At 44.5% G+C, this 144,179-nt stretch overlaps 1 protein-coding gene across 1 annotated transcript; it reads right to left on the bottom strand.

Annotated features, from left to right (window-relative positions):
• Nucleotides 1-619: 619 nt before the first annotated feature.
• On the bottom strand, nt 620-80,143 carry LOC116976851 (cytochrome c oxidase assembly protein COX16 homolog, mitochondrial). Its single transcript, XM_033026835.1, has 4 exons — nt 80,040-80,143; nt 55,909-55,986; nt 14,363-14,434; nt 620-1,595 (listed from the first exon to the last, which is right to left on the bottom strand). The coding sequence occupies exons 1-4, from the start codon at nt 80,091-80,093 to the stop codon at nt 1,479-1,481; spliced, it is 321 nt and encodes a 106-aa protein (XP_032882726.1). The 5' UTR covers nt 80,094-80,143; the 3' UTR covers nt 620-1,478.
• Nucleotides 80,144-144,179: the final 64,036 nt, after the last annotated feature.

A 144,179-nucleotide genomic window follows, 5' to 3' on the forward strand; every position in this document is an offset into this window, starting at 1 on the left:
GTTACTCTTGTTTTCATCAATTAATTGCATGTTCACCTTGCTTTTTGAAGATAGATGCACAAGACAGCAGGTGATAAATCAAGCTCCTGGCAGTCTAACCAAACTCCCGTACTGGACTGTATCAATATCACTCAGGATAATTAGGTAGGTTTAGATAAACTTGACTAAAGGCACTAAATGTTTACATTGACGGTGAATCCAAACCCGCATCAGGTCTAAAAATCTTATCTTCTGCAAAATATTTAGGTACAGGCTTACCTGGCAGTTGTTGGTCTTGTCACAAATGGCATAGACATGGTGACCGGCTCATCACGAGTATTCACCATTCCGGGCGGCACAGCGGCAGTGTTGCTGCCTTACAGCACCAGAGTCCCGGGTTTTCTCTGGTTGCTCCCGTTTCCTCCCTCATCCCAAAGACGTGCGGGTTTGTAGGTTAATTGGCTTCTGTAAATTGTCCCTAGAGTGTGGGGTAGATCTAGTGTACGGGTGATCGTTGATTGGCTTGAGTCGGTGGGACGATAGGCCTGTTTCCACACTGAGTCTCTAAAACTAAATCTCATGCACAGCAAGACGATAAAACTTGCCTCCACAAAAACATGAGTTAATCGCATTGGGCTGCTTCTTAAAAAATAATCACATTTTATTGCTTTTCATTGAAAAAAATTCCCATACATTTGACAAGAGAGAAATGTAACACTTTAGGCACCTGAAATTGTTTGGGCCAATAAAATGCAAGGCAAGACATTTTCTGAAGGTTAACTTTCCTCATAACAATGCCAGATTATTTACAAGCTACTAGCTTGCCCAGGGCCATTTTGGATATTACAGTTCTTCAATTTCCTGATGAAGAAATGGTTGTGGGGATGCCTAACAGAAAAAGTTGCAACTAGCTTTCACTGGAGGGATCAACTATTTGAAAAAAAAAGCTGCAGTAAGTGTTCTGTCTATTCAATGAAATTCCTCAAGGGGTAGACAGAGAACCTCTGGGGATGTGCAATTATAGAAGCATTTACGCTAAAGCAGGAAACGGACTTAGCCTGCTACCTGGAGCTCGACAATTGACAGTCAACATGAACAGGCTCACAAAAAGCAGCATCTTTCACAGGCCTCGTGCAAGTACCAATTCAGAGCTACCAGAAGTGGTTGCTAAGGAACGGAAACTGCTGCTTGAGAGCAGTGTTCTAACACTAAAAAAATAAGGGTAGCATTTGGCTGTAATTTCTTGTCGCAGAAGTTAAAAATCCACTTCACGTTGTTGAAACCTTCAAAGATAATTTCAAAGGAAATGTCCTTTCTCATACATTGTAAGAGATTGGCAATACAATCGGTGGATCCTTTCACATTCTCTCTGAGCTGCCATTTTACAGTTCTCATGTTAGTAAATCAATGTAAAAACACAAACATGTAATGCAATAATATTATATTGTATAAAGTTCCATTCTCAGATGTAAATTAATAATAATCAGTGATTGATGACATTATTTAATGCTGCTTCCATTCTCAATCTTCCTTTGCTGATCTTGGACAGCTTTCGAATCTTCCCAGGGGCGAGGTCCTCTGATGTTTATCCAGTCAGAGTTAGGCTCTTGAAGTTTCTGTATTTTGTTTAGAAAACAAAGTTGGACATCATCACTATCTCACATCCAAAAGTAGAAGCAATACATATCTATCCAAAATGAAAAAGAAATCCTATGCACTTTGAAACATATATAAAATATAAACAGCAATAATTCAGTGGTTGGAAGAGCTTATATTAGTACGTGCAAATTTTTTGTTTAGTTTAGTTTAATGAAGCAGCATGGAAACAGGCCCTTCGGCCCAACGAGACCACTTCGACCACTGTGTTTCAAAGATGAGGTGGTATGCTTTGGATCTTGGGCAGTTCTTTCTCTCCTCCATACTTTGCTCTTGCCATCACTCTGATATAAGTTAATCTTTGTCTCACCTGTCCACAAGACCTTTTTCTAGAACTGTGGTTGCTCGTTGTATAAACACAGCTGTAATTTCTACATGGTGAAACCAAAATGTATAAAAATATCCTTTAATAAAATCTGACAATGTGCAATTTAACCACATGTGATGTATTCTTTTACAAATCTCAAATTGTGGAGTACAGAGGCAAATGAATAAATGATAGGTCTTTGGCCCAAACATTCTGAAGGGCATTGTATGTGCCACATTTTCAGCGGAACTTCTAGGGGAGGGGGTGTACTTCAAATGCGCTCTCTTAATGTTGCCCTGATTAAAGGAGGCGGCAGACCACTAGTTGCCAGAAAATCGGTGGTGGATCTGTCCTTCCAAACAGAAATACATTTGCACCTCTTTGAACAGCATTACAGAGTTTCTCCTCAATTCTCTTATTTTATACATTCCCTCCAAAAAAATCTAATAACCGAAATATTATCCAAGATGGAGTGGCTGCTTTCCACTCCATCAACGCAGGTAAGTAGCACCAGCAAGATGGCTTCTGTCCTGCCTTAGTAGGAGTAGACCTCTGTAGCTGATAATTTCCCACAACTACACAGCTGCAGCCAGGAGCGGTCTCAGTCCGGGAATCCCAGAGGCTCCCCCACTCTAATGGAACACTGCGTGGAGTTTTGTGAAAGTGCCCCTGAGCAAGAGATGTGCTTGGAAATGCAGCCCTCAGCAAACAGCAAGAGCCTAGCACTGCTTCAGAAACCACGTATAAAATGTCTCATGCACAGCAGAGGCGTGCCATCTGTGCAACATGGGTCTAATTAATCAGGTTGCATGTTAATTCAAGATAGAAACCAAAATCTATAGCGCGGCAAATTGCAAAGTAAAATCCAAATTAATCAACCATTCAAAGATGTCTAATCGCAAACATCTTAGATAAGTGAAAATCATTGTGTGCAGTCACAGGTTTGAATGAGGGAGAAACAGGGCATAATTCTAGCATGGCATCATGAGCTATAAAATAGAACAGATCAGTTCTATCTCCTTTCTTTCCCCTAACTAAGAAATATCACAAGATCAAAATGCACTGAACCAACACCAAGGTAAGTTGGCTCCCACTGTCCCAAAGCTTCACAGCAGAGAACAAAAAGCACTGCATTAAAATTATAATTAGCAAGAGCTGAGGGAGTCATTCATCTGTAAACTTAAGACTGTTTTATACTAACTAGACTAAGTGGGACCCGCTGGGTCCCAGTCACACGGACGTTCTGGTCCCCCAACGCAAGCCGTTCCCCAACGCAATGTTCCACCACTCACCCATTCCCCCAACGCAATATTCCACCATTCACCCACAGACGCGGCTCGTTTCCCCTCATCCCCCAGCACTCCCTCCCCCTCCCCTCCTCTTCATGTGTGGGAGGGGGGGAGAGGACGGGGGGGAGGTAAGGGGGGTGTGTGGCAGGGGGTGTGGGGTGGGAGGGGAGGAGGGGATGTGTGTGGGCGTGGTATGGGGGGAGGGGGATGTTAAGTGGGGTGGGTGTGGGGTGGGAGGGGAGGGGTGTGTGCGGGCAGGAAGGGTATGGGAGGAGGGATGTCGGAGGGGGTGCGGGGGGGAGGGTGTGTGTGTGTGTGGACGGGGTGTGGGTGGGAGGGAAGGTGGTGTGTGTGGGCGGGGGGTGTGTGTAGGCAGGGGGAGTGTGGGGCGGAGGGGTGTGTGGGGGTGTGTGTGTGGGTGGAATGGGTGTATGGGAGAGGGGGGTGTGTGGGGGGAGGGGGTGTGGAGGGAGGGGGTGTCTGTGGGAGGGGTGTGTGTGGGAGGGGGTGTGGAGGGAGGGGGTGTCTGTGGCAGGGGTGTGTGTGGGAGGGGGTGTGTGGGCGGGGGGGAGCTCCGGCCTCACTCAGCGCCTCCCAGCCCCGGCTCCGGTCTCACTCAGCAGTTCCCGGCCCCGACTCTGGGCTCACTCAGCGGCTCCCGGTCCCGGCCTCACTCAGTGGCTCCCAGCCTCACTCAGCAGCCTCCGGCCACACTCAGCAGCTCCCGGCTCGTCGTGGTGGTCACCGCCGCCCGCAGACGCAGCTCCACCCGCTCTCCACACTCTGTTCACACCGCTCCTTCAGCTTTATTCTCCTTGCCACCGGTGATTGACAGTGGGTGCTGGAAGGGGTGCCGCCATCCCGGCGAATGACAGGAGAAAAGACCAATCTGCTGACAGAAGAGGAGACCAATCCGCACATGCGCAGTTTTTACGATTTTTAAACCTTAATAACTTTTGTAATATTCCACCAATCGGAAGATCACTTGTTGCACTTGCTGCACAGGAGAATGGCGAGTAAGGTGGCGGAAAATCGTAGCGCTATCGGGTACCGTTTTTGCGCAAATGTAAAAACAATGCAAACCGGAAGAGCACAAGATGCGAGTTTTAGTTATGTATAGAAGATAGAAGATTAGTTTTATTTCAAATCTCGTATTTTCACATCCCATGGGGAAAGAGGGCTTTTGCCTGTCAATTTGGGCTGCAGCTCAACTTGAGGGTCATATATGTCAGGGCAATGCTTCAGCTGCTGTTTCTGCACCCTGCTGCATTACATAGCAATGTTACAAAATTTTGAGATTTTAAAAATCAAGTCTGTAATTTATCCCATCAGATAAAGCATAAAAATAAGTTTAATTTGACACCTAATTCACTTTCATATCTCAAGTATTTAAAAAGTTATGGCCATTTTCATACTGGGAAATGAGCATCTTGTTCCCTATTGATTTTCTATGGACATAACAAAAAAGCTGTGATCGTGAACAGTCAAAAGCCCATAACTTTCTTAAAAATTAAGAGAACTGAATGAAATTTTCAGTTATCATAGATTGAAGCATTCTGAAACAAATATAAAATAATCTTACTTGGATGACCTGAAATTAAAGCATATAATTAGTTAGTTACCTAATCGTAGCTAATTTCAGACTTCAATTACTAGATCTAAACATCTATCCATTTCTTAATAAATGATTAACATTTTTAAATAGCCTAAATGTCCAAATAATATTCACAAATAATTCACAATAAAACATGATTTTAAAATCTCATTTACATTAATTTATAGGCCAAATGGAAGGAATTTAGTGTTTAATTGCTGTAAATAAATGCCCATTTAAATCAGCTTTCCAGTGGGTCCCTGTGGAACGCGCTGGTTTAGAACGTTCACATTGCGGTAGATTTGTGCCCCAAATGCCGAGAAAAATACTGCGCGATATAATGGGCCCAAATTGAGCTACTCGCAATATTAAACTTAGTATAAAGGGATCTTTAGAAGCCCTTTTTAATGTAAAAATATACAACCTAACTTCTGCTATTTGCTTTATGAGACCCTGCGGTTGCTGACGGTCGCGGGTTTAGAGATTGATTTTTAAACTACTATAACTATTATTCAAGGCCTTTAAACCTAATAATAGCTTTTGCGACGGGGTCTTCCAGCGATTTTTCGTTAATAATTAACTAGGCTGAACATTTTCGATTGGAACAGCTTAGAGAAAATCGCGTTTTAAACCCGCCCCCTCTAAACGGCGCCAAAATCGCGCACACCCTCAGCAGCAGATCTTCAACGACGCTTCAGGTAGGCTTTGCAACATACCTACATTACAGGTGTTAATAATGGGAAGGTTTCATCCTCTGCACCTGATGGATCGAAATGTCCACGAGGAAAAATCCTGAAAAGTTTCTGGATGGAAGACACCTAATTATCAGCATCAAGAATTTAGGACTGCTTGGCAAAAACGGAAATGTTCTCCCTTTAACTTAAATAGCAAGTCCCTTAAATAGCACTGGATCTTTTCAGCCAAACATATCTTGTATATCACAAATAGTCACACAAATTTTTACCGTGGTCAGCACTGGAACAAAGTCTGCAAATGGGGCCACGGGTGAAATTAAGTATATTCTTGGAACCACTTCAGAAATAAAAAGATAATATATTTTTTAATATGTTTCCATGTTAAATGTTGCACGTTAAATGAGATTGTGGCTTAGAAACATACCTTGGTATTGATACATGCTATATTGTCAGGTTTATATGCATATTTTAGACATTATATATATTTGGTCTTGCATATTGTGAAATAATTTGGACTAAAATCTATACTTTTACATTTGAAGATCTTTGCCCTCCCCTTCCTCCTGAAGAATTGTAGCTGCACCCTTATGTAACTGCAGCACTTATGATGGTCACTGACTTAACTTGGGCCCCATATCGGAGGAAGAATGTGCTGGCATTAGAGAGGTCCAGAGGAGGTTTACGAGAATGATCCCGGGGATGATTGGGTTAACGTACAGTATGATGAGTGTTTGATGGCACTGGGCTGTACTCGCTGGAGATTAGACGGATGAGAGCGGACCTCATCGAAACTTACCGAATAGTGAAAGAAGTGGATAGAGTGGATGCGGAGAAGATGTTTTCACTAGTAGAAGTGTCTAACCCCAGAAGCCTCGAGAGGGCGTAACACAAGAATAAAAGGACAAACCTTTAGAAAGTAGATGAGGAGGAATTTCTTTAGTTTGAGGGTAGTGAATCTGTGGAATTCATTGCCACACTCCACGGCTGTGGAGACCAAGTCTCTGGGTATTTCTAAGGCGGAGATGAACAGATTCTTGATTAGTAGGGTGTCAGGAGTTATGGGGAGAAGGCAGGAGAAACGGGTTGAGAGGGAAAGATAGATCAGCCATGATTGAATGGCGGAGTAATCTTGATGGACTGAATGGCCTACCTCTGCTCCTATGATTTATGAACTTATTGAATTCTCCAAGCCATAACAACTTGTCCACTCCTTTAAATGGAGATCATCACAATTCAAAATCTAGAAAGAAGCCTTGCACAGCTAGAAGGAAAACCCTGTCTGATAGCTACAACAATTTTGATGCACCAAATTTTCAACGCTCCTATCCCAATCTCAGAAAACCCCAGAGACTTGTTTGTAACCCTCAAGTCAGAAATTGCCTTGCAAGTCAACTTTATCATAATGTTATAACTATTTTGTTCGGTTCTTTTATTGCATTTAATATAACGGGTCCAGTGGAAAATTAGCTTTTAGAATTGTAAAAAAGATTATTTCACAGCTGCATGACAGAGAAGCTTTGTTGCCTGTAAAAATGAAATGTGGAAAATGTCACGACGTTGGCTTCTCTGCACAGTACACGTCACTTGGCTGGGAGATAATTAGGCAGAATAAGAATTCCCAATGCAAGGGATAAATCCTTCTTGTGGTACACTGCTGACATAAAGGGCACTATAATCAATCTTATGGCTTGCAGTAGTCCAACATTAATCATGGTGCTAACTCCAGTCAATCTCAGTTATATCAGTCTTCCTGCACTGATTTCCCCTTCTTTCCTTCTCAATGTCATTCTAAGTAATATTTAAATAGTAAACAATACTAAACAATATCGTGATGGATGGCCTTTCATCAGCTAAAGGAAGGTCACAGAGCTGAAGGAAGAAACCACTCAGTAAAACAATGAAACATAAAACCTGGCTGAAGTAAAAAGCGACATGGAGACTGGCTATTGCGCAAAACCAAAAAAAAAAGGAAAACCTGGAAACCAATGAGTATGAATGATGAATGAATACTTTATTGTCACATGTGACAAGTCACAGTGAAATTCTTTGCTTGCATACCCAAGGTATGCAAGCGTCTGCTGCAGCGGCTCACCGGGAGGCTTGACCTTTCAGTGAGCAGACTGGAACCAAGCCATCAGAATTATAGAGTTGTACAACACTAGAAACAGGCCCTTTGGCCCATTGCATCCATGCTAACCATCACGCCTACAATAAAATCATATCCCACTCTGGCTTGCCTTTCGAGTACCTGTCCAGACGATTGCTAAATATTATTCTGCCTCCACCACCTCCTCTGGCCTCTCATTCTAAATGCCAACTGCCCTTTGTGTGAAAAATGTATGGCTCAGATTGCCTGTAAACCTCTCACCTTAAACCTATGTCCTCTAGTTTTAGAAACTTCAACCATGGGAAACAAACACAGGTTATATACGTCTCATAATTTTATATACCACTGTCATGTCAACTCTGCTTCATTCACACCAGGGAAAACAGACCTAGCCTACCCAATGTCTAACTGAAGCTAGGAGTATTCCATGGATTTGTAGTCTGCGCAGTTACTTTTTAATTTTCTGAATTTAACTTTCCAGCTATTGTATATTTGCAGAAACCGGAGGATATTATCATCACCGCACTGCTTGCTCTTATCACCTCACTTCATCGACCTCCGTTCACTGCATGGTCATGTTGCAGCTCTCTAAGACTTTGGCTAGACCGTGTTGGAGTATTGCATGCAGTTCCAGTCACCACCAATAACGGGAGGGATGTGGAATCTTTGGAGAGGGTGCAGAGGTGGTTTACCAGAATGCTGCCTGGATTAGATGGTTTTAGCTACGAGGAGATGTAGAATAAACTTGGATTGGTTTCTCTGGGAGGTTGAGGGGAGACTTGATAATATATAAAATTATGAGAGGCATGACGATAGGATAGACAGACTTACTTAGACTCAGTTCCTCCCACACTGTTGAGTGCATTGGGCAGCAAACTCTCGCCATTCTGTTCGGTCATTTGCGACGTCTTCCACCCTCGTAAGGTTAGCATCCCAGGCTTCCAAATCCTTCTGGAATGTTTGCCTCCATGTGAGTTTTGGTCGGCTTCTTTTCCTTCTTCAGTCAGGTTGCCATGTCATTGCTATCTTAGGTGCACGTTCTGGTGACATTCTGAGTACATGTCCTGCAAATTTCATCCTGCGTACCACTATGTCCTGGCTGAGAGGCTTTATTGCAGTTTCCCGGTAGATCTCCTCGTTTGTGATGTGGTCTCTGCACCTGGTCTTCAGGAACTTCCACAAGCAGCGTTGTTGGAATGCATCCAATTTCTTTTTCATCTTCACATTGATTTTCCATGTCTCACTGGCATAGAGGGCTATAGGGAGGACTACGGACTGGAAGAGCTTGACTTTTAGCATCTTGGATATCCCGCCACGAGACCATATAGGCTGCATTCTTCTGAAGACTGATGCAGCTTTACCAATTTTCACAGAGTTGTGAGTCTGTGGAATTCTCGGCCTCAGAGGGCAGTGGGAGGCCGGTTCTCTGGATACTTTCAAGAGAGAGCTTGATGGGGCTCTTAAAGATAGCGGAGTCAGGGGATATGGGGAGAAGGCAGGAACGGGGTACTGATTGTGGATGATCAGCCATGATCATATTGAATGGCAGTGCTGGCTCGAAGGGCCAAATGGCCTACTCCTGCACCTATTGTCTATATCGGAAGTTGATGTTGACGTCTACATCACCATGTGCTGAGAACATGCTGCCAAGATAGGTAAATCTTGTAGCGTTTTCCACAGGTTCCCCATTGATTATCAGTTTATCTATTGGCTGCTGGTCTCCAGTCTGCATGGTCTTCTGGTTGCTGATCTTTAATCCAACCTTTGGTGCATTCTCCTCCAGAGCGGTTGTCATCTCTTGAAGGGTGTGTCTCGACTCTGCTAGTAGTGCAATATCATCGGCAAAATCTAGGTCTGTGAGGCGTCTTCCTGTTCTCCACGGTATTCCAAAGTCAGGTTAGTTCATTGCTTCCTCATGACATAGTCGATCGTAACAATAAACAGTAAGGGGGATAGAAGGCAACCTTGTCTTACGCCTGTGACAATGTCAAAGAATTCTGTGTTTCCTGAATCAACCTTGACGCAGCAACTGGATCCCTTGTAAAGGTTCTTAAAGATGTTGATGAAAGCCTCTGGGATGCCATACTCTTTAAGAATTCGCCACAGGGAGTCTCTCTGTACACCATCAAATGCATTTTTGAAATCAACAACGTTTATTAGTATTGGCTTCTGAAGGTCCAGGCATTGCTCTACCACGTTTCGTAACACAAAGATCTGTCCGCTGCAGGATCTTCCCATGCGGAATCCAGCTTGTTCATGACGGAGTTACATATCCAGAGCTGCTCCAAGACGATGCAGCAGTACAGAACAAAGCACTTTTCCTATGACTGAGAGCAACGTGATCACTCTCCAGTTTCCACAGTCACTAAGATCTCCTTTCTTTGGCAATTTCACTATCATTCCTTTCGTGCAATCTTCTGGTACACATTTTTCATCCAAGCATGCATTACATAGCTTTGTGAGTTTCCCTCTCAACGTCTCCCCTCCGCTCTTTAGTAGTTCTGCTGGTCGAGGCCTGCTGCTTTGTTATTTTTCAGATTTTTAATTGCATTTGCAACTTCCGTTTCTGTGATTGGTCCAACCTCCACCTCTAGTACTAGTTCCTCCTCAGGGAAGACAAAGAGTTCAGATGGTTCAGGTTGATTCAATATTGCATGATTCAACCCATTGCATGTTTTGCTCTTCTTCTGTCAGAAGTACTCTCCTGCTCTTGTCTTTATGGGGGCACCAGAGCTACTACATGAATCTCCCAGATCTCTGGCTCTGCAGTAGAGTGTACGGGTGTCATTTCTGACCCTGGCTTCTTGTGCTTCTGTGCATTTGCTTTCTATCCAAGCTTTTAAAAAAATCTTTTCTGCATCTCCTCTTCACTAGTTTGTTTACTTGTCTATAATTTTCTGCCATTTCTTTCCTTTCTTCAGTTGTCTTTGCTCTCTCTCTGTCTCTCTCTCTCTCTCTTCTGCTTTATGTCTCTTCTTCTGTCATCATCTCCCATGTGTCTGATCTCATCCAACTTTATTTTCTGGTCCCACGTCTTCAGCCAATGGTGGTATCTGCAGCTTCCCGAACTGCCCCCTGGAAAGTTTGCCACTGCTGTTCAATGTCATCTCCTTCCTGTAACACTTGGAACCTATTTATCACTGCAGCCTAGGTTTACAAGGTTAATTCCCGGGATGGCGAGACTATCATATGCTGAGAGAATGGAGCGGCTGGGCTTATATACTCTGTAGTTTAGAAGGATGAGAGCTGATCTTATTGAAACATATAAGATTATTAAGGGTTTGGACACGCTAGATGCAGGAAACATGTTCCCGATGTTGGGGGAGTCCAGAACCAGGGGCCACAGTTTAAGAATAAGGGGTAAGCCATTTAGAACGGAGATGAGGAAACACGTTTTCACACAGAGAGTTGTGAGTGTGGAATTCACTGCCTCAGAGGGCGGTGGAGGCCCGTTCTCTGGATATTTTCAAGAGAGAGCTAGATAGGGCTCTTAAAGATAGCAAAGTCAGGGGATATGGGGAGAGGCAGGAACGGGGTACTGATGTCATTCACAGTTTTCCAACCTATCATTGCTTTCTCTTCCTCTTTGTCTAACACCAGTCCTACTCCCCATATATGGTGTTGTTCATGCCCAGAGTACATCAGTGTTTTTCCTTCGCTTGTTAGCTTTCCATTCCCTAGCTATTGAACTTCACTCACCCGTATGATGCTCAGCTCAAACTTCTCAGTAGCTGGGATAATTTCCCACTCTGCTACAATCCCCTGACATTCCAAGTAGCTATTCTCATAACAGCTTTGGCAGAGAAGATGTTACTCTTTTTCGGGGCACAAGCATCCCGGAGGCTTTGGCCCAAGCCCGTCATACTTGCAGGGGGCGAGCTCCATCTCTCATGCCGGTTTCCAGTATAGTTTATGCTTGCGGTTTCCGTAGCAGGTTAGGGTTTTACGGGGTAGGGGGGTTAGCCCTATGCCCCAACCCTCCTCCTTTGTCCTGGCTTGGGACCAGCACTGGCTTGGGGTGTCCATAACCAGAGGCAGAGTCAGACAGAACCTTTTTTCCCCACCATGGAAATGTGCAACACTAAAGGGCATAGATATAAGGTGAGAGGGGGTAAGTTTAATGGAGATGTGCGTGGCAAGTTTTTGTTTTACACAGAGAATGGTGGGGGGTCTAGAATGCATTGCCAGAGATGGTGTGGGGGCAGATACAACAGTGGTGTTTAAGAGACTTTTAGATAGGCACATGGAAGTGCAAAGAGTAGAGGGATTTGGATCATGTACGGGCAGATGATATCAGTTTAAAATGGCATCATGATCGGCGCAAACATCGTGGGCCGAAGGGCCCGTTCATGTGCTGTACTGTTCCACATGTTGTAGATGTTTGAATTTCCATGGTTTATTGTGGTTGCAATTTTCTAAACTTTGCCTCATTCCTGGTTCAGTGGACAGGAGAACTTTTTCCTGGAAATTCAATAAGATGGAATTTTATAGCTTTCTATCTGCATCGTATAGTGAAGAGCTTACAGCAGCTAGAATCACCCAAGCCACCGATCTGCAGGATCAGAGTAGCGTAGAAGTGTGCAAATATTCAGCTGAACATCCCCAAGACAGGAGTGATGAAGTCGATTTGTCTGGTTAATTAATCAACTGCACTCAGGTATATAGCAGAAATGCCCATCTAATATATTAGCTTAGTAAGTCTATCCAAGGATACACGTAATTCCAAACATTAATCATCAGAACAGTGTGGCAGCAGAATTTCAGTTACCTTCTGAAGAAAATAACTGAAGATATAAAAAACATTTTGTGGTAATCAATGCCAGAAGAAACGAGCATGATTTTATAACATTTATGTTGCACACATTTACCTTCATCAATTCTCCAAATTAAAAGGGAAAAATTACAAGCTGTCATGTGGTCAATTTCCACATGCACATGCCTCTTAGCTCTTCATTCAATTGCACAGAATTTCACAGAATTCACAGCCCAAATGCTCTGAACTGGTAGATAGTTTCTCCTCGAGTTTTTGTCCATGCTTCTTCACCGAACCAGGCAACATATCCTGCCATTCTTAATCCTCGGGTGGCACAGTGACACAGAGGTAGAGTTGCTGCCTTACAGCGCCAGAGACCCCGATTCAATCTTAACTACGGCGGGTGTTGTCCGTATGGCATTTGTACGTTCTTCCTGTGACCACGTGGATTTTCTTCGGGTGCTCCAGTTTCCTTCCACACTCCAAATGGCGTGCAGGTTTGCAGGTTAATTGGTTTCTGTAAATTGTCCTGAGTGTGTAGGGCACAACTAATGTACGGGGACCGCTGGTCGGCGTGGACTCGGTGGGCTAAAGGGCCTGTTTCCACTCTGTACTGTTAAAACTAAAACTAAAGTTTAGTTTAGTTTAGAGATACTGCGTGAAAACAGGCCCTTCAGCCCACCAAATCTGCATCGACTAACGATCACTAGTTCTATGTTATCCCACTTTCATATCCTACATACTAGGGTTAAATTACAGAAACCAATTAACCTACAAACCTGTATGTCATTGGAGTGTGGCAGGAAACCGGAGCACCCGGAGAAAACGCACATGGTCACAGGGAGAAGGTGCAACCATACAGATAACACCTGTAGCCAGGATCAAACCCGTGTCTCTGGCACTGTAAGGCAGCAACTCTACCTCTATGCCACTGTGCTGCCCAGCTCAGTAGGTGCTGCCTTATAGCGCCAGGGACCCGGGTTTGATCCTGACTTAAGGTGATATCTGTATGGAGTTTGTACGTTCTCCCTGTGACCACGTGGGTTTTCTCCGGGTGCTCCGGTCTCCACCCACACTCCAAAGACGTACAGGTTTGTAGGTTAAATGGTTTGGGAAGTTGTAAAATTGTCATTGGTGATAGGATACAGTTAGTGCATGGGGTGATCACTGGTTGCTGTGGACTCGGTGGGCCGAAGGGCCTGTTTCCATGCTGTATCTCTAAGTTTGAAGTCAATGATTCGATCATCACATCCATCATTTTCTACTTGACTGCCCCTACAAACTTATAACACTTCTACGGTTCAAATTATGAACCTGCACAGTCTGATAATGTGAAATTAAAAACTTTGGTCATTTTCTTTAGCAAATAATAAAACAAGCTTGCAAGGTAAACGTCCAGTGAAATCAGGTGGAAGTTGGTGTGACGAACTAACACTCAGACTGTTAGTAAGGAAGATAGGCAGTTTAAAACAAAGAGATGCACAATAACAAACCAAGATATTTACAATTTAATAGCATACGGGCAGAATATGGAGGTGCAGGGGAAAGGTTTTGGGGAGGTATGATATACCATCAAACAGTGAGATTGAATGAATATTGTGCATTGCCATGCATTCAAGAATTTTGTACCATAATCCTGATTTCTGAGGTTAGTTGACCAGCTTCTTTCTCTCCATTATCAGGCTTCTTAACAGACCTTCCATAAACTGGGATACTGTTCGATTCACCTCTATCCCAGTGTGGACATTGGACTTTGTCGAAGGAACCGATACGATACAATGCTGCAAACTATATTCTGCACTCTGTAACAGTCCATTTGCTCTATCTATTGTACTCGAGTTTGGACTGATTATGTGGTATATCTGACCTATTTAGTTTGCATACAAAACAAAGCTTTTCACTCTTGCTCAGTACATGTGACAATAATAAACCTAAACCTAATAAAAGTAAACCTAAAGGACTACACAATTTTAATACCCCACCTGATATTCTGATTCTAACGTAATTTTGTCTTTATTCTTCTTCTTCAACTGTGCTTCAAGTGCTGGATCCATCTGGAAAACAAAAATAGGAAGAAAAAAAAAGACAATTAGATGAACAATTTCAAACATAATCTGTTCAAAACCTAACTAGGCTGTAAAAATTATTTGGACCAAATTTAGTTCAAGCTAAACCTCCACGGCATACTGAAAATTATTCAACCACCAGGAATTTCAGTATTCTACAACTGAATAACATTTAAAAACAGATTGCTTCAGTTACTCGGCAGTTACTCATGTGTGTGTTTCAACAGCTGGCATCAGCATGTCATTTGATCACGCAGACATCCAATCTGAGCCAAGCCTGAGCCAGTCATTGCTTAAAGTGTCCGTGTTATCACCTTCCAAAAGAGGTTAGTGGAAGGCAGGAACGAGCAGTGGCCCGTATCAGCCCAAACGGCTCTTAAAGCAAGTATTTGCAGGCAATGGGAACAAAATCAGTTTTGGCCTTTGGACTGGAATAGACTCCGCAGTTCCATATACAGTGCCCTCCATAATGTTTGGGACAAAGACCCATCGTTTATTTATTTGCCTCTGTACTCCACAATTTAAGAATAGTCATAGAAATAAATATCACATGTGGTTAAAGTGCACATTGTCAGATTTTAATAAAGGTCATTTTTATACATTTTGGTTTCATCATGTAGAAATTACAGCTGTGTTTATACATAGTCCCCCCATTTCAGGGTACCATATTGTTTGGGACACAGCAATGCTTTGTAAATGAAAAAATATGATTGCAATTCACGGACATCACCAGTTGCTGGGTGTCTTCTCTGATGATGCTCTGCCAGGTCTGTATTGCAGCCAACTTTAGCTTATGCTTGTTTTGGGGGCTCGTCCCCTTCATATTTCTCTTCAGCATATAAAAGGCATGCTCAATTGGGTTCAATCGGGTGATTGACTTGGCCACTCAAGAATTTACCATTTTTTAGCTTTGAAAAACTCCTTTGTTGCTTTAGCAGTATGTTTGGGATCATTGTCTTGATGTAGAATGAACCGCCGGCCAATGAGTTTTAAGGCATTTGTTTGAACTTGAGCAGATTTAAAAGGGGACGAGGGGCAACTATTTCCACAGAGGGTGGTGCATCTATGGTATGAGCTGCCAGAAAAAGTGGCCGAGGCAGATATAATTACACATTTAAAAGGCACTTGAATGGGTATATTGAAAGGAGAGATTATGAGCCAGGTGTAAGCAAATGGGACTAGCTCAGTTCAGCAACGTGGTTGGCATGAATGATTTGGGATTGTTTCCATGCTGTAAAGGTCTATGGCATCTGTAACATTTCACGTCAAATGTAGGTAAGAACGCATACACACCAACTGTTCCAGAACACACAATTTGGAATGTCGTAAATACTGTCAGCAATAGCAATCATCTGAATGTGACAATCTTAATGGAAGTATTGAAATGTATTTTCCAAAGGATCAGCTGGGTTCTTGGAATTGAATTTTTAACATTTTATCTATTTGTCTTCAGCAGCATAGTCCTGACCAAAACCTGGGAATCCGATAGCTTCCTGATCAAACCTGGAGGCTGTTCTCTCTCCTCTGACCATTGAGCCTTTTGCTGAGCCTATTAGGATGGACAGCACAAGGCAGCAGAGGCACTCAGGTCAAAGCCTCCCTGTACATGAATGTTATCAGTCTTCAACTACCACTTATCTGCATTAACCTCCATTAGCCGTTCCTCATCCCACTTGGCCATCTGATCAAGATCCAGTTATAATTTTTGATAACCATCTTTGCTATCTCCGATACGAACCATTTTAGGATCATCTGCAGACTTACTAATCATGCCATACATTCTCATCCAGATCGTTGCAATGAACCACAAACAGCAATGGGCCCAGCACAGATCCCTGAGATACACCACTTGCCACAGGCCTATGGCAGCTAGACAAACCAATGCTTTGGCCCCTCTATAGTATCATCTGACGACCAGAAAAGGCTTGTAAATGTGAATTGGAGATGAAGCATAGACGATAGTCAAAGCAAAGAACATACTGGGATTCTGCATTAGCACTCACTCTCGAAGGAAAGATTGCGGCATCCAGTGCACGGAGTTCTGGATTTTGCTCTAAATGACACAACTGTTGCACATATCCAGTATAAGCATTACCACATTTTCTACCTTTACTTCAGATTTCCAGCATCTGCAGGGCTTTTATTATTTTAAGTTTATCTGGAGTTCCAAAACAGATTGGTTGCAGAAGTACAATGAAAACTCTGCAGAGAAAAGTGGTGAAATGCACTAAAAATGGCAGCCCACATCCTGATGTCTACTTTTGTAAGTTGCTGCATAATGTTGTGCATAGATCCTAGGTACACAGAGGCCAAGAGTCACAATGAAGTCAGCTGCTATTTGTCCCTGTAATTGCAAAGCACGAGTTTTGCCATGATCCCACAAAGCATTTTTTCAGCTGCACTGTGCCATATCACCAATTCCTTGCAGGTCATTTTTATCACAAATCAGTTTGGCAGTGATCGACGTGAAAGGTCATCAAAACACTATATGAAAAGGATAAGGTGGATTCTACGGTCAGTTCCCCCAGCTGGCAGTCAAAATCACTTAGCAGAATGCTACATCACCAGAACTGTCAAACAAGCTCCCAAGACCTTTTTGGGCTACTGGTGTAAAGGGCACACACTGCCGGAGTCTCACTGTCACCTCGCATTACCCTCAAGATGGTTGCAGTCCTTTGAACAGCATGTTTGCTAGGAAGAAATAAAGAGGAACTGCAGATGCTGGTTTATACCAAAGATGGACAAAATATACTAGAGTAACTAAGCGGGCCAGGAAGCATCTCTGGAGAAAATAGAAAGGGAGTCCCTGAATTATTCCAGCATTTTGTGTCTATGCTTGCTAGGAATGTCTGGGAAAAGATGCAGCATTCTTTGACAAGGTTTATCTCAGAAATCTGCAGAAAACAGGAATTTGCATTATACATGTGTAGGAAGGAACTGCAGATGCTGATTTAAAGCAAAGATAGACCTAAGAAGCTGGAGTAACTCAGCGGGTCAGTCAGCATCTCTGGAGAAAAGGAATAGGTGAAGTTTCGGGTCGAGATCTTTTCTTTAGACTGTTCAGTCTGAAGAAGGGTCTCAACCTGAAACGTTGCTTACTCCTTTTCTCCAGAGATGCCAAACGATCAACTAAAAATTCACTGGCTCTTCCAATGGAAGGTGCTGTCCAGAACCAAGTGCTGTAAACTGACATGTGGTCCATGTAGAGACATGCTGAAGCAAGGTGAAGCCACTACAACGATGCCATAGGGAAGGACCTGGAGACACAAGTTACGGCAGATGCTAGAATCGTGAGCTTCAGTTTGAAGAACGGTCCTGACCACCCCCCCCCCACCCGCTACCCACACCCTCCAAATGCCTGCCTGAACTTAAAATGAGGCCAGACTCTAAGGAAAAAGCTTACTGGACAAGTAGATGTGGCTAATATACAAAAGACTGGGCAAGATTTGTTTTCCCAACAATGGCAAACCTAGATCTCTGGCAATGTAGAGCCAAGGAGACCAGAGTTTTAATCATTACTGTTGCACGAAAACCAAAACAAAATTATTGATATTTAGAAAAGCGTGATAAGTCGCATAGAGTGTCAAGTTATATTTTAGGCGAGCGGGTATTGTTTATTTTGTTTGAACATCAGCTTAGCACTGCAGATATCAGTCACATTTCAACATTATTTTGTGAATCTTCTCTGTGCCCTTTCCAGCTTGAAAAACATCTTTCCTATAACACGGTGTCCAGAACTGAACAAAATACTCTAAATGTGACCACGCCAATGTCTTATATAACTGCAACATGACTTCCCAACTTCTATACTCTTGATTTCCTTGATCATCGTCTGCTTTGATCTGTTGTTTTCACACCTTACATTCTCTTTGTACCCATCCATATCTCCAGTTTCCCGACTCTCAGTATGAAAAAGGGGCTTGACTAAACGTCACCCATTCCATCTCTCCTGAGATGCTGCCTGTCCCGCTGAGTTACTCTAGCATTTTGTGTCTATCTTCGGTGCCCCAAGGGAAAATAGATTGTCCAATGGGAGTGTCGGTTGATCAAAGGAAGAAAAGATTATCCAACGGGAGATTGGTTACATTTGAAAAAAATAGGCATATCAATTTAACCAGAGAGGGTTGGGAGCAAGAATGAGAATGTCTTTCATTCACTGAGTACTGAAGGGGGTTCTAGCTGACCAATGTGCTGCAGTCCGGCAATGGTTCACATGAAATATTACAGCTCTGCAGGAAAAGACAGCAGTGGATCCTCTGCCAAAGAATTTATCTGATGTGCCGTTTTCACTGACATGGTGACAAGTACTTAAATGTTATCAAAAGAAAATTCTGTTCTCTCATCGAAGCTGGATTTTGAATGATGGTAAGGGAAAGAACTCCTCTCTACACTTTTTAATCCATTCATATCTAGATTCCATTGTCAAGGCCAGCAGCATCGAGATGCCACTGTTAAGGCCGGCATTTATTGTTCTTCCGTAACAGCCTTTCAAATAGGTGGCATGCTCGGCCAATTCAGAAAGCAGCAGCGGTTCTGCCACATTGCTCTGTCGTCATATATTTGCCCGGCAAGTGCTAGATCAAATTTAAATCAGATTTCCCAAAAAATAAATCAATGAATAAGATGTTAGACACAAATGCTGGAGTAATTCAGCGGGACAGGCAGCATCTCAGGAGAGAAGGAATTGGTGACGTTTCGGGTCGAGACGTCACCCAGTCTGTTTCAGACTGAGAGTCAGAGGAGAGGGAAACTAGAGATATGGAAGGGTAAGGTATGAAAACAACAGATCACAGCAGACGCTGATAAGGAAATGTAGAAAGATTCATTGTTAGCTGAGGGGAAGGTGGCATGCAATCAGTAAAATTAATGTGAATTAATGTCCTGCGCAGGACAAGAGGATTTTTCCCATCGATAAAAAATAAGAGTTATTAATGTTTTTAAAATTTTGAGATTCTCTCTGCTGCCCCTGCTGGTGGGAGGGGGAAGGGACTATAAAACCCAGAAATGTTGCGCCTCAGTCAGTCTCTGCAAGATGGGGGAAGTGAGAGGGTCACGTCTCTCAGTCTGAGCTGTGAATAACACTGAACACATGGCTACTAAACTGTGAGTGTGGTTTTACTGACCTTGAGTGCCCTTAATGTAGTTTGAAAATGAAAGTGTGGTTGGTTTGAAGTAAAAGCACTGCAAATGGTTGGTGGGAGTAGGGTTGAAGTAAAAGCACTGCAAATGGTTGGTGGGGGTTTGGGTTGAAGTAAAAGCACTGCAAATGGTTGGTGGGGGTTTGGGTTGAAGTAATAGCACTGCAAATGGTTGGTGGTCTAAACTTGACAACTTTGCACTGTATATTGATTTTAGATAAAACGCTACCACTTACAGCTTTGATTTTTGGCCATCTTACTCAGTCCCCCTCAGCTCATCAGGTGCAGAGGATTCTTCCCATCAATGAAAAATAAAAGTGTTATTAGTGTTTAAAAAATGTTGAGAATCTCTCTCCTGTTAATCACGCCATGAAGGCCACACCTTTTCCGGTGGGAGGGATTATAAAACCCGGAAGTGTGGGTGTGGTGTATGTATGGGGGAGGGAGAGGTCACGACTCTGGCTGAGCTGTGAATCAACTGAACACACTGAATGTCTACTGAATTGTGAGTGTGGTGTTTTGTGTGGTTTTATTTGAGTCAATATGGTGGTTTCACCCTGCTTGAAATGGTATGAAACTGCATTTGAATGTGGTGGCCTTGCACCCTGCATGAAATGGTACGAAACTGCATTTGAATGTGGTGACCTTACACCCTGCATGAAATGCTATGAAACTGCATTTGAATTTGGTGGCCTTGCATCCTGCTTGAAATGGTATGAAACTGCACTTGAATTTGGTGGCCTTGCACCCTGCCTGAAGTGGTATGAAACTGCACTTGAAATTGGTGGCCTTGCACCCTGCTTGAAGTGGTATGGAACTGCACTTGAATTTGGTGGCTTTGCACCCTGCTTGAAGTGGTATGAAACTGCACTTGAATTTGGTGGCCTTGCACCCTGCTTGAAATGGAATTTCAAGGAATAGCCGTTAGTCAACTGCCAGCCCACCAGCCATGAGTGAGCTGTCAGCACATAAGGCTTGAGGGACTGAGCCGCCACCACAAGAATTCATTTGGCTCACAATGTCCATACTAGCCCTCTGGAGACCAGTCCTTTCAGCCCACAACACCCATACCAGCGCTCCAGTAAGCCCCCCCCCCACTGGCCACCAATATTTGAATTGATGGAGAGGTGGAATATTGCATTGGGGGACCAGCCCTCCCGTGTGAACATGGGACCCAACGGGTCCCACTTGGTCTAGTAAGAAATAAAATCAATTGACTCAAAAACATATACTGATCTATTTTCTTCACCACTGATTAAAGTAAAACAGTCCTCAGTTTACAAATTTCCTCATCACACCCTGTCTGCCCTCTGCAAGATGAAATACTTTTTTTTTTTTTTAAATTTATTAGAAGTACAGTAAGTTACAGTAGTACAAGCCACATAAATCTTATTACATTTATTGTACCCCTTCATTTTTTAAGCTTTAAGGAAAGATAGAAATAAAGAAAGTAAAGAAAGTGAGAGAGGGAGTCGTGTTAGTGCAAGATGAAATACTTGACAACAAAGAATCGAGTGTGCAAATAGAATGGTTTTATTTTGTTTGCGACAGTTTGTGCAACTGTACATCTATTCATTAGAAGGAAAGAGTACACATATACTCCAGGCCACTACAGGGATTATTTATGGGAATGGCCAGTGAAGTGAAACCTGAATAAAAATGACAGCAAAGGTCAATGTACCCATTGCAGAAAGGATCTTGATGTTGTGGTACTGTACTGAGTGGTTCTGCCAATGCCCCAGCAAAACCTTTACAAGATGCATACAATTTCCAATTTAGTGGGCAGATGCAGTTTAATGTGGATAAATGTGAGGTTACCTGCTTTGGTAGCCTCTACTTCCTGAGAAGATTACGGAGAGTCGGATTGTCAAGGAAGACTCTCTCTAATTTCTACAGGTGCACAGTCGAGAGCATGCTGACCGGTTGCATCGTGGCTTGGTTCGGCAATTTGAGCGCCCTGGAAAGGAAAAGACTACAAAAAGTAGTAAACACTGCCCAGTCCATCATCGGCTCTGACCTTCCTTCCATCGAGGGGATCTATCGCAGTCGCTGCCTCAAAAAGGCTGGCAGTATCATGAAAGACCCACACCATCCGGGCCACACACTCATCTCCCTGCTACCTTCAGGTAGAAGGTACAGGAGCCTGAAGACTGCAACAACCAGGTTCAGGAATAGCTACTTCCCCTCAGCCATCAGGCTATTAAACCTGGCTCGGACAAAACTCTGATTATTAGCAACCACTTTCTGTTATTTGCACTACCAGTTTATTTATTCATGTGTGTATATATTTATATCATGGTATATGGACACATTTATCTGTTTTGTAGTAAATGCCTACTATTTTCTGTGTGCTTAAGCAAAGCAAGAATTTCATTGTCCTATACAGGGACACATGACAATAAACTCACTTGAACACTTGAACTTGAATGGAGCGACTGGGCTTGTATACACTGGAATTTAGAAGGATGATAGGATATCTTATTGAAGCATATGAGATTATTAAGGGATTGGACAAGCTAGAGGCAGGAAACATGTTCTCGATGTAGGGGTAGTGCAGAACCAGGGGCCACAGTTTAAGAATAAGGGGTAGGGCATTTAGATCGGAGATGAGGGAAAACCTTTTCACCCAAGGAGTTATGAATCTGTGGAATTCCCTGTCTCAGAATGCAATGGAAGCCGATTCTCTGGATGCTTTCAAGAGAGTTAAATAGAGCTCTTAAAGATAGCGGAGGCAAGGGAGTAGGGTACTGATTATGGATGATCAGCCATGATCACAGTGAATGGCGGTGCTAGCTCGAAGGGCCGAATGGCCTACTCCTGCACCTGTTGTCTATAATGTAAGTAATTAATTGTATGAGGCTCCTGGATGAATTATTAAAACATGCCATATAAAAGATTGGTCCTTCAAAATGGAGGCGTTAGCAGACAGGAATATAACGATGCTGCTGAGCGAGCTGGGGAATTAGCTACCATGCCCTCAGAGCCACTCTGGGTAACTTGCGGGGTGTTCCCCAGGGCATGGAGGTGAACAGTGGCATGTGAGGCGAGTTCTTAACCTGTGCTGCAATCGGCACACTGCTGCAGTAGATACAACATCAGATACATATTTAAGTGGATAACCAGGAGGCTACTTGATGTGGGACAAGTGACAGTATGTTCCTCTTTTACAAAAGGTTGAAAACCATTGGTCTAAACCATCTTACAAGATGGCGGAGACGGATTGAGGAAAAGCATGATACCGGTGCGAGGGCAGGGGGCTCAGATCCCATGTCCTCGGAGGGGCTCTGGGTCAGCTGCAGGAGGCGCCTCCGGGTACGGAGGCTGAGCAGTAGCAGTGTGAGGCAAGGGACAGTGTGTTTCCCATCTGATATCAAGGGGGCATCGTAGTGGCCAAGTCGGCGGCGTACACCGCTGGAGGCCCTGCAGCAGCCTGGGCCTCGATTAGATCGGACGCTGCTCCAAGTACCCGGGCGCGCAGAACGGACGTGGCACTGAACAGTGGAGCAGCGGTAGAGGACCTCGACATATTTCCTACTAAGGAAGACCCCTATAACTCCGACCCAGAGCCGCTGCCAGGACACCAGGTCTTTATGGCCAAGCTAAGATTCGAAATCATACTAAAACGCTCATCTTGGTATCTTCCGGTATGCATGGTTTTTCTATTTGTGCAAAAACGGTACGCGATAGCACTAAGATTTTTCTCCACCTTATTGACCATTGTCCTGTGCTGCAAGTGCAACAAGTTATGTTCCGATTGATGGTATATTTTAAAAGTTAATAAAGTCTAAAAGTCTTAAAAACCACGCATGCACAGATTGGTCTCCTCTCCTGTCAGTCACCGCCACGCAAATTGGTCTCCTCTCCTGTCAGTCACCGCCACGGCATCGCCCCTTCCTGCACCATCGCCACACTGAATGGCCACGTCCGCTGTCAGTTACCGGCGGCGCTCGCCTCGCCCGGCTTTGCCCAGCGCCTCAGTCGGTCAGCAGTGGCCGGAGGGGATGGTCACAGTTAACGGAGGACGGCCACAGCCACAGCCGCCACAGGACGTGGCCCGTAGCGAGGAGAGGGAGAGGTGAGGGAGGGATTGGGGGAGGGGAGGAGGGGAGGGGGAATTAAGGGCGAGGAGGGGGAGAGTGGGCGAGGTAGGGAATAGAGGGAGAGGAGGTCAGTGAGGTTAGTGAGGAGGGATAGAGGGGGAATAGGTTGGGAGTGGGGAGGTGGGGGATAGAGGGATATGAGGGGGGTAGGGAGGGGAGAAAAGTTATGGAGGGAGGGAGGGAGTGACTGAGGGTAGGGGAAAGGAGAGGGAGGGAGAGTGAGGGATTGGGGAGGGGGGAAAGTGGGGGTGAGGAGGGAGTTTGAGAGAGGAGGTGGAATAGAGGGAGAGGAGGGGGGAGTGGGGGAGGAAGGGAGTGGGGAATAGGAGAGGGGGGCAGTGAGGAGGGATAGTACGGGGATAGGAGGAGGTGAGGAGTGGAGGAGGGGGTGGCATAGAGGTATAGGATGGGGTAGGGAGGGGGGGAGGAGTTATGGGGGGAGGGTGGGAGGGAGTGACTGAAGGTAGGGGAAAGGAGAGGGAGGGAGAGGTGAAGGAGGGATTGGGGGAGGGGAGGAGGAGAGAGGAAAGAAGAGGGAGGGTGAAGAGGAGGGGGAGGGAGTGCTGGGGGATGAGGGGAAATGAGCCACGCCTGCGCAGTTGGGGGGCGATGGGTGAGTGGTGCAATATTGCACTGGGGGAACGGGTTGCATTGGGGGAACGGGTGAGTGGTGGAATATTGCATTGGGGGAGCAGACCCAACGGGTCTGCACATATCTAATTTTTTTTTTTTAATTCAGAAGTGTACAAGATGGTGCCTAAAATGTGGCGACTCTCGCGCTGGGGCTCAATGTGGTCTCCTATCTTATACTCATACTTAGTATGATTGTGCCTTATTTATAGTAGGATTGTCATTGAACTGTAAGCAAAAGTAGAATTTCATAGTACTTTGGTACAGGTGACAATAAAGTACTATTGATTCTCCTTCACAGCTTGGTTCTTAGAATTTTAATTTTTCATTCTACTGTGTGACAGGCCTCTTATGACTGAAAGCTGTGGGACGCGAGAGAGTGGGGTGGATATCATTCTACTGCCTTGCTACATACCAAACACTGACACTGATGAATGAAAGTGCTAGATTTAGAAATTAAATTCTTCAAAGATAGCAAAGGAAAAGCCAACTACTTTCGATTGTTGTGTAACAAAAAATCTTTAATTCAGTGACAGAGACCTTTTGATCACAGCGACAATGTGCCAACCGAACTGAAAGGAGCAAAGATAATCTCAAGTCAGTAACAGTTCTACAGCACAAAATTGCCAAAGTTTGGAACAAATCAGAATATTACAGCACTGATCAGTCCGTTGAACCTTTCAAGTGTCAGATTGTTTTATCAAAACAATTTGCAGCGTTAAAAATTCTCCTGATTGAGTCCCTTTGGCTAATCTTTAATCCAACTCTTCCTAATGGAAACAATTGTTCCTCCTTTATTCATTAGAGAGCCATTGACAATTTGAAAAATTCCATCAAAATGCCTGTTAATGTTCTCTATTCCAGAGTACCATCTCAGTTTCAGCAGTGTCTCCAGCTAACTGAATTCCCTCACACCTATTATTATTCTTGTGAGTAACCTCGACACCTATACTAACAGAGACATGAAGTCAATTGGCCACACCTGCCTTACCTCCATTTGAGACTCCGTGATTGGAGGCAAGAAGAAGGTGGTATTTAATATGGATTAAACACAGAAAATAGGTGCAGGCGTAGGCCATTCAGCACTTCAAGCCAGCAGCACCGTTCAATATGATCATGGCTGATCATCCAGAGTCAGTACCCTGTTCCTGCTTTTTCCCCATATCCCTTGATTCCTTTAGCCCTAATCTAGCTATATTTAACTCACTCTTGAAAACATGCAGTGAATTCGTCTCACTGGCTTCTGCGGAAGAGAATTCCACAGATTCACAACTCTTGGGTGAAAAGGTTTTTCCTCATCTCAGTCCTTTTAGGCTGGGACCACTGCAACCTGAATGAGTACTCCATTGCCGTAACTGACTTCATCAGCAAGTGCGTGAAAGACTATGCCGACTAAGACAATTCATGTGTCCCCCAACCGGAAACTCTATTAAAGGTATCATCTACAACTTAATTCCAAATTTGGATATATATCAGAATTATCTATTTATTTACTATTATCAGTAAACACACCCATTATACATACTTCTAAATCTAGAAATGCAAAACCTACAGTTGAAATGATGGGTTATAAGGTCATAAGTGATAGGAGTAGAATTAGGCCATTAGGCCCACCAAGTCTACTCCGTCATTCAATGATCTATCTTTCCCCCCAACCCCATTCTCCTCCCTTCTCCCCATAACCTCTGACACCTGTACTAATCAAGAATATATCTATCTGCCTTAAAAAATATCCACTGACTTGGCATCCACAGCCTTCTGTGGCAAACTTCTTCGGGTCCCAAGAATTAAAAAAAATATCTGGAAGAACTGTTCAAAAACCATTGTGTGTATAGTGTTGACATTCAACACGATAAGAAACCGATTCACTTAGAAACCTGTACGTCTTTGGAATGTGAGTGGAAACTAGCGCACCCAAAGAAAACCCACGTAGTCACACGGAGAATGTACAAACTCCATACACATACCTGTAGTCAGGATCGAACCAGGGTCACTGGCGCTGTAAGGCAGCAACTCTACCACTGTGCTACATATTGGACATTTGGCCCCAAACTATGATTCATTAAAGCAAGGTAAGTGAAAAGGATGCTTCATGCAACCACTATCAAGTTCAGTTTATTGTCACATGGACAGGCATGTTGAGGTACGGGTACAATGAAAACCAGCTTGCAGCAGCATCACAGCACATAGGCTCAGCCAAACACACAAATACATAAATTATACATATTCAAAAAAAGAGTGCAAAGGAAAATTTCGTGCAAAATAAAAGATATTAGTGCAAAAGTGCACAAATGGAAAAATAAATGCGTGTGCAAGAGTTGGTTCAGCGTTCCATTGGAGATAGGAATAAGGTTGTGCAGGTAAACTCAGCAGGACAGGCAGCATCTCTGGCGAGAAGGAATGGGTGGCGCTTTCTTCTCTCGAGATGCTGCCTATCCCGTTGAGTTACTCCAGCTTTTTGTGTCTATCTTCGGTTTAAACTAGCATTTGCAGTTCCTTCCTACACATAGGGTTGTGCAGGTCAGTTCAAAGTAGCTGTTCCTGAACTTGGTGGTGCGGGACTACAGGCTGCTGTACCTTCCTTCCCATGGTAGACCTAAAATGTAACTCAGCGGATGTGGCAGCGTCTCTGGAGAGAAGGAATGGGCGACGTTTCGGGTCGAGATCCTTCTTCAGACATATTAATATAGGTTCCTTCCTCTGGCTTCACAATTCACAACTCTTTTATCCTTATCTCACAACTTTTGTCTTTTTATCTCTAATTTGTATCCAACCATCTGCCTATCAACCCCTCCCCATTACCCCTCACCTGTATCCACCTATCACTTGTGAGGCTTTGTCCTCCCTCTCCTCTCTTCCAGCTTTCTTCCCCACCCTCTGCAATCAGTCTGAAGAATACCGATCCAAAGCATCACCTATCCATGTTCTCCAGAGATGCTGCCTGACCTGCTGAGTTACTCCAGCACTCTGTGTCTATATATATGCAAGTTGTTTAGATTAGATTGAATATGAATTTTCTACAATTTAAACATCCTGATTCAGAATATAGTGAATAGTACGCTGTTGAGAATTTACGATGGAAATGGCATTACAAATAATTGTCATATTCCTGAAGATTTCTCAGAAAAATATTCAAAAATAGCTCCGTATGAGCTCATTATATTTTGTCCATTGCTGTGCATGGCTTTGTGTCTGAGTGACACAATGTCAGAACTCATCATACAACTTGAAAACATCAGAACGGAAAGCGGCCTATTTTTCCATTCTGTTAAATAATGGCTGCTCTGTACTTCAGTTGTACAACTGAACCCCAGGTCGGAGGGAGATAGAAGATAAAATATGTAGGCAAATTACTGAAATGCATAAAATAACAAGGTAGCAATCATAGGGGATCTCATCTAGTTAAGTCAAGAGTATTTTATTGACATATGCACCTGGAATGGAATAATGAAATTCTTACTTGCTGCAAGCACAATAACACAGCACAACAAATAAATATACAATCAATAATACATTAAATTATCAATAATATGAGATGACCAGACCATCATAGTGCATGCTATTATGTATGTAGTGCAAACTATACAAAGTCTATAATAGTTTATTGCTGAGGAAGGTTTGTAGGTGGGGTTGTGCAGTGTGGTTCAAGAGCCCAATGGCTGATGACCAAGCTGTTCTTGTTCATGAAGATACCTGTTTAGTTTTAAGGGTAGACACAGAAAGCTGGAGTAACAGCAGGACAGGCAGCATCTCTGGAGAGAAGGAATGGACGACGTTTCGGGTCGAGACCCCTCTTCAGTCTGAACCAGCATCTGCAGTTCTTTCCGACACAGTTTAGTTTACACATACAGCATGGAAACAGGCCCTTTGGCCCACTGAGTCACAACCATAAATCTGATAAATATCTACACTTGCTGACAAGATAACCCATAACTTTATGAAACCACAAGTAAGTTTTTTAAATTAGGCTCACATTCTCCACTTCAGAATACTGGTCCAGGTACATTTAGATCAAAACTTTGTACCACCAATAAAGCTGTGGAATGATGCAATGTCATTTTAATGGAGGCTATTATAAAATTATTGAACAATTATTGATGGATTATGTCAAATGTCCCCAAATTACATAAAATAAAAGTGCATAGCTATCCTAACCTTTCTTCAAAGGGCTAGAGATTATGGAGAGAAGGCAGGAGAATGGAGTTCAAAGGTCAAAGGTCAAAAACTTTATTTGCCATTTGTGCTTACACACATAGGAACTCTTGTGCGGCTATTCAGGGAGTCAAGTCAAGTCAAGTTAAAAATTAAAATTAAAAATTAAAAAAAATTAAAAAATTTAAAAAGACACACAGAAGACACATAGAGCATTGTAACTTGCACAAACCCTATATCAGGACATCAGTTCATTTTGTTTTGTTTTGGCCAAGAGTCAGTGGAGTTAGGAGGAAGAGATAGTTCAGCCATGATTGAATGGCGAAATAAATTTGATGGACCGAATGGCCTAATTCTACTCCTATCACTTACATGATTTTATGATCATAATTAGATGACGTTGGAAATATCATGAGATATCTTACCTCTACCAATAAAAAACCTTCCTCAGAGTTGGAAGTATGAGCTCAAGGTCCAACTGCAACATAAAATATCTACTATAACAACATTTAAAAAACATTTGGACAGGTACATGGAAAGGAAAGGTTTGGAGCGATATGGGCCAAATGCGGGCAAGTGGGACTAGTGCAGATGGGACATCTTGGTCTGCGCAAGTTGGGCCGAAGGACCTGTTTCATGCTACTACATGACAATAACTCTAAAATGAATCTTCAGTGTAAATGAAGGAGCAGTGCATTAAAATATCTTTTGAAGTGAAGGACAAAATCTTTGTTCACCTGCCTGTTCAAGTGTTTATCGAAAAGCCTTGGTGTAATGAACAGACAAAAGTATTTCCCACCCCTACATCCATACTCCTCTCACAAGTTTACATTTCTTCCTCAGCTATTGGAAAATGTTCTGACCTTTCCTCCCATCGATTCAGGAATTCCTTGTGCGCCAAAGAGCAATGTGCTTCCCGACACAATAATTCATGGAAATTATGAGCCAATGAGAATTTTTAAACGTATGATATATCTATATATTACTAAAACTCTCTGTTTGTTTGTATGTATGCGTATGAGTGCGTGACGATTCAAAACTCTGCCAAAACGGTACATGATAGCGCTACAATTTTTGGCCCGCCATTGTCCTGGGATGTAAAAGGGGCGAGTTTAATTCGGATTGATGTTATATTTTACGTTATTGACATTTTAAACTTTACAAAAGACACTTTTTAACACTTTTCCACTTGCCCTGCCCGTCAGCCACGTCACAATGACGTCACAATGGGATCCCGAATTTCATTTACATAAAAATCACGATTTTCGAGAAAAAAAATCTGTTTTAATCAAATTCTTCCATTTAGGTTTTTTAAAAAAAAAAACTCGATTTTCATTGAGAATTCTATTTTTTTAAATCTCGATTTTCATTGAAAATTCCATTTAAAAAAATCTCGATTTTCATTGGGGGAGGGGAGGGGGGGAGATAGAGGGAGCTTTCATTTTTTTTTTAAACATCACGATTTTCATTGTGGGTGGGTGGGAGAGCGGAGAGGTGGGAGAGGGTGGAGGTGAGGAGTGGGGAAGCAGGGGGATTGAGGAAGTGGAGCGGGGTAGGGAAGGAAGAGGGGATATGGAGAGAGGGAGGGAGTGACTGAGAGTATCCATGCGTGCGGATCTTAAAATAACTGAAAGTCGCCCCTGCACGTGCGCAGTGGGCCTAGTATCCGCGCGTGCAGGATTTGAAATTACCGCGCTGCTGAGGCTGGGGCAAGGTCTGGGGGTGGCGGCGCTGCTCTGCAGGGAGGAAGAGAAGCGGGACCCGGGGCTAGGACTTCCTCCTCCGGGTCCAGACCGCTCGGCCCGTCCCCCCCGACAGCCCCCGCCTCAACTACAACTTCATCGCTTGTGGTGGAGCAAACAAGGCCGGCAGTGGTTTACATCTAGAGCCTGGGGAGGTGTGGAGGGAGAATGGGGGGGATGAGGGAGAGGAGGGGGTAGGGAGGGGTGGGGGATTATGGAGGGAGGGATGGAGTGACAGAGGGTAGGGGAAAGGAGAGGGAGGGAGAGGTGAGGGATGCTGTGGGGGAGGGGAGGAGGAGGAAGGATGAGGATAGGGGTAGGAAGAGGGATGGTGAGGTAATGGAGAAGGGGAGGGAGGGGGTGAGGGGAGGAAGCAGAGGACGGTGGGGAGAGGGAGGATAATGGATGGGGGACACATTTATGCTGATGTACAGAAATACAAACAAAGTGGATGGGTAAAGGAACTACACTGATGGGTGGAAATAGCAAAGCCTGGAATGGGGAGAGTCACGCTTCTTGACCTTACTGTACAAGGTATGCATTTGCTTTGAGGGTTCACATAGCACAAAATAAACTCCCTCTCTATAACTGCATGTGGCCATCTTGAGCAGTGCCAGCTAACAAGTTCTCCAATTCCATCCAATGTTGGCTAATTCCACAACCATCAGGCTTCATGATCCCAGATTAAGGAATGGACAGGGCAAGCCATGCAAACAAAGCTAAAGCACTTGCTCTAAATGATTGCACATAAACGGGCTAAAAGGTGTATTGTCATAAGTCATTGGAGGAGGATTAGCTGGACAATCTCTGATATTTTGAATGCATCACTAGTATCTTATAATTTGCCAAACCAAGAGATTCAAAATGGTAGCCAGCAGTAAAGGATATCCAAGAATCCCTTTAGATGGTATTCAGCAAAAAAGAGGACAAAATAGTAATTTTAGCCACTCTGACAGAAATCTATTGGAATTAAAGTAGCTATTGAGATGGCATTCGTAAAAATATTGCCTGTTCCACTTCTGCGTATGACAGAAGATGCTTCATATTAAGGACTTTATGGCATGCAAAAAGTTAAAATCTACTGTATTTATATTCAGCGTGTGTCAAATTGAAAGAATAAAATGATTGGCATCCAATTACATCAAGAATTCTACAACCATTATTAAACTTTAAAAAGCTGGGATAGTGAAATGTCAACAGAATCCCTGAAGTGATTTATTGCATTCACGACACCAACAGGCATTTACATTTGTTTTGGGAGGTAAGTAATGTGTGATGATTGTAGGGAAAGACCAAACTGATAATTTGAGATACTTGAGAAGACAAATTATGCAACAAGTTTTATTTTATCATGGCAACTTTGTTTTACATTCAAATCACTTGGATATCAGATGTCACTGTCATTTTTATTATTGCCTCTCTCCAACAGGTCCCTATTAAGCTCATTTCAGACCCCATTATAGACCAGCCTACATTTTCTTCACTCACACCAAGTACTCCTCACTCTGATGGTCCCCTCCGTCCTTGCAATCTCCTACACTACTTCCCATCAGACCAAAAACTTCAATATCCCCAATTTTTTTTAAATGCACCTTGGCCTTACTTTGTTTTTTTTTTAAATGCTTTGACCAATAATGTACAGATCAGTAACTTGGGCTTCAAGGAGCCACCAAGAGAAACCAAGTGAAAGGCCTGGATAGGGTAACTGTGGAGAGGATGTTTCCACTGTGGGAGAGTCTAGGACCAGAGGCCATAGCCTCAGAATAAAAGGACATACCTTCAGAAAGGAGATGAGGTGGAATTTCTTTAGTTAGAGGGTGGTGAATCCGTGGAACTCATTGCCACAGACGGCTGTGGAGGCCAAGTCAATGGATATTTTAAAGCAGAGATTGACAGATTCTTGATTAGTTAGGGTGTCAGGGGTTATGGGGAGAATGCAGGAGAATGGAGTTGAGAGGGAAATATAGACCAGCCATGATTGAATGGCAGATGAGACTTGATGGGTAGAATGGCCTAATTCTGCTCCTAGAATTTATGAACTTATGCTGTGCACCAGATCTTTACAGACCTTTACGAGGGCAAAGATGCCAAAGCCATGAAGTGGATCCAACCTCACCTTTTGGAGTCATTTCTATTTGACTTTATAGACAGGAGATGCGTTTGAAAGTACAAGTAACGGAGATGATAAAGCTGTGTGTGTGCACATGAACATTGCCTTGATTGAATGAGGAATGTTAAAATGGAGAACTGTGTGCCCTCTTTGACTATGACAATGGAAACCATAACATTAAGCTGATCCAACAGAACAGGTAGACTAGTGAAGGGTGGCGCAGTGATAGAGTTGTTGCTTTTCAGCGCTATAGACCTGGGTTCGATCCTGACTATGGGTTGTATGTTCTGTAAGGAGTTAGTACATTCTTCCATTGACCGCATGGGTTTTCACCGGGTACTCCGGTTTCCACCCACACTCCAAAGATATATAGATTTGCAGGTTAATTGGCTTGTTCCCTAGTGTGTGGGATAGTGTGAGTGCACGCTGGTCGGCCAGGGCTTGGTGGGCCAAAGGGCCTGTTACCGCACTGTATCTCTAAACTAATCTGAACCAAACCTCTATTTTATATTTATAGTAGATCTTCCAATAAAGCAAGTATTTCAGTGCTAGATGAGAGCTTCAACCTATTCGAGTTCTCGGCCTGAGCTCTATCTTCAAAGCATCATTTGAACATAAATAAACTGCAGATACTGGAAATCTGACCTAAAAATGTCATTGTTTCTCTTTCCACACATCCAACAAAGGAGTGCTAATGTTGTGCCTTTATTTACAAATGGCTACAAGGACAAGCCAGGGAACCACAGGCCAGTGTTTAGTTTTAGTTTAGAGATACAGCGCAGAAACAAGACCTTCGGCCCACCGAGTGCACGCCAGCAGCAATCCCCGTAAACTAACTATCCTACACACCAAGGATAATTTACAGTTTTTACTGAAGCCAAATTAACCTGCAAACCTGTATGTCTTTGGAGTGTGGGAGGAAACCGGAGCACCAAAGGAAACACCCACATGGTCGCAGGGAGATCGTACAAACTCTATATAGCCACCACCCGTAGTCAGGATCGAACCCAGGTCTCTGGCGCTGTAAGGCAGCAATTCTACCGCTGTGCCACCGTGCCGCCCCATTTCACTATGAGCCTAATTTGAAATGTGAGAGAGTAACTGGAGAGGATTCTGAGGGTCTGGATGTACCAACATTTGGAAAGGCAAAGACTGATGAGGAACTGTCAGCAAGACTTGGTGCTTGGGAAGTCGTATCTCATTAATTTTTTTCTTTGATGTTTGTGACAGAGGATTGAAGACAACAGGGCAATGGGTGGCAATGGGTACATGGCTAGTCTAAAAGATCAGATCAGATCACAGGGGATCCAGGGTGAGCTAGAAAACTGGATTCAATATTGGCTTGGTGAAAGAATCAGAGAATGGTAATAGAGGGTATCTTTGATCAGCGGTGTGCTGCAGGGACCAACGTCGTGTCCACTGTTTGTCATCCACATTAAGAATTTGGCTTGACAATGTTATTAACACGGTTTGCAAACTTGCAGATGACACCAAAATTGGCGCTAGAATGGACAGTGGTTATCTAAGACTGCAACAGGACTTAGATCAACTAGGGAAGTGAGCCAAAGAATGACAGGTGGAATTTTACACAGACACATCCAAGGTGATGTGCTTTGGTTTGTTAAAACTGGGCAGGACTTGCACAGTAAATGAGCAGGGGCCTAGAGAGAGTTGTGGAACAGAGAGTACAGGTGCACAGCTCCCTGAAAGTGAAGACACTGATGGAGAGGATGGCAAAGAAGGCATTTGACACACTCGGCCGCTTTGGACAGGGCACTGCACACAGTAGTAGTTGGGACATCATGCCCCAACTGTACAAGTCATTAATGAGATTACATTTTGAGAATAATGTGCACTTCTGATCACCAGGCTCTAGGAAATATGTCATCAAACTGGAAAAGTTGCAGAAAAATTCCCAAGTGTTCCCAGGACCTGAGGGCCTGAGTTATACAAATAAACTGGATAAAGCAGTCATTTTTCCTTACAGAGTAGGAGATTGAAGGGTGACCTTGAAATGGAATATAAAATCTTGAGGGCTACGGATAAGATGAATTGTCAGAACGTTCCCAGGGTAGCGGAGTCTCCAACTGGAGAGCAAAGGCAACTTTTTTCTACAGAGGGTGATGAACCTCCAGAGGAAGAGGTGGACGTGGGTACAAAGGTTTAGAGGGATATGGGCAAGATTGAGGCAAATGGATTAGCTCAGGTGGACAACTTGATTGGCACGGACAAGTTGGACCAAAGGACCTGTTTCCTTGCTATAGAAATCTATGACATCCTGCCAAACCTTCTGAGTGTTTCCAGAATTCTCTAGGGGTTTACTTAATCCTGAACAAGTTTATTTTTAAATGTGGCGAGAGGAGAGGGTCAAGATGTCAAAATATTCTGGCCAATCAACTGCATATAATCTATATTACTAAAAGTCTGTTCTTGACCGGTTTTGGCCATCTGTGCTGCGATTTCCGAGAGAACGCCGCCACCTACAGCCGTCATTTTTGGCCACCTCGCTCAGAGCCACCCTCCGCCGTATGTGTGCCGAGGATTTTTCCCCATCGATGAAAAATGACAGATATATTAATGTTTTTACAAAATTCCCCATTCTCTCTGCTGCTCCTGCTGGTGGGAAGGGGAGGGACTATAAAACCAGGAAGTGGTGTGCCTCAATTAATCTCTGCAGGCTGGAGCTCTGTCAATTACTCTCTGTCACTCTGAGCTCTGAATGACACTGAACAAATGTCTACAGCACTATGAGTACCCTTAATTTGGTTTGAAAATGAAAATATAGATCATTTGAAGTAAAAAACCACTGCCTGCAAATGGTTGTTTGGGATTGGGTTGAGTAAAAAAGGCACTCTCTCTCTCTCTCACTCTCTCTCCCCTCCTCTCTGTCCCCACCTCTCTCTCCCTATCCCTCTCTTTCTCTCCCCCCTCTCCTCTCCCCCCCTCTCTTCTCCCCCCCCCCCTCTCCTCTCTCCCCCCCCCATCCTCTCTCCCCTCTCTCCCCCCTCCTCTCCCCCCCTCTCCTCTCTCCCCCCTCTCCCCCCCTCTCCTCCCCCTCTCCTCTCCCCCCCTCTCCTCTCCCCCCCCTCTCCTCTCCCCCTCCCCTCCTCTCCCCCCCCTCTCCTCTCCCCCCCTCCTCTCCCCCCCTCGCCTCTCCCCCCCCTCTCCCTCCCCCCCTCTCCTCCCTCCCATCTCCTCTCCCCCCCCTCTCCTCTCCCCCCCTCCTCTCCCCCCTCTTTTTCTCACCCTCCTCCCCTCCCCCACCGTCCCTCCCCTAAACCCCCCTCCCCTCCACACACCCCTACCCCCTTCCCTCCATCCTCCTCCCCTCCCTGCTCCCCACCTCTCCCCTCCCCTCATCTCACCCCCCTCAGCATACCCTCTCTCATCCCCCTTCTCCCCTCCCCCTCTCTCCTCCCCCCCTCTCTCCTCCCCCCCTCCCCTCCACACCCCCTACCCTCTTCCCTCCACCCTCCCCACTCCCTCCCCCTGGCTGCTCCCCACCTCTCCCCCTCACCCTCCTCTCAGCACCCCCTCTCTCTCCCCTCACTCTCACCCTCTCTCTCTCCTCCCCTCCTCCCCCACCTTTCCCCCCCTCACCCACCCTCCCTCTTGCCCCTCTCTTTGTGTCTCTGTCTCTGCCCCTTCTCTCTCTGCCCTCACTCTCTACCCCCCCCCTCTCTAGATGTGACTGCAAGTTGGGGGCTATGCGTCAGTAATAGGGTGGTTATGGGGTAAAAGGAGCAAATTAATAATATCAATATAATAGCAAGGGGGGTAATTAGCGTGAGTGCGGGGGGGGGGAGGGGGGATAGTTAGTGTGTGACGCTGCATGCCGCCTCCCCCCCACAACCGCACGTTGGGGGAACAGACCCAACGGGTCTGCACTTGGTCTAGTGTATAATAAAATCATGCATATTTTCAAGCTCTTAGAATATGAAAAGTAGAATCATATGCTCCATTTGACATCATTGACTTTGAGTTGCATCACTAATGCCCCCAGTAGATTGCCACACATGGTTTCACTTTAAGTTTAAATTTATATTTGGCTCTCCAGCCTATTTTTTACCACTACTGAATGGTTAACACTTTGTTATTATTTGCATCCAATGCAGTCTGCTACTTTTAGAACCTTTTCCATGGCAGAGGCAATAGTCATAAAATGCCATGTATTAAGTTTTGTAAAAGGAAACTCTCAGTTTAACAATGAATAATGTCAAATGAGATTTATCAATATAAAATCAAGAAACAAACTATAAAAGTAACATTTACCATAAGACGTTGGAGCAGAAATAGCCTTTCAGCCCAGAGTCTGCTCCGCTATTTTATCATGGTTGGTCTATCTTTCCCTCTCAATCCCGTTCTCCTGCCTTCGGCTCACAAGCTTTGACACCATTCCTAACCAAGAACCTATCAATCTCTGCATTAAAAATGTCCATTGTCTTGGCCTCCACAGCCGTCAGTGGCAATGAATTCCACAGATTCACCACCCTCTGGCTAAAGAAATTCCTCCTCATCTCAACTCTAAAGGTACGTCCTTTTCTGAGGCTGCTTTGTATTCTGTATTTTTACCCTTTATCTCTCATAAAATCAAACAAAGCTATTGCTTTTATATATTTCCCGTATTAAATTTAAATACTCTTCCAAAGACTAAGTGAAATATATCCAAATTCATGGTCAATAGTGGCATTTATTTATCCAGAACAATCAGGAGAAAACAATGATTGTAGACAACTGTCTGGATTCTTTGCAGCAAATCTACACAATAAATGTTATTTGCAACATATTTGCCCATTTTACTTTCCGTGTCACTTGAATTTACATTGGGACCTCCTTCCCTTTGTACCACGTTTATAAGCTGCTTCATTAACAGACACGAGAATGAAGTCTTACAAACCCAATCCCAGGTCATTGATATGCATCAAGAATAATGTTGCATGTAGCACCACCCCGAAGGGGCACCACGGTGTCTGCCTCACTCATCTGTAAATTAATCTATTTCCAATGCATTCTGTCCCTCAATTAAATGTCAGAGCCATTATCCCAATCAATCCAACAGCAACAAACAATCTGCTGATGAACTCAACGGTTCGAGCAGCAAGAGGATGAAGGAATGGTCCACGTTTTGGGGCTAAACCTAGCATCAGGACTGAGAGTGTGTTGCGGAGTAAAGTAAGTAAGTAAGTAAGTTTATTGGCCAAGTATTCACATACAAGGAATTTGCCTTGGTGCTCCGCCCACAAGTAACAACATGACATACAGTGACAGTTACGAATGACTCAGAAAACACTAAACATTAATAATAATAAGACATTAATGATAAAACACCATTGATCAAGCATGTGAACCAACAAAATACCAGATCAAAGGTAGGCTACAGATTTTTGGCTGTTGAGTAGAGCAACTACTCGTGGATAAAAACTGTTTTTATGTCTGGTTGTGGCAGCTTTGACAATCTGGAGTTCAAAAAGAATTAATGATAAAAATCTCAAAAGAAACATGGGAAAAATATTTGATACATATACATAAATGTTCGATCAATGCTAGACATAACTTAATTCAATTTAAAATATTACATAGATTATATTATTCCAAAACTAGGTTGAATAAATTTAATCCAAATATTTCTCCCATTTGTGATAAATGTCTTTCTCAAAATGCCAATATTACGCACTCATTTGTCTCTTGTTCAAAACTTTATAAATTTTGGTGTGATATATTTGATATATTCTCAAAGCTATTTAAGACAAAAATGGAACCTAACAGTGAAATGATTATATTTGGAGTAAGTGGAGATGGGAACAAATTAAATACACACCAAAACTCATTTTTCAATTATGGGTTAATAACAGCAAAAAAACGTATACTTAAATTTTGTAAAAATGCTAATATACCAACATTTAAAATGTGGATCAGTAATATGCTAGACACAGCACATTTGGAAGAAATTAGACTCCTCCTAATAGACAAACAAGACCTATTCTTAAGGAGTTGGTCCCCATTTATTGATTTCTTGGATTTATGTGGTGACATAGTATCATGAAAACCAACAGTTTCAGGTATGGGTGAAAGATGATTTAGAATATTAAAAAAAAATCATCTCACTGTGGCAATGGAATAATCTCCCTCCTGCTTTCCTTCTTCACTTATTCCTTCTCTTTCACTTTTTCTTTATTGGTTTTTCACCCACGCTCACTAATCTATTCTTCACTTTTCACAACCTCTTTTTCTTCTCTCCTTTCTCACTTCTCTCTTTAAAAAAAAAAAAAGGGAAGTTGTACAGAGAATGTAAAATGTTAACATCGTTTTTGTACCAATGCATTGTATTCACTTCTAATAAATAAAATATATATTTTTTTTAAATTAAAAAAAATCTGGAGTCGCCTTCCAGAGGGAAGTGATTCAAAGAGTTTGTGGCCAGGGTGAGAGGGGTCAGAGATGATCTTGCCCGCTCGCTTCCTGGCCCTTGCAGTGTACAGTTCATCAATGGAGGGAAGGTTGCAGCCAATAACCTTCTCAGCTGATCGGACGATTCGCTGCAGCCTCCAGGTGTCGTGCTTGGTGGCTGAGCCAAACCAGAACATGATGGAGAAGGTGAGAACAGACTCTACGATGGCCGTGTAGAATTGGACCATCATTGCTTGTGGTAGATTGTGCTTCCTCAGCTGCCGCAGGAAGTACATCCTCTGTTGTGCCTTTTTGACTGTGGAGTCGATGGTAGCCCCCCACTTAAGGTCCTTGGAGATGATGGTTCCCAGGAACTTAAAAGACTCCACAGATGTGACTGTGGTGTTGTTGATGGTAAGTGGGGTGAGGGGAGGGGAAGCTCTCCTTAAGTCTACAATCAATTCCACTGTCTTAAGAGCATTGAGCTCTAGGTTTTTGCTACGGCACCAGGACGCCAGCTGTGACACTTCCTGTCTGTAGACAGATTCCTCCCCATCCTGGATCAGTCCAATCAGGGTTGTGTCATCCGCAAACTTGAGAAGCTTGACAGAGGTGTCTGTGGAGGTGCAGTCGTTGGTGTAGAGAGAGTAGAGGAGAGGTGAGAGTACGCAACCTTGCGGTGCTCCTATGCTGAGCCTTTGCGGGTCCGAGATGTGCTTTCCCAGCCTCACATGCTGCTTCCTGTCTGTCAGGAAGTTGGTGATCCACTGACAGAGGGGTTCAGGCACAGTCAACTCGGAAAGTTTGGAGTGTAGTAGCTCTGGCACAATGGTGTTGAATGCAGAGCTAAAATCAACAAACAGGATCCTCGCATAGGTCCTCTGGTGGTCTAGGTGCTGTAGGATGAAGTGCAGGCCCAGGTTGACCGCATCATCCACAGATCTATTGGCCCGATATGCAAACTGCAGAGGGTCCAGCAGGGAGTTTGTGATATTTTTCAGCTTGGCCAGCACAAGCCTTTCGAGTGTCTTCATGACTACAGAAGTCAGTGCGACAGGCCTGTAGTCATTAAGACAAGTAATCCTTGCCTTTTTGGGTACAGGGAAGATCATGGTATAAAGAGAGAGGGCATGGGCTAGAGGTGACCAGGGGACCAGGGAAGGGGTAATGGAAAGGAAGAGTGCAGATGCTGATTTACACCGAAGATAGACACATTCCTTCTCACCAGAGATAGTGCCTGTCCCTCTGTGTTACTCCAGTATTTTATGTCTATCTTTGGGGTAATGGATGAAGGGTAGATAGAGCTGGGACACAGAAACAGGTGGATGATAGGTGGAGGCCGACAAAAAAAAAGAGAAAAAGAGGCAGATGGAGCCAGGTGAAGGAAGGGAAGGTGGCGACGCTTGGCGGGTGATAAGCTGGACAAGAAACGTGAGCTGCGCCAGAATCGTAGTAAGTAAGGTAATATGGGAGGGAGAGGTGAACAGCAGATGGAACAAGAACCAGATGGGGAGGTTGGGTGGAAGCTTGAGGGTGAACTACTTGTGTAGTGGGTGGAGGAAACTATGTGGAGAAAGGAGAATGGACACAGAGGATATGAGCAAGAGCAAGAACGAGCATGAGATATAGTGGGGCAAGCGTAACAGAGGGTTATTTAAAATAGCTCATTTAAAGTTCATGCTTTAGGATTGAAGACCATGCAAGAGTAGGTCATGTGCCTTCTATGTGCATTTGAGCCTCGACCTGGCTATGGAGAAGTCCGACAATGGACAGGTCAGTGTCAACATAGGAAATAGAATTGAATTCTCATCCATCATAGAGTTCAGGATGGCAACTGTGGAGAGTACGCAGGTGCTCTGCAAAATGGATGGATAGGCTGTGTTTGGTCACTGCTGTGGAGGCAAACCAGTCCTGGAGCACCGAATGCAGTAGACAAATTTGAAGGCAGTGCATGTGAATTTTTGCCTCACCTGGAATGGCTATTTGGGTCCTTGAAGAGATGAGGTGTAAAACAAATGTTGTACCTTATGTGGTTGCAGGGGATAGAGCAGGGGACAGGAAGGGGTGGATGGACAGGGAGCCACTGAGAGGGGTTCTCCCAACGCCGGAGCACCATCGTCCGGCGAGAGGGCCTGAAGTATTGGGCTGCCGTAACGGCAACTGCAGAGGCCTCAATAGGCCCGACCATGGGTGAACAAGGGGAAAAGGACTGGACTTTGTGCCTTCCCTCACAGTGGGAACCATTGTGGGGGGATGTTTTTATGTTTATTGTTAAATTCTTTAATATTGTGTCTTATTTTTAATGGTGTGCTGCAAATGGCAAGTCAAATTTCCATACACCAATTGGTGTGTGATAATAAATGTCCTTTGTCTTTGTCCTTTGTTCTGCATATTCTCATTCCCTTTATCATGACCTGTACAATGTGGATGGCTCTATTGTAATCATGTATAGTCTTTCCACTGACTGGTTAGCAAGCAACAAAAGCTTTTCACTGCACCTTGGTACATGTGACGATAAACTAAATAATAAAACTAAACTTGGACACCTTCCACTTAACTACTGTTGATCCTTGACAGTTTCATTCAGTGTATCCCTTCCATATTATTATCTGCAACTATGCTACTTTACATTTAACAATAATGCGCATTCATAAGGCATTGATTCTGAAATGAAATCCAATAAAGTGTGTTGGGCAATTTAATAATAAATGACACTGAGCCAAAGAAAGAGATTCAAATAGCCAGCTTTTCAGATGAGTCAGAGACTGAGAGATACATTCAGTGAAGAAAGTCCAGCAGCAAGGGCCATGTCAACCAAAGGCAAGGCCACTTATTATGTGCAAGGACATTTGGAGGATGCACAGGAATCCAGAATGAGAGGGGCACAAGAATGGAATTTCTTAGGTAGACAAGGGTAATCAAGGAATTATTTGAATACTAACGTGGACTGATAAAGTTAAGATCAATGAGAACCGCAGTTCTGCACTACTAGATTCGACACGTTGGGCCACGTCGGCAAAATTAGATGAGTTCACATTTAATAGCAGATACATTCCACATTGATGTTTCAAGTTCAATATTAATGCTTTCATTCAAATATTTTGCTTTACACAACTTCTTGCCACGCCAGTTCCCTATCCTTTTCCAATAAAACAGAATTCTCATAGAGCTAAAGTAGAAGATTTAATAAACCTCATAAGATTTATTGAAATCTGAACACATTGGCGCATTTCCTGTTAATACAGGAATGCTTAAGACTATCTGAGCTTCTACTTATAGGAACAAATATTAATCGGCCAAATTTAAAATTAACCTGCATGAATAAGTTCTTCTTTGAAAACACCATTTCACCTGTGCATATGGAGGAGGCATTAGTCAGTTTCTTTATTCTTCCTCAAGTCATGCATCCTTACATCACTTTAGCCATTGATTATTTGGTTTGGTTTAGTTTAGTTTAGAGATACAGCATGGAAACAGGCCTTTTGGCCCACCAAGTCCATGCTGACCATCGATCACCCATTCACACTAATTCGATGTTATCTTACTATCTCATCCATTCCCTGCACACTAGGGGCAATTTACAGAGGCCAATTAACCTATAAATTCACATGCCTTTGTGATGTGGGAGAAAACTGGAGCACCTGGACGAAACACACACAGCACAGGGAGAACTTGCAAATTCCATGCAGACAGCACCCAAGAGCAGAACCATACCCTGGGTCTCTGGCGCGGTGAGGGAGCAGCTCTACCAGCCGTGTAACGGCCGAGAGAAAAGTGTGAAGCAGTGAAAGTATTTTCAAGGTGAATTAAAAATGGACAAGATGTGATATGAATTATCTTTCCAATGCCATAATCGCCTTCATAACCCAGTGTTGTTTGTCTCATTACGTGGGATGTTTTTTTTGTGTTCCTATTGCAAATGCAAAAATGAAGCCCACTAGAGGTCAAACTAAAAATTTGGATACATGGCAATGGTCCATACATCCCAGTAGCAGAACATACAGGTGCACAACCTTTTATCCGAAATTCCAAATAACGAAAAGCTCCGAATAGCGGACATTTTTTCGGTCCTTGAAGAAAGGTCCTTGAAGACGTTCACCGAGGGCGGCCCGCAGAGGTGACAGCGGAACCTCCGGTCGGTCCTCGAAGAAAGGGAAACTAAATCCCCATTCATAAAAGAGAAGGTGAGTCTTGCGTGGGAACTTTTTAACTCAACGGGCAGGCAGCAGCAGATTGTCGCTCCCTTCAGTTTCACCCCACCTCCACCCCTCTGCTTCCCGGCCATGTGTGTGACCCCTTCCCTCCCCTCTCCAGCTCCCCGCCCATTGCACCGGCGCGGAGGCTTTGCACTGTCTTCACGTCGGCGATGCCAGCAGGTCAGTGCCAGTCACCGGAGACGTCAGGACCAACGGGACACCGACCCCCAAGCCCACTGCAAGCACGGAGATCCCAGAGACCCACAGCCAGGAGCAGCCCAGCCCCGTTCCAACTCCAGAGGAACACGCTCCCCGTAGGGACAGAAGCTGATGGTGTGCAAGGTACGTCTTGTTCTTGGGGTTGCGGATGAGGGGGCGCAGCTCGGGCTGTGACGTCTCCGGCCACTCCCCTGTACAGGAGCTGAGACTGGGAACTGTACCGCCCTTGCAGGAGAGTTAGGTTGTTTGCAGTTGCAGAGGGAGGGGGCAAGGGCGGTACAGTTCCCAGTCTCAGCTCCTGTCCAGGGGGGTGGCCGGAGACGTCAGGACCAACGGGACACCGACTGCAAGCACGGAGATCCCAGAGACTCACAGCCAGCAGCAACTCTAGCCCAGCCCCGCTCCAACTCCAGAGGAACCCGGGTTGCGTATGAGGGGGCGCAGCTCGGGCTGTGGGCGAACTGCCACTTGTCGCTGTAGCGGCCCATCGGGGAGCGGGTTCCTGTTGGTCCTGACGTCTCCGGCCACCCCCCTGGACAGGAGCTGAGAGACGTCAGGACCACCAGAAGCCGCTCCCCGATGGGCCGCTACGGCGACAAGTGGCAGTTCGCCCACAGCCCGAGCTGCGCCCCCTCATCGGGACACCGACCCCCAGGCCCACTGCAAGCACGGAAATCCCAGATCAGCAACCCCAGCCCAGCCCCGCTCCAACTCCAGAGGAACACGCAGAAGCTGATGGTGTGCAAGGTACGTCTTGTTCTTGGGGTGGCGCAGCTCGGGCTGTGGGCGAACTGCCACTTGTCGCCGTAGCGGCCCATCGGGGAGCGGATTCCTCTGGAGTTGGAGGGACAGGGAGACACAGCGGCTTTTGAGAATGGTGGTCAATCACTTCCAAAGTTCTGCTCACACAGTCAGTACACCTCTCCTACACTTGTCTCCCGCACTAAGATCATCTCGCAGAGAATGATCCCAGCCTAACCCTCCCTATTCTCTCCTATTCTGCAAGAAAAAACTACATTGAAGACTCAAACTCGCGATCGAGTAACTGCCGGGATCGAGGCGCAAACTCGCGACCTTGCGGATATGAGCCGAACACTATACCACTGAGCCAGCCGTTAAAATCTACGCTAAAAATCTTCCATTCCAAAAGCCGAAAAATTCCGAATTACGAAAAGTGTCTGGTCCCAAGGCATTCGGATAAAAGGTTGTGCACCTGTACCACGTTCTGACAAGAAAAGTCAAAGATTTGCATTTACAAAGGCCATTTGGTTTAGATTCTCAGAACCAATTATTTACTCTTCAAGGGGTTGGCTGATGGCTTAGGAATTTCACTCCACATTATTTTTCCTGCCTTCCTCCTTGACCAACAACCTGCTAGTTTATACAGGGCTCATTCTCAGCATTTCTGTGAATTCCAAAACCTAAGAAAAGTTCAAAAGCCTCACAGTCCAAATCTCCCAGATTTCCTTTCTTTTGACAATCTTTTGAGCTTTTTTTTGCACAACTCACACCCCAAGGAACTTCGGCAAGATTTTGCACTTTGTTTAGCTTTGCCATTAAGCAAAAACCTCATCTAAGTACCGGAGTTTTGCCACTAATAGTGATTATGGCAAAGAGAATTTTGTTTCTTGTCACCGTACTTTGTTCTCACAACCTCTTCCATTTTGCGTTAAATAATGACGTACCAAATTACTTGGCCCCTCCAAACGAACAGATAGAAGGGGGAAGGCAGTGATTAGAAAGAGTTTAGGTACATACTTATTTTGGTTTAGACTTTAGACTTAAAGAGATACAACGACGAAGTAGGGGGAGTGTACAACGCCCACCGAGTCCGCGCTGACCAGCGATCCCCGTATACGAGCACGATCCTACACACTAAGAACAATTTACAATTTTAACAAAGCCAATTAACCTACAAACCTGCACATCTTTGGTCTGTGGAAGGAAACCGGAGCATCACGCGGTAACAGGGAGAATGTACAAACTCCGTAGGGCAGCACCTGTAGTCAAGATCGAACCCGGATCTCTGGCGCTATAAGGCAGCAACTCTAGCATTGCGCCACTGTGCCACCCAGTTAAGTAGGCATATGAGTAAGGAACAATAAACATAAAATAAAATTGGTATGTGATAATTTTAAGTCACAGTACACCCAAACTTTGTAGGCAACTTTGGAATGAGGTGCCCAAGTCTCAGTGGAAGATTTTGACAAATACATCACAATAACAGTGCAAATTCTGATAAAATAGGCATATACTGTGGCTCTTACCAATTTCTATCGATCCATTTCAGGATTCTTCACAACTTGGTTTGGCAATTGCCCTGCCCAAGACCGCAAGAAATTACAGAGCATTGTAGATGCAGAACAATCCATCTCACAAAGTAGCCTCCTCTCTCCCTTCACCCATCAGGCAGAAGATACAGCTTGAAAGCACATAACACCAGATTCAAGAACAGCTTCTTCCCTCTCAAAAACAAAAGAAGATGCCCCGACCTCCCAATCTAATTCATTGTGACCCTAAACTATCTTTTAATCTGCACTTTCTTTATAGTTGTAACACCATATTCTGCAATATTTTTGCACTAACTGTATTTCTGTCTTGTTTGGATTGTACTCACGCATGGTATGATTTGCTTGAATAGCATGCAAAACATAGTTTTTCACTGTATCTGACTATACGTGACAATAATATACCTATACCAATACGCATAGTAAAGTTTTAGCCACATCTCAGAACAACATGGGGACAAGTGCGGGACCATTGTGTTTTGCTGGGCTGACTGTTGTGTTCTGCTGGATTGGCCTCTGCCTTGCAGAAAATCTTCCTGGTTTGATTCCATCCATCAGCCTGCCTCTAAACTCTTCCTCCCACACCTGTCTGCAGCACCAGAGCCAATTCTGCAGAACATCTGAGCATCTTTTCAGTTGTCCTTGGTATCCATTTTTTTAAAAACACAGTTACTTTTGAAATCATTTATGCTAGGCCTGTATTCTGTCTGACAGGGCAAAATAGCTGAATTTCAGTTTCACAACTCTGGAAGAAAATTAATACGTTTCACCACTACTACTCAATAGGTCATTTGGAATAAATTTCTATAATCCCACCTCCCGCCTACTCTGATCAAAAATTCCTGCTGGCAAAGCATCTTTGTTCCAGCTGTTCCACTAAATCAGTTTCAAATGGTGCCAAAAAGCTGTCTATTTGCAGCTGACTCAAAATACTTTAAAGATATCTGAAAAAATCTGTTCTTCATGTTTGACTCCTCAGCAGCAGCAGTAGCCTCCTGTTCAGGGCATCACAAAGAACAGCAGTTAAAAAAAAGTGTTGTTGCATGCTAATACTATCATGTTTCTGTTCTTTCGGATCTCTGTGCAATAGAAAGTTCAGAATATACGATTACACAAATAGGGACTGTCTAATTGACTATGCAGACAGACACTCACTGAACATCAAGGTATGAAAATCAGCACTCGGGTTTTGAGACTATACAGAAAATGTATGTAGATATTGAAAGCATCTTTGCGCTTGAGGAATACAAAAATCAGAGCCAAATGAACATGCAAAATAAATATGTAGGAAGGAACTGCAGATGCTGGTTTATACCAAAGAAAGATACATCATCATGTAAAAATTGGATTACAGGCCATTTTAAAACTATGCAATGTAATGTTATATTGATTTTCCAGAAGATAGACACAAAGTGCTGGAGTAACTCAGCAGGTCAGCCAGCATCTCTCGAGAAAAGGAATAGGTGACGTTTTGGGATATGCTGCCTGACCTGCTGAGCTATTCCAGCACTTTGTGTCTGTTTTCTGGAAAATAAATATAACATAACATTGCAAGTTTTAAAATGCCCTGTAATCTAATTTTTACATGATGATATATGTATTGTATTATTAAAAATTTAAAAATAATGATAGCTTGGGAACAGGGACTCAACTGCACTAAATTCCTTGGCACAGGTTTTCTTGTTATGCTGAATGGTCACTAATGCAGCGAAGGCAGCGATTCTAACATTCTTCCTTTCATCATACTCATTTGATGATCTGGATTTTTTTTTGCTTATATACAAAACGTATATTCAAAGGCATGGCTCAAATGCCAGTAAACAATGAAACTCTGGAATAAACAGCACAGCTGCTGAAATTCGCTGAGATTTTGAAAACACTTGGAAGTAGAAAGATTTATGTCTTTAGCATAATTTTGTAGTGCAGTCAGCGAAGATTATTATTAAAAAGTAAGTGTCATCATTTTATTGTGAGGATTATTCCACAACACAAAACTGATTACATTGGAACGGCCATCCTTGTGTAACAAATGGATTCCCTTCTTAATGACGTCCACAAGTTAGTTTTATCTGTAACTCGGAAAATGCACACAAATCATTCAATATGGTGACCATGCTTCCATATTATTCTAACAAATTATATTAAAAGCACAAAAGATTAATAAGAAACAACAATTAGTTGGGCAGAAAGTTCAATCATTCATGGGAACAAATGTATAAAGTTAATCAGACCTTTGAATGTAATAATATTATACGTGCTCACTTATAGCTGTCCATTGTACCACATTAACAACCTGAGAATCAATAAAATTAAAAGAATACCTACAGGATGATGGGTGTATGAGATAAATATTTCACAGGTGCATTATGGAATTCCTCCTGCAGATATTCATGAAGAACTTACCAAGGAGAAAAAAAGACCCAATTGCAAACTTATTCAAAATGAAGAATCCTCGACCATCCAGATGATCAGTAAGAGAAGCCAGGCACCCATGTACAGGGAGCAAGCCTCCACAGTTGCCTTTAAGGAGGCCCGATGTTCCAGGCCGTTCTCGCCGGATGATTGTACTCCGGCATCGGGAGAATCCTCTCGGCGGCATGGGAACCCTGGAACGGCCGCTTCCCTCACCGGAGACCGCGGCTTCCGAAGCCAACAAGGCCGCACCGGTTGGAGCTCCACCACTGGCGATCTCATCGAGAGATCCCAGGCTCCCGATGTTTAAGTTCAGCGCCGCCGCCCGCAGCTGGCCGCTCCAAAGACCCGCAGCTCCGCAATGTTTATCTCGGCGGTCTTCAGCTCACCGGAGCTCCAGCGCGGCGACCCGGGCAAGCGTTGTGCCGCCACCGAAGCCGAAGTTCTGGGCGGTCCCCGACAGGAAACACCGCTCCAGGCCCGCTGGTAGGCCGCGAGGACGGGTCGAAACTGCAACCCGGAGAAAAGCTGCCTTTCCGACCAGGTAGGGACATAGTTTCCCCCTTCCCCCCCCCCACCCCCCACATAAAAAAGTCTAGACCTCCAGAACAAAAACACTGAACTCTCTAATTTTAAGTAACCATCTCATACTCCCTTCCTCCAACCTGGCCGTTTTGCCATTCCACAGTTATCCACATTGTTTCTCTTGAGATCTCACCTTCCCTAGACAACAATGGACCTATCAGGTACCATTCTGCCTAAGGTCATTTGAGCGGTCCTGGTCTTTTCTCGCCTCCAGCTCTTCAACCCCCCCCCCCAACTTTCAGTCTGAAGAGTCCCGATGCAAAACGTCACCAATCTTTCTCCCCCAGAGATGCTACCTGACCCATTGAGTTACTCCATCACTCTGTGTCTATCTTCATGTTATAGGCCAAGAATTATAATCATCACAAGCAGTTCAGCATCTTAACACAAATCACTCCTCCTGATGCAATGTATCAATATAGCATTCAAGAAACTGAATCACTCAATATCAATCTGTATCCATTGAAACTTATTTCAAAACAATGAATGAACATGGTTCACTGCAAAAAAAACATGTGCGATGCACATAGCCCATTCACTCCCACTGGCATCAAGGTTTACAAATTGCTTGAAACCTGTTGAACTAGAATAATAAATCATTCCTTAATTTGCAGGAAAACATTTTGTTTTGGGAAACTGTAAATCGAGAATGATGGCTGAAATGCATTATGCAAATGTTACTGTGTATTCTTATTCATGGAGAATGGTGTTACAGTGAAAAATAGATCTGTAAATCAAAGACGAGCACCTCAAAAAAATCAATAGCATTATAGCAAAAATTAGTAAACCGAAAATTCAGCAAACATGGAATGCTTGACACCTCCTCGGGAGACATTGTCAGCACTAACGTTTCAAAGATAGTCTCAGCCCTTATTTAGTCTAATTTCCCTCAAGAAGTAGTTTCTCTTTTAACATATTTGAAAACATTTCCACGCCATTGCTTTAAAAACCACATGGAAATGATATCATTCTGATATAAACATTTACTATTTTGAAAGCTTCCTCTCCGCAGAAGATCAAGTAGCTGCAAGAACATTATAGGAAAAATGCCCCTGTCCCACTTAGGAAACCTGAACAGAAACCTCTGAAGACTTTGCGCCCCACCCAAGGTTTCCGTGCGGTTCCCGGAGGTTGCAGGTGGTTGCCGGAGGTTACAGGTAGTGGAAGCAGGTAGGGAGACTGACAAAATCCTCCGGGAACCTCCGGGAACCGCACGGAAACCTTGGGTGGGGCGCAAAGTCGCCAGAGATTTCCGTTCAGGTTTCCTAAGTGGGACAGGGGCATAATAGGCAGCATCTCTTGAGATTAAAGGGGTGGCTCTAATCCCACTCATCTTCATAAATAGTAAGATTAAACGAGAACTTACCAGTTTGAAGTTTGATCTATATTTTATGAGGAGTTACGATGAGGGATTACGTGAAAAACCCCGCCACGACGCATGCATGTCATTCTTCAAAGCAGCGGTGTGAAATCACAGATAACTGTAATGACTAAACATAGTAAGATTAGAGAAGAGATACCAGTTAAGTATATGATCAAGGGTGGGAGCGGAGGGCACGTAATCCCTCATCGTAACTCCTCATAAAATATAGATCAAACTTCAAACTGGTAAGTTCTCGTTTAATCTTACTATTTTACTTCGGAGTCACGTGAGTGACTACGTGAAGATTTTAAAGCTCTGTGATTTCATACCGTGGAAACGAGTCCATGCATCACGTCTGCCTTGATGGCTGTAGGAGGAATTGTGTTAACATAATTTGGACATGAATTCGACATTGAAATCATAAAATTTATTAACACAAATTTATAACCCCTTTTTATGGGTTTAAATTAATTTACAGAACTTAAAATTGTTTCTGCAAACGTTCCAGGTTTCATTACTGGTTTATTGTAAAATAATTGGAATGTTTTTCCCCCCCCAGACCATCCTGCTGCCTTGAGGATTTGGTCCATTGGTACATCCAACTGTATCGCTGCCGATGTAGCTGCAGCCCTGGTGGAATGAGATTTTAAAATATTAGTATCCACCCCAGCCTGTGTTAGCACCTGTTTCAGCCATCTTGAGATGGTCTGGACCGTCACTCTTTTGTGTGGTTGCTAGTGGCTGACCAAAAAGTGCCTTCTCATTGCCTCTTAGGATTTTCGTTTTCTCCATGTATAACGACAGATGTCTTACTATACACAGACGGTCATCTGTTGTGTATGACCTAAATTGTATATTGAGGCCTGCTGATCCCTGTCTGTTCTGCTTACTAACTCATAGATATGAAACGTAATATTTTCTGTTGAGGAAGTCATGTTGTCCAGTCTTAGTTTATGCAGTGACTGTACCCTCTGTGCCGTGACCAATGCCATTAGCATGACTGTTTTTAATGTCAGTCTGTGTAGGGACAGAGCTGTTGCTGGAGACCAATTCCTGAGCATCTTCAGGATAATACTTACATCCCATATTTGGGAGTACCTGGTTTTTGGGGGATTAGTATTAAAATTCCCCTCATAAGTTTTGTTACCAGTGGGTGAGTCCCCACAGAGTAACGCTCTGTCCCCTGCCATAGGTAAGTCGATAGGGCACTTCTGGCGCAGTTGATGGCACTGTGACTGAGCCCCTCATCATAGTGGAGGCCTGCCAGATATTCCAGACCAGACGGGAGTTCATGTCTCTGTAGGTGATGTTGTTTTTATGGCAGTGCATCGCCCACTTCCTGATATAGACCAGATACTGTTTTTTGGTTGACTGTCTTTGGGTCGCCGAGATCATGTTCACTGTTCAGTCCGTCAGTCCCAGTTGTAGTAGAGGTGTTTTTAAAACTCTACAATTAATAAGTTCAAATGTTTATGGCATGGGTGGCTATCCCTTGTTACGGGATGTAGCAATAAATATGGTCTATGTGGGATGGTGATACATGGTTCTAATACCATGTTTAATACCAATGGGAACCATGGTTGAGTAGGCCAATCGGGTACTACCAATACCAGACGCAGAGTCTTGTTGTATTTTCCTTAATACCCGACTGATGAGGCAGGAAGGAGGGAATGCGTAAATAAACAATTTCCCCCCCAATGCAGCGAAAATGCACCTGTCGCCGCTGCCCCAGGGTCTGGTTCCGATGAAACATAATTTGATAACTGGTGGTTAAGTCTGGATGCGAATAGATCGATATCTGGTGTTCCATATTTTGCTGTAATATCAGCAAATACTTTTTTATTCAACATCCATTCGGTGTTTTCATTAATTTTGCGTGACCTGGTGTCTGCCACTAAATTTAGTCTTCCTGGTAGGTAAGTGGCTGATATCCAAATATCTCTCTGGATACACCATTGCCAAATTGTATTAGCCAGATTGTCACATGATGCCGATTTGTTTCCACCCATGTGGTTAATGTATGCTACCACGGTGGTATTGTCTATCTGTAGTCTAACATGCTGGTGATATGATCCAGTACAATATGACTTTAGGTCATGGAATGCACCCAACATTTCCAGGTAGTTTATGCCCAGTGTGAGTAATAATGATGCCTCCTGAGCAGTCCATCTACCTCCACAGCTGGTGATGGTATTGGTGGCTCCCACCCAAGTGCACTGGCATCAGTTTGTAGTACCATGGAAGGGTTACTGACAATGATTGGATTGGAACAAAGCCAGATGTTATCTATCCACCATTTTATTCCATTTTAACTTGATTGGTAGTTTCATAGGTCTGTCAAAGTGACCTGCATTAATTTAGAGTGCTTGTATTTTTGCTCTCTGTAAGTTTTGGTAATGTAGAGGTCTAAATTGTGTGGCTGGAAAGGCAGCCACCATTTGCCAATTGCTTTTGCTACCAATCTGATGGATGGTTTGCTGATGTCATTGAGGTTATGCAAGCCTCTATTAAATCTCTAGCCTTACCCTTAGGCAGAGTCACCGACATGTGAACTGAGTCAATGGTGAAACCCCCAAATAGCCCATAGTAGTGGAAGGCGTTAGTTTAGATTTAACTGGATGGATAATAAATCCCAGTTTTTCAAATAACTGTTTTGTGGCTGTTACAGTTTGTTTGGCCAATTCCAAAGTTTTGCCCACAATGAGTATGTCATCTAAATATGCCATGACCATGTGTTTACGTTTCCGTAGAAACGCTAGGGCTGGTTTCAAAATGTTTGTGAACAGCCTGGGGCTGATGACCCATTTGGCAGTGTTTATACTGCCAGAGTTGCCCATCCAGTTGAATTTTAAGTAACATCTGTGTTCACCTCGTATAGGCACTGAATAGTAAGCATCTTTTAAATCGATGCTGGCCATGAAGTAACCTTTGGAAATTAATTGTTTAGCAGTAACAAAGGTATCCATTTTGTCAGATCTATGGTGATGCGACAACCACCATCTTTTTTGTTTTTGATAAATATATTGGACACGAATTCTAATGATTCGTGTTGAGTTTTCTCAATTACACCTTTTATGTAAAGCCGCTCCAGTTCAGCTAGCGCTTTTGATTTTTCTTTATCAGAAGGCACGAACATTCGGTTCGGTATATGTTGAACTGGAGGGCTGTACTTGTGTATAAACTCTATTGTATATCCCTGGATACTGCTTAAGATGTAAGTATCGGTTGTTAACATGGTCCATGCATTCAGAAAAGAGTGTAGTCTCCCCCCAACCTCCATGCTCCCTGTATTTTGTAGGGAACCAGACCCACCTACCTCCATAGTTACCAGTGGCAGGTTTACTTCTTTTTGTAGGTTCTTCGCTGCTGTTGTTGCGCTGGTGTCTGGATTTTCGGTTTGGTTGGCGTTGGAGGTCCCCGCATCTTCCAAGAAGGCCGGCCTGGGCCATGGCCTAAAAGACTCAGGTTTTGAATACCGGGCCTTCGAGCTTTCACCAATTCTGCTGGTGGGTGCGTAGGGGTGCTGTCTTTGGCTGTAGTGTTCGTTGGAGTCCATTTTATTAGTCCAGTAGGTTCTCTTGTTCCTGCACCCCTTGCACACTTGTCTTTCCTTCTGCGGGCCCCTCTTCCAGGTCAGCCCAGAACTGACCCGCAGTGCTCCCCTCTGATGAGGTAGAAGCACTGTGCAGCCCTTCAAGAGGTACTGCTGTGGGTTTATCATAGGGCCCACAGTGACCCGACTCCATCTCCCAGAGTCTGTCACATTGGAGCAAATGCTCCACACACCGCTCCATCCGGCTCCAGCGCTCTCGGTCGCTGGCCGCCCGCGGTTGTTCAAAGTCGGACTCCTCTGAGTCCACGACCTTGTTTGTTTTTGTGTCTAGCCTTTCCGCCCGGCTGCGTGGACCTGGCCGGTGCGGAGGCGACATCGCGCACAGCTGATCCCACTATCGGTGATCTGAGTGCCGCTGGCTGCTGCTGGTTGCCCGCTGCTCCGCGGTCCTCCCTCACCAGCTTTGTCCTTACTGTCGTGGAGTGGATCTGGACGGTGCGGAGGCGACATCGGGCACAGCTGATCCCATCTAGCCCACCAGCTTTGTCGCAGCCTGTTGGTTTCTCCACCTGTAATTAGCATGGTAAAAACACAAAAAAGACAGCAGCTCTTACCTGCAGGTCCAGGTTAAAATTGTCGCTACGGGGGAACGTCGTTCCACCCCGTCTCCTGCCGTTTTCGACTTGTCCAAAAAGTCGACGGCCCCATTTGAATAGTCTCCCGCCCGGCCGTGGTGTTCTGGTCGGCGCGGGACCAAAAGTCGGCACAGCTGATCCCTTACGGGGCTTGTGCCTTCAGCTGCTGCTGGTCCTCCCCAGCCAGCTTTACTCGCAGCACTTGTGGACACTATTTTGTCCAGCTTCCCCCCCTGTGTAAAAACAGCGCGGGGACAAAAACTACCGCAGAGTAAATCACTTACCTGCAAGTCGCGGTTTCAAACTTACCGCTGCGGGGGAACGCTCCACCCCGCCTGTCGTTTCGCAAGCGTGAAGCGATATGACACGCATGCGTCGTGGCGGGGTTCTTCACGTAGTCACTCACGTGACTCCGAAGTAAAATTCAAAAGTCATTGGAGCAGAATTAGGGCATCGAGTCTACTCCACCATTTAATTGTGGCTGATCTATCTAGTTCGCAACCCGTTCTCTTACCTTCTCCCCGTAACCTATGACACCCTTAATAAAGCCAATGAAATATAAATTATTGAAAATTTTTCATTATGAATTCAAAGTGACCAAACTATCAAGAAACTAAACAGAAGGATGTTCTAATAAACAGAGGAGTCATTGACTTTTGAAAGGAAAATTCAGTTTCCTGTCACGATCCAGTGAGTTCATAGACATTAACAGAGAAGTGTGTCAAACACAGCTTTGGCTCCTTCTACAGTTAAGGAGCCCAACTACATTCTGGTTTTTATGTTGCAAACACGAGTCAGAAAGTTGGATTCGAACGATAACAAACCCAGCCGCATTTGTCATTACTACTATGAAACTAGCTATAACTTCTGGATTCCGCACATGCAGCAGTAAATATGGAAATACAGAAGTTGCTATCAGTGCTATCTTTCTCCCCCATAAGATGCATTTTGCTGTCTTTGAAGATGAAATAACCAAGATTTGATGGTGACATTTTTAAGCACTCTATCATTGGTATAGAATTCACATTGTTTTACTGGGTGTTACAATCTTTATCTGATATGTTGTGCCTTAATGTGAATGCCTTTAGCCTCGGACAGCTAAGTCTACATTTGAAGGTCGATTCTTTCAATCCCAGATTTCGAAAATTAGAAACTAAGGACAGTTTTGTTTTAAACTAAAAAATATTTCAAATTCCACCTTAATTCATATTAGTGGCACATTATTTTTCTCTCTAATAATGTGTTGAAAATGTTGTAAAATTAGCGATGTGTCAGAATCCCTCAACCCACTGAGCCCGCTCAATGGCATCATTATTGCTGAAGGTCGTATATACCATGTGGAGGAGCAACAGATGTCAAATCACAAAAGACAATGGGAATCCATGCCACAAGCTGAAGCTTTGAGGGCAGGTTTTTTCGAGGGCAGGTTCTTTCAAGGGCAATGTCGAGTGCTGTCCTTAACTACTGATTATGAAATTCCAACCATGATAGCATGGCTCAGATTAGAAGCCAATTACCTACATGCCAACCCAATAAAGTCAGTGCGGACTTGGGAAGAATATCATTTACATATGAACTTTACACACAGGCTTGATACTGCTAAAACCATATTTCCATTTTCAACACTTCAATGTCAGTATAATAGTGAGGGTTATTTCAGGGCCTCTGTCGGAGCAAATGAGGGTGCTCACCAGTTTTAATAAATTACCTGTTACTTCGAACACCACCTCCACGTGGCCTTTCCATTTGCAAAACCTATGTAGTTTGTTTTAGTGCAAATCCCAGGCATCAATGCAAAGCAATGAAAATAATGCTAAACTGCAGCAGAGTTAAGATAGTAACGTGTAGCTGTGGAATTGGTTTCCAATGCAATAGTGTGCAATTTTGCAAGGCAGATTTCAGATTACCATGTTACTAGGCAGATTGACAGTGCAGATTTGTCAATTGCTTACCTTTCTCTTCACCTTTTGGACATCATACCGAACTTGGGCAAATTCACGGAGACCAAAAGATCCTCCAACAATAAGTAGCTGTGTAAAAAAACACATTGCTATTACTGAAGCAAATCTGCAATATGGTATAAATATTCAGTTCCAATGAGTACTATACAACGTGCTATCATCCCCGTGGTCCGCATCAAATCTGAGAGAGAGAGAGAGTGACACACCGGCATATAGGGCCGGCTCAGGGTACGGAGGAAGATCTGGACTGGACTACATAAGGAATGTGTAGCATGCATAACCCGTGTGGTGATATATATATATAAACTAAACCAAGTGCAGACCCGTTGGGTCTGTTCCCCCAACGTGCGGTTGTGGGGGGGGAGGCGGCATGCAGCGTCACACACACTAACTATCCCCCGCACTCACGCTAATTACCCCCCTTGATATTATATTAATATTATTAATTTGCTCCTTTTACCCCATAAACACCCTATCTACTGACGCATAGCCCCCAACTTGCAGTCACATCTAGAGGGGGGGGGAAGGGTGGGGGCGGGAGTAGAGAGTGAGGGCAGAGAGAGAAGGGGCAGAGACAGAGAGAGAGGGGAGGAGAGAGGGAGGGTGAGAGAGAGGGGGTGCTGAGAGGGGGGTGAGGGGGAGAGGTGGGGAGCAGGGAGGGGGAGGGAGGGGGGAGGGTGGAGGGAAGAGGGTAGGGGGTGTGGAGGGGAGGGGGTTTAGGGGAGGGAGGGTCGGGGAGGGGATGGAGGGGAGGGGGGGAGAGAGAAGGGGAGGGGGAGAGAGAGAGGGGGAGGAGAGAGGGGGGGGAGAGAAGGGGGGAGACAGGGGGGAGAGAGGGGGGGAGAGAGGGGGGAGAGAGGGGGGGAGAGAGAGGGGGGAGAGAGAGAGAGGGAGGAGAGAGGGGGGAGAGAGAGGGGGAGGAGAGAGGGGGGGAGAGAGGGGGGAGAGAGGGGGGGAGAGGAGGGGGGGAGAGGAGGGGGGGAGAGGAGGGGGAGAGGTGGGGAGCAGGGACGGGGAGGGAGGGTGGAGGGAAGGGGGTAGGGGTGTGTGGAGGGGAGGTGGGTTTAGGGGAGGACGGTGGGGGAGGGGCTGGAGGGAGGAGGGAGAACGAGGCGGAGAGCGAGAGGGGGGAGAGAGGGAGAGGGAGGAGAGGAGAGGAGAGGGGTGGGAGCGGAGAAGGGGGGAGAGGAGGAGAAGGGGGGGAGAGGAGAGGGGGGAGAGGAGAGGGGAGCGGCGAGGGGGGAGAGGGAGGGGGGAGAGGAGAGGGGGAGGGGTGGAGGGAGAGGAGAGGGAGGATGAGGAGAGGAGGGGTAGCAGGAGAGGGGGGGAGAGGAGAGGGGGGAGAGGAGAGGGGGAGAGGAGAGGGGGAGAGAGGAGAGGGGGGAGAGAGGAGAGGGGGGAGAGAGGAGAGGGGGGGAGAGGAGAGGGGGGGGAGGAGAGTGGGTGAGAGGAGAGGGGGGGAGAGAGAGGAGGGGAGAGAGAGAGAGAGAAAGGGAGAGTGACAGGGGGGAGAGAGAGAAAGAGAGAGGGATAGGGAGAGAGAGAGAGAGAATGCCTTTTTACTCAACCCAAACCCCCCAAACAACCATTTGCAGGCAGTGCTTTTTTCCTCAAACTAACCATAACCATATTTTCATTTTCAAACCACATTAAGGGTACTTACTCACAGCTGTGTAGACATTTGTTCAGTCATTCAGAGCTCAGACCTCCATGTTGTAGAGACTGATTGGGGCTCACCACTTCCTGGTTTTATCGTCCCTCCCCCTCCCACCAGCAGGAGCAGCAGAGAGAATGGGGAATTTTGTAAAAGCATTAATATCTCTGTCATTTTTCATCGACGGGAAAAATCCTCGGCACACATATGGCGGAGGGGGGCTCTGAGCAAGGTGGCCAAAAATGACGGCCGTAGGTGGCGGCATTCTCTCGGAAATCGCAGCACAGAAGGCCAAAACCGGTCAAGAACAGACTTTTAGTAATATAGATAGATATACATATAGTAAAGACATACTAATCTACATCCTTCCTCTTAAAGAATTAACTCCTAATATGACATTAACACCTCCTCTATGGACGTGTACCCCCGGCCCAACGGCTGAAGTCCAGGAGAAGCTTTCTCAGCCATGTCCAGCCCCTAATAACATCACGGGAAGAAACCAGACTCCAACTATGGACAAAAAGGCTTGAGGACGACCCCCCTCCTACTGACATGGGTATCCTTCCTTCTGAAGCCCTCCCTCCGGGCTCAGAAGCACCATGGGTCCAGTGGAAGACGCTCAACCGCCTGAGAACAGGAACAGGGCGATCAAAAGCTGCCATGGCCAGATGGGGCTATGAAACTGGCCAAACCACCTGTGAATGTGGAGAAGAGGACCATACAATGCAGCACTGCCTTGTCTGCCCCCTACTACCCAACCAGTGCAGCTCAAAGGATCTTGCAGTGTTCAACAAAAACGCAAAGGACTGTGTAAAGGAATGGGAAACTGTCATATAGTCAACCAGCTTCAAAGACACGAAAAGAAGAAGAACTCCTAATAAAATAGTTATGATAATTGTATGCAAAATGTAGGTACTACTGATTACATAAAGTACATATAGTATGTGTAAGTAAGCTGGAGGGAAGTTCAAACGTAACCCGGGTACTTTACGGTGGCCTTGCAAATGTGACCTGCACGCGTACGGTACAGTTCTGTATTTTTTCCCATTACCGGAGATGCGATCAATGGTAGAATAGGTACAGGAGATTGAAGCTGTATCCCCGGTGATGAAACAGGAGTCCTTGGCAGGGGTGGAGGCGGCATGGCCATAGTCGAAACGACCCATCATTTAAACGGTCAAATGCTTACATCTCCTGTCTTGACCTGTCTTACTTTCCATAGCCACTATCTGTTGTACTCACGAATGGTTTGATTGGACTCGTATGGTGTCATTTGCTTGGCAAGCACGTAACCAAGTTTTTCACGGTGTCTGTCCAGACAATCTAGACCATTTGCAAACAGAAGAAAATAGGCCTATGGAGGATACTATGTCTAAATACTACTTTCAGCCCTGAATCCACGGTCTGTCCTTTCCTTCTTTGTGCCTGTTTGGTATGTGTTAAATGGTTGTTTTTTAGTGTTCTTTAACATGGGGGGGAGTTGGGGAAAACTTTTTCTAATCTTTTACCTCGACGGAGATGCAATTCTTTTCCGTATCGTATCTCTGTCCGCACTGCAGCCTAACATCGAGGAGTTGGCAGCCTTTGGTGGAGATCGACCGGGAGCCTGCGGGACTTTAACAACACGGATCTCGCGATCCCTGTCGGTGGTCGTCTTTGGGGTTCCAACCGTGGGAGCCTGTGGGACTTTAACATCGCGGAGCACGCGGTCTCGAGTTAGAGACCGTCATCGGGGAATTTGGACCGCCCCGACGTGAGTTTCTGCTTCAACCGCCGGCTGTGGGAGCTTTGATTCCCCCAGACTGCGGATGGTTCGACTGCCCCGACTGCGGGAGAATAAAGAGGAAGGAGATTAGACTTTATTGCTTTCCATCACAGTGAGGAACGTGGGGAATCCTCTGTGGTGGATGTTTATGTTAACTTTTATGTAGTTGTGTGTCTTGTTGCTTTTTTTTTAGTATGGCTGTATGGTAATGGCGAATTGAATTTCACTGTACCTTAATTGGTACATGTGACAATAAACTGACCTTGAAACCTTGGATCACCTTGACAATAAGAATACTTATGTCAGGATGCTATTCATTGGCCACAACTGTAGTCGACACAGTGGCAGAGTGGCTGCCCTGTAGCGCCAGAGACCAGTGTTTGATCCTGACTATGGGCGCTGTCTGAACAGTGTTTGTACGTTTTCCAAGTCAGTGGGTCAGGCAGCATCTTTGAAGAACATGAATAGGTGACATTTTGGGTCAGGACTCTTCATCAGATGTTGAGCCATTATAATAATGGTTCTTTCTTGTTGAGTTCATGTAGTTTACTTGAAGATAGAGAAGGGGAATAATAGAGCTGCGGCCTCACAGTTCCAGCAACCTGAGTTTAATCCTGACTCTGGATGACCTTTGTGTGGAGTTTGCATGTTGTCCCTGTGACTGCATGGATTTCCTTCAACTGCTCCTGTTTCCACCCACATACCAAGGATGTGCAAGTCGTTATGTTACTTGGCCACTGTAAATCTTCCCAAGTACATAGATGAGGGTTGATGGGCAGATGGAGAGATTTAGAAATGTGATTTGTGCAACTTATTGCATTATCCATTGGCATGGACTTACTGGGTAGAGGACCCTGATGGTCCAGGACCTCTTGTCCAAAGGCCAAAGCAAGCAAAGGCATTTTATTGCAGCTATCCTTTTTTCCTGTCTTATGAAGCAGGATCCATTTGATCTATTTTCGCCCTCTTCTGCTTTGGTTTGACTTTTCCAAAAGACTACAACTTGCATCAATAATTGTTCCATTTATTTCTATGGATGGTCCACCGCAATGAAGGTGGTTTATTCTGCTGACAGAATACAAATGTGAAATAGTTGCTCTATTACAGAAAATGAGTGCTATACTAATTCAACTATTTTCTTAAATAGTAGTCTTTGCTTCATCACCGAAAGATTTGGATTTTATTTGTATTCTTGTTTACTCTGGGATTTTAGACCTCGTACAAATTCATGCAGTGTTGAGGAATTTCTTTCTAGTGTTCTGATCTGTATTTGTATTTCAACTCCCCTCCAAAAGGTCTGGAGACCTGGAGTACCTACACAGCAGGTAAAATACCATTAACAATATCTCTACAGAATCCTCAATTTACTGGAAGGATCTAGTAAATGGTTTAATAAATGGTATATAGTAAATGATATAGTAAATGGGCGCTGTAAGCCAATGAACCCCTTATTGAATGCCTTGTTACTTTGTCGGCTACTCTGGAGTCACTGTGCCCTTCAAAATAGAATAATCCCAAACTCTGTTGGAGGAAATGACCAGGCAGAGAGAGAAAAAAAATCAATGTATGTACTCAAAGTTTCCTTGCCTCCTGGTCACGTCTGGCCCATGACAACTCAAAATGATGAAGGAGCAATTGAGATGATAATGAGAATCCTGAGGCCATGGTTTGAGAACCCATTGAAGGCAGAAGGAGCACGTCACCTCACAGGCTACCCATCCACTTATTCCATCAGCAGCCTACTCCATCAGCTACTGTAGATTAGTATGTCTTTACTATATATATCTCTCCACACGGATTATGCATGCTACACATTCCTTATTTAGTCCAGTCCAGATCTTCATCCCTACCCTGGGCCGGCCCTATAAGCCAGTGTGTCACTCTCTTTTAGATTTGATGCAGACCACGGGGATGAAAGCACGTTGTGTTCCCTCCGTTTGTACGACAATAAAGACAATGAGTTCTAACCACTAGGTGTGAGTCCGATCATTTCAACATGGTGTCAGAAGTGGGATACGTGGTTCATGTGTTCACCAGTGACGGTGAACTACGTGGGTCATGTGTTCACCAGTGACGGCCTCAAACCTGATCCATCAAAGACTATTGCAATCAACGAGTTACCAGCACCCACAGACGTGCTCAGCCTGCAGAGATTCCTTGGCATGGTAAACTACTTGGGGAAATTCATTCCAAATTTCAGTGAATTATCGACCCACTCCGCCAGCTGACCCACAAAGACACTGTTTAATCCTGGCATGAACAGCAGCAGAGAGCGTTCGACACTCTTAAACAACAAATGTCGTGCCCCCACCCTCACCTACTTTGATGTTAAACTACCTCACACTGACTTGTGATGCCTCGCAGTACGGGTTAGGAGCAGTTTGCCTCCAAGATAACGGTGACGGCAACAGGCCTGTTGCTTATACTTCTCGCACCATGACCGACACGGAACAACGCTACACTCAGATTGAAAAGGAGCTACTAGCGGTCGTTTTCGCTTGCAAGAAATTTAATGACTTTATCTTCGGAAAAACGGTCACTATTGGGACTGACCAACAACCCCTAATCAGCATTCAGAACAAACAGAACTTTTCTCCAGGACGCCTTCAACGTATGTTGTTACAGCTACAGAAATATGACATTGTTCTAACCTACAAACATGGCAAGGACATGCACCTGGCTGACACCCTGTCACGTGCTCCACGGAAGACCTGCGAGAAATCATCCACAGCTGAAGATCGTTTCCTTGTCATGACGGTCACCTATGTTGCTTCGTCCAGCTTGGAGGACCTGGTTGCCCAAACTACCGCTGACGATACCTTACGATCGCTCTCCTCCATCATTAAGCGCGTATGGCCAGACAAGCAATACAGATTACCACTTCCAATCCGGCCCTTCTTTGCCGTTCATGATGAACTAGTACTACAAGAGGACATTATCGTAAAGGGCCACAAAGCTGTAGTTCCTGCCTCCGTACACAACAAATACTTTGATGCCATCCATGTAGGTCACCCAGGCGCAGAGGCAATTGTCCTGCGAGCGAAAAGCATGTTTTTCTGTCCTGGCATGGCTGATTATATTCGTGAGAAAGTAAAGTCCTGTGTAGTGTGCAACAGTTTGACACCACACCAACAAAAGCAGCCACTTCTCTCACACCCGGTTCCCGACCTCCCATGGTCCACGTTGGCAACTGACATGTTTAAGTGACATGGCAAACAACACCTGGTTCTAGTCGACTCGTATTCCGGATGGTTTGAAATCGATCTGCTCAGTTGCCCCACGTCTGCTGGGGTAGTCCAGAAGCTGGCATGCCATTTTCTGTTCACGGGTCTCCGTATTAGCTACTGTCGGCGCAGACATAGTTACAAAGTATCCAATGCCAGGTCCTCCTTTGTTCTCCCCCTCTACCCCCATCCCGGGCCACCCCCCCTATCCCTCATGATGGCGTCCCCTGCGTCGGGTCCTCTATGTTCCCGGTGGCGCGACCTCCAGCTCCAAGTGGCCTGTTCACATTCTTCAGCACCGTCAACAATGACCGACAACCTTGATGACCATCGCATCGACCGCCGTCGAGTCCGCTCCTGACGCCTTCACTCCGTCGATGCAAGCTCCATCGTCCGTCGTCACTGGTTCCGTCGTCCCAGGTTCCCTCGTCCCAGGCTCTGTCGTCACTGGTTCATCATCCCTGGCTCCCTCGTCCCGGTTTGTGTTCCTCAAAGATGCTGTCTGACCCACTGAGTTATTCCACCACTTTGTGTTTTTCTTTGGAAAGCAGCATCTGCAGTTGCTTGTATCTCCTCACACATTTACCACTGATTTTGAATACTAACATTTCAAGGATCCTAAAGGAAAAATGAAAAGCTAGGGACGAGTGTCCAAATTGGTGTTTCATTTGAAGCGACTTCCAAGTTGTCTGAGGGTCAGCATACACTGTGAATATACCTTTCAGAACAACATGCATCATGCGGGATCACTTTAACATATTATTGCACCAGATATTGTTGCTTATTGTTGACTGCCTTCAATAAAGAGTGTTCTGTTGTCAGCCCTCTCTTTATCTGAGGGTCAATGCTTGCAGAAATACCAAAAGTAACCCAGATACTACACTCAGGCAATAGAGAAAAAAGGTTGATGCAAATGGTGAAGCAATTCCCATTAATGCATGAAGACATTAAACAGAATGAGCTTGCCACTATCAATTTTGCTGCCAATATGTTATAGTGGTTCAGGGTCAACATGCTGTACAATTAGATTTATCACATACTTTAAGGCCAACTTGATAACTCTCCATTACATCTACCACAAAGCAAGGCCAATCCCAGAGGTAAGACATAATTTATGTTCCTTACAACATATATTTTGTTTTTAATAAAAAGTAATGAACATGAACTACTAGATCTCTTCCTTTTGCTTTAGTGCAGCCCATCACCTCGATTTTTCCAGAATTGCACCACCCTCTACTGTGTATGCTGTGCTCATCCATATGAGAGAATGCAAATAGCTCAACTTTGACACCAAGATCAACACAGTACAAAATGAAAAAATTAAAACTCACTGAGCTGTTATATATAGATCAATCAATAGCTGTGAATAACTTCATGGTGGAATCTAAATTGGGAAATCAATGAACTTGAGGATCATCAAACTGCCAACATTAACAACTGACTACTTTTAAATATGAATCAGTATTGGAATATTTCCCAGCATCCTAAGTCACTCAGAAGGCTCAAGCACAAATCTTTCTCTGGACTTTTGCTGAAGATCCACTCAATCTTGTTCTTAAATCTCCCCGCACTTAGGTTTTCTGTTGTTTAGCTCTTCTCCCTGGTTCTTAAAAAGAGAAACCAAGTTTCCATTAGTGGAGTCACAAAATGAAACAATAGTCCTTGTGTTGGGATTTAATCAAGTAGCTCTGACCCTCTATAAACCCACAGTGCAACTGAAGGATAACTACATCCAAGGATAGACCAAAAAAATGTTAACGGGTAATTATCTGTAGAATAAGAAGCCATTTCCTAAGCTATACATATCACAATGCACCACCTGTCTCAGGAAGAGCTTCTTCCCCCCCCCCTGCCATAAGCCAGGGTGCTATTGGATTTACCTCACCCCAATGCAGAAAAGTGGACTTTGTCTTTGGAATTGATGTGCTGCAATGCTGAGAACTATATCCTACACTCCGTGTCTTCCCTTTACACAACGTATTGTACATTGATTTTGACTTGATCGTATTTCTGATCTATTTTGAATAGCATGCAAAACAAAGCTTTTCACAGTACAATCAGTACATAGAATAGAATAGAATAGAATAGCCTTTTATTTGTCATCCAGACCGAAGTCTGAACGAAATTTAAGCAGTCATACATATAATACAATACAATAAAAAACAACAATAAACACATATTAACATCCACCACAGTGAGTCCACCCAACATCTCCTCACTGTGATGGAGGCAAAAGTCTTAGGGCTGCAGTCTCTTCCCTCCTCTTCTCCTTCTGCGCTGAGGCGATACCCCCCGGGCGATGTTAAAACCTGTCCTCGCGGCTCAAACACCGCGGCCCGGGGTAGTCGAAGCTGCCGCTCACCAGACCTGCTGACGCAGCCGCTGGCCCGCGGCCGAACCCCCGGTCTCAGGCCACCGCCGCCAGAACTGCCGTCCCAGCCCCCGGAGCATCGTTCCAGCCCCGAGCCGGATCGCCCTCACGTGAGTACTGCCACCGTCTCAGCCTCGCGCCAAGCCGCCGCTCCTCCCTCGCGCCAGGCCGCCTCGACCGGGCGCCGCTCCTCCCTCAGGCTGGGCCGCCCCGACCGGGCGCCGCTCCTCCCTCAGGCTGGGCCGCCCCGACCGGGCGCCGCTCCTCCCTCAGGCTGGGAACGCCGTACCTCCCCGAGCTCGGCTACTCCGACAGGAGCACCGTTCCTCGGGCCGGCCGCCTCACGGTAGCGTCACCCCTCACGAAAGCCCTGTTCCAGCCCCGAGCCGGGCCGTCCTCACGGGAGCGAGCTCAGTGCGAGTCCTGGCAGGCTCTGCCTCCTGAGCCTCGAGGTCGCCAGCTCCGCCATTAGGCCTCAGCGCAGACGGAGGCAGAGAAGGGGAATACGACAAAAAAGTCGCATTCCCCCGCAGGGAGAGACAGCAAGCCCCGTTTCAACCCCCCCCCCCCCAAAACACAAACTAAAAACCAAAACTAGACTAACCAAAACGAAAATAAACAACCCAAAAAACACAAAACAAACAGGACTGCCGGAGAGCCGCTGCAGCCAGAGCCGCGCCGCCACTAGGATGGACGATGTGACGATAATACATGTGACGATAATAAACTTAAACCTAAACGTAAAGTTTTACTCCTGGTACAAAGAGAACTCGTAAATCTCAGTCAAAGGAACAAGGATTCAAATTTAGGTATGGAAAGATAGGAAAGCACATGTTAGCCTTATTCCATTTCCTGGTTATTGGCGGATGTCTCTTGCAGATTATTGCATGTTTACAACACTTGGATGAGGAGAAAAATAAATTGCCTAAAGATTTCCTATGACAAAAAATCCCACTGTCAAGCACTGTTTAAACCTGCTGATAAAAATACATGAATATTTGTAACCTTGATCTCAGCACAAGTCCATGCTCACAGGAGAAAAGTTTTAACATATCACCACCCCAAATTTGCTAGGAAAATAACACCATGCATCTTTAACACAACTATTTGTTGACTTTTGAAACAGACAGTTGCAGAATGATTTTCTTTCATTAGCTTTGTAAAAAACAGCTCACCATTAATCGTCCCATCTATTTCAGGGTTGCTCCGTTTGTGCCATGCAAAGTATTATTCAAACCACCTCAAAGAGAGAAGCAACTGAAAGTTAATCATGCAATCAGTCTCTTTAAGAAACTAAATTAAGCCCCATTTCATTCGCAGTCATTGCACTTCGCCTTACTCTAGCCTTAGATCTCAGCAAGGTAGACTATTTATTTTGTCATTCACCAAGCTCCATGCATGCTATTTACCTTTGCGGCCTGGCATCACTTCAAAAATTTCAAACTAAAGGACAAGGAAAAGATCCAACTAAAAGGGGAAAGAGTCTGCGATGATGCATTTCAGCCAGTCTCCGAAGCCCGTTATTATTTCATGAGCGCAAGCATTTATTTTATTTGTAACCGTTTTTTTTCTGCCTACACACATACTAAAACGATTGTGCTTCTGTCCTTCATGACCCTGAAAAACAATATTCTTTCAAAAATGACTCATACCATTACTCCAGGTTTAATAAGCAATAATTCTGCAGTTAATGTCCCAATTTAGCGTGTTCTTATTTTAAAATTCAGAATGCGCTTCTTAATAATCTGAGTAAAGCTTTATGAAACATGCACAAAGTTCACATTTGTTTCACTTGCCCAAAACATTTTCTATCATAAACCACCTACTTAAATGTAAAATATCTGCAGATCAAAATACTGCATTGAGATCTCACTCCTGTTACCATCATAAAACTTAAGTTTAATTTAGTTCAGTTTAGAGATACAGAGATACAGAGAGGAAACAGACCCCTTGGCCCACCAGTGATCCCCCGTATATTGGCACTATCCTACACACTAGGGACAATTTTCAATTTTACCAAAGCCAATTAACCTACAAATCTGCACATCGTTGAAGTGTGGGAGGAAACTGGAGCACCCAAAGAAAACCCACCCGGTCACAGGGGAGAATATTCGAACACTGTACAGACAGCATCCGTAGTCAGGATCGAACCCAGGTCTCTGACGTTGTAAAGCAGCAACTCTACTGCTGCGACACCATGCCGCTGTGTACGCCAAGCTAAATATATTTTAACACTTGCAGTGATATTCATTCAGCAGAATCATTAAGCATTCAGTGGTCTCAAATATAAAATCCCTTTAGACTTTAGCTTATTCAATTAAATCTAAAGGTTCCTCAATTCCATCAGTTTGTAGTGAATACTGTCCAGTACTCAAACCTTCAAAGATTGCCTGCAGATTTTCCACACATCAAAATCATAAGCACATACTTCAAACTTGGCTCCATGATTTTGCTACATGCCATTAACATCACCCTTCCCATCACATGCACATGAATGGATTTACCAAATGAATTGATCGAACACAGCTTATAATGGTCCAATAGACAATAGGTGCAGTAGTAGACCATTCGGCCATTCGAGCCAGCACCGCCATTCAACGTGATCATGGCTGATCATCCCCAATCAGTACCCCATTCCTACCTTCTCCCCATAATCCCCTGACTTCGCTATCTTTAAGACCCTATCTGGCTCTCTCTTGAAAGTATCCAGAGAATCGGCCTCCACCGCCCTCTGAGGCAGAGAATTCCACAGACTCACAACTCTCTGTGAGAAAAAGTGTTTCTTCGTCTCCGTTCTAAATGGTTTACCCCTTATTCTTAAACTGTGGCCCCTGGTTCTGGATTCCCCCAACATCGGGAACATGTTTCCTGCCTCTAGCGTGTCCAAACCCTTAACAATCTTATATGTTTCAATAAGATTCCCTCTCATCCTTCTAAACTCCAGAGTGTACAAGCCCAGCCGCTCCATTCTCTCAGCATATGAGTCCCGCCATCCCGGGAATCAACCTTGTAAACCTACGCTGCACTCCCTCAATAGCAAGAATGGCCTTCCTCAAATTAGGGGACCAAAACTGCACACAATACTCCAGCTGTGGTCTCACTAGGGCCCTGTACAACTGCAGAAGGACCTCTTTGCCCCTATACTCGACTCCTCTTGTTATAAAGGCCAACACGCCATTTGCTTTCTTCACCGCCTGCTGTATCTGCAAGCTTACTTTCATAGACTGATGAACAAGGATCCCCTGATCCGGTTGTACTTCCCCTTTTCCCAACTTGACGTCATTTAGATAGTAATCTGCCTTCCTGTTTTTGATACCAAAGTGGATAACCTCACATTTATCCACATTAAACTTCATCTGCCATGCATCTGCCCACTCCCCCAACCTGTCTGTAAAGAGCTCAAATTCTCACGGGTTGATACACAAGCATCTTTATTGTTCAGGTCATCAACTACACAGCAGGTCATCACACGTTCACACTGCTACTCTAACTAGTAGACAGTGGGTAGGATCTTACACTATGAATGTTATAATTAGGCGGGGTTATAATTACTAAGCATTCTAATTGGCTACATGCTATAGCCAATCTACATCTCTTCTTCTATAAATGAAAAGTAGATAAAGCGTTCTCACTACGATGAGTAAATACATTGTTAAATGCAAAGTGCCACCTCTAATAATAATGGGGTTAAACATAATCGCACAAACAGTTGGCTTACAAACCCGCCCGGTCCTCGTACGGTAAGAAGCTGCCTCATCAACCTTTTCTTCCGAAAAGTTAAGGGCACGTTTGGGTGAGCTCAAGGGGCTCTGGGGAGACACAGTAGGGGAAGACCGTCGCGGGGGTATCGGTGAATCGGTTACAAAGGGGGAAGGGGGATCAGACCGACGCGGGGAGTGTTGGGTAGCAACAGCTGCAGGTAAAGGAACGGCTGGAACAGCGATTACTTTAAAGTTCAGTGGAGGTGCGTCAGGACCTTGGTGCGCCGGACGTTGTTCCTTCACTGGAAGGAAGCGTTGACGGTTGCGTCTGTAGATGGTACCACCGACATTGACAAGGTAGGAACTTGGTTCCTTTGCGGGGCCATGGATGAACTCCAGTTTGGTATGTCCTTTGTCTGTCTGTAGACGAACCACTTGGCCTTGGATTAGTGGCTTAAGTGGCTTGCTGGTTTTGTTGTAGGCACGTATCTGCACATCTCAATTGGACTGCACGCGCTTTTGAACTACAGCAGGGCTGAAAACTTTGGGCTTTAAGTGATCCTGTGTCACTGGCAGTGGAGGTCTCGTTCGGCGGGACATCAGGCGCTGGGCTGTAGAGCCTAAAACATTGTTTCTGGCAATATTTCTCAAGTTCAACAAGTCCAGGAAGACGTCAGATTTGGCCAGGTAGGAGCGTTCCATGAGATGTTTAGCGCAGCGAACAGCGCGATCGGCAAGTCCATTGGACTGTGGGTATTCTGGGCTGCTGGTGACATGTTTTAAAGTTCCACCGTATGGCAAAGTCTTTGAACTTTTGGCTGGTGAATTGAGTCCCGTTGTTAGTCTGAAGGCGGGCTAGAATGCCATGTACGGAGAAGTGCTATTGGAGTTTCTGGACGACTACTTCTGAGGAGATGGCCGGCAGAAAGTCAATTTCAAGCCAACTCGAGTATGAGCACTAACACGAGATAGTGCTTCCCGTGCCAGTCGAAGGTATCGGCAGCCACGGACGAACATGGTAGAGAAGGGACAAGTTGTGACAGCAGCGGTTGTTTTTGCTGGTGTGGCGGCTGTCTGTTACAGATTCTGTTTTTTCCCGAATGTACTTGGTCATTCCGAGCCGCCAATAGATCATTTCTTCAGCGTGCTGTAGGGTGGCTTCAACTCCTGGGTGGCCACCGTGGATCTCCTCGTAATACTTATTTCGCAGAGAGGGAGGGATGACCGTCTTGTGACCCTTTACTATCACTCCATCCTGTAGTATCAGTTCGTCACATACCAAAAAGTAGGGTCGCAGTTCAGAGGGAGTGTTGGATTGCTTGTTTGGCCAGCCGCCTTTAATGATTGAAGTTAGCAGCTGGGAGGTTTTGTCTGCGGCTGTGTGTTCGGCGAGGCAGCGCAGACGGTCAGTTGGAACGAAAGACACTTTCAGAACGGAAAATTCTTCTTGTTCGAATGGGTGTTGTTCGCTGGTGGCGTGTGGTGCTCGAGATAGAGTGTCTGCGATGAGCATGTCTTTACCTTTTTTGTAGACAATGCGAAAATCGAACCGTTGCAGCTGCATCATCATGCGTTGAAGCCTTGCTGAGGCTGCATGGATTGGCTTGCTCAGGATGGTGACCAACGCCTGGTGATCAGTTTCTACCGTGAAAGTTTTGGCAAAAATAAAGTCTTTGGAGCAGGCAAAAACCACGGCGAGCAGTTCTTTCTCTAGCTGGGCATAGCGCTGTTCCGTATCTGTTAGTGTTCGTGAAGCGTAGATCGGTACCGGCATGACATCGCCGTTGAAGGAGGTCTGCAGGCATGCTGCGCCTAGTCAATACCGGGATGCATAGCAGGTAATTGTGACTGGCAGGTTGATATTGAAGTAAGACAGCGTGGGTGCACTGGCGAGCTGGAGTTTTAAAGCTTCGAAAGCTCGCTGATGGTTTGGGTACCAAGACCACGTGTTGTCCTTGTGGGTTAGTTGACGTAGAGGGGCTGATAATTCGCTGAGATTGGGGATAAATTTTCCCAGGTAGTTGACTATGCCTGGAAATCGTTGTAGGCTGGTGACGTCAGTTGGTACTGGCAGCTCATTGATTGCTGCAGTCTTCAGCGGATCGGGTTTCAGCCCATTGCTAGTGAACAGAGGGTTCAGTTTTAAATTAATGTCTCTGGCATGGTCCAGTACTTTAGGTAGGTTGGCATCGTGCTCAGTGGCATCGCGGCCATAAACTAGGATGTCGTCAACAATGATGGCACAGGGGAATTCTGCAAACAGTTGTTCCATTGCACGCTGGAAAACTTCGCTAGCAGAGTTGATGCCAAAGGGCATTCTTAGGAATCGGTAACGTCCGAACGGGGTGGCGAAGGTTGTTAACGCCGATATGGCACGGTCTAACGGGATTTGCCAGAAAGAGTTATTGACATCCAAGACTGAGAACACTGTAGCGTTACCGATTTGTGCCGCTACGTCTTCGGTGGTGCTCATCGGATTGTGTTGGCGTTTGATTGCTGGGTTCGCTGACTTCGGCAAGAACTCCGATGGAGACCATACGTTTCAGTTCATCGTGTATTTGCTCACGCAAACTATGCGGGACGTGGTGAGGGGCACGTACGATTGGGGTGACCGTATAGTCAACAATGATCTTGTATATTGTAGGTAGTTTGCCGAGTTTGTTGTCGAACAAGTCTTTGTAGTTGGATAGCATCTGTCTAGTTGGTTCCTCTGTAAAACAGAGTTTGTGGAAAGCACATCCGAAATAGACCAAGCCCAGGTCATGGCATGCATCGATGCCTAGCAGGGTTTCAGAACTTGGCAGAACAATGTAAAATAGCAAGTCCTTGGTCTGTTGTTTGATGGTACATTTGAAATCAGCTTTACCCAGCGGGTGAAGAATTTCTCCTCCGTAAGCATGTAAAGTGGAGGAGTCTTTATTCATGAGCTCAGTGGTTCTTATCTTGTTGAACACTTTGAGTGACATGACATTCACCCTGGCGCCGGTATCGACTTTGGAGATCAGGGGTTTGTTATTGATTATCATGGTCACAGCAGGATGTCACTTTGCCTGGGGTGCGCAGGTTTAGGGGAAAGTACGGTAGACTCAGTGTCTGTGTCATCTGAGTCGTTCCCGTGGGAAGATTCATCTTGTTCATAGGAATCAGAATCAGACGGGTCTTGTTTAATCAGGTGCAGCTTCGTCCTTGAAGCTGTACTCCCACTGGATCGACAACAATTAGCAAAGTGGATCCCACTTCTGACACCATGTATGTCACCCTGCATTCTCATAGCATCCTCCTCACAGTTCACACTGCCACTCAGTTTTGTGTCATCTGCAAATTTGCCAATGTTACTTTGAAACCCTTCATCCAAATCATTGATGTATATTGTAAATAGCTGCGGTCCCAGCACCGAGCCTTGCTGTACCCCACTAGTCACTGCCTGCCATTCTGAAAGAGACCCGTTAATCCCTACTCTTTGTTTCCTATCTGCCAACCAATTTTCTATCCATGTCAGCACTCTACCCCCAATACCATCTGCTCTAATTTTGCCCACTAATCTCCTATGTTGGACCTTATCAAATACTTCCTGAAAGTCAAGGTACACTACATCCACTGGCTCTCCATTGTCCATTTTCCTAGTTACATCCTCAAAAAATTCCAGAAGATTAGTCAAGCATGATTTCCCCTTCGTAAATCCATGCTGACTCGGACCGATCCTGTTATTGCTATCCAAATGTGCGGCTATTTCATCTTTTATAATTGACTCCAGTATCTTCCCCACCACCGATGTCAGGCTAACTGGTTCCCTGTTTTCTCACTCCCGCCTTTCGTAAAAAGCGGGGTAACATCAGCTACCCTCCAATCCACAGGAGCTGGTCCTGAGTCTCTCAAACATTAGAAAATTATCACCAATGCATCTACGATTTTTAGAGCCACTTCCTTAAGTACCCTGGTATGCAAACCATCAGTAATGAAGATTGCTGTAGTTTCAGATATTGCCAAACCTGCTACCCAATTACTCTCACTATTTGATGGATAAAGAAAATTTCAGATGGCAATGAAGCCATAACCATCCCCTAATCAAAGAACGATGCCCATTTCTCTTTTGAAAACCCTACACCAGCCAAGATACAACCACCATGGACAGTAAAGAGTATTTTCAGGACTCTTGTAAACTATCCAGTGACACTGATCATTATTTATTAAATGCAGGACTTTGATCACTCTTCACCAGAAAAGATCAAATCAAAACGATTTAGTTGAGATCCTTACCACCAAAAAGCATTCATTTAACATACTGCATTCCAAAGGAAATGAAACAAGGTACTAATAACATCCAAACAGAACGCTATATGTACGATAGTATATTTACTTCAAGTACCTTCATACATCACGGAAACAGGACCATTGGTCCAACTTGTCCATGACCACCAAGATGCCCCATCTAAACTAGTCCCACCTGCCCATGTTTGGCCCATATCCCTCTAAACCTATTCTATCCATGTACCTGTCCATGTGTCTTTTAAATGTTGTTATAGTACTTACCTCAACTACCTCCTCTGACAGCTCGTTCTGTATATCCACCAAAAAGTGCCCCTTCAATTTCTATTAAAACTTTCCCCTCAAACCTGTCTCTAGTTCTTGACTCCCCTGCTCTAGGTAAAAGATCTTTGCATTCACCCTATCTATTCCCCTCAGCTCTTGTAAACCTCTATAAGAACACCCCTCATCCTCCTGTGCTTCATGGAATAAAATCCTAGCCTTCCCAACCTCTCCCTATAGCTCAGGCCCTCAAGTCCTGGCAACATCCCTGTAAATCTTCTCTATACTCTTTCCAGCTTAACAACATCCTTCCTATAGCAGGGTGACCCAAACAGAACACAATACTCCAAATGCGGCCTCACCAACGTCTTGTTAACATCCCAACCTATCCTCAGTAGATGAGGCACAAAATGCTGGAGTAACTCAGTGGGCCAGGCAGCATCTCTGGAGAGAAGGAATGGATGATGTTTCGAGTCGAGACCCTTCTTTAATACCCTGACTGATGAAGGCCAATGTGCCGATAGCCTTCTTGGCCACCCTATCTACCTGTAACGCCAATTCCAGGAGTGTATCTGCTCTACTCTAGCTTCCTCTGCTCAACTCCCCAGGGCTCTGCCATTCACTGTGAAGATCCTGCCCTAGTTTGACCTTATGACATGGAAAAAACTTTGCAACACAGGATACAACCAGCATTTTAAAATCAATGTCTTGACAAATTTTCATTGAAACATCTTATTTGAATGGTTCAGATGTTATTCAAAATACCCCACAGCTGTTAGTCAAGGGGGTTACTCTCACAGTAATCGTCTCAACTAATATGAGAGTTTACAATAATGGAAAACTACAAACGGTTGTGTGGCTGTGCTTGTGCAGGTCATGTCATCAAGTGACAATAATAAGCAAATTGCTGTCCAGTCCTTCCACACTCCACAACACAGTCCATCTTTTATTCAGGATGATCTTGCTGTGAGCCACGGTAATGTTTAATGACATTTTTTGGGGGGTTTGCATCTTTTTAAATGTTTTTCATTCTTCTTCTAGGTTATGTCTCCCCCTGTGGTTTTTCTGCTGTAATGAAGCACCAGATCAGCACCTGCTGTTTGATATCACTGACGATTCCTTCTTTGGGCTTTTTTTTTAATGCTTTTGAAAGACTCCTGTATGAGGGCTAAATATGCAGAGGAGAGATTTCCTCTGTGGTTTACACCAAAGCAAAGGCAACTGCGCAGATTAATGCCTAGTTTCTGCACAAAAGCTCAAAGAAACTTGGAACGTGCTGGGCTTCCAGTACATTCACTTTTCTGATCCTGTTGGTTATTAGTAAAATGCAATCAGCCTTCATAAACTATCCTGAATTAATATATGAAATATATGAGTATTGAACCCCTGATTGTAACAGGATCCAGTTATATTACCTGTGCTTTGTGAAAGTTTTATCAGCTGCCTTTATAGCATCACACTGAGACTAAAGGTGTAATTGTTGTATCTTTGAATACATTCATCTTTTAGGCAACAGGATGCTTTACAATAAAGAAAAATTACATCCATAAATGCACATTCTTAAACCCACTGGTATAGAGTCCCCAATAGTTTTGTGCCCTGATTCTAGTGCAAAAGCTCTAGGAATTTTAAATACAATTGAGTTACAGCCAAAGCTGCATGCATTATTAATTCTCTCAATCTTTTCTGTTGGTTCATGTACAATTTATTGAAACAGACCCTGTCCACAAACTTCCAATAAGTTACAGAAGTTTAAGAAACTTCTTCAAATTGCCATAATTTTCTTGAGTGCACAGGTAGATTCAGATCCGTTTATTGTCATATACGCTGAGGTACAATAATTCCTTGTTCACATAACATTCACACAGTAAACAATGTGTATGCAGTAATGATAAATACAACATTAAATCAAACAAGTGCAAAAGAGTAGAACGGTCAATCTGAAGCAGTGCAAAAAAAATAAATTTGAAGTAGAATAGCGGATTAACCGATGAGGTAGAGTTAAGAGCAAGAGTATGTGGCAACACCTCCAGGAAGGGGTACGTAAGAGGTGATTGCTTCAGGAGTCTGATAACAATGGGGAGGAAGCTATTCTTAAGTCTGGATTTCTACGCCTTCGATCTCCTGTATCTCCTCCCAGGCAAAAGAAAGAAAAGGGAATAGCGAAGGTGGCAGGCATTCTTGACGATACCTACATGCTTCAATACAATGCACCATGAAAATGGTACATTGCTTCAGAAAGATGGACTGGATGGAAGGAAGTGACGAGCTTGCTATGGACCGCGTTCACCACTCTCTGCAGGTTCAGGTGGTCGAGAACGGAGCAGTTGCCATACCAAGGTTGTGATACATGCAGCGAGAATATACTGTATAAGCTATCTGTCGATATCCTTGTCGACATGCTGAATCTTCTGACACCCAAGAAATTTAACATGCTGATACATTTTCTTGATCGCCACATCAGTGTAAAGGGATTACGTGAAGTTGCTGGTGATATGGATGCCTCGGATCTTGAAGCTGTCAGCCATTTCTACAGCAGCTCCGTTGATGCGGCCAGGGTTGTGTTCACCACCTCAGTCAACAACCAGTTCCTTCATCTTGCTGATGTTAGGGGCTAGGGTGTCATCCTGACACAACATCAGAAGGATCACGATATTTGTCCTGTACTCAATCTTATTGCTGTTGTTGAATCAGCTGCAACATTGGCATCATCGGGGAACAGAGTAAGTTATTGTTGTACTTGGCCATACGGTTATGGGTGTACAGGGACGAGAGCAAGGGACTGAGCACACAACCCTGAAGGGCCCAGTATTGAGGGTCAGAGTGAGGGAAATGTTCTGACCAATTCAAAGTAATCGAGCAGAAAGGAACTGCAGATGCTGCTATATACCAAAGATAGACGCAAAGTGCTGGAGTAACTCAGTGGTTCTGGCAATATCTCTGGAGAAAAAGGATGAGAGATATTTCAAGTCCGAAAAAAGGGTCCCGGCCCGCAAGGTTACCCATTCAGAGATGCTGCCCGACCCGCTGAGTTAGTTCAGCACTTTGTGTCCATCTTCAAACTAACTGATGTCTGCTGATCAGGAAATCCAGAAGGTTATTGCACATGGTGGCCTCCAGACCAAGGTCCAAGAATTTAGAGAAGAGATTTGGTATTATGACGGTCAGAGTTTAGTTTAGTTTAGATAGGAATGGAATGGAATACTTTATGAACACACACATATGACAAGGCACAGTGACATTCTTTGCTTGTATACCCAAGGTATACAAATAGCGGCCACCTACAGCGCTGACAAAGTTACAAAGTATGCTGGCTCTTCCTTTGTTCTCTCCCAGACTGGGTCTCCATTGTCCATTATTCTTCCCAGTCACCCCCCTCCCTCCCCATTGTCCATTGTTCTCCTCCCTTCCTCACGGCAGATCCTCCACACTCTTATTGACCGCCAACCACGGGTCAACCCGCGAGGCTTCACCACCGTCGAGGCTCCATCGCAGTGAGGCTTCACCGCCGCCGAGACCCCAAAGTCACCAAGGCCCCACCGCCACGAAGTTTCATCCCCGAGGCCCCATCTCAGCCGAGGCCCCACCACCGCAAGGTTTCACGACTGCCGCGGCCACTTCACTGCCGCGAGGCTTCACCGCTGCCGAGGCACCACCGCCATCGAGGTTTCACCACCGCCGAGACCCACCACTGCCATCGATACTCCATTCGGCCCAGGCAGGCTTTGCCGCCTGGCTTTTCCGCAGCCTCCTGGGAGGCCTGTGGGGGCGAGTCAGGCCTACCTTGCGGGTTCCGGTCTGCTGCGCTGTTGTGCGGCGGATGAGTTGGGCCCGTGCGGCTCCACGGGGTACAGTGTGGAGACAGGCTCTTTGGCCAACTAAGTCTGCGCCAACCAGTGATCCCCATACCCTTTTTCTATCCCACACATCCTATCCCAGCAACAATGTGACAAGTCAATGAAATTCTTGTTTTGCATACCCAATGTAAGCAAAGAATCGTCACATAAAGGGCGCAGACATATCCTCCTTAGTTCTCCACCTCTACCCCCACCCCCACCAGTCCACATTCTCCTAAACTCGGTCCTGAAGTAGACCCTCAGCCTCCGGAAACTCTGCTGTGTTAATCTTCTTGTTGATGCCTCAAGCTTCACTCTGACTACAAGCCAGCCAGAGCCGCACGGACAGAAGATCAGGCTTGTCGAAATGAGGTCGAGGCAGGGAGCGAGAGGCGTACTTGCTGATGGCGTAGCAGTGAGCAAGAGTGTTATCACCCTACATGGGGCAGGGGATGGGCTGATGGTACTTAGGGAGCACATTGATTGAAGTCATTGGTGATATCTCATAAAGGATTACGACCAAGTACGATTCGTCCAGTGCAAACATTGGCGTTGACTTGGAATGTTTTGTACGCAACGGCAAGAGGTTCATTTCCTCACCAGATAAAAGGGGTGGCATTTATAACCAGGTATTTCAGGACAGGGGAGCAGAATCAAGTCAAGATCTTCACGTCAGTGCACCCCAAAACTCTGAGTAAAAAGCTGATGCCACATCTTCCACTTTGCCCTGAGAACCGACATGATAAATGGAGAAACCGTCAGCTTGCATAGCAGGGTCGGAAATTTAGGGAGAGCAATGTTTCAAAGAACACAACGGTCCCTGATCTCCCTTTGAAACAGCAGTCTCACTCTAAGCTCTTCAAGTTTGTTCAGCCATGCATGCATTTAAAAACTGCTGGGTGTTAGACAAGCAATAGTACACATATCTGACAATTTAGAGGCGGTGAGGAAGCCAGGAAATGTGTAGCTGTATCACTGAAGGGCATCATTCACGTGAAAAACAGGAGGCTGCTAAATATTTGAACTAGAACAGTTCCAGAAGTGGGAAAAATAGTTAATATTAGTGGTTCTCTCCTAAAAATGCAATAGTTAGGAATGCAATCAGGTAAGTGCAGAAGAACTGGAGAATTATCAATGGATTGAGCTTTTTAACCTTGGTTCGTTTAAATATAGAAACTTCAACTGATCCCATCATGTTGCTAAATGTCAACTAGATGCAACACACTGTATTTGTTTTAAAGATCATCCAGCTCACCCGTGTACTGCACTTTCCTACTTCCTGGTTGTCTTCAATACTATCGATCAGCATCAAGTTTCCACTAGTGGGAGAGTCTTGGACCAGAGGCCACAGCCTCAGAATAAATTAATGTACTTTTAGAATGATGAGGATGAATTTCTTTCGCCAAAGGGTGGTGAATCTGTGGAATTCATTGCCACAGACAGTTGTGGAGGCCAAGTCATTGGGTATTTTTAAAGCGGAGATTGATAGATTCTTGGTTAAGATTTAGTTTTCCACCAGGATGTGAAATGTTCCTCCCTCATGAGACAGGGACAAACATGAGACAGGACACTTTCTTTGTACCAACCCAATCAAACCTCTTAATCATCCTAAGCCATTATTAGATCACCATTCAAAGCTTTCAATGCATGGGAGTAAAACGGGTTTATGCAAGCTGCTCTCCTGAATAATATAGTGCAAATTGGTGAATCTTGCAACGTCCAGTTAAAGAAGTTTATTCATTTCTAGGCTTTGGTGCAATATTCCCCATGGAGTCTAATCAAAGGGGCTACATCATATTTTGAATGTCAGTAGATAGACACAAAAAGCTGGCAGCATCTCTGGGGCAAAGGAATAGGCAATGTTGCGGGTCGAGACCCTTCTTCGGACTTAGCGGAGCACGTCACTCTTAACAACTTCCCTGACTCCTCCCACATTCCCAGACCTTTCAATGGCAGTATCCGGAGTAAAAGACAATATTTCATTTTTTCACTTTTATATTCGTACACCAACTCCCTTTGATAAGTATAGCTAGCCATTAACCTATCATTAAACTTTATTTTTATCATCTCACATTAAAAAAACGAATTCCAATGTATATCGTCTGTGGATTCAAAGCAGTGTTTCCTTCTTATTCCCTCTCCCTTTCCTTTATATTTATTCCTTCTTCCACAGCCCTCCACTCCCATCCTCACACTCTCCACCCCCATTCTCCCTCACTCCCCTCACCCTCCTCCACTGTTTCTCCTTCCCTCCCCACCTTCTCTCCCTCGCTTCTGGACCATCCCTCCCTCCCTCCCCCACTCCACTCTCTCCCTCCCAGCCCCCTCTCTCCCTCCAACATGCACCCTCCCATACCTCCACCTACCAAACCCTCCATCCCGCCTCCCACTATCTTCCTCCACCCTCTCACCCCACCATTTCTCCCTCATCCAGTTTCTCCCTCCCCCCCCTTCCCATCCTCATCCCCCCCCCCTACCCCTCAGCCTCTCTCTATGTCTCTCTCTCTCTCTCCCTTTCTCTCCATCTCTCCTCTCCTCTCTCTTTCCCCCTCTATTCTCCATCTCTCCCTCTCGCTTTCCCCCCCTACTCTACCTCCTCTCTCCCTTACTCTGTCTCCTCTGTCCATTCTCTCTCCTTCCTCCCTCTAGCTTCCCTCTCTCTCCCTTCCTCCCCCTATCTCTCCTCCTCCTCCCTTTCCGCTATCTCTCCTCTCTCTCTCTCCTTTCCTCCCCTCTATCTCTCCATCTCTCCTTCCTCACCTCTATCTCTCCATTTCCTCTCTTCCTTCCTCCCTCTATCTCTCCCTCCTCTCTCCCTTCCTCCCTTCTATCTCTCCCTCCTCTCTCCCTTCCTCCCCTCTATCTCTCCATCTCTGTCTCTCCCTTCCTCCCCTCTATCTCTCCATCTCCTCTCTCCCTTCCTTCACTCCCCACAGCCTCCCCCTCTCCCCATGCAATCCGTGTGTCTCCTCCACCCACCTCCTCCCCGTGTCCCCCTGCATTGCCCGGGCGACAGCGCACCCCCGCTGCTCGCAGCCTCTCACCAGCATGGGCAGCCCGAACCTCAACGTCCTGCTCCTCCTCCACCACAGAGCCATCACGGCAGCAGGGACACGGCCGGGGAAACCTCTCACCGCTGCACAACTTCCTCCTGTCCGCCCCCAACATGGTCCGGCAGACGCTGCTTGGTGTTGTCCTGCAACAACCTGGATCCAGGTCACCAGCTGCAAATAGACACAAAGTGCTGGAGTAACTCAGCGCGACTGGCAGCGTCTCTGGAGAGAAGGAATAGATGACGTTTCGGGGTCGAGACCCGAATCTTCTCTCCAGAGATGCTGCCAGTCCAGCATTTTTGTGTCTGTTTCTTCAGTGTAAACCAGCATCTGCAGTTCCTTCCTACTCATGAACTGCAAACCCCTTTCAACCAATTCCAATCATATCCTTCAATCAAGCAAACTACAGTTTAATTTGTTTAAAATGAGCATTGCAATCTCTGCTCCTTGCTTCCCCTGACATCTTGTGACAGGACAACTTGCACGGTCTGTTGATCCCCAGAAGATAGACACAAACAGCTGGAGTAACTCAGCGGGTCAGGCAGCATCTCAGGAGAGAGGGAAGAGGTGAAGTTTCGGGTCGAGACACTTCTTCCCAGAGTCTGTCCTGACAAGTTCTACAATGTCAGCTTGGTCCGTGGGGGAGAAGACAGAAACAAGAGATACCTTAATACTCCAGGTATCAAGGCAGGCACAAGATGAAAGGCACAAAAAGCTGGAGAAACTCAGCGGGCCAGGCAGCATCTCTGGAGAGAAGGAAAGGGTGACTTTTCGGGTCGATATCCTTCTTCAGAATGCACGTTAGACGGCATCGAGATATGGATGGGTACAAAGAACATGTAAGGTGTGAAAAGCACAGATCAAAGCAGACGATGGTTAAGGAAATGTATAATCGTTCATTGTTGGATGAGGGGAACGTGATAATGAGGCATACCAATAGCAAAATTAATCAGGAAGACAATGAAACTAGTCGGAGAACGGGTGGGGGAGGGACGGTGAGAGAGGGAAAGCAAGGGTTACTAGAAGTTAGCGAAATCAATATCATACGACTGGTTGTAAACTACCCAAGCAAAATATGAGGTGCTGTTCTTCCAATTTGCATGTGGCCTCACTCTGACAGTGGAGAAGGCCGAGGACAAAAAGTTCAGTATGGGAGGGGGAGTTAATGTATTTAGCAATCGGAAGATCGCCTAGGCGGACTGAGTGGGAGTAGTTAAGCAAAACGATCGCTCACTCTGGTCTTGGCCTCACCAATATAGAGGAGTCCACCAAGGTAGGCACAAGGCTCTTAGAAAATAAACAAGTCTGTTGCAAGAAAAGCGATGGAAAATCAACCACCACACACTGCGCAATGTCTTTCTGGAGTCCATAACTGCCAGTGGTGGAAGTTGAAAGGAAGCCGCAGGCATGAAGACAGACATTTCATAAGTGACAGGAGCAGAATTGTGCCATTCGGCCTATTGAGTTTATTCCGCCATTCGATCATGGCTGATCTAACTTTCCCTCTCAACCGCATTCTCCTGCCTTGTCCCCATAATCTTTGACACGCTTATTAATCAAGAACCTGTCAATCTTCGCTTTAAAATTACCCAATGATTTTGCCTCCACAGCCGTCTGTGGCAATAAATTCCCCAGATACACCACCATCTGACTAAAGAACTTCTTCCTTTCCAAAGGCACGTCCTTTAATTTCTGAGGCTGTGCCCTCTGGTCCTGGACTCTCCCACTATTCAACACCAAGAAAAAAGTGAATAATTGTTTTATTTTGAACATATATAGGTAATGCACAAAAACAGGACGGGTAGCTCTGGTCTTTCCAAAGATGAGGCACTGCAGCTTTTGCATCTTGTGTGTTGGTGAGAAAACGTGGGCAGGTTGAAGAGAATAAGCGGCAGCATCGAGGGAAGTTCTGGGTGGAGCTGATGGACAAAACCACAAGGTTGTTGCCATTCTTGTGAAGAATTAAGAAAACCAATCTCTGCTTGAAGGGAAGCTGCAGAATTACAGGTGCCAGGCGAAACATAGCAACATCATCCTGATTCAGTGTTCTGACAACTATAGAACATATTCTGCCACATACTGCAGGTGATGTTAGGGATAGCTATGCACCATGTCCTAGCTGTATTCATAGCAGAAAGCCAAGGTCTGTAAGTCAATGGAAATGATAATAGAGCCATAGGAAAACAATCAATGAAATCAGAGAGAGACTTGTTGATCTCTGCAACATGAATGATCCAGTCATCACTGATAAAATATTTAAACATCATGAAGTTGATGCAGTGTTCTCCAAATGACTGTAAGATCAATAGCAGATGGCAATGCTCACTGATGGATGTAAAAATGAGAAGACATTGGCATTCGCTACCGTTCTGTGACAACCTCCATTACACTAAATATGAGAGATGCAAGTCTATCAAACAAGGAGATCATGATTATGGCAAGCAAAAGGTTCTCCAAAGTATCAAAGGCCATAATTCTGCAGTTAAAGACTAAGTTTCAGGCACTGGCAGACCTAGACGTAGAGGAGAATAACATTGATGAGGGGATGGACAAGAAATGGGACAAAGCAGTAACAATGCATGCACAAAGCAGTGAGGTCTGTATAGACCATTGAGTGGATTGTAATAGTAAGATTAAACGAGAACTTACCAGTTCAAAGTTTGATCGTTATTTTATGAGGAGTACGTTGAGGGAATACGTGAAGAACCCCGCCAGGACGCATGCGTGTCATTCTTCAAAGCAGCGGTGTGAAATCACAGATAACTGTAATGACTGAACATAGTAAGATTAGAGAAGAAAATACCAGTTGAGTATATGATCAAGGGTGGGAGCGGAGGGCACGTATTCCCTCAACGTACTCCTCATAAAATAACGATCAAACTTCGAACTGGTAAGTTCTCGTTTAATCTTACTATTTTACTTCGGAGTCACGTGAGTGACTACGTGAAGATTTCAAAGATCTGTGATTTCATGCCGTGGAAATGAGTCCATGCATCACATCTGCCTTAATTGACTGTGGGAGGAATTGTGTTAACATGTTTAGACATGAATCCAACATTGAAATCCATGATAAATTGTTAACAACAAATTATAGCCCCTATTTATGGGGTGAAATTATATTACAGAACTTAAAATTGGCTCTGCAAAGTTCCAGTTTAACTACTGGTTTGTGGTAGAATAGTTGGAACATTTTCCCCTGATCCATCCTGCTGTCTCGAGGATTTGGTTCATTGGTACATCCAACTCCATAGCTGCCGATGTAGTTGCAGCCCTGGTGGAATAAGATTTGAATATGTTAGTATCCACCCCAGCTGTTGTTAAAACCTGTTTCAGCCATCTGAAATAGTTTGAACCTGACACTTTTTTGTGGGTTTGTTTGTGGCTGATTAGTAGTGCCATCTCATAGCCTCAGATGTTTTTGGTGTTCTCCATATAGAACAATAATTGTCTTATTATACAGAGACGATATCTGTAGGGTAATCCCTAAATTCTATTTGAGGCCTGATGATCCCGGTCTGTTCTGTTTGACTAATTCGTAATATGAAACGTTATATTCCTGTTGAAGAAGTCATATAGTCCAGCCTTAACTTATGTACGACTGTACCCTTAGTGCCGTGACCAAAGCCATCAGCATGACTGTTTTGTGCGTCAGTCTTATGCAGGGACAGAGCTGTTGCTGGAGACCAATTCCTTAGCAACATTAGGGCAATACTCATATCCCATTTAGAGAGTACATGGTTCTTGGGGGATAGATATTAAAAATTCCCCTCATAAGTTTGGTTACCAGGGGTGAGTCCCAACAGAATGATGCTCTGATCCTCGCCATAGATATGTTGATAGGGCACTTCTGGCGCAGTTAATGGCACTGTAACTGAGCCCCTCATCATAATGGAGGCCTGCCAGGAATTCGAGAACCGACGTTATGTTCATCAAACTGTAGGTGATGTTGTTTCTGTGACAATATATCTCCCATTTCCTGATGTATACCAGATATAGTTTTTGGTGGACTGTCTGTGGCCCGCTGAGATAATGTTCAATGTTCGGTCCGCCAGTCCCAGTTGCAGTAGAGGTTTCTTTAGACTCTACAAATTGATAGGTTTGTTGTTTTTGACATGGATGGGTTCCCCTGTTACAGGATGAACCGATAATCTGGTTGTTTCAGGATGGTGATGCATGGTTAAACCACATGTTGAGTATCACAGGGAACCATGGTTAAGTAGGCCAATCGGCACTACCAATTAACAGACGCTGAGTCTTGTTGTATTTTTCGTAATACCCGACTGATGATGCAGAAAAGGAGAGAATGCATAGATAAACAATTGCCCCCTCAATGCAGTGAAAAGCATCTGTCCCTGCTGTCCCAGGGTCTGGTTCCCAAGAAACACAGTTTGGTAACTGGTGATTAAGTCTTATTTTATTGAATTTGCGTGACCTGATGTCTGTCACTGAATTTTGGGTTACCTGGTAGGTAAGTAGCCGATATTCCAATATTTCTCTGGATACACCATTACCAAATTGTATTAGTCAGATTGTCACTCTGTAGTCTAACACGCTGGTGATTTATCCCAGAGCAGTATGACTTTAGGCCATAGAACGCACCTCACATTTCCAGGTAGTTTATGCCCAGTGTCTGTGATAATGATGCCTCCTGTGCCTTTCATCTACCTCTACAGATGGAGATGGAAATTGGTAGTACCCCAACCAAGCGCACTGGCATCAGTTTGTAGCACCCCTAAGGGTTTGCTGATAATGATAGGGTTGGAACAATGCCGAATGTTATCCCTCCACCATTTTAATTCCATAAGCTTTGATTGGTGGCTTATTGGTCTGTTGAAATGACCAGTATTAACTTTGAGTGTTTGTATTTTTGCCCTTTGTAGATTTTTGGTAATACAAAGGTCCAAATTGTGTGTCTGGAAAGGCAGACACTATATGCCAATTATACTTGCTACCAATCTGATAGACGGTTCACTGACGTCAGTGGGGTTGTTGCAGGCCTCAGTTAAGACTGTAGCCTTGTCCTTTGGTAAAGTCACCGACATGTGAGCTGTCAATAGTGAACCCCAAATAATCCATTATGTTGGTAGGCGTTAGTTTAGATTTAACTGGATGGATGATAACCCCAGTTTTCACCCAATTGTTTGGTGGCTGTTACAGCTAGTTAGGCCAACTCCAAAGTTATGGCCACAATTAGTATGATCATATGATTATGTATTTGGTAGAGCTCTATACTGCCAGAGCTGCCCCATCCAGTTGAATTTTTAAAAATAACGTTTGTGATCAGTCCGTGTAGGCACTGAATAGTAAGCATCTTTTAGGTCGCTGCTAGCCATGGAGTAGCCTTTAGAAATCAGTCCTTTAGCAGTTACCAGTTCCCATTTTGTACTGAATATATAGTACAATGTATTCCAGCCAATCGTGTTGGGTTTACCCATTACCCCTTTTGCACAATTCAATGGTATATCCCTGGATACTGCTTAGGATATAAGTGTCTGTAGTTAATATACACCATATCCAAAAGAGTGTAATCTCCCACCAATGTGTGTATTATCCACTCTTCCTATAATTTGTAAGGGATCAGACCCACCTACCTCCATTGTTACCAGTGGAAGTTTGCTTCTTCTGTGTGGTCTTCATGGAGGTTGAGGCGCCGGTGTCTGGGTTTGTTTTTGGGTTGGGGGTTTGCGCATCTTCCAGAAAGGCCGGTCTGGGCTATGGTCTAAAAGACCGTTGTCCTGTATGCCCGGCCTTTGAGCTTTCACCAGCTTCTCTTGTTCTGCTGGTGGGTGCATGAGGGTGCTGTCTTTGGCTGTAGGAGATCCTTAATGTTGTCGCCTAAGTCCTGCTCCGACATGTTTCCAGATGCTATTTCCACGACTGGAACATTCAGGGATGCGCAGTTTCCTGGTCCCAAGTATTTTTGCAGTGGTGTCCATCGTGGTCTGGCTGTATGTATTTGGACACCATGACCAGTAGATTTTGCCTTCCTGCACCCCCTGCACACTTGTAGTTTTGTTCGTCAAAACCCCTTGTCAGGGTCAGCCCAGAATTGACCCCCCAGTACTCCCCTCTGACGAGGGAGATGCACTGTGCAGCCCTACAAGAGGTGCTGCTGTGGGTTTTACATAGTGCCCACAGTGACTAGACTCCATCTCCCGGAGCCTGTCATGTTGGAGCTCGGCTCCATAAGTCGCTCCAACTTTCTTTTCCATGTTGGAGCTCGGCTCCATAAGCCGCTCCAACTTTCTTTTTCATGTTGGAGCTCGGCTCCATAAGCCGCTCCAACGGGCTCCAGCGCTCACGGTCGCTGGCCGCCCAAAGTCGGACTCATCAGTCAACGACTCTTTTGGTTTTCTTCTTGCCTTCCCGCCCAGACGCAGTGTTTAATCTGGCCGGTGCGGGGGCGAAGTCGGGCACAGCTGTTCCCTTACGGGTGATTCCTGTGCCGCCGGCCGCTGCTGGCGTCCGCAACTCCGCGGTCTTCCCCCTCCAGCTTAGTCGCAGCTCTGGTCGACTTCTTTGTCTTGTGCATGTTTCCCCCACCTGTAGAACAGTATGGGAACAATAAAGACCGCAGTATCTCTTACCTGCAGGCCCAGGCTTAAAACTTGCCGTTAAGGGGGAACGTCTTCCACCCCTCCTGCCGCTTTAACTTGTCAAAGCCAACGGCTCCGTTCTGTATAGTCTCCCGCCCAGCCATGGTGTTTAATCTGGCCGGTGCGGGAGCGAAATCGGGCACAGCTGTTCCCTTACGGGTGATTCCTGTGCTGCCTGCCGTTGTTTGCACAGCTCTCCATGTTTCCCTACCTGTGAAACAGTATGGGGAGAATAAAGACCGCAGTTTCACTTACCTGCAGGTCCAGGTTTAAACTGTCGCTACGGGGGAACGTCATTCCACTCCGCCTCCTGCCGTTTCGATTTGTCAAAGTCGACGGCCCCATTCTGAATAGTCTCCCGCCTGGTCGTGGTTTTCTGGCCGGCGCAGGACCAAACGTTGGCACAGCTGATCCCACTTACGGGGCTTGTGCCTTCAGCTGCTGCTGGCTCCCGCAACTTCGCGGTCCTCCCCAACCAGCTTCACTCGCAGCACTTGTGGACACTATTTTGTCCAGCTTCCCCCCCCTGTGTAAAAACAGCGCGGGGACAAACACTACCGCAGAGTAAATCACTTACCTGCAGGTCGCGGTTTCAAACTTACCGCTGCGGGGGAACGCTCCACCCCGCCTGTCGTTTCGCAAGCGTGAAAGCGATATGCCATGCATGCGTCCTGGCGGGGTTCTTCACGTAGTCACTCACGTGACTCCGAAGTAAAATCAATACATAAACTAATCTGAATCACAAACTTGGGGGTTGAGCTGGGGACCCAGTGCATGACTTGCCAGAAACAGATAGGGATGGTAGAGCTCATTACTGCCTAATCAACAGAGGCATAATAGATGGTAAGCAAAAATAAACACATTTTTTCATCCAACGGAGTCCAATGTTCTACTTGAAATAAAAGTTGTTTAATCACACACCATCCATGATGCCGTGTTATATGAATTGTGCAGTCAAGTTTATTGAAATAGATGAATTGAAGTTATAACCAATTGGAATTTAGAGTTTATAATCACTAAAAATCTTTCAAATCTAAAGCAAATGGTTATTAAGACTGCAAGTTTTAAATAAATTCTATTTGTAGTAAAGAAAACATCAGAATTCAGCATTGTAATGTACTTATAAGGATGAACATGATTTGATTCTATTTTTCGGCAATGATCCTGCCCATTGTTTCATTAGATAGATGGAATCAACATTGTGATTTGGCGAATAGTCTCATGGCCATTGGGAAGAGGTGCTTCAGCAGGGCCCTAACAATAACTTCACCTCTTGCATCCAGGAGGACTTCAAAAAATTACCACAATTGTATTTTCCGGCATTCCTGAAGCCGACCATGATTACAGGCCATCTGAGGCTGGAGAGATTATCCTACTGTTCCCAATGTTGGATGTTTTATTATATTACAGGATCTATTGAGTCCTGTGTTTTCAAACATGTTGTGCCGCTGCAAGTAAGAATTTCATCGTTCCATTTTGGTACATATGACAATAAAACAATCTTGGCTTGACTTGACTATAAGTTCACGACAACATTACAAGCATTTACTTTGCACTTGTACTCATAAACTATAGTAGAAATCCTGGAAACTGTTCAATGCCAAAGAGCTTTCTCCCACCATAGAACCAGCAATTTCAGATGAAAGCTAATTTGGCAAAATTATCGGTGACATATTATTTTTAGCGTCCATTGGAATTTACAATCAACCACAGAATAATAACATTTATCTCTAACTTTGAAGAAAGCTCCCTACAACAATTATTAATCTCTGGAGAGAATTTCTCATCTTCTGTTGCTCATTGAAAGTCATTAAACCAACTGTAAAGAAGGAAAAATATAGATCTTTTGATTGACAGAGTATGAAGTAAAGATTGTGGTGTGCATATGTGATTGCGGTAGAAGCTGAAATAAAAATATAAATAAATAACTTTAAGTTTCTGTATGTTTTGAAATGCTTATGTGAGGGAATTACAAAGCACATACAGAAAATTATATTTTAAGGCCTACAAGATTTGCTAAGCAGTAATATTTTGGTTACATTTTGGGGATATTTTACAGTTGTACAGATTCAATAGCAGCTTGAACACACATGGATATTCGCATATTATTATTTATTCCATGATACTGATAGTGAGGTGTCTATACCATTAGTTGGAGCAAGATCAGTTCCGCGGCATTTTGAGGTTAGTTTGACAATTGCTTAAATGCACGCCATTCTAAATATTTTTCCTTGATTTTTGTACGCAGCACAGCCAGTGGAGTGTACCAAAATACTCCCAGCAACTTGTCGTTTCTGCATCACATGGTACACTTAGGAGTCATTCTAAATGTGCTGTCAGCTTCTCCCTGAAGTGAAAGGAAATATTGAGTTTCACCATCAAAGTAACAGCAATATCCACGTTTTTGCCATATTTTGAGCACCAAGTTTTAATAGCTGGCACAGCTAGTAGAGGCGCTGCCTTACATCATTTCAGACCTGGATTTAATGCTGACCGCGGGTACTATCTGTGTGGAGTTTGCACGTTCTCTCCGTGACTACATGGTTTTCCTCCGGGTGCTCTGCTTTCCTCCACATTTAGAGATAGGTGGGTTGGTAGGTTAATTGGCCACTGCAAATTGCTCTTAGTGTGCTCTATCACATATAAGCTGCAGATGGCAGTATGGTAAAATGGAAATAATCACGTGCATTGCAATAACTTGCCTACTGCCTTGAAATGTCTCTTACTGACCTCAACGGGCATAGTCGGCTGTTACCTCAACAAATATTTTATGAGCCTAAATTGAGGGTTTAATATTTAATAGACTATGCAAAAGCTAATTAAATGGGCACATCGTTAAAATAATCATTTACTGGTCAAATTTTATAGACAATCGACCTTTTTCAAATGATGAATGCCGTATTAAATTCAGTAACTGGAGTTTAGGGAAACAGTACTTTAGATTTTTAATACTTGGATGGGCCAAAAATGAATGTTGGTTTATGAAGTTTGGACATATGTATTGAGAACGGGAGCAGGCCATTCAACCTCTAAAAACTGCTTTGCTTGTCAACTCGATCATCTGATTGTAAACTCAACACCATATTTGAACCTAACCTCAGAAACCTTTCACCATAATACTCATCAAGAATCCAATAAACAGGCTTAAAAATGTGCAATGACACATTTTCCATCTTTCCACTACTGACGGAGGAAGTGTTCCAGAGGCTCGTTAATTTCTGTGAAAAAAGTTTTGCTGCGTTTGTCTTCAATGGGTTATCCTTTATTTTTTTAACACTGATAGAGATCATTAGAATTTACAATTGGTGGTAACTTGAGCAACAGATGGACAAGTGATAACAAACTGTCAAATATATTACCAAGTATACTCTAGATAGCTTGCAAAGTGGCTTTACGCCTGTGAATATCAATGTTTTTCAAGACGTCTACTTTATTTTCGAAATACAGCATTGAAACAGGCCGTTCGATCCACCAAGTCCACGCCGACCATCGATCATCCATTCACACTAGTTTTAGGAAAGCCCTCACAGTTATCTCAGGGAGAATGTACAAACTCCACAGAGTTGAATAAAAGCCAGAGTTGAAAAGACAGATGGTGTGAGCTAAAGGTATTGAAGAGTTGTGAATTGTGAAGCTAGAGAAAGGAATGTAGGTGGAAGCAGAAAGGTAGGGGAGAAATGTGCAAGTCCAGGGAGAGCTGTAGCATGAATCTTGACAATACTATTCTGTGAATTTCTTAACTGAAGTTATGGCACATAATATGATTTTCAAATACAATCTATTTCTACTATAACGCTGTTTAACTGTCACAAAACAACATGGGGGAAAATTTCTAGAACACAAGTCAAATAAATGTGTATGCTTCCATCTTTTCTGCTCGGTACTTTAAAGAAGCATTTCAGATCTATAATCCTTGGTCATTGACCTTTCAAAATAAAGCATGAATGTGCATCTAAGATGCACCTCAACTCTCTGTTGAAACTGACAAATATTTGCAAAACCTCTGTTTAAGCTGAGACGGAAACAAAGGATAAAAATGCAACTCCCTTTAACCACAGAAGTAGCCAGGGAGGAGAAACAAAGACATGGAAGTAGTGTTCATTTGTCAAAGTTATCATGTTAACAACTCAGACCACTTCAGACAGCAAATGGATCAACATTTGGCACTAGACCAATTGATGCTGCTTGATGGGGAATTAAACAAGTTGGCAATGGAAGAAGGAATAAATCGATTGGAAGCTGCAAGGATGTAGTCTAGTGGGCTAGAGTAGTGGTCTTTCTGTGTGGCACTCCCGCTCTGTGGAATTCTTCTTTCAGTATGGCCCTCCTTCCTACTTCTGTCTTTGTACTTTTTTAATTCCTCAGCTCGGCAGCAACTTCCGTAATTCCATCCTGTTGGTATCAACCAACTTTGAGGCTTTGTTTAAGGCCTGTGAAATGAGGAGTAGTGGAGCAAACTATTGGAGCTAAGGCAACCAGCACCAAACCACATCTCACCGTCCCCATTGTACCTTCTCCATCCGCTGGCTGGATCGCCAGACTATGAGACAATAAGACATAGGAGCAGAATTAGGCCATTCGGTCCATCAAGCCTGCTCTGCCATTTGATCATATTCCCTCTCAACTCCATTCTCCTATCTTCTCCCATAACCTTTGACATCCTTACTAATCAAGAACCTAAGCCAAGAGATGCACAGAATTAGAAGAAGAGAGAAGAAAACGGAAAGAGAGGCAGTAACAACCAAAGCCCAATCTGCCGTCTGGAATTACCCGTCCTGAATGCTGTCAGAGTCATAACATCAGTATGAAAATTGAGGGTGAGAATCAAACTGGGAGGGGTTCCTGGCATTGACCTAGTCACTTGAAACAGTGATAAACCCGGCCAGATATCCCAGTTCTCTAATATCTGCAGATTGATGTCCATATTGGCAGAGTTTCCCCCACACCCTCACACTGTCGCAATCACTGAATCGTAACGTCCTAGAAACGTCAGAGTATATCATGTCTATCAGTTGGATAGATCCACCAGACGTGGTGGCTCGAGACTACAAGCGGTGATTTGTGTGTAGGCTCTGGACCACATGAACTCTTACATCAGCGGCTAAAACATGGTGAAGGAACCTTGCTGCTGATTACCAGCTGCCTCCACCATTGGCGGACAATTCCGTACTCCTCTGTGTCAGAAGAAGCACGAAGAGTTACTCACGCACAGAATGTACTGCTGGTGGGAGACTTCCATATCCATTGTCAAAAATGTATGGATATCCTCATGAGACGGCAGGCATAATTGTAAGACATAGTTGCAATATTGGTTAAGGAGTTGATGGTGACACAATTTAGTAGAAATCCAGTCTAGCTGATACCACCCCATCAAGCTATTCTCAATCATGAAATACTGTATGTGATGTGTTAAGCTGAAAAGGGTGCAAGGAAGATTTATAAGGATGTTGCCAAAGAGCCTGAGCTCCAGGGGGAGGTTGAGCAGGTTAGGACTTTATTCCTTGGAGCACAAGAGGCCGAGGGGTGATTTTATCGAGGTGTATAAGATAATGAGAGGAATAGATAGGGTAGATGCATTGAGTCTTTTACCCAAAGTAGGGGTTTCAAGAACCAGAGGAAATAGGTTTATGGTGAGGAGAGAAAGATTTAAAAGGAACCCGAGAGGCAACGTTTTTACACAAAGGGTGATAGGTATATGGAACGAGCTGCCAGAGAAGTAGTTGAGGCAGGTATTATCATGACATTTTATAAAACATTCCGCTAGGTATATGGATAGGATAGTTTTAGAGGGATATGGGCCAAAAGCAGGCAGGTGAGACGTGTAGATGGGTCATGTTAGTCGGCGTGGACAATTTGGGCTGAAAGGCTTGTTCCCATGCTACAATACTCTCTTACTCTATGAGATAGGAAGAGGTTATCAAAAGTGTTGTCAAGCATCATTTACTCAGTGATAATCTGCACACTGATATCTAGTGTGTAGGAAGGAACTGCAGATGCTGGTTTACACCAAAGATTGACACAAAATGCTGGAGTAACTCAGCAGGACAGGCAGCATCTCTGGAGGGAAGGAATGGGTGACGTTTCATCTGTCTATTTACACTGATATCTAGTCTGGGTTTCTTTGAGACCTCCGGGCTTGTGGATACTTGCAGCAGAGGTCCAGAATCCGCAAAAGAGCAATTTTCTAGGGATGTGATGAAAGGAACTTTCCTTCACATCGAGGCAGCATCTGTTGCATTTATGTCCTGCAGGAAATCTTCTGCCATGACCCTGTCACTTCTACAACTACAAGTGTTATGGTGTAAACAAAATGGTCTGTCATTTGATGACTTCTAACATGTTTATCATTTAATTACCCATGTTTTGACAGCTTTTCGATCAACTATTACACATCCCACTTACAATTTGTCACCTTTTTTTTATGGGACCAAGAATCTTACAGCGTTGCCAGTGGCATGGTATTGGAATCTAGTTTTCAGCTTATCAACTTCATTACCTGCTTCCATCCATCAATTTGGATGCCACCCTGTCAGTACAAATTGAGGACATAAATGCAATGGGCGAACCATCCTTACGGACCGCTGCATAACCAGTTATATCACTGACTGAATTTCCAATCACAGCAGTTCCAGTCAGTTCCAGTAAGTCTAAGCTGTGTCAGTCTAAAATGAATGACTGGATCTCAGGATCAGAGACTTTACTTTAGACATTAGAGATACAGCGTGGAAACAGGCACTTTGACCCACTGAGTTCACGTCGACCAGTAATCATCCCGTAAATTAGCACTGTAAATTAACACTAGAGAAAACGTACTATTTTACCGAAGACAATTAACCTACAAACCTGTACATCTTTGGAGTGTGGGAGGAAACCGGAGCGCCCAGAGAAGACCCACCTGTATGGACAGCACCTGTAGTCAGGATCAAACCTGGGTCTCTGGCGCTGTAAGGCAGCACCTCTACTGCTGTGCCACCCTTGATGTTTCACTTTTTTCACACTGAGATTTTTTTTCACGCAGAAAATCCAGAACATCCTGCCTGAAGAGGTGATAGAAAACAGGTGCAGGAGTAGGCCATTCAGCCCTTCGAGCCTGCACCACCATTCAATATGATCATGGCTGATCATCCAACTCAGTATCCTGTACCTGCCTTCTCTCCATACCCCCTGATCCCTTTAGCCACATCTAACTCCATCTTAAATATAGCCAATGAACTGGCCTCAACTACCTTCTCTGGCAGAGAATTCCAGAGATTCACCAATCTCTGTGTGCAAAATGTTTTTCGCATCTCGGTCCTAAAAGATTTCCCCCTTATCTTTAAACTGTGACCCCTTGTTCAGTGATGGAGGCAGTAATACTCTTGACATTTATAAAGCCCATAGACAAGTAATTGAATTGCTAAGACACAGAGGCTATGGACCAAACACGAATAAATGAGATTAAAATAGATAAGTAGAATGATGGGCAGGATGAGCAGAAGGACGGTTTCTGTGCTGTATAACTCCATGTCTCAATGACTGTGATGGCAGATATATCCAAGGGCACTGTGGGAAGCTAAAGAAATTGCAGAAAACCTGTCTGAGATAAATGAGTCTTTTACCCAGAGTAGGGGTATCAAGAACGAGAGGACACAGGTTTAAGGTGAGAGAGAAAAAGTTAATAGGAACCCGAGGGGTAAATTTTTTTCACACAGAGGATGGTGGGTGTATGTAACAAGCTGCCAGAGGAGGTAGTTGAAGCAGGTACCATAACAACATTTAAAAGACACTTCGACCGGTACACGGATTTGAAAGGTTTAGAGAGATATGGTCCAAATGCAGGCAGGTGGGACGAGCGTAGATAGGGCATCTTGATCGGCATGGGCAAGTTGGGCCGAAGGGCCTGTTCCCTTGCTGCATGATTCTATAGCAGCAACAGTCAGGACATTGATTGTCTTAGACTACGCTCCAGCATCATTTCCCTGCTGGCTTCTTTGAAATGCTGGAGACTGATTGTAGTCAGGATCTCTGGCAGTGTCCAAAACTATACTTAATAAAAGACGGTAAACCTATTAAAGTAATTCAAGCTTAAAAAAAAATAATGAGGTCAGAATTAATTGAAAAATAAGTATAGAATTTTGGCAAAGAAATTAACCATTCCAGCCATAAACAGCACCATTCGGGGATTAAGAATTATTTGTAGAAGAACATGGTTTCTATGTTTCTCATTGTATCACTCAACACTAAAGTTCAAAATTTGTTGAAATTAAAAAATATATATATTTTCTGGATGTTTTGCTGACTTTGTTGAAATGGAATTTAAATCCATGACCTTTAGATTCAGGCGAGAAAACTATCCCTGAGGCCTTTAGCTATCAACACAGCACTTCTGGGAATTACAAACACTAAACTTTGCCAGGGGCAACCTCAAGCTCAATTCAAAGTTATTTCTAACATGTCTAATTACTCACGGAATATAATTATTTTCAAAAGACAGTGAAAGTGATTACATTTGTTATTTCAATTCAATTTGGCATTTATATTAGAATACCAGTATATGCTAAATTGAATAGAAATAACAAATGTAATCATTTTCGCTGTCTTTTTTAAATAATTATATTCTGTTCCATTTTGTCAAATGTTCCATTTTGTCATGGTCCTTGAAAAATGGCCTGGTAATTCATTCACACCACCACCAAAATGTGGCACATTTAATGAAAATTGTTAATTCATCATGGTGCAAAAATGCACACTTTTCTGATTCTCATCGCCTGTCAGGATATTCGACTGCTGACTTTTTGACAGGAGTTTTGTTTTTCCTCGCACCTTTTTAACCCAGTGTAAACCTCCTGCAATTGACGACAATTGCAGTACATCGCATGGAATCCATCAACCTCACTGACCAGAAAAATGCCGGTTCTTATTTCCTCACGGAGCAGCTCCTGTGCATTTCCTGACACTGTTTCCCCTGAGATGGCGTTATTTTAAAGAGTAAATGATCAAACTGCATTGTTTGCCCTCAGCTCAACCAGAGAAAAGACGGTGAGCATTTATTTATGTATCTCATGTATACTTCAATCAGGTCGCCCCTCAGCTCCAAAGAAAAGCCCCAGTCTTTCAAACCTCGCGCTATAACTCAAGTCCGCAAGTCCCGGTAACATATCGGTGAATCTGTTCTGTGCCCTATTCAACAATGATATCCTTCGATTTGTAATTGCAATTGATTTTATTAGCCAAGTATGAAAACAAAATAAGTATGTAAATCATACGAGGAATTTGATTTGCTGTACAGCCAAATGTACATACCAAAGAAGCAACAAAACACGGAACCACATAAAAATTTAACGAAACCATCCATCACAGCGGCACCTCCACATTCCTCACGTGATGGAATGCAAAAAAGTATAGATGGGGGACCAGAGCTGCACACTGTATTCCAAGTGTGGTCTCACCAATGACTTGGACAGTTGTATCATGAATTTCAAACCTTTGTCCTCAATACCCTTCCCAATGAAGGCAAGTGTACCGAATGAGCACAGGGACGTGCGGTCATACTCCCAATGAAAATAGCTGTTAAGAAAAGTTTAAAAAAAATATATATATATATATATATATATATAAAGATTTTTCCACTGATCTGTGTTATAAATGTCATTTCTATATGAATCTAATCATTTTTTTGTCAAAATCGCCAAATTTGCACAATTCCTCTGCAAATACAGGGAGAGATGAGAGGTGAGGCAGCGACGAGCTGAGCCTCCCCTCTGATTGCGCAACCCCTCAGAAATTGCATGGAGCGCGGGCAATAAGCGTGTGCCTGTTACTATCTCACTGTATGTCACCAATGTAATGTTTGTAAACCCCTTCATTACATGTCCTCGCCATTCATAGTCCAGGTAGCTTATGTAACGTATAAACATATTAAATTTAGGCTCACTGGTCTCGTCATAAAACTGCAATGAAAAAGCACCAGGGGAGGCAGCGATCACATCTGCCACACTGAGGGGGCATGCCTTGAGCCCAGTGGAGGGAGAGCGAACATCAATTACGTAGGCTCAGCCCACGTAATTGATGCTACCTCACTCTCCATCCACATTAGCTAGCTTCAGCAGCGGCGGCGCAGCACTGGATTCCATCACTGGTGGCACATCCGCAGGCGGCGCTGACTGGTAGGTTGATTTGTTGATTTGTAGCGGCCGATTCGGAGGCTCTGGGCCGCTGAGAGCTCCCAATTGGGCCCCGCGCCTAAGGGGGCCTCGCGCTGGAGTAAGGTACTCTCGGCTCGGGTAGATCTACCCCGGGTGGAGGGGGGAGAGAGGGGTGGAGAGAGAGTAGAGGGGTGGAGGGGGAAGCAAGGGGTAGACGGGGAGGGGGGTGTGAGGGAGAATGGAGAAGGGGGAGAGGGGGAGGTGGGTCGTTCCCTCATGGTCCCGGGGCAACGCTCCCGCCCCTCCAGTCGCCGTGCTTCACGCTCACAGCCCCGGCTCCACCCTCTCTCTCCCCGGGGAGATGCGGTGATCAATACAGGGAGGGCCAGGCCACTGATAGTAGCCAGTGCCTCCCCAGCCATTGACCTCACCGCACATCACTGGAATGGCATCTTCATCACCCTGTCCACCTGAACTACCACTTTCAGGGAACTATGCACCCGTACTCCTACCTGCACTCCACCTGCTCTGCAACTCTCTCCTGGGATCTACCATTTATTTTGTTAGTCCTGACCTGGTTTTACACAAGTAATAACATTCCCATGTAGCAGAGGGAACAAATATATGGAAAATGCTGGAGACACAGTTCTGAGATCATCTGTAGAAGGGGAAGCAGTGTTAACATTTCACGTCCAAGATCTTTTGTCAGAGCCTAAAAGAACGCTGCTTGCATTACGGTATGTCACTTCACGAGCTGGCGGCAGAGGCTCAATGCCAGCAGCCATGAGAACTTGCAATAAATCAATTGCCCACGATTCTTTTCAAACTGCGTTGGCTCCAGTCTAGAAGCAAGGTCAGTCTAACCTTGGCCATTGAGCTGTACTATTCTATTCAGACCCCTATTCGTAGACTACAACTCTGCCTTTAACACTATTATAACATCCAAGCTTATCACCAAACTCACGGGACTTGGTATTAGCACTCATCTCTGCAACTGAATCCTCAACTTCCTGACCAACAGACCCCAATCGGTGAGGATAGGGGACAAATCATCCTCTACGATAATCCTCAATACTGGTGCTCCTCAGCCCCCTTCTTTACTCCTTGTACACCCTTGACTGTGCAACCATGTACAAATCTAATTTAATTTTCAAATTCGCAGAAGGTACCACTATTGTGAGCGGATATTAAATAATGATGAGACAGAGCACAGGAAGGAGATCAAGAACCTCGTGTCCTGGTGTCGAGACAACAACCTTTCAATGTCAACAAGACAAAGTAGATAGTGATCGACTTCAGGAAGCGAAGCGGTACACATACCCCAGTTTGCAAAGATGGTGCCGAAGTAGAGATGGTTGAAAACTTCAAATTCCTAGGAGTCAATATCACCTACAACTTCTGGACCACCCATATAGAAGCAAGAAAGCACACCAATGCCTCTACTTCCTTAGAAGGCTTAGGAAGTTCAGCATGCCCCCTACAAACTCACCAACTTCTACAGATGCGCCATAGAAAGCATTTTATCAGGATGCATCACAGTTTGGTTTGGGAATAGCTCCATCCAAGTGCAAGAAATCTCAGCGAATTGTGGACGCAGCCGAGACCATCATACAAACCAACCTCCCTTCCATTGAATCCATTTATACCTCACGCTGCCTCGGCAAAGGCCAGTTGCATAATCAAGGACGAGCCACACCCAGCCATTCCCTCTTCTCCCTCTTCCTTCAGGCAAAAGGTATAAAAGTGTGAAAACGCACACCTCCAGATTCAGCGACAGTTTCTTCCCAGCTGTTATCAGGCAACTGTGTCGTCCAACCAAAATTAGAGAGCAATCCTGAACTACTATCTACCTCATTGGTGACCCTCAGATGATCTTTGATCAGACGTTCCTAGCTTTACCTTGCACTAAATGTTATTCCCTTATCATTTATCCCATAATGGCTCCATTGTAATCATGTATTGTATTTCCACTGACTGGATAGTGCAACAACAACAGCTTTTCACTGTGACACGTGACAATAAAAAAATAAACTAAACATAACTAAAACTAGACAGGCTATACTTTTGTATGGGGTCATTCAACGACTGACGGATGTCTGTGATACTGGAGAACATATCGGAAGGGTAACATCCCCTCACCACAGCGGAGATCTTCTCATGGCCAAGATCTCAGCACCTGACTCCATGGTGCTGTCAGTGTCATGGCAGTGCCATTGTCCCTCCAAATCTGACCCAGGTGTGTGGGACCATGTGTGGACCTTGGATGGGGTATCTTCATTGTACAATCAAGTGAACATCTATCTATCTTCTATTTTCTATCTATCTTTTATCTATACATAACCAAAACCTGGATCTTGTTATCTTCCGGTTTGGCGGTTTTTCTATTTGCGCAAAAACAGTTCGCGATAGCGCTACGATTTTTCGCCAGTTCACTCACCGTTCTCATGTGCTGCGATTGCACCAAGTTTCATTCCGATTGGTTGAATGTCGTAAAAGTTAGCGAGGTTTAAAAATCTTAAAAACCGCGTGTGCGCAGATCGATCTCTTCTCCTGCCAGTCAGCGCCGCGCAGATTAGTCTCTTCCCCTGTCACTCCCTGGGACGGTTCACCACTTCCTGTGCCATCGCATCTTCACTGGAGCTGAGGATAGTCAGCGGAGGTTTCCAACTGGACTTTTTCCGAGGGACCCGAAGCCGCCCAGCCCAGCCCCGAGCATCTCAGCCCAGCCCCGAGCAGCCCAGCCCCGAGCAGCCCAGCCCCGAGCAGCCCAGCGTCGGAGAACCTGCCCAGCATGGTCGGAGACCGTGCCCAGCCCAGCCCAGCCCAGCCCAGCCCAGCCCAGTCAGAGACCCAGCTCAGCCCAGCCCAGTCAGAGACCCAGCTCAGCCCAGAGTCGGAGACCCAGCCCAGCTCAGCCCACAGTCGGAGACGCAGCAAAGCCCAGAGTTGGAGATGTCGTCGATGTCGCCAAATGGAAAGCGGAGACTCTGATACCGGCAGAGAACGACCAGCTCCCGCTGTGAGTCCCCATTGCACCGCCAATTCCAGCCACTACCCCTCTGGTCCCCCTTGGTGGCTCCTCCCCCCCATCCCCGGTGATGTTTTTGTGTATTCTTTTTCATTGTACCGCTGCTGGCAAATTCATTTCACTTGCACTTTATGTGCAAGTGACGAATAAAACTGATTGTGATTGTGATTGTGATGCTCCCCTCTCCCCCATGGCTCTTCCCCGTCTTTCAATCGAGCTCACTCCCCCCCCACCCAGACACCCCTCCCCCCACACAACCCCCCTGCCCACACACACCCCTACCCCCCACAAGCCCCCATGCCCACACCCCCTGCCCACATACACACCCCCCCGCACACACACACACACACCCACCCCACACACACCCCCCTCCCACCACACCCACACACACACCCCGCCGCCTCCACACACCCCCTCCACCACAACCCCCCCCTCCTACACACCCCCCCCCCCTACACACCCACCCCCCCACACACCCCCTCCCACACACCCCCCCCTCCCACACCCCACCCCCCCACACACCCGCCCACGTACACACCCCCCCCCACACACCCACCCCCATCCCACACACGCCCCCCGCCCCACACACCCTCCCCCCCAATCCCACACCCTCCCCCGCCCACACACCACCCCCTGCCACACACCCTCCCCCCCCCCCCCTCCCACACACCCCTCGCCCTTCCCCCACAACCCCCTCCCTTCCCCCACAAACCACCCCCCCCCCCGCCCACACACCCCTCCCTGCCCCCACACACCCCTTCTCCCCGTGCGTTTTTTTTTCAAGTGTCGCAACATTTTATTGTTGCGGTTGGATTTTGAAATGTTCAAAATCTTTTGGCGACACTGATATGACTTCGGCAGTCAATGAAAAAATTGCCGTGGGGCAGGCCCTTAATGCTACTAATTGATCAATGTTGTGTAATATTGAATGGGAGAAAAATAAGCAATTCATGTTCAAAATTTCATATATTATAGGAGCAAAATTAGACCATTCGACCCTTCAAGTCTACTCTGCTTCAATCATGGCTGATCTATCTATTCCTCTGAATCCCATTCTCCTGCTTTCTCCCCATAACCTATAACACCTGTACTAATTAAGAATCTATCAATCTCTGCCTTAAAAATATCCATTGACATGGCCTCTACAGCCTTCTGTGGCAAAGAATTCCACAGATTCACCACCCTCTGACTAAAGAAATTCCTCCTCATCTCCTTCCTAAAGGAATGTCCTTTAATTCTGAGGCTATGGCCTCTGGTCCTAGACTCTCCCACGAGTGGAAACATCCTCTCCACATCCAGTGAATTTTCCATCTCATGAATTGGGATGAAACCACTCCTCCACAAGTTTGCTTTTATCCCATTTGTTCTGGTGTCTCATTTAGCCCCAGTACTTAGAAATAATAGGTTCCAACAACTTTCTTATGGAGCTTAAGCAATAATTCTATCCAATCTGAGTTTCAGCTGCACATAACATTTGTTTGGGAAAAATTATCTGTTTTAGCTGCCAATTTTGAGCGCTGGATTAATTGTCAAATAGAAGTAAAGTGACAATTCATTATTGAGTAGTTAAGAACATCAAGACAGGGCCAGAAAACAAAATTCCCTGATGTTCTTCCACATCACTGCTAGGTTTGTCTGATGTTGGGATGATGACTGATGACTCCAGTCTGACTGGAGCCTTTCCTTTCAATCACACAACACAGTTAATCAACAACTCTGGGAAATAAATATTACCACTGTCACGTTGCATCATGGCGCTTTTTGATTTCAAATTGCAGTTCTTTTGGCAACACATTTGAGAAAGGAAGAAAGAAAATTGTGCCGACATTTTATTTTGAATCTTTGTTGCTGTTTTGCCAGATGCCTAATTTTTGCTTAAATTTGACCGAGTACTAAATGATCAGTAGTTGTCAATTTCAAATCGTCATCAAAAGACTGAGAAGAAGAGAAATTTGTTCAACGAGGAATTCATCAGGAAATTGAATTTTATTTGCTGCAGACCATTTTACTAGAAACCATTCATACCATCGGCAGTGCGATCTCGGCAAAGTTCAGGTATAGCCCGCCAAGTGGCAAGGGGGACTAGCACATTAATCGAAGGGCTGAATGGCCTACTCCTGCACATATTTTCTATGGTTCTATGTTTCTATTATGACGCAAGGCAATAACCAGATAATTGAGTTGTAGAATCATAGAGAGATATTGAATGGAAACAACACCTTTGGACCACTGAGTCTTTGCCAACCACCAACCGTATATTAGACCATCTCCAACAATACAGAGTCTAACCATCGAGTCTTGACATTTAATGGCATTACCAACATTAAGTCTCCAGCATCAACAATGGGGAACCAGTAGCAATGAAGCATAACTAATGCAGTCAGAAATGTTGTGGTCAGAAACTCGTTATTTTGCACTTATTTTCTGACTCCTAACAGCCTTTCCACCATCTACAAGACACGTCAAGTGTGGAGATGGAATATTCTCCACTTGACCTACCACCTACCTCATTGCAGGCCTTTGGACTATCTTTAATCAGACTTTACTGGACTGTATTCTTGCATTAAACATTATTCTCTTTATCAAGTATATGTACACTGTAAATGGCTCTCACATCCCAAAGGTTAATAGGCCATGATAAAAAAACAACCCTAGTGCCAAGAGTGTTGTAGTGTCATATGTCTCAAAAAGGAGCAATGAAATTCTTATGCCCCTGTCTCACTTAGGCAATTTTTTAGGCGACTATAGGCGACTAGGCTGTCGCCACATGGTTGATGGGGAGTCGCCTGTATGGTCTCCTCAGTCGCCCAAAAAGTCTTACATTTTTTCTGGTCGCCACTGGATTTTGAAATGTTCAAAACTTTTCAGCGACAGTCAGCGCCCGTGGATTTGACGTTAACGATCGTAGCCTGACGTAGGTGCTGTCGCCAGGATGACGTAGGTTGTCGCCAGGATGACGTAGGTTGCCGCTGGTGCTGATTTCGGTGAATTCTATTGGTGACTACCTACGTCAACCTACGTCAACCGGCGACAGGTACCGGTGACTGAATTGTCTTACCTTGTCGTAGCTTGTCGCGGGTTGACGTAGATTGCCGTAGGTGTGATTGTAGGTGGACTTCCTAATGGGTCACCAGTTGTCGGTAGCTTGCCGTAGCTTGATGTCGACTCGGAGGTAGGTTGTTGTCGTAGGGGGATCCAGTCGCTGGTTTTTCGACAACCTGCTACGACTATGACAGTCGCTGACAGTCGCTGAAATAATCGCCTAAGTGGGACGGGCCCATTACTTGCAACAGTACTACTGATATGTAAACGTAGTACCCTGTAAACACCATAATAGCAATTAAAAAGTTCAGCATATAAATGTATATATGTGTGTGCGTTTGTCTATATATATATCTATATATATATATATATTTAAAAAACTATAGTAGTGCAAAGACAAATCAATACCCCCAAGTTTATGTAGTTTGGAAGTTGTAGTCTTAGTGAGTGAAAGAATGTGGGGAGAACTGATGGAAATGTGGGGCAGATTAGTGCAGGAATAGTGCAAATGGATGCTTGATGCTATGCATGGGTGGGGTGGACCAAAGGGCCTGACACTGTGCAGTTTGACTCTATACCTTCATGGCTTGATTCAGTATTTCTGCCAGGGTGTGCTGGCAAGTTGGCAAGCGGGCAGGACATTTGGCACTTTGAGTTAAAATCTCACTGGTGGCCCGGTGACCTCTTTGAGTTAAGTTATGCATTATTTATTCCCTCATCGGAATTTAGTAGATGATTCTTTACGATCAAAGCAGCGTACATAAAATGGTGTTGAGCAGCAATGTGCGTGAATGAACCAGCAGTCCACCACCCCACCACCACTGAAGCAGTCGGTTAAAAACTATGCTTTAACTTTCAGCTGAATTTAGTTGTTCTGTGAGCAGGAAGGAACTGCAGATGCGGGTTTACACCGAAGAACGACACAAAACGCTGTTGTAACTCAGCGGGACAGGCAGTATCTCTGGAGAGAAGGGATGAGTGACGTTTTGGGTCGAGACCCGGTTCTCGATCCGAAATGTCGCCCATTCCTTCTCTCCAGAGATGCTGCCTGTCCCTTCACTCCAGGTCAGACAAGCACATTTTCTCTCTTTTTAGTTAATCTACCAACTAAGCAAAATGTGCACAGAGGAATGGGGCACTGATGGAGTCTCAACGTTATCTCGCCGTAACAAATGAACAGCAGAATGTGTCTGGAATCAGTTTGTAAAAAGTCAAATTAAGAAGCACTGGAACTATCTGATTTAACAGGGATGCTAAATGTGCAGGACATAAAGGTTGAAGGGATTGTCGAAGAAACCGGTTTTCATGATGCTCCACTTCAGACATTTCATCATTACAAGTTGGCAATGTTGCCCTTCAGACAGGAAGTCAGCTGCTTCCATTTAGAGCCAAGCAGAGAATCTGTGCATTTGGTTATTCTCTGCTGCCTTGTAAGCAAGTGGAATTGGCAATGCAGCTCCGTCTGTACAGACTGATCAATCCATTTCGTTTTCTTTCAAGGCAAGATTGCAAATGTGCATTGAATAAAGACTCTCTCCTGTGAGAAAACGTCATGGGACATTAGCTCACTGTTTCTTCATCTTCCTTCACCCACTTCAGTCTCACACGTGTCCTACATATGACCACATTGCTAACTAAAGGACAACTGTCTCATTTCAGGTGTCTGCCCTTGAATAGTGACAATGTGTTCAGTTTAGTTTCATTTAGTTTAGAAGTACAGTGCGCAAGCAGGCCCTTCGGCCCACCAAGTCCGCGCCGACCAACGATCCCCGTACACTAGATTCTAGATACTACATACTAGATTCTACACACTAGGAACAATTTACAATCTTTACCAAAGCCAATTAACAAACAAACCTGTACGTCATTGAAGTGTGGGAGGAAGCCAGAGCTCCTGGAGAAAACCCACGTGGTCACAGGGAGAATATACAAACTCAATACAGACAGCACCTGTAGTTAGGATTGAACCAACGTCTCCTGCACTGCAAGGCAGCAACTCTTGTCCTTTGTCCCATTCCTTTTTCTCCTTTCAACTTTGGGGCCATCGTGTGTGTTTGTTATTCTGGATTAACTCGGTTCTGAGTTGGAATCTTTACATCTTTTGTCTATTTGAGAGGTTGGGTGAGAGGAAATCAGTGGGAATTATAAAATTGAATGTGAACAATGTTTAGGTGCCTTTTTATGAAGCAAATTCAAATTTGAAGGAATCAAAGCAGAAGGAACGGAATCTGAAGTTCCAATTTTATGCACATTTGACCACAATGAAAGAAATTCAATGCGTCCAAATGCTAAACATGGCTAAGTGTAGGCTTTCTGTTTTGTCATTCCTGCAGGTTTCAGAAAGCTTACCATCTCAAAATGAAGTTAAGCACAATATGCCACAGCATGTCCATGGAAAGTGCTGAACACCTAATACAAATATTGTGGCTCCTTATTTAGTTTAGCTTAGTTTAGAGATACAGTGTGGAAACAGATCCTTCGGCCCTCTGAGTTCTCGCTGACCAACTATTACCCATACACTAGCACTATCCTAGACACTACGGATAATTTACAGAAGCCATTTAGCCTACAACCCGCACGTATTTGAGATGGGTGAGGAAACAGGAGTACCTGGAGAAAAACCATGTGGTCCCAGTACAAACCCAGGAGGAAAACGTACAAACTTCATATAAACAGCATCCATTGTCAGGTTTGAACCGGGCTCTCTGGCGCTGTATGGCAGCAACTCTACTGCTGCGCCACAGTGCCGCCATTATTCTGAATGTAATCAAGTAGTTACAGCCCCTAATATTGTAAACTAACATGTTTCAATACTTTCCTATAAGCAAAATTATTCATAGCATGTTATTCTATTATCAATGTACATTACAATTCTTTGAGTATGCATAACATTAACTACCAATATCTTGTTTTTCAAGTTAGTAACAACATATATACTAATTGCATAAATTATTGACAAATACAAGCGGCAGATTCCAAGTTCTCTTTCGCTAATCGGTGCTTTCAAGACTGCTCGAAGTTTCTTTGACCTCCTCTCAATTGTCGTTGAATGCTGCTTTGTTTTTCAGCTATTGTTAGTTTTTGTTTTTCTGCTCCTTATTTCAGTCACAAGTACTGCAGGAACCGAGTGACCATAGCATAAACTTCTACATTGCTTGCAAAGATATTTGGAACTAATTATAGTTGTGCACTTTATCATTGCCAGGAATCATGGAATTCTCCATTTAAACGCATTGTTACCGTGTGGGTTGCTGCAATTCGAGGAGGCTACTAACCAGTGCTTTTCATGGGCAATTAAGGATGGGATTAGTTGCAGCCCTTGCTACTGATATCCACATCCCATGACTGAAGAGCAAAAACAAAGCCAATGATTAACCAAAAACTGCTACTTTAGTTTAGCATATTGTCACGTGTACTGAGGTACAGTGAAAAGCTTTTTTGTTGCATACTAACCAGTTCAGTGGAAAGGCTTCACATGTTTACAATCAAGTCGTTCACAGTATACAGATACAGGATAAAGGGAATAACATTTATTGCAAGATAAAGTCCAGTAAAGTCTTTACTCTGGCCATGGAGGAGGCCCAGGACAGAGAGGTCGGATTCGGAATGGGAGAGGCAGATGAAGTGCTGAGCCACCGGGAGATCGGGTTGGTTAGTGGAGGTGTTGGGCGAAGCGATCGCCAAGCCTACGCCTGGTCTCACCGATGTAGAGCAGCTGACACCTAGAGCAGTGGATGCAATAGATGAGGTTGGAGGAGGTGCAGGTGAACCTCTGCCTCACCTGGAAAGACTGCTCGGGTCCTTGGATGGAGTCAAGGGGGGAGGTAAAGCGACAAGTGTAGCATTTCCTGCAGTTGCAAGGGAAAGTGCCAGGGGAGGAGGTGGTTTGGGTGGGAAGGGATGAATTATCCAGGGAGTTACGGAGGGAGCGGTCTCTGCGGAAAGACGAAGGGGAGGAGATAGGAAGATGTGGCCAGTGGTGGGATCCCGTTGGAGGTGGCGAAAATGTCGGAGGATTATCTGTTGTATGTGACGGCTGGTGGGGTGGAAGGTGAGGACAAGGGGGACTCTATCCTTGTTACAAGTGGGGGGATGGGGAGTGAGGGCGGAGCTACGGGATATAGAGGAGACCCTGGTGAGAGCCTCATCTATAGTCGAAGAGGGGAACCCCCGTTCCCTAAAGAATTAGTTTGGTTTGTGGGATGGTTAGGGTTCCGTCCACAATTCACTGCAATTTCTTGCTGCCTTGGATGGAGCTGTTCCCCAACCATGCTGTGATGCATCCCAATAAATCAACTGGCTCCTTCAGGCCTTACATCATCAAAATGGAATAAAGGCAATCTCATTATCTCTATAATGACAAATGAAATGATAAGGTACAACTGATTTACTTAAAATAAGTTCCCAACAGCATTACTCATTGACTAATGGTGAATAATCATTGTGTCATTCCTAAAATAATAAAACAGAGCGCTGAATGAATCAGCTATAAAAGTGAGTGATGTTTAATGCTTATATGTAATTAATCAAATAAGTGAATAATTACTGCATAGGATTTAATTATAACATACATTTAACAAGTTGCATTTCAGTAACTATTGGTATGATTCAGTATTACTATAATATCTTTATAATTTAGTTTATAAATAACTTTATACAACTTTATTATTTTATAACTTCAGAAATCCATACATATTTCTAACTTTATAAATTAGTTGCATAGATCAAGGTTATTGGATTGCCATGTCACCAGCTGACTAAAGCCACAAATCATGCTGGAAAATCTTTTCTAAAACACATAGTGTGATTAACTTGGCAGTACATGCTCTCAGTCTGAAGAAGGGTCTCGACCAAAACATTACCTATTGCTTCTCTACAGAGATGCTGCCTGGCTGGCTGAGTCACTCCGGCATTTTGTGTTTATCTTTAGCAGTCCATAGGTGTTTAAAATGTTTCCCCACAGGCATTTCACCAGAAAGACACTGAGGAAATTCTTACCTTCGGTTCGAGTGTAAAATGGACAATTTTGATTCATCTTCATGCAACACATGGGATGACAGGGCACAGCAGACAGACATTATGGTTCATTATGTCGATACCGGCAACATGTAAATGTTCACCAATTAGTCACATCCCCAGGGCTGTTTCTTTCAGCAAATGAAGGACAATGAGTGATCTTCTTACTTCACAATTCACTACTCTGTAATTCTTTTGTCCCACATCTTCTGCATGTTCACCTCTGACCTTTATCCAACCTTCTGCCTTTCAACCCACCCCCCCCTCACCTATGACCTGTAGCGGTACCTAGTGGCGGGGCTGGGAAGTCAGAACCCTTGTCATTGGTCAGCATGGAGCTGGGTACGTCGTTTTTACGAGTTTTGTTTTTGTTTTTGCGAATAAAAACTAGCTCACTCAACCTGCCTGGTCTCGCTTCAGACCTATGACCTGCCATGCTTTGCCCTGCCCGTCCTCTCTTCCAGCTTTCTTTCTCCCCACCCATGCAATCAGTCTGAAGAAGTCCTGGCCTGAAACGTCACCTATCCATGTTCTTGAGGTATGCTACTTGCCCCACTAAGTTACTTCAGCGTTTTGTTTCTTTCCTTGATTTTTTTTAATTATCTTGGCTGTAGTGGCTTGAACTCTTTGATAGGTGCCGGGTGGGGGAGGGAGAGTGGAGTGGTGGCGGGAGAGTGTAGACACACCATAGGTGAGGAGGTGCTTGTGTACATGCACCATGACGTTTCTTGCCAGAATTGCTCCCGGTGTGCAGGGATTCTCACCCCTGGGGAAGGTAATTGTTGTCAACTCCTGCCAAGCTCTTCTTATGATGGTCTTAGTGCGCTTCCTGCCCTACCTTTGCAGCACCTTTGTGACTTCCTCTCACCATGCATTCCATTAGTGAATCTTTCTTTTAAAAATTAACTTTATTCAGAATAAAAAATATACAAAACAAGGACTCTGTAACAAGTCTTGCGTCTATACAATCATTAGTGTCATACTCAGTACTTCAGTTCAGTGTTTATTTCCATTCAAAGGCACAGCATGGCCCGCCGAGTCCATGTTGATCATCGATTATCTGTTCACACTAGATCTATGTTATCCCACTTTCACATCCACTCTCTACAATCTAGAGGCAATTTATAGAGGCCAATTTACCTACAAACCCGCACTCCTTTGGGATCTGGAAGGAAACCAGAGCACCCGGATGAAACCCCTGCGGTCACAGGGAGAACATGCAAGCTACTCACAGACAGCACCCGAGGTGAGGATCGAACCTGAATCACTGGCGCCGTGAGACTGCAGCTCTACCTACTGCACCATTGTGCCACCGTAGTGTTGCACCTATCATTTAACAAAATACCCTTGGTACCCTTTCCCTTGTTTGAGGGTGTCACTACCTCACTCTGCCCCTCAATGTCCAACAGAAGGAACTTAGAGTGTGATCCTCCCCCCACAGAGTCTTGGCTTTGGCTGCACCAAACTTCAGTGCATCCCACAGCACGTTCTCCTGCAATCTGGAATGGGCCAGTCGGCAACATTCCCTGACGGACATCTCGCTGCGCTGGGAGGTTAACACGTTTCAGGCAGAGCAAAGGCCATCTTTCACCGTTGATCGACTTCCAGCAGCACTTGATGTCCCTCTCCAAATGTGTCCATGGGGTCAGCCCGTAATTTCCACTGTACATGTATGGGAGCTCCCATCACCCCTGCAGCCACACTCTTATCCGTGGCAGCCAAGGTACATGTTTCTGCTCACTATCTGCCATGGAGAATGTCCCTTCAAGGCCCCGCAACAATTGAATTTGGTGCAGAGCAAAGTGCCAGCAACTATCATTGAGTTTGTTCGATCGTTAAACACTTTAGTACTGTTTTAATGCCGCTTTAAATGTCCTTTTGAACTTTTCACAAATGTCTGAAGGGAGCGTATATGGCACTAGTGCTAATGTTGTTTCAGCTCACTAGAAACAGATGATATCCAACCTTCAAGCATGTGTGTTATTAAAAGGGAATGACTCTGCCTGCTCCTGGTACTCTCGCCTGCAATCCGATGGCTGCATTAACTGGGCACAGCCCTGCCTTGTCGAAGATAGACAATAAAAGCTGGAGTAACTCAGCGGGTCAGACAGCATCTCTGGAGAAAAGGAATAGGTGATGTTTCGGGTTGAGACCCTTCTTCAGACTGAGAGTCAGGGGAGAGGGAAATGAGAGATTTAGATGATATAGAGATGTATATAAACTGCATGTAGAGTTGTGCTTGAGGCCTTTTTGCTGCAGCCAGCATGAGTGGCAAAGCATCCATGAGCATGAACCAGTCTCAGCTAGTAGATCTGCTCTCCTGCTCCCCTTTTCTCTGTCGGCCAAGACGATCTGATGATAATACTTTAATGAATTATAAATTGTTGAAAAACTCTTTTTTTTAAGTGTGTAGATAAAACACATTTGAATAAATTTAAAATACTACAATTAAAATAAAGAGAACATTCCATCACTTTTCTTCATCCAGCTTTGTACCATCAAGCAGATATTGTTTATCAAAGACAACATATCTGACCACTTTGACGTACTGGTCTCCTGTATGTTCTGTACTTCTGCACTGCCATGGGAAGACAGGGTGGTCAGGGACACAATGACTCTTGTAATATTGACAGCCAGCGTACTCTAGGAAGCTTCTCACAGAAGAGGAGTAGGTGCGGGTCAACAGAACAACATTTCATCACTCCGTGTGTTTACTAGGAGAAACATTCTGGTTCTCTTAGTGTTTATATCGCTTTGTTACAAGGCCTTTCAAATCTGAGGGAGGTATTGGTTCAAGCGATGAATAACACTCACAGTAAAGACGTTGTAAACACTCAAAGTAAATACGTCAACTGACAATGCTCTTTATACTTTGATCGTAAGATTATCCATCTTGGATTCCACCAGCAGTAGATGGTGTTTTGAGAACTATGTTATTTGCGATGCTTTGCCAACTGTACAATGCAAAGACTATACATGCAAAGGTCCTTTCGTAACAGTCACTGCAAATGGCTGCATTGATTGGCCTATTTAAGTGCTGGAGTAAGTCAGCGGGTCAGGAAGCATCTCTGGAGAACATGGATAGGTGACTTTTTGGGCTCTTCTTCAGACTGAGGAAGAAGAAAGCTGGAAGAGAGAAGGTGGAGGACTAAACCTCGCAGGTAATAGGTTGATGCAGGTGATGAGGGTTTTAGGCTGCGGGCCGAGGAGCTTTTACATTCAGGTTCGTGACCCAACTCACGGAACTACCTAAATTTTTAACATATTGTGTAAAAGTATTATATAAATCATACCTGAAACTCGTCAAGAACAAAACCTGCACATTTTTAAGAAATATGAGAAAAACCTCAAATTGCCCAATCAATGCACGTTTGACATTGAAGCCGGACGCAAATTGAACAATCCCGCGCTTTGTTTTATGGTCGCTAGGCAGCGAGGATTCTGGGATCATGGCTGCCTCCTAATTACATCAAAACAATTACAAGGTTTCCAAGGAATAAAGGTAATGCTCACCTTGCTGATTATTTTGTTTTTCAATTGATTTATCTTTATAAAGTTATGATGTGAACTGTTAAATAAAAATGATAAATAACAAATGTAAAGCTAGGGTTAGGGTTATGGTCAGTGTCAGTCAATCATCAGTCTGTCGATCGGGCTTGTCGGTAGGCCGATGGATGCTGTGGAGGATCGGTCGGGTTGTCGGGCCGACGGTGGGTGGTGAGAGTTGGGCTGCCGGTGGTGAGCGTTGGGCTGGGCCTCCAGTGGGTGCGGCGAGGGGTCGGTCGGGCTGTCAGGCTGCCGGTGTTGCAGCAAGCGAGTGGGCAGTCTGACGGAGCCGGCGCTATGGGGGTGCTGAAGGCGGCCCGGGCGGTGTGCAGGGCAGTGCTGCTCCCCACCATCCTCACCACCAGAAGGGCATGCTGGCCGAGTGGACACACTGCGGGGCCACACGTACGGAGCCCGCAGCCGGTCCCAAATCGGCTCCAGCTCCAGCTCCAGCTCCAGCTCCAGCCGTGGGCAGCTCTGGAAGGGGGGCGAGTTAAGGTTAGGGTTAGGCATTTTCCTGCCTTAGCCTTACCCCCACAGCCTGGCACTGCCCCAGTCCCACTATGGCCGTGACCCCCACTTTGCACACTGGCAGTCAGTGGGGTTCAGTAAACGGGGGAACCAACAGGAACTGCCCTCACCCATTAATTAGGCAGGTTCAAGAGGAGCTCTGCGGCAGTCGCATTCAAAAAATAACACAATTATATTCATTATATTATTTTTATATAATTATAATTATACATGATAAGTCATATTCACAAGTCATATATATATAGTATAATAATATATGGTTTAAAGAGACTGCAACACGGAAATAGGCTCCCCATGGTGTAATATGGGCATTGGACACTAGATGGCTCTTACCTTTTCGATCTCATTTTCTAATTAGTTTAATTAATTAACGTGCAACTTTTGGCACTGACGAGTTATGACTTCCTTCCCAATTATATTTTATCTAAATCTGTGCAAAATTTCATGTAGTTCCGAGACATGGGTCACGAAAGTTGATTTCTAGACACATATTTTTTGATGCTCGGTCCACAGCCTATTTTTTGATAGGCAATGTAGTTTTTTTTTATACTGTCTTGTATAGTTTATGTTTTTATTTTGCATTGCCTGAATCCATGTGCCTGTGACATTGCTGCACGCAAGATTTTCCATTGTATCTGCACGCAAGATTTTCCATTGTATCTGCACCTCACCATACTGTGCATATGACAATAAAGGTGAGCTGACTTGACTTCATTTCACATGAGCAACATGGCGTAACTCACTGCTGCGTCATGTTACCAGGATGCTCTATCATGGGTTTTATTAGTTTATGTAATACCATATTGATGATTGACCTGGCATCAAATAACAAAACACCACAGGTTGAGCGAGGTGTCCTGACCTGTCTGATTCATCTCTTCCCTATTAATGACATTGGCCCTTGTCTATGGAACTGATGCACTCCAATGTGCTGAGAGCTATATTCTGCACTCTGTATTTTTCCCTTTGTTCTATCTATACTTGAGTTTCATTTGCCTGTATATATGCATGGTATATCTGATCTGTTTGGATAGCATGCAGACCAAAACCTGTCACTGTACTTGGGTAAACGTGACAATAATAAACTAAAACCTAAACTTAAAACCTAAACCCACCACGACTTCACATCTCTGCTCATCGCACTGTACCAACACATATATTGATGGGAAAGTCTTGAGTTCACCAACCTGGCTGTTTCAGTCATTGTGCACACTCCCTCTGGGCTTTTTCAATCTGTGGTGAATGTGTACCATCTCCTTAGTTTAGTGTAGTTTAGTTTGGAGGCACAGCATGGAAACAAGCCCTTCGGCCCACCGAGCCCACGCCGACTAGCGATCACCCATATACTAATTCTATCCTACACCCTAGGAACAATTTACAGAAGCCAATTAACCTACAAACCTGCACGTCTTTGGAATGTGGGAGGAAACCAGGGCACCCGGAGAAAACCCACGCAGTAACAAGGGTAAAATGGACAATTTCTGCACAGGCAGCACCCGTAATCAGGACCGAACCTGGGTGTCTGGTACCGTAAGGCAGCAACTCTACCCCTGTGCCACTGTGGTGTCCCTGTTGTGTACCGTAAGGCAGCAACTCTACCTCTGTGCCACTGTGGTGCCCCTGCCGTATAGTGACCTACTGATCTATTTTATAGATCTCAATAATCTCCATGAGGTTTTACTTAAATCGAGCAGATCTCCAGATAACCCAGCCGTGTGAAATCCTACCTCTGAGCAGGATAAACACCTCATCTTGTTTGGTACACCTTCTCTTAACTTAAACCTGCTCCTTTCAAGACAAAGAAGTGAGGACTAGGAAGCCCTGACTACATAGAACATCGAACAGTAAAGCACAGAAACAGGCCCTTTGGCTCACAATGTCTGTGCTAAACATACAATACAATTCAATTTATTGTTATTTGGACCCCTTGAGGTCCAAACGAAATGCCGTTTCTGCAGCCATACATTACAAACAAATAGACCCAAGACACAACATAATTTACATAAACATCCATCACATTGCTGTGATGGAAGGCCAAAAAAACTTATCTCTCCCCTGCACTCCCCCCCCGTGATGCCAAATTAAGAAAACCTCCTCTACCTGCACATGGTCCATATCCCTGCATATCCATGTGCCTTTTTAAAAGTCTCTTAATAGCCACTGTCATATTTGCTTCCAGCACCACCACCTACCGTACATTCCAGGCACCCACCAAATACTTGGCTTGCACATCTCCTTAAATTTTCCCCATCACCTTAAAGCTATTAACTCTAGACTTTGACATTTCCACCTGGGAGAAAGGTTCTGACTGTTTACCCTATCTATGCCATGATCATATTGAATGGCGGTGCAGGCTCGAAGGGCCGAATGGCCTACTCCTGCACCTAATTTCTATGTTTCTATGTTTCTATGTCTCTCATAGCATAATATAGTTCTACTGGGTCTCGCCTAAACCTCCTGCTCTCAGTCCCCAGGCCTCTGAAGCCTTTCTGCTTCTAATCTTGCGAATATTCCAACATGTTACTTAGGAATCAGTTCTAGCTCAGGTCTGAGTTCGCCAGATTCAGTAAGGTATTAGAAGTCTATGGGTAATGTGGAGCGGCATGGTGGTGCAGCGGTAGAGTTGCTGCCGTACAGCGCCAGAGCCCTTGGTTTGATCCTGACTATGAGTACAGTCTGTTCGAAGTTTGTATGTTTTTCCCGTGACCACATGAGTTTTCTCCGGGTGCTCCAGTTTCCTCCCATACTCCAAAGACATACAGGTATGTGGGTTAACTGGCTTCTGTAAAATTATAAATTGACCCTAGTGTGTGTGATAGTGCTGGTGTACGGGGATCGTCGGTCGGCATGGTCTCGGTGGGCCGAAGGGCCTGTTTCCCTCGCTGTATCTCTAAGAAAAACTTGGTGTCCCTAAAGCAAGTGAAGGAATTACAACAGGTAGGGTTCTTGCTTCTGTCTCGGTTCTACTAATACAGCCAAAAGTGCATGAGATTTCATACGATAGACCCTGTTTCCTCTTCTGGCAACCCGAATTTGGACTGTCGACCTGCAGCGTATCCTGCTTGACAGTCACTAGGGCATGAATTGCAGGTGAGTGCAGTGTCAGGTTCAAATCTAATACCCTCCATGATCACGCTCTTAAATATCTGTGGAGTATGCGTACACTAGGAATTACATCTCAGCAAGAATTGATATGACCTGAAGGGAAAAGAACCACCATAGATCAGAGGCAGAAAATAAAATGCATGGGTAACTGGGCATTGCAGCTGGATTCCTTTGGAAACTGCTGCTTTCAATTACATTTACAAAGAAGAAATTATCGTGCTAATCGAGTGCTGTACTTCAGCCGCTGTGTGTGGTACTGGTTTTATGTGCACAGGAAATTTTCCCCTTTCTGGATAATATATTTTCATGATCTATTTCAGAAACATTTAAACAAAATAAAAAGAACATGAAAGCCACGCAATCAAAAAATTAACTTCATCCACAAGTTGGCCAGAGTATAGCGGGACCTATCACAGGGATGTAGATTATTCTTTAATCTGCTGAAATAAATACTTTCGACATTCAGCTATAAATATAATTCATTTTAAAGTTTTATTAATAAAACCATAAATTTTCATCAGTGAGAGGAAGGGGAAGATTATAATTCAATTTAATGTGTTTACCAAGTGGCTTCTTGAAAGTTCCAACTCTTTGCAAGCATCTGTGAAGTGGTTGGAGTTCTGTCTGCAGGATTTTTTACTTCCTAAATGGGACTAATAAGCTTTCCTGCTCTCCTGGTACCGTACACAATGCATTCCAAACATGCCGACCAATGGTATCTGTTTATTGTGCCTCTCGCTTCACCAAATCTGTTGTGACAGGCAAAAGTGACGCCGGCCAATTTCTTCACGTTACCCATTTAAGGAAATCAATTTGGGACCATCCAAATATTTAAGAAACAGTTAGACAGATACATGGATAACACAGATTTAGTGGGTTATGGGGCAAACACACACAGTTGGGACGTGTAGATGGGACATGTTGGTTGGTGTGGGCAAGTTGGGCCGAAGAGCCTGTTTTAACGCTGTACGACTCTGTGATAGAGATCTATCCCATTGTTTTTGCTTCATCCTAGCCTCCTCCCATCTCTCTTCCTTTAAGTTAGTTTAGAGATACAGCATGGAAAGGCCCTGAAGCCCACCGAGGCCATGCCGACCATCGATCACTCCTTCACCCTAATTCTATGTTATCTCATTTTCTCATCCATTCCCTACACACCAGGGGCAATTTACAGAGGCCAATTAACCTACAAACACACACGTCTTTGAGATGTGGGAGGAGCACCCGGAAGAAATCCACGCAGTCACAGGGGGGATATGCAAACACACACACAGCACCCAAAGTCAGGATCGAACCTGGGTCACTGTGCTGTGAGGCAGCAGTTCTACCAGCTGCACCACTGTGCTGCCTTTAATCCCATTAGAATCACCATCAACCTGAGCTTTGAATCTATCTCAATATGACATTCATATGAAGAAAGACTGGATAGACTCGGTTTGTACTCGCTAGAATTTAGAAGATTGAGGGGGGATCTTATAGAAACATACAAAATTCTTAAGGGGTTGGACAGGCTAGATGCAGGAAGATTGTTCCTGATGTTGGGGAAGTCCAGAACAAGGGGTCACAGTTTAAGGATAAGGGGGAAATCTTTTAGGACCGAGATGAGGAAAATATTTTTCACACAGAGAGTGGTGAATCTCTGGAATTATCTGCCACAGAAGGTAGTTGAGGCCAGTTCATTGGCTATATTTAAGAGGGAGTTAGATGTGGCCCTAAAGGGATCAGGGGGTATGGAGAGAAGGCAGGTACAGGATACTGAGTTGGATGATCAGCCATGATCATATTGAATGGCGGTGCAGGCTCGAAAGGCCGAATGGCCTACTCCTGCACCTATTTTCTATGTTTCTATGTTTCTATCTCCACAGCTGCTGTCTGATCTGCTGATTTTTCCCAGCACCTTCCATCATCTTCAGCACTTGGCCTTAAAATGATCCTTCTATATCTTTACCTGACTTTCCACTATACTACCAATCTCCTTATTGCAATATGACACCAGTACTTTCCAATGTTCTAAGTGTGGCTTGATAAGGACTAACTATGTTTAATTTAATTCTCTGCACTTTGATTATATCATTGCGGAGAAGGATCCAAGTGGTTCACTTTTCTCAATGATTTTATTAACTTGCATCTTTACTTGAATTATCCATGTGTCCTCATAACGACCTCTCTCTGCTCCTTTACCCTAAAGAGTTAATTCTCTTCCAGAGAATTTGTAGCCCTTGCATTTTACCCATGAGTAGTTACTAACCTGCGCTTTGGTACTTTTTTTCGTACTTTTTTCATAAGTAGGTGTTGCTGGCAAGAGCAGCATTTGTTCAATGCTTTTGAGAAAGAGGTGGTGAAGCCTTCTTGTTGGACCACCCTCATTCTTCTTCCATAAGGTACTCCCATAGAGCTAGAGATGCATGAGACATGAGATGCAGATGCTGAAATCCTGAGCAAAAAAACGAAGTGCTCGAAGAACTCAGTGGTTCTGCCTGAAGTAAGGTGCCGAACTGAAACATCGTCTGTCCATTTCCCTTCACTTGATGCTGCCTGAGCCTCTGTTCCTCCAGTACTTTATATTTCTCTCCTGGTGTTATTGGTGAGGGAGACCGAGTGAAGATAAAAGTTGAAGATCTTTCATGTACACTCCAAAGGATGTACAGGTTTCTCGGTTAATTTGCTTCTGCAAACTGTAAATTGACCCTAGTAGGATAGTGTAGGATAGTGCTAGTGTATGGGGTGATCATTTGTCGGCATGGACTCAGTGGGCCGAAGGGCCTGCTTCCACGCTGTAACTCTAAAGTCTAAAGTCTAGAGAGCCAGAATCTCAGGAATCAATCTGGTGAACCCACTTCCTCCATCGCTTGTCATAAGGTCATAAGAAATAGTAGAATTAGGCCATTCGGCCCATCAAGTCTACTCCACCATTCACTCATGGCTGATCTATCTCTCCCTCCTAACCCCATTCTCCTGCCATCTCCCCATAACCTCTGACACTTGTACTAATCAAGAATCTATCTCTACCTTAAAAATATCCACTGACTTGGCCTCCACAGCCTTTTGTGGCTAAGAATTCCACAGATTCACCACGCTCTGACGGGTGCATCTTTACCTAGACAAGGAGATCAGATCTGTGCACATTATTCCAGGTGAAGTCTCTCCAGGGCTCTATAGAATTCCAGCAAGGTTTTTCACCTTTGTACACAGATCGTTTTGCAATAAAGGCTAACATAACAGTTGCTATCCGAATTGCTTGATGCATTTGTATGTTAACTCACAGTGATTTGCATGCAAGGACTCCCAGTTCGTTCTGAATACTAACGTATTTCTATCCATCGCCATTCAGGAAATCATCTTTGGTTCGTTTTTCTATCAGGGAGTGATCTCATACTTTTTTCACATTATATCCCATCCTGTAATGTCCTTGCCCATTCTCTAATTTTATTTTGTTTATATACTGCTGATGTTTCTCAGCATCTTCTTTCCAACTCAAAACCTTCCCAGCTTTCATTCACCAACACACTTTATACATAGATATAGTCAGGACCGCAACCCCTTTGTTAAAACGAAGAGTGCGGCAGTGAGGTAGAGCTTCTGCCTCAATGCCGTAGACTTTGTGAGCTGTCTATGTAGAGTTTGCACGTTCTCCCTCTGAATGCGGTGGATTCTGGGAGCTCCGGCTTCCTCCTGCATCCCAATGACGTGTGAGTTTCTAGGATGATTGACCGTCTGTAAATAGCCCCCAGTGTGTAGGGAGAGGATGAAAAAGTGGGATCACATAGAAATAGTGTGAATCTGTGATCACTGGTTGGTGTGGACTCAGGGGGCCTTAGGGGCTATTTCTAGGCTGAGTCTTTAAACTAAACTAAAACTGAAACATTTCAACCTGAAAATCACCCATTTACATCTGCTCTGTTTTTTCTCCAAGAACCAATTTCTAGTCTGAAGAAGAGTCTCAATTTGAAAAGTAATCCGTCCAATTCCTTTCACGGATGCTGCCTGGAATGTTGAGTTCCTCCAACACCTTGTATTTTGCTCAACCAATCGTCAATCCGAGCCATCAACCGTGTATTACCCCAACCACCAAATGCTCGAATTTTCTTTTGGTACTTTCTCAGAGGTCTCTGAAAGTCCAAATATCCATATTCGGCTATCAATTAAATTCGATTTAAATAAAACTCCATCCATGACTGGAAACATAAGATTATAATTCAGACTGATCCATCACAATCTGAAGAAGGGTCTCAAACCCAAACGTCACCCATTCCTTTTTTATCCAGAGATGCTGCCTGTCCCGCTGAGTTACTCAAGCATTTTGTATCTATCTTTGTTCCATCTACAAAATGGTTTCCTTAGCACCACTGGCTGTCACAGCTGGTTTTCAATGGTTCAATAATTCCTGTATTGTCACGTGTAGCAGGGTACAGTGAGATTCTTTTGTTTTGTTGCAGAAAGTAGTAAGATTATTGCCATACATAAATACAATCCCCGGCTAAGCAAAAAATGCATAGAAACAGCCCACTGAGTGTATGCAATAGTTGATATTATTTTGATGTTGGGATGTCTATTGAGTTGTTTTCCTTCTTTCCAAAACAGGATTGATGATCAGTCTTTTATTTGTGCATCAGTAAGTGTATCCTGCCTGAAAATTAGTTTATGGGTTGAGAGGTAAAGATAGCTCAACCAGGATTGAATGGGGGAGTAGACTCGATGGGCAGAATGGCCTAATTCTGCTCCTAGAACTTAAGAACATGAGGAAAATTGGTCAGTGCACATATGGAAGATGGTAGTTTGCAATGGATTGCGTGCATTCAAAGGGCATGAACGCAGCTCGTTCAGTGGAAGCATATGTTGCTCCATAATCCACCTCCAAAAGATGCTAGAGTGTTCATTTTAAACTCAATTTTTCAAATACCTGAAGTGAATTTGAGCCCTGATGTGAGTGGCACGATAGCAAACACTGCACATGCTGGCACCAAACCAGTCATGTGAATGTGAGCAGAGCTGTGGCAACATCATTCTCAGAGCCATGGGCACAGAGTAGGAGGCAGAGCTCTGAATACTTAGTTAGAATCTTTAATAAAGCCCAAACAACTGTTTGCAGTGTAAATCATTTCCTTTTGGTCGAGAAATGCTGATGGAAATCTTTCCAGCTTTTCCTGCCTCCCTTTCCATCAGGTTGCAGGGGGGGCACAGGGATACAGACACCATGAGAGAGGGGCAGGCTGTGTCAATCGGCCAATCTTTTCTAGCTCATTATTGTGGAATTCAGAAAGCAACCTGCTTACTCTTGCAACATCCTGCTCTCGCCCCAACATCACCCCCCCCCCCCCCCCTGTCGCCAAAGACTGTCATATGAAAACAAACGATTACAATTCAGAAAGAACTGATAATTTATAAGTATATTTGCAGAATGACGTGATTATCCCCCGGGAAGGATAACATTTGCACTAATACCTGCTTGCGTCAGGAGCTTTTCCAAAATCATTACATGGTGTTTATACCAAAGATACGGTTATAAAGTCACCAGTTTATGTTTTCGATGGTCTGGAGTTCCTGAGGTATAAGACAAAATGAAGCTCATTAACTGGAAAATTAGGTTAGAGGTTAAAAAACGCTAAGAGCAATAGCTGGGTAACTCAGAAATAAATTACTCATGTCATTCATTTGACTGTCAAAGCCATCAGGGCTGTGTTATTTTGTTTTTAGTTTTAGAGATACAGCACGGAAACAGGCCCCTTCAGCCCAACAAGTCCGCACTGACCAGTGATCCCCATATACTTGCACTGTCCTACACACTAGGGACAATTACAGAAGCCAATTAGCCTACAAACCTGTACGTCTTTGGAGTGTGGGAGGAAACCGGAGAACCCAGAAAAAATGGTCATCACATAAAGCAGGGTGTTAGGAATTATTTTACCAGACCGGCTTTATATGAGTATTCAAACAATGTCCACTGTGGTATTCCGCTGCTTATAAGTGTGTCTAGGAATTCTTCTTTATTGTTCAACCCGAACAAGTGTTGGATATAGATGGGCACTATCATGAACACTGACTGTTTCTGCGGATCATTCAGCATTCTCTACTAGTCTACTCACTTCAAATTTCCCTTCTTCCCTCCAACGCAAGCCTCTGCCTGCACCAACTCCCTCTGTGCACAGTCTATACGAAGATTTTAATCTGTAAGCAAAATGTTGACAGTTGGAAAATTATTCATCCGAAGGCAAACAGTCTAGACCTGACCTGATGTTCACACACCCATGTTTTCCAAGATGCTCATGCCTTTCTCATAGAGTCAGAGTATCATAACCCACTTCCATTCTTGCTCAATAGAGTTGCAGTTAACTCAGGCAAAGCCCAAACTCACACCATACTTGACATAGAATGACTTAACCCAGTGCTTCTTAAACTATTTCAGTCATTCACCCTTGACTCTTTATCACAAAATTTCATTCACCCTCTACTAAATTTACTTATGTTTTTTGGTAATTTTCATCTTATTCTCCCTTGTGTATAATTTTATATATAATTTATTTTGTCATATGAGCAAAAAAACATAAATTAACTCATTTCTTGTGTTTATTTTATTCAACATTTTGAACATCCTAAAAATATGTAAAGAAAACTAGGAATTAAAAAAAAAGTTTAATTACCACTGGAGTTGGACAATCATTCTATTAGAATGATAAAAAAACATTCCAACGTCTAAACACCGGGCTTCAGCCCCATCCTACCCTTTCGGGCTTTGATTACTGCAGTTTTTTTCTTAGAAAACTAGCTCAAAAAACCATGGAGTTTGTGATTTAATATATTAGTATCCAACTAATATAACTTTCTTTGACTTTTCCCGACGAAAGCTCACAATACCACCAAATATCAACTTTGGTAGCTAAATTGCTATACAAAGTAAAGTTAAAGTTCAACAGTTGCCTACGGCGATCCTCCAATGTTGCCATTTATAAATTTATGATCCCAATAGCTCGTCTGTTCTTCCCTAAAATGTTATATTACATTAAATTTGGGAAATATCCTGCTACTTTGAAATTAGAAAACCATAGGTAGAGAGAAAAAAACACATCAAAAGTTCCAGCTCCACTGCCATTAAAACCAATAAGAGCTTAACCACTTTAATGGCAATGCCTTTTTTAAGTGTAGAAAAAAATATATAAATAACTGAATAATTTAAATCATTCACCTTCATTCACCCTTCATTCACCCCTCTAGTTTCATTCACACCAAAATCATTTCATTCGCCATTGGGTGAACCATTCACCAGTTTAAGAAGCACTGACTTAACCCACACCACAGATTGATCCTAGGCTTCATGTCTCAGCCTAACATGCAGCTTAAATGCATTATTAGTTCAAACCAGCATCAGGAATACTCAAGAGTGAAGAGTGTTTTATTGTCATATGTCCCAGATAGAACAATAAAATTCTTACTTGCAGCAGCAACAGAAATGTAAACATAGTACACTGTAAACAATATAATAAACTAGAGAAAATAAAAGTTCAGTGTGTGTATATATACACATGCTCACAAATACACATATATATAGATTATATATATATATCTTCTATATTACTAAAAGTCTGATCTTGACCACTTCCTGTTGTTCTGTATATTGATTTTAGAAAAAATACTGCCTTATACAGCTGTGATTTTTGGCCAACTTACTCAGAGTCCCCCTCCGTTGCGCAGGACAAGAGGATTTTTCCCATCAATGAAAAATAAAAGAGTTATTAGTGTTTAAAAAATGTTGAGATTCTCTCCTAAAGGCCACGCCCCTTCCGGAGGGACAATAAAACCCAGAAGTGTTGAGTGCCTCAGTCAGTCTCTGCAAGATGGAGGAGCTAGAGTGTCACGTCTCTCAGTCTGAACTGTGAATAACACTGAACACATGTCTACTAAACTGTGAGTGCCCTTAATGTGGTTTGAAAATATAGTTTTGAAATGCTAAAGCTGTGTTGCTTTTGGTTTGGAAATGCTAAAGCTGTGTTGCCTTTGGTTTGGAAATGCTAAAGCTGTGTTGCCTTTGGTTTGGAAATGCTAAAGCTGTGTTGCCTAATTAAAGTTGCCTTGCCTTCTATATAATTAAAAGTCTAATCTTGACCACTTCCTGTTTGCGCTTTATATTGATTTTAGAAAATACGCTACCACGTACGGCTGTGATTTCGGTTAATCTTACTCAGAGTCCCCCTCCGCTCATCAGGTGCCGATTTGGTGGCCTGGCACCCTGCTTGAAGTGGTAAGAACTGCACTTGAATGTTGGAATTGGTGGAGAGGTGGAAAATTGCATTGGGGGACCAGCCCTCTCATGTGATGCTGGGACCCAACGGGTCCGCACTTGGTCTACACACACACACACACACACACACACACACACACACACACACACACACACACACACACACACACACACACACACACACACACACACACACACACACACACACACACACACACACACACACACACACACACACACACACACACACACACACACACACACACACACCCCATGGTTACTCTTGCATTAACTTAATCTGCTTCAGTTGATGAAGATGCATTTTACACATTGATCTAGATGTTATTCTGATCACAGGCACTAATTATTTTTTTAAACTTACCGATAGATATCTTCCTTCGGTGAATTACAGCCTAATCTGACTCACATGGAAAGCTGAAAAGTAAATTGCCCAGCTTGAGTTTAATATACGGCCTGGATGAATCATAATCTTATCTGAGTCAGGAACTGCAAAACTGAGAAAGAACATCTGTATTGTGGACTTGTATATCTGCCAGGGATAATGGCATCACAGGCCCAAACTAAAACCCACATTCCAATAAAAAGAACAGCGGAGACAAGTGTTTCAAGAAGACATGTTTATTGAACTGAAGAAATGTTAATAACATTGTGTATAAATGCAGTGGCATCCTCTGCCTCCGTACACTAAACATAATTGAACACTCCCTGTGCGTCTGCTTGTGTAATGTTTTGTGTCAAATCACTTATTTTGATAATTAATACCATAATAGAGTCATAGAGTTACACAGCACGGAAACAGGCCCTTTAGTCCAACTTGTCCATGCTGACTAATGTAGGGGTTTTGTTTCCCTTTACTCCACTTCGGGCCCAACTGCCCGAGTTATTCTCTCCCTTGTCGGAGGGTCAAACGGCCACCACTCCACTCGAGCGGTTTTCAAGAGAGAGAATACAACAAAAGGGATTCCCCTAGGTTCTAGACCTCGGAATTATGGTGGGATATGATAAAAGGTTGATTGACCAGAGTGTGCTGATGAGAGAAAACAGAAACCAAGATGGACTCAAAGCAAGTCTAAAATTTACAGGCTTTATTAAACAATGAGAAATCGAATCTCACCAACACTACATAATACGTGACTAAACTTATGCTTTAAACTAAGACTATGGACGGAAAACTATCGGGCATGTCGTAAAACTTACTTTACACAATTTTACTTGCAAGTATACTCCCCCTTTCCCTTTCTCCTCTCAACCTCCTATTTCGGGAACTTCACCAGGTCACCGGGATACTCACAGCTAGGTCGATGCAGGCTCACGAGCCGTCCAGCAGAGCAGAAAAGAGCGAGTTCTGGCTTGACTCCGGCTTTTATACCTGAGTTTCCTTTGAAACCCCCAGGTGGTCCTCTGGATAAAAGGGTTATTTTGATGATTCCCAGTTTCGATCTGGCATGAACAATAGGCTTCCGATGATAAGGGGTTTGCTGATGTCATGATCCCTCAGCCTGATCGTTATCCCATCGCCTGGATGGGCTCCCATTGTCCCGATGGATGGGTCATCCACGATGGTGATTGTGCTTGCTGCTGGCCTGTTTACCACCGTCTGCTGAAGCTTGGTACCTTCCTTTGTGTTTCCAAGATAATCTCGTTATCTCCGTCTCAGCCTTTCCTGCCCACACCATCCGCTTGGTTGTGTGATGCCCAAGTCCACAGGCCAGACAGGTTTGAAACTTGAAACTGATTCTTTCTTTGTGGATTGGGGGGTTTTCCGTTGCAGCCAGCAAATCTGTCTTTTTAAAATGTCCATGTCCTTATCTGAGTTCTTCCATATTTTGGAGGATTTGCCCCAATAACTTACACTAAGAAGCCCCATCTAAGCTCATCCCATTTACCCACTTTTCGCCCATATCCCTATAATCCTTTTCTATCCAAATACCCGTCCAAGTGTCTTTTAAATGCTATTATAGTACCTGCCTCAACTACCACTTTGGGCAGCTTGATCAACATACCCACCACTCTCACAGTAAGAATTTAATTGTTCTATCAGGGACATCGTATCTTCTATTATCTATTATATACTTAAAAGTCTGATCTTGGATGTGTGTGGGTGTGTGTGTGTGTAGAATCACATCTGCTCGAAAAAACGACTCTCTAATGGTAACATTTTAACATATTCCTGCCGAGTTTTATCCCGTGGATTCAGAAATCGCCTCATCTGAAAAATTCATGCGAGTCAAATTTCTGGAGTTATTTATGAAAATGTTCACAAATCTGAAATCTCTTTGAAAATAAACGAGCTGATGACGTCACAATGGGTCTGCTCCGACTGCTCACTTGCGCTGCGAATGACATCACTCCCCCCTCGACTCACAGTCGTTTTATCGCCCCCCTGCCCGCCGTGGCCCCGCCTGCTTGCCGTGGCCCCGCCCGCTCACCGTGACCCTGCCCGCTCACCGTGGGCCACGCAGCCCGCCCACTCGCAGCCCCTCTCCCCTCCTCCCCTACTCCTCTCCTCCTCTCCCCTCCCTCTCCTCCTCCTCTCCCCCTCCCCTCTCCACCTCCTCTCCCCTTCCCCTCTCCTCCTTCCCCCCCTTCCTCTCTATCCCCCTCCTCTCTATCCCCTTCCTCTCTTCCCCCTCCTCTCTCCCCCTCCTCTCTCCCCTCCTCTCTCCCCCCTCCCCTTCCTCTCTCCCCTCTACTCTCGCTACCCCCCTCCCCCCTTCCCTCCTCCCTCTCCCCCTCTCCTCCCCCCTCACCCCCCCTCCTTCCCCATCTCTCCCCCCTCCTCCTCTCTACCCCCTTCCCTCTCTCTCCCCCCACCCCCTCTCTCCCCTCCTCCTCTCTCTCCTCCCTCCCCCCCTCCTTCTCTCTCCCCCCCTCTCCCCCTCCCCCCCTAGTTTGCAGGTGATGTGTGGTCAGATGCAAGCCTGAGCAATGTCATATGGAAGACCGGCTGTTTCCCATGCAGCACGTACCCCTCTCCACGTCGCTGATCGATCCAAAGGAACAGTAGGGCCGTCACAGTTTGGCATCAGCACCGTCGCAGGAGCTGCCAGAGCGAGGTTGTAGACAACGACAAACTGCCTTAGGGGCTCCGACTCTGGATTTTCTTGAGGTTTACTCCAGGAGCTTTTTCCATGATTGGATATGGCCACAAGGCAGTGGAGGTTTTAAATCAGAGTCTTCCTTCTCCTAAATGGACCGCCTTCCCAGGCTGACGAGCCCCATCTGCCCGAGACTCATGGGGGCGGGAGCGTCTACCTTCCCGAGGAGGTCTATAGCACCTGCCCACTGCCCAACTCTTTTACTACTGGGCAACAAATATTAAAACCATAATCTTTTGATTGGATGGCCAACTGGCTAAAAATGGAAAGAGAAGATTGCTTTATTTTCTCCGTAGGCTCGGTTGTCCTGTTTCCAATACCCCTGAATAAGTCAATGTATGATCATAACACTATAATACATGGTACTAATCGTACCTGGAAACAGTTAAGTTCAGTCTCAAATTGAGAGACATGTCTCTCCATCTTCCTATTGCAAACAATCGCTCTTTTAAACCCTTTACTTTAGATGGTGTTTTCACCCAATGGAAGAACAAAGGAATCAACACTGTGGGAGACTTATATTGGAAGGGGACTCTTCCCTCCTTCCATGAGTTGTGGGAGAAATACAATTTGAATACTAATAATTTTTTCAGATATCTCCAGGTTAGGGACTATGTGAAAACATACATGCAAGGCCACACACCCAACTTCCCTCCACCCCCCTCCCCTCCTCCCCTCCCACACATGAAGAGGAGGGAGAGGAAGTCCTCGGGGATGAGAGGAAATGAGCCGCACCTGCGCAGTTAGGGGCTATGGGTGAGTGGTGGAATATTGCGTTGGGGAAACGGGTTGCGTTTGGGGGAACGAGTGAGTGGTTGAATATTGTGTTGGTGAATGGGTTGCGTTGGGAGACCAGGCCTCCCGTGTGACTGGGACCCAACGGGTCCCACTTAGTCTAGTGGTTCATATACCGCAGCCAGGGCTCCTGCAATTACTCTAGATTCCCTCAGAATTTTCAGATATATCTGATCATGACCGGGAAATGTATCTATCTTCATATGCTCCAGGATGTCCTTGACCATAATACTGACTGTCGTCAAGACATCTCCATTAACTGTCCTAACTTCCATATCCCTCATGTTTCTCCACGGTAACAAAAGGAAGGGAAACACTCACTGAGGACCTTGCCCATCTCCTGTGCTTCCACACAATGATGACCGCTTTATTCTGAGAGGTCCTATTCTCTCTCTAGTTATCCTCTTTCCCTTAATGTACTTATGAAATCTCTTTGTATTCTCCTTAATTTTATCTGCCAAAGTATCTCCTGCCTTCCTTTTTGCCCTGGTGATTTGCTTTTTAAATATGCTCCTCAGTTCCCAAAACTCCTCCAGGGATGCACTTGATCTCAGCTGCCTATACCTAGACCATGCCTCCTTTGTTTTCCTGACCAGAGCCTTAAATTCTCTCAATGATGCTTTTGTTTTGCTTTGGCCTTGAAGATTTTTTATAATTATTCTTTCATAAAATGTGAGCATTGTTGCCAAAATGAGCAATTACAGCGTATTCCACATTACTCTTGAGTGGATTTGTTCAATCATTTTCGAAGGCAGTTTAGAGTCAATACATAGGTGTGTACCTGGAGTCTCATATGGGACAGACCAATTAAGGCAAAAAAAAATCCCTAAAGGACGCTAGTGAGACTGATTGTTTTTAATCCTCCATGGTTTTATGGGCATCATTACTGATACTAATATAAGATGTTTACTTCACGGTGAGATTTGAAATCAAGTTGACTAATATCAGGTCCAAATGTCTAGATTGTTTATATATTTTCCATTATATCCCTATTTCCTGAATAACCAGGCAAACCATAAAACTGTTGCTTAGGTTCATTTGTGGTGGTGTTGGCATGCCATCGCAGATGGAGCTACACAAATCCAAAACACCATCCACACTATCAGAGTTCCATCAAGCCCATCTTAGTTACTGTAAGTGTAAAAGCATTTTTTGGGGGAACCATCAACTATATTTCCTATGACATTTTAATGGTTATTGCCATAAATGCCATGTGCCTTTTCATGCCTTTTTTGAAGAATTCAGGAAGATAATGCCTTTTTCACGATTGAGTGCCTAAATCAGCCTTTTTTTTGCCATTTCAACGTAAATTACAAGATAATTTACACTACCGGGGTGAAACCCGGCTGCAAGTGGGTGTTAAGTGGTGATTGGAAAGGGGTGCGTGGGAAAGGGTCCAGTCGTTGCAGACTGGAGTTTTGCTTTAAGTAGGTGTGAAGTGGTGATTGGGGAGGTGTAGGTGAGGTAGGATCTAGTCTTTTCAAACTGGTCAGGCTGTGAGTAGGTGTGAAGTGTTGGTTGGGGATGGGGTGTGGGGGTATCAGGGTTAAGTTTCTGTTTATCGAAACTGCAGTTGAACTCATTCAGGTCGTTGGTCAGCTGATGATTGTCCAAGGAGCGAGGGGTTTTCCTCTTGTAGCTTGTGATTACTAGCAAGTCCTTCCACACTGAAGAAGAGTCATTTGCTCCTCAACATGCTCCTCAACTTCTCAGAGTACCTTTCCTTGGCAGCTCTGATTCCTCTTCTCAGCTTATACTTGGCCTGCCTGTAGAGGTCTGCATCCCTGTTCCTGTGGGATCTATCCCTGCAAACATCAAAATGCCTAAAGTCAAGTCAACACCTTGAAAAAAACTGAATGATTTGGTGAGAGTGTACGGGAGTGATATATTCTCAACAGACAACTTGGTGCTGTTTTGCAAAGCATGTGAGAAAGCAGTGAATCATGAGAAGAAATATTTCGTCTCCCAGCATGTACAGACAGCTAAACATAAGTTGGCGGCAGAGAAACTGAAGGTAGGAAATATGCAAGCTTGTCTCCTCACAACATTTACTGCTGGCTCCAGTCGCAAATCTGAGTTTTCGAGTGATCTGTGCAAAGCATTCATTGATGCTGGAATTCCACTGTGGAAATTGGAAAACAAATCTCTCAGATGTTTTTTTAGAGAAATACACAGAAGAACATATACCGAGTGAGTCATCATTACGGAAAAATTATGTTGACAGCAACTTCAACATTGTTGTGCAGAAAATTAGAGATGACGTTGCACGCAACAAAATATGGATCTCAATAGATGAGACAACCGATGCTGTGGGGAGATATGTTGCCAATGTGGTAATCGGTACACTGGAGGCAGGTCAACCATCAAAGGAGTATTTGTTGACATCGGAAGTATTGGAGAAGTCAAACAGCTCAACTATTGCTCAGTTATTTACATCTTCACTTGCTGTACTTTGGCCAGAAGGTATAAAACACAAGAATTGAAATGAAAAATGAAAAAAGCTGCTTGTGCTCTTTAAGTTTTATTCCCAAAAAACATTGCATTTGACATGCTTAGCTCACGGACTCCATAGAATTGTCGAGCACATACGTAGCTTGTTTCCGAATGTCGATTGCCTAGTTTCCAATTTGGGGTGGAAGATTGCAACCTTCACGTGGTCCGCCCTGTTTCGACTAATGTAATCAACTCGACTTGCACAAACGGAAGATCAAATAGTACAAGTTGTCCAACAACTTTAGGCTGTGCACGCCACACGAAAGAAGAGAAGTTTCCAATGTCAAGAAAATCTTCCTCAAAGTACCGTCACGTGTGCAGTTGTTCAAGGAAATTGCACCTGAGATTCCGCTACCTCCTCAGACTGTTTTGACTAGGTGGGATACATGGCTCTCATTGTCAGTGAAATCATGCAGAAAAAGTCCCTCCAACGTGATCTTGTGTTTATTGCTTCCAATTTTGCAAACTTCCAATAAGCTATTACTTCCCTCTGAGAATAAAACTTAAAGAGCACTAATGCCAAACATTAGTGAATAACTTGCAAGTTTTCAACAAAGTAACTGACGATATTCGTAAAGTTCCTGGCGATGCAGGTAAAGACATACAAGGAAAATGTGAGAGAGTGATTTTAGCTAACAAAGATCTTGAAGAAATACAAAACATAGCTAAAGTTCTCAAAGGTTGTGGTTATGCACAAGATATCAACATGAATATAGAGTTTGTAGCTTGTTTTGGGTATGCACCAGTGACTTCAGTTGGGGTAGAAATAAGTTTTTCACATCTGAAGCATCCGAAGCATATTCTGTCTGACAGATGGCATAGTTTAACACCAGATAATTTGAAAAAAATGCTAGTTATTATGTGCAACCAGGCAACTTTGTTCATTTAATGTAGTATACCTTTATAATTATCATTTTTAACCATATTTTGGTGGTGGAAATAAATGCCTCGTTATGCCTTTTTTGTGAATAAATGCCTTTTTTGTGCCTTTTTAAATTTTTATTATGCCTTTTTACCTGCCTATTTCAGAGATTTTTAGCGCCTGAACATCCACAACAGCTGCGGGACACAAACTTCAGGTGTGCATTTGTGGTTGGGAGAAAATAACATCAGTGAAGGGCTTGAAGATCCACCAAGGGAAGAAAAAGTGCTTGAGAGAGCAGAGACATGGGCCTCGCATTGACCAGTACTTCTTACGAAGCAAACAGTCACATCAATCGAGTGAAGCACAGCGACGGGACTCAAACCAAAGTTCGCAGAGCATCATCACCCATGTCACTGAAGAGTGTGATACAAGCACAGAAATGCCGGTGGAGGAGCCCACGCAACAACTACAAAGACCTCCATTGGAGGGAAAGATCAAAGGGCACAAACCTGGAGTGAAATGGCCCAAAGCTGTTGAAAAGAAAGAGTGGGAGACGGTCAACAGTGACCTTATACATATCTTGGAGCAACAAGCAGGCACAGCAGTGGAAAAGCTTGAAAGGATGGGCAACACAATCTACAGCTACGGAGAAGAACGGTTTGGGGTGAGCAAAGGGAGAGGTGGAAAGAAATTACCAACACCAATCAAGTCCAGGAGGCAGCAGGAGATCGAGAGGCTAATTAGAGAGAGGAGAGTTGAAAAAGCAATGGAAAAAAGCAACTGACGCAGAGAGAGAAGGTCTCATGCTACAAGAGGACATCAAGAGCCGATTGGCAACCTTGCGAAAAGCAGAGAACTTGAGGAAACTTCGCAAGAAGAAAGAACACACAAGAACACGGTTCTACAAAGACCCTTTCAAGTTCATCAAAGACCTCTTCGCAAAGGAAAAAAGTGGAACTTTGAAAACATCAAAACGGGAATTGGAGGAACACCTGGAAAAGGCCCACCAAGACACGAAAAGGCATGAGCAGTTAGTCATCCCACATGACATCCCGCCTATTCAACCACCTGAATTCAACCTGGACACCAGCCCTCCGAGATGGAAAGAGGTAGAGAACACTGTCCGGCGAGCAAGAGCAGCATCAGCTCCGGGGCTAAACGGAGTACCATACAAGCTCTACAAGAACGCACCGGATGTGTTACGCTTTCTATGGAAGCTCATGAGGGTGGTGTGGAAGAAGCAAACAATACCTAAGGCGTGGCGAAGGGCCGGCAGGCGTGCTAATACCTAAAGAAAAGGATGCGTCAGACATCAGCCAATTCCGGCCAATATGTCCTCCTCAACGTCGAGGGAAAATCTTTTTCAGCATTGTATCACAAAGGCTGTCCACCTATCTGGTAACAAACAAGTACGTTGATACATCTGTACAGAAAGCAGGAATTCCAGGATTTTCGGGCTGCTTGGAGCATACAAGCATGATCTGGCACCAGATCCAAGCAGCTAAGAAGGACAAGAGAGACCTACATGTGATCTTCCTCGATCTGGCCAATGCATTTGGTTCAGTTCCCCATTAACTCCTTTGGGAATCTTTTGCCTTTTTCCATGTACCAGAGCTCATCACCACACTGGTCAAGAGCTATTTCCAAGACCTGCAGCTGTGCTTCACAACAACTGACTTCAGTACAACATGGCAGCGTTTGGAAGTAGGCATCATGGCAGGCTGCACAGTCTCACCCTTGGCCTTTACAATGGCCATGGAAGTCATCATCAGGGCCTCAAAATGGGTGGTGGGCGGTGAACGAACCAGGGCTGGGCTCCGTCTGCCACCCATCAGGGCATACATGGATGACATGACAACACTAACCACTACTGCAGCATGCACCAAGCGGCTACTTGGAAAGCTGCGGGAGAACATCAAGTGGGCCCGAATGAAAATCAAACCAAGTAAATCTCGAAGCATCTCCATAGTCAAGGGGGTGCTTAGAGACACAAGGTTCTGCATCGGTGACGACCCAATACCAACAGTGTCTGAGCAGCCAGTTAAAAGCCTGGGCAGATGGTACAACGCAAGTCTCAAGGACAAAGAGCAGGTGCAACAACTAAGGCAAGAAATTGTCAACGGCCTGGAGAACATCAATCAGACCCTACTGCCTGGGAAACTGAAGCTCTGGTGCCTACAGTTTGGACTCCTTCCTCGGACAATGTGGCCACTGACCGTTTATGAAGCCCCAATAACAACTGTGGAGAAGATGGAGTGAACCATAACTTCATACGCGAAGAAATGCCTCGGGGTCCCACGATGTCTAACTAACATCGGCCTATATGGCAAAGGGGTCCTGGAACTACCTCTCACTAGTCTAACAGAGGAATACAAGTGTTCTAAAGTAAGACTCCAGATGACACTGAGGGACTCTAGAGACAAGACCATCAGTGCTGTTGCGCCGCCCCTAGTAACTGGCCGGAAGTGGACACCATCTGATGCAGTACAGCAAGCTTCATCAGCCCTGAGGACACAAAGACATCGTGGGGCAAGTCCAGCAGGGAAGAGGAGGCTTTGGCCTTACGACAAGTAAACCAACTTGGCGAAAGGCCACAACATCAGAGCGGAGGACATTGGTGGTCGAGGAGGTGCGGCGACAGGAGGAGGCCGCAAGAAGTGCAAAGGCGGTCTCTCTTGCCAAACAGGGGCAATGGATGCAGTGGGAAGGTGTGGAGCGGAGGAAGATCAGCTGGAAAGAACTATGGGAAATGGAAGCAAGCAATGATCAGCTTCATCATCAGAGCGACTTATGACGTGCTTCCATCACCAAAGAACCTCCATCAGTGGTACGGCGAGGATCCAACCTGTGCCCTCTGCCCAACTCCAGCGACCCTCAAACACATCATGGTAGGCTGCAAGACCAGCCTCACGCAAGGGAGATACACGTGGCGGCATAATCAGGTACTAAAAAGCCTGGCATCAGCCCTTGAGAACAGGCGGTGTGCGACCAACTCCTTGCCTCCGAGAGCAAGCAACCCCCCCCCCCCCCCCTAAGGGCAACAACCTTTGTCCGAGAAGGACAGAAAACATCTAAACATCCTTCCACCAGATCAGAAGAAGGAAACCTATGCAGGGCCCGTGACTGGAGGATGCTGGCAGACATCGGCCGACAACTAATTTTTCCACCTGAAATTGCTTCCACCAACCTCAGGCCAGACTTGGTGTTCTGGTCCCCTTCACAGAAGACTGCTTACATCATAGAGCTCACAGTTCCATGGGAGAACTCTGTTGAGGAGGCCTATGAGCGTAAGAAGCTGCGCTACGCAGAGCTTGCTGCAGAGGCAACGCAGCGTGACTGGAACACCAAAGTCTATCCAGTTGAAGTGGGATGCAGAGGATTTGTTGCGTCATCTACCATCAGACTGCTGAAGGAGCTTGGAATCCACGGTCAGGCTCTGCGTAAGACCATAAGGTCACTCTCAGAGGCGGCTGAAAGAAGCAGCCGGTGGATTTGGCTCAAGCGGAAAGACCCATGCTGGGCCCCAAGTACGTCAGGGTGAATCTTTGGGACGGTTTGACACGGGACACGCGCTGAGGGCTGATCATCCTGCAGCGGGCCGCCCTTGTGGAGGGTGTATAGTGTTAAAAGGCCGAAACACCCAGTGATGCAAGGGTACACTACTGATGATGTGTCCTGTGCCCAACTGTCCTGAAGGTTACCCAGGCCAAGATATACGTATTCCCCCCCGCCCCCACCGATGTTGAGCGTCTACCACTCTCAACAATCAACGAATGTCGTGAAATGCTCCCCACCTATTGGCACAAGGGACTTCTTAACATCTTGTCCTGTGTACTTGATTCTGGATCTAGTTATTTGTATGCAACATGTTCAGTTCCAGTTCCAATGTCAGCAAGTCTAAAAGAAAATACCCCATCTCATCTCGATATGATCTTGGGTTTGTGATAGGTGGCGCTGTGTTAGGAGTTGGGTCTTGAGAAATTGATTGCCTGCCATGCATTATGTGTGGGTGTTAAATTGATTTCCCACAAACAATAGGAATACATTTCTAAAAAAAAAATGTGTTTTTCTCAGTAATGGCATATTAACAAGCCCGAAGTAACATTTTTAAACCTAATTTAAATTTGAAAGTCAAGAATACATTTTTTTCAATAAGATGATTTATTTATTCATCAGATTTTCTTTTCAACTTTTGGCAAATGTATTTACTTGAAAGCTTCGTGATTTTTACAGTGGAATGATACTTTTTTTTTCAAAACTGGCCTTTCCTTCTTCAAAGTCTGAGCATGTGCAGTGCACCTCGTGGAGAGGGTGTGTCTCAAACATCCTGTCAGCTGAGCCAAAGGAAGACTTCTAATTTGCTTCATGCTCAATTATGGCTCAATTAATTTACAAACCTACCAAAGAAGGATTAAAAGTTAAATGTTAAAAAGCATCAGGTGAGAATTAAGGTGAAAGTATTTTAATTTCCCCTTGGCTGTGTGAGATTGAATGCAAAGCTATAGAAGTAAATGCTTCTAAGCATTGTCTTGAGTTCAATTGGCTCATTGTTATATATTTGTCATAGTTAACACAGTGAAGATGTATTGTAGTGCAATGGTGTGTTTCTAATGTTATGTCGTGTAGTGTGATTCACTTTGACCAAAGGACTTATCTATATTAAAATAGAGTGTTGGCCTCTGTTATGGATTATCTAGTTGTATTGTACAACAAACATGTACCAGAAAACTCAATTCTAGGCTTGGTACTATATTGAACTTGTACTGTCAAGTTGTACTAACCAACATTAATTTATTACATTACTGAAAAATTTAGAAAGTAATTTCATACTAATCTGAGAGTAGTGAGCAAGTGATTATGAACCAACTTATTAATGGCAGTGCTATCTTGTGTTGCAAGCTGATCACCTGTGTTCCTCGTTGATTTTATCATCCCATATGTGGTGATTCCGAGGCTTGTCCAACTCTTTGTCTAGCCCTCTTTCACCTATAATCATGAATGGCTGTGGAGGCATTAATAGTGATATTTCAGGAATCACTGGAGTCAGGAGTGGTTCCAGATGTTTGGAAAATTGCCTATTATTACCCTGCTGCACAAAAAGGGAGCAAAGCAGAAATGTGGAAACTATAGGCCGGTTAGTCTGAATCAGTGGTTAATAAGATTTTAAAGACCATTATAAAGGATGAAGTTACAGAGTACTTAGAAGTTCATGATGAAATAGGCCAAAGTCAGCAAGTTTTGTGAAGGGGAGATCTTGCCTGACACATCTGCTGGAACTCTTTGAAGAAGTAAATAGCAGGACAGACAAGGGAGAGGTAGTGGATGTTATTTACCTAGATTTTCAGAAAGCCTTGGATAAGGTGCCTCATGTGAGGCTGCTAAGGAAGATGGGACCCCATGATAACAAAAGGCAGATACTAGCATGGATATCAGGTTGGCCGGATGGCAGAAGGCAAAGAGTGGCAATATAGGGGGCCTTTTCTGGTTGGCTGCCAGTGACCAATGGAGTTCCACAGGGGTCAGTGCTAGGGCCACTACACGTTGTATGATTTGGATGAGGGGCTTGAAGGCTTTGTGGCCAAGTTTGCAGATGATACGAAAATAAGTGGAGGGGCAGGTAGTGTAGGGAAAGCGGGGACTCTGCAGAAGGACTTGGACAGGTTGGGAGAGTGGGCAGAGAAGTGGCAGATGGAAATAGTGTCGCAAACTGTGGAGTCATGCATTTTGGTATCAGGAACAAAGACATATTCTATTTTTAAAATGGGGAGATAATCCAGAAATATGAGTTGTAAAGGGACTTGGGAGTGCTGGTGCAGGATTCCCAAAAAGTTAATTTGCAAGTCGAATTGGTAGTAAGGAAGGCAAATGCAATGCTCGCATATATTTCAAAACGGCTAGAATTTGAAAACAGGGTTATAATGCTGAGGCTCTATGAGGCGCTGGTCAGGCTGCATTTGGAGCAAATTTAAGCCCCATATCTGAGGAAGGATGTGCTGGCTCCGGAGAAGGTCCAGAGGAGGTTAACAAGAATTATTCTAGGAATGAGTGGGTTAGCATATGCTGCACGTTTGACAGCACTGGGCCTGTACTCGCTGGAGTTTAGAAGGTTGAAGGGGACCTCATTGAAACTTACAGAATAATGAAAGGCATACAGTAGATATGTGGAAAGGATGTTTCCACTGGTCGGGGAGTTTAGTGCCAGAGGTCGTAGCCTCAGAATTATGGGCGCTCTTTTAGAAAGGAGGTGAAAAGGAACTTGTTTAGTCAGAGGGTCGTTAATCTGGGGAACTCATTGTCACAGAAGGCTGTGGAGGCCAAGCCAGTGGATATTTTTAAGGAAGGGATAGACAAATTCTTGATTAGAGCGGGTGTCAATGGTTATGGGGAGAAGGCAAGAAAATGGGATTCGGAGGCAGAGATCAGCCATGATTGAATGGCGGAGTAGACTCGATGGGCTGAAAGGCCTAATTCTACTCCTGTAATGTGAACTAGTGGGAGAGTCTAGGACTAGAGGTCATAGTCTCAGAATTAAAGGAAATTCCTTTTGGAAGGAGATGAGGAGGAATTTCTTTAGTCGGAGGGTGATGAATCTGTGGAATTCCTTGCCACAGAAGGCTTTGGAGGCCAAGCCAATGGATATTTTTAAGGCAGAGATAGATAGATTCTTGATTAGTACAGATGTCAGGAGTTATGGGGAGAAGGCAGGAGAATGGGGTTAGGGAGGAGAGATAGATCAGCCATGATTGAATGGTGGAGTAGACTTGATGGGCTGAATGGCCTAATTCTACTCCGATCACTTATGATCGTATGACCGTATAACTATTAGTTCTTCGTAATGAGTTTAATGATGCTCTCCGAGATGTCATTGTTATCCTACCTGAAATTGGATTTCTACATTTGGCATGTCCGGAAGTGGCGGCGCTGTGATACAGCTGCGGCTCGCCTGCAGTCTGTCTGTTTTTACTTTTTGTGTTGTTTTTTTTTTTTGTCTAGTTTAGTAATTTTTTTGGTTATTAGGTGGTGTTATGTGTGTGGGGGGAGGGTGAAACAGAGCTTTCTGTCTCTCCCTTCGGGGGAATGCGACTTTTTTGTCGTATCCCCCTTCTCTTCCCCCGTCTGCGCTGAGGCCTAATGGCGGAGCTGGCGGCCTCCAACCTGCGACCGACCTCGAGGGTCCGGAGGTAGAGCCAGCCAGGACTCACCAACGCGAGGCTGGCCGTCTTCGAGCTGTGGAGACGTCCGGGCAGCGGCACGACTCGGCGCTCCGGTGAGGGCGGACGGCGCGGGGCTGAGACACTCCTGTGTGAGCGGCACGGCTACCGGCTGGAAGGCGCTCCCGTGTGAGCGGCCTGGGTCCCGGCTGGAAGGCGCTCCCGTGTGAGCAGCCCGGTGCGGGGCTGAGACACTCCTGTGTGAGCGGCACGGCTACCGGCTGGAAGGCGCTCCGGTGAGGGCGGACCGGCTCCCGGCTGGAAGGTGCTCCCGTGGGGGCAGCCCGGTGCGGGGCTGAGACGTTGCCTTGTGGGCGGCCCCGTGCGGGGCGGAGACGGTGCTCTGGCGGCTGAGGCGGCGTTCTGGCGGCAGCGACCTGGATCCGGGGCTCGGCCGCGGGCCAGTGGAGGACAATGTCGGGAGCTCGCAGGTCACAGGCTGGTGCCTGTTTTCCGGAGCACCCGTTGCAACAGCTGCGGGCAGCTTCGACCACCCCCGGGCCGCGGAGCTTGAACCGCGGGACTGATACCATCGCCCGGTGGGGTATCGCCTCGGCGCAGAGGGAGAAGAGGAGGGAAGAGACAGTAACTCTAAGACTTTTGCCTCCATCACAGTGAGGAGGTGTTTGGTGAACTCACTGTGGTGGATGTTAATTTGTGTTTATTGTGTTTTGTTATTATTACATGTATGGCTGCAGGCAACAGCATTTCGTTCAGACCGAAAGGTCTGAATGACAAATAAAGGATTCAATTCAATTCAATTTAAGATGTAATCCATGTTTCCCCCATCATGTTCCACTGCACTCTTCAATTATTAGTGTATTTACTGAGCATATTGCAAATAGGTTTATGCCATAGAACTCCAATAATGTTAATACCAAATGTTCTGATTAACAGAGAAAGGAGAGGGATGTTGATTATTTATTAAATACAGTTAAGCCTTTTGACACAAGCACGTTGAAAGTTGCATTGCCTTTCTTCCAAACTTCCATTTTTCACTGATTTTATTTGCATCTCAAATCTTGTGCAAAACAGATAATAATCCTAAAAAGGCAATTATGGGTGCTCGGATTCTAATAGATAGCGAAGAACTTGAGAGTCAAGAGTGTTTTATCGGCATATGCCCCAAACAGGACAATGAAATTCTTACTTGCAGCAACACAACAGAACATGTCTCCAATTGGGAAGTTCCATTGATTATTGCGATCCCTGCTGAACCACTTGATGCTTATCAATCAAGTACGCTCATGGACATCATGAACTAAAACTATAATCTGGATCAGATTGGCTGCCAGATTCTATGGTTGCACACCTTCCACATTCCTTTGGGCTGAGCAGTTTAATATATTATATATGGCAAATAAACAGTAATTCCCATGAGCGGTACCTCATTGGGGATAAATTAACTGTGTCAGTAGGGAACTACATTGGAATTAGAATTTCTGATTGCAGGTCCCAGGTGGGTAGCATGGTGGCGCAGTGGTAAAGTTGCTGTCTTACAGCGCTTGCACTGCCAGAGACCCGGGTTCGATCCTAACTACAGGTGCTGTCTGTATGGAGTTTGTATGTTCTACCCTTGACCTCGTGGGTTTTCTCCAAGATCTTCCGATTCCTCCCACCCTCCAAAGATGCCCAGGTTTGTAGGTTAATTGGCTTGGGTTTGTATACTTGGTATAAGTGTAAATTGTCCCTAGTGTGTGTAGGATTGCGTTAATGTGCGGGTATCGCTGGTTGGTGTGGACTCGGAGGGCTGAAGGGCCTGTTTCTCCACTGTATCTCTAAAGTCAACTAAACTAAACACTTCTCATAACCGAGTCTGAGCACCATTCTAGAGTAAGGTTAGCATCGCTGAATCTCCTACCATCAATATCCTTGGGGTCACCATTGACCAGAAACTCAACAGAACCAGCAGGGTAAGTGCCTTGGCTTTATGAGCAGACCAGCGGCAGCATATCCTATTGTAAGTGATTTGACTTCTGGCACTCCAAAATATTTCCACCATCTACGAATCCCAAATTAGAAGTCTGATTGAGAACCCTGCAATTGGCTGGATAGCACATATATCAATCCCATCCAGGATAAAGCAGTCCATTTATTGTGTACAGTTTTGGTCCCCTAATTTGAGGAAGGACATTCTTGCTATTGAGGGAGTGCAGCGTAGGTTTACAAGGTTAATTCCCGGGATGGCGGGACTGTCATATGCTGAGAGAATGGAGCAGCTGGGCTTGTACACTCTGGAGTTTAGAAGGATGAGAGGATATCTCATTGAAACATATAAGATTGTTAAGGGTTTGGACACGTTATAAGCAGGAATCATGTTCCCGATGTTGGGGGAGTCCAGAACCAGCGGCCACAGTTTAAGGATAAGGAGATGGCATGCAATCGTATACGCTTTTCATTGTACCTTGGTAAACAAGACAATAATGAACTAAACTAAACTGGCACCAATAAGAATGGTTGTGTCTGTTGGAGGTCTTGGTCATTGGACAAATTAATCACTATGAAAATCCTAAACGTGTTTTTAAATGTGAATGAGGAGATGCATTGGTGGCATTTGCATTCAACAAAGAGTGGACGGAATTAGGGTCAGGGTTGACAATTGTTGATCCCTCTGAATGTTTTGGCTGTTTTACATGTTCATCACAAGAGCCAGGATTTTGCCATAAATACCATGTGCCTTTTCATGCCTTTTTGGATGATTTCACCAGGATAATGCCTTTTTCACAATTGTGCCTTTTTTGCCATTTTGCTTAAAGGTCATGCTATTTTCTCTAGTTGTACCGTGATTGCAATGACGTTTTCTATGTTAACACGTTAATATTAATGTTATTATTAACGAGTGAACACAGTGTAACTTGCAAGAAACCGGGGGCGCCACTGTTGGGCGTTCATTCATTCGTGCCGCTGCCTGCTGGTTCAGTCTTCTCCAAGATCTATTTAAGAAAGAACTGCAGACGCTGGAAACATCGAAGGTAGACAAACAATGCTGGAGAAACTCAGCGGGTGAGGCAGCATCTATGGTGAGAAGGAATAGGCGACATTTCTGTCGAGACTCTTCTACAGACTGATGTGGAGGGGGGGGGGGTGCAGGAAAAAGAAAGGAAGAGGCGGAAACAGTAGGAATAGAAAGAGAGCTGGGAAGGGGAGGGGGAGGAGGGAGAAGACAAGGGCTATCTAAAATTAGAGAAGTCAATGTTGATACAGCTGGGATGTAAACTATCCAAGCGAAATACCTAAGCTTATCTCCTCATTACATTTACTGCTGGCTCCAGTCGCAAATCTGAGTTTTCGAGTGATTTGTGCAAGGCATTCATTGATGCTGGAATTCCACTGTGGAAATTGGAAAACAAATCTCTCAGAGGTTTTTTAGAGAAATACACAGAGGAACATATACCAAGCGAGTCATCATTATGGAAAAATTATGTTGACAGCAACTGCAGAAAATGAGAGATGAAGTTGCATGCAACAAAATATGGATCGCAATAGGCGAGATAACCGATGCCGTGGGGAGATATGTTGTCAATGTGGTCATCGGTGCACTGGAGGCAGGTCAACTATCAAAGGAGTATTTGTTGACATCGGAAGTATTGGAGAAGACAAACAGCTCAACTATTGCTCAGTTGTTTACATCTTCACTTGCTGTACTTTGGCCAGAAGGTATAAAACACGAGAATGTACTGCTGTTTGTGACAAAGTTTTATTCCCAAAATGTTGCATTTGACATGCTTAGCTCAAGGACTTCATAGAATTGCCAAGCACTGACATAGCTTGTTTCCAAATGTTGATCGCCTAGTTTCCAATGTCAAGAAAATCTTCATCAAAGTACCGTCACATGTGCAGTTGTTCAAGGAAATTGCACCTGAGATTCCGCTACCTCCTCAGCCCATTTTGACTAGGTGGGGTACATGGCTCTCTGCTGTACTCTACTATGCTGCAAATTTTGAAAAGATAAAATAAATTGTCAACTGTTTTGAAGAAGAAGAATCTGCTGCAGTCAGGATCGTTATTGAAATCATGCAGAAAAAGTCCCTCCACTGCGATCTTGTGTTTATTGCTTCCAATTTTGCAAACTTCCCACAAGCTTTCACTTCCCTTGAGAAACGTGGCAAATCATTAGTGAATAACTTGCAGGTTTTCAACAAAGTAACTGGTGATATTCGTAAAGTTCTTGGCGATGTAGGTAAAGACATACAAGGAAAATGTGATAGAGTGATTTTAGCTAACAAAGTTCTTGAAGAAATACAACACATAGCTAAAGTTCTCAAAGGTAGTTGTAATGCACAATATATCAACATGAATATAGAGTCTGTAGCTTGTTTTGTGTATGCACCAGTGACCTCAGCTAGGGTAGAAATAAGTTTTTCACAACTGAAGCATATTCTGTCTGACAGACGGCATTGTTTAACACCAGATAATTTGAAAAAATGCTAGTAATTATGTGCAACCAGGCAACTTTGGTCATTTAATGTAGTATACATTTATATTATTATTTTTAACCATGTTTTGGTGGTGAAAATAAATGCCTTTTTATGCCTTCTTTTGTCAGTAAATGCCTTTTTCATGCCTTTTTTGTAATTTTATTATGCCTTTTTACCTGCCTATTTCAGTTTTTTAGTGCCTAAACATCCTGGCTCTATTCATCACAATTTGATTCATCATCATGCTATCATTTTCCCAATAAGGTTTGGGCTTGTTGAAAGGTAGATGGTGTATCTTTGCTTGAACAGCTCTCTGCGTGGTCCAGATCTTTCGAGTAAATTACTCCAAAAGAGTGGTCCCAAATTCCTGGATTTAGCGATAAATAGGCAGATAGATAAAATGAACCTCCCAACACAAGGCTTGGCACAAATAGGATGGGAATCTTTCAAGCTAAAGAATATCTTAAGACCCTGCCATGTGTTTTGGATGAATCATTTTGTACATGCCCACAGTGACTGATTTGTAATATACTGCAATACCTTTATCTCATGGAGAGAATTTATGAGTTTAATTTTGCAGGGATTATAGCTACAATTCCTCCTGAACTGTGCTGCATGCTACAATTTCTGCATGTGATTTATGATAGTTTATTACTCGTATAAAATCCATAAAGGTTAAAACGAACGTTGCTCATATGGATGAATGCTCCAGTTACCACTTAACCTTTGACCTGCAGGTTGCTTGCAAGCATTTACTTCGTCAAGTGTTGATAAGCTATATGTTTTTGATTTACTGATCAGGATTAGTTCCAGTACTTTGATTTATTTGGCTCATCCATTAAACTTGATAAGGTCTATTAAGGTCTTTTATGTGAGCTTCAAAGTATTTAAAAATGTGCAAGATTTCGCTCATCAAATCTTTTTTTTTTTGGCTGACCTAAACTTATTTTGAGACTGTAAATTTTGTTTGCTTCTCGAGTGATTGCAAGGGAAAAAAATTGCATTTGGTCTTAATAAACGATACATCTTATTTGTAATCATCCTTGTTTAATAATGAGCAGATGAGAAGATGGCATTCCTTGGTAAAGCAAAGGCCTGGGACAATATGCAAACTTACAGAGCTTGGACAATCTATGACCTAGGTCTTTCCAAATGCTCTTCACAACCAGTGTAGCTGCTGTGGAAAGAAACACAGTCATGTTCTAAAAATGGAAATAGGATGGTGATGGCTTGTTAACCCATCACAGTGATGTTTGAGTGAAGAATTGAAGAGTCCCCTGTTCCACTTTGGACGATGACGTCTTTCACATCTATACCTTCAGCAGTGTTGACACTGACTTTCAGTATCAACCTAGATCTTGAGCATACATCGTGCCTGAGTTGAGCCCCAACCTTCTGCCTCTGAGGAATGAGTGCTGCAGTTGTTCTGTGTTTGTGGCTTGAAATATGAACTGTTTTTTTAGATCATGTGCTTTTTGGCATTGTGTAAATACTGCGTTTTAGCAAGAGCTATGGGCTAACACAAACCCATTGAAACAAGGAACCGCATATTGCTGGTTTACACAAAAGGACACAAAGTGCTGGGGTAATTCAGCAGGTCAAGCAGCATCGCTGGGGTACATGGATAGGTAATGTTTTGTGTTGGGACCTTTCTTCAGACTGGCTAAAGAAGGTTTTCCAGCGATGCTGCCTGACCCACTGAAATACAAAGACTGGTTGAAGAAGGGTCCCGACCCAAAACGTCACTTATCCACGTTCTCCAGAGATGACCCGCTGAGTTACTCCCGCACTGTGTGCCTCATTTACTTGTTGCAGGACTGACTGATCTTGATGCAAGTGGTCCCACAATAACACTGGGCCATAATGAAAAGCAGGGAGAGAAGGAACCAAGGGGTAGGCTATCTGGTTGTCTTGAAACTGGGCAAGTAGCTTCCTTTGACGTGCTCCTTAAGAGTCCATGCCATAGCAGCCAGCATGAAATTTGTAAAAGTGAACGTGAACTGATTCTG

Source organism: Amblyraja radiata, chromosome 9, assembly GCF_010909765.2.
Source record: "Amblyraja radiata isolate CabotCenter1 chromosome 9, sAmbRad1.1.pri, whole genome shotgun sequence".
Classification (NCBI taxonomy): Eukaryota; Metazoa; Chordata; class Chondrichthyes; order Rajiformes; family Rajidae; genus Amblyraja; species Amblyraja radiata.

What these genes read in the sequence shown, in the direction of transcription:
- LOC116976851 (XM_033026835.1), bottom strand. Translation starts at nt 80,093, where the DNA reads ATGGCTCTGTGGTGGAGGAGGAGCAGGACGTTGAGGTTCGGGCTGCCC. An exon ending in GGTTCGGGCTGCCCATGCTG is followed by an intron (nt 55,987 to 80,039) that starts GTGAGAGGCTGC and finishes TTTTTTACACAG; the next exon opens with CTACTTATTGTTGGAGGATC. An exon ending in CGTTAGAATCAGAATATCAG is followed by an intron (nt 1,596 to 14,362) that starts GTGGGGTATTAA and finishes AACAAAATACAG; the next exon opens with AAACTTCAAGAGCCTAACTC.